General features: G+C 52.4%; 6 protein-coding genes, 2 long non-coding RNA genes and 3 other non-coding genes across 17 annotated transcripts; 2 read left to right on the plus strand and 9 right to left on the minus strand.

Moving 5' to 3' along the window:
* HOXB2 (homeobox B2) lies at nt 3,252–6,965 on the minus strand. 2 transcript variants are annotated; one of them, XR_001299179.2, is made up of 3 exons: nt 5,186–5,304; nt 4,754–4,905; nt 4,229–4,370 (listed from the first exon to the last, which is right to left on the minus strand). XR_001299179.2 is itself a non-coding variant. In XM_003131546.4 (2 exons), exons 1-2 carry the CDS (start codon nt 5,568–5,570, stop codon nt 3,694–3,696), a joined length of 1,062 nt encoding a protein of 353 aa, XP_003131594.1. In that variant the 5' UTR covers nt 5,571–6,965; the 3' UTR covers nt 3,252–3,693. The 2 variants fall into 2 exon arrangements, 1 of the variants encoding a protein (XP_003131594.1); XM_003131546.4 differs by lacking the exon at nt 4,754–4,905 and having other exon boundaries at nt 3,252–4,370; nt 5,186–6,965.
* LOC106505099 lies at nt 6,972–16,309 on the plus strand. 4 transcript variants are annotated; one of them, XR_002337153.1, is made up of 5 exons: nt 6,972–7,386; nt 10,633–10,692; nt 11,119–12,351; nt 13,854–14,056; nt 14,261–16,309. It is a non-coding gene; the product is annotated as an uncharacterized LOC106505099 (long non-coding RNA). The 4 variants fall into 4 exon arrangements; XR_002337152.1 differs by having other exon boundaries at nt 13,854–16,309; XR_002337154.1 differs by lacking the exons at nt 13,854–14,056; nt 14,261–16,309 and having other exon boundaries at nt 6,973–7,386; nt 11,119–11,194; nt 11,711–11,798.
* Nucleotides 9,585–34,023, minus strand: HOXB3 (homeobox B3). Its single transcript, XM_021067109.1, is given in 5 exon segments — nt 9,585–11,903; nt 11,906–11,959; nt 12,802–13,402; nt 16,316–16,403; nt 29,224–34,023. Coding segments are annotated over 3 exon segments (1,293 nt in total). The 5' UTR covers nt 13,250–13,402; nt 16,316–16,403; nt 29,224–34,023; the 3' UTR covers nt 9,585–11,112.
* On the minus strand, nt 40,110–40,189 carry MIR10A (microRNA 10a). The gene has a single exon (NR_038531.1). It is a non-coding gene; the product is annotated as a microRNA 10a (primary transcript).
* On the plus strand, nt 45,192–65,460 carry LOC102166259. The gene is made up of 4 exons (XR_001299211.2): nt 45,192–51,008; nt 59,958–60,137; nt 60,860–60,958; nt 64,268–65,460. It is a non-coding gene; the product is annotated as an uncharacterized LOC102166259 (long non-coding RNA).
* Nucleotides 51,690–56,105, minus strand: HOXB5 (homeobox B5). The gene is made up of 2 exons (XM_003131550.5): nt 53,624–56,105; nt 51,690–52,926 (listed from the first exon to the last, which is right to left on the minus strand). Exons 1-2 carry the CDS (start codon nt 54,183–54,185, stop codon nt 52,679–52,681), a joined length of 810 nt encoding a protein of 269 aa, XP_003131598.1. The 5' UTR covers nt 54,186–56,105; the 3' UTR covers nt 51,690–52,678.
* On the minus strand, nt 56,207–59,960 carry HOXB6 (homeobox B6). Its single transcript, XM_003358075.4, has 2 exons — nt 58,139–59,960; nt 56,207–57,105 (listed from the first exon to the last, which is right to left on the minus strand). Exons 1-2 carry the CDS (start codon nt 58,551–58,553, stop codon nt 56,846–56,848), a joined length of 675 nt encoding a protein of 224 aa, XP_003358123.1. The 5' UTR covers nt 58,554–59,960; the 3' UTR covers nt 56,207–56,845.
* On the minus strand, nt 67,631–71,141 carry HOXB7 (homeobox B7). Its single transcript, XM_003131549.4, has 2 exons — nt 70,588–71,141; nt 67,631–68,482 (listed from the first exon to the last, which is right to left on the minus strand). Exons 1-2 carry the CDS (start codon nt 70,985–70,987, stop codon nt 68,229–68,231), a joined length of 654 nt encoding a protein of 217 aa, XP_003131597.1. The 5' UTR covers nt 70,988–71,141; the 3' UTR covers nt 67,631–68,228.
* Nucleotides 72,451–86,172, minus strand: HOXB8 (homeobox B8). Of its 3 annotated transcripts, XM_003358074.3 has the most exons (5): nt 86,084–86,172; nt 77,642–77,700; nt 75,170–75,396; nt 74,419–74,890; nt 72,451–73,617 (listed from the first exon to the last, which is right to left on the minus strand). In XM_003358074.3, exons 4-5 carry the CDS (start codon nt 74,840–74,842, stop codon nt 73,310–73,312), a joined length of 732 nt encoding a protein of 243 aa, XP_003358122.1. In that variant the 5' UTR covers nt 74,843–74,890; nt 75,170–75,396; nt 77,642–77,700; nt 86,084–86,172; the 3' UTR covers nt 72,451–73,309. The 3 variants fall into 3 exon arrangements, with proteins under 3 accessions (XP_003358122.1, XP_020922770.1, XP_020922769.1); XM_021067111.1 differs by having other exon boundaries at nt 72,451–73,614; nt 74,419–75,396; XM_021067110.1 differs by lacking the exon at nt 77,642–77,700 and having other exon boundaries at nt 74,419–75,396.
* Nucleotides 92,782–92,861, minus strand: MIR196A-1 (microRNA 196a-1). Its single transcript, NR_128425.1, has one exon. It is a non-coding gene; the product is annotated as a microRNA 196a-1 (primary transcript).
* LOC100523635 lies at nt 95,717–108,281 on the minus strand. Its single transcript, XR_002337155.1, has 2 exons — nt 106,650–108,281; nt 95,717–96,622 (listed from the first exon to the last, which is right to left on the minus strand). It is a non-coding gene; the product is annotated as an uncharacterized LOC100523635 (transcript).

Below are 138,754 nucleotides of genomic sequence, written 5' to 3' on the forward strand. Positions count from 1 at the left end.
AGTGGGAAGGACAGAAAGGCTGTGTGTTGCCTATGAAAAGAGTTCCAACTTCTCTCTTATAATAACCTATTGAGGGAAATATGGAACCTCCTGATGCCCTGGACTGGCTGCTTCTCACCCCCAGGACACACAAAGTACCTGGATCTAAACAGGTAGATTGAGATTTTGGCTGGACCCTCCTGACTCCCTACTTACTTTGCCAGGGAGGAATCAGGAATGATGCAGCCTCAGGCAGAAACTGAAGTGCCCTTTAGACTACTGGTTTGGGTTGGGAAGGATTGGAAGGCCAGGTAAAATGGGTCAAACATTCTTGGAGTTCCCGCTGTGGCTCAGTGGTTAACGAATCTGACTAGGAACCATGAGGTTGCGGGTTCAATCCCTGGCCTTGCTCGGTGGGTTAAGGATCTGGCGTTGCCGTGAGCTATGGTGTAGGTTGGAGACGTGGCTCAGATCCTGCCTTCCTATGGCTCTGGCATAGGCCAGCAGCTGCAGCTCTGATTCGACCCCTAGCCTGGGAAACTCCATATGCTGAGGGAGTGGCCCAAGAAATGGCAAAAAAAAAAAAAAGGTCAAACATTCTTAAGCAGGAGGAAAGCAGGAAGCAAGGTGGCCATATGACCCAGATGACCCAGCAGGGCATCTCAAACTTCAATGTGCATATAAATTGTTTGAGGAGTTCCCGTTGTGGTGCAGTGGTTAACGAATCTGACTAGGAACCATGAGGTTGCTGGTTCAGTCCCTGAGCTTGCTCAGTGGGTTAACGATCCGGCATTGCTGTGAGCTGTGGTGTAGGTTGGAGACGCGGCTTGGATCCCGAGTTGCTGTGGCTGTGGCATAGGCCAGTGGCTACAGCTCCGATTCGACCCCTAGCCTGGGAACCTCCATATGCCATGGGAGCGGCCCAAGATATAGCAAAAAGACAAAAATAAATTAAATAAATAAATAAATAAAAATAAATTATTTGAGGATCTGCTAATTTGAGATTTTGATTCAGTAGGTTTGGAGTGGAGCCTAAGATTCTGCCTTTCGAACTAGCCCACAGGTAGTGCTGATGCTGCTGTCCTTAGAGAAGCAAGGCTCTTAGGGGACTGGAGCCTCAGAGGCCCCTGAGTATTTCAGGCCAAGCCATGAATCCAGGATATAAATTCTCTCCAGCAAAGCAGACCCTGCATTTTTGTCATTGATGAAGGGTGCTCTCCTTTTGACCAAAAAAAAGCTGGAAGGTGGGCATTTAGCAAGAGCCTTATTGTATTCTTGATTTTGTAGGAATCTGCTATAGCATAAAAAGCATTTTTAATTAGTCCAAATTATCTAGTTTGACTGTCCATAGAAATCAAAGCCCCAGCTGAAATGTATGTTTTATTTTGTTGGTGTAGAGATGGCTATGTGCTGTGATTTTTAGCATGTTAAACACTGCCTATGGGCATATTTTATGGAGAAATAAACACACAGCCCAATGAGATGTATAGTGTGGTTTTAATATATTGTATATTCACTTATTTATGGGGAAAATAAACACACGAACCAATAAGCTGTGTATTATTGCTTTAATATATTGAATTTATTTCATACCTATATATTTTATGAGGGAAAATAAACTAATAAGATACACGATATTATTATAATAACACATCTAATTGTTCTATATTAATTTATTTATGAAAGAAATAAGTGCAATTTAACATGACATAAGATTATTTAATGCAGGAGATGAATTCTATATTAAGACAGTTTAAAGGATTAAATTCCAGTTGAATAAGATGTGTGTACTTCCCACACAGAGGGACCAGGTTAAAAAAATGTGCAAGGGCCTGTCTAGTCTTATATGTCACGACCTACATTGGCTCCTGGCGTTTCCTGACAGTTTTTGCCTCTCGGTGCCTGGTACTCCAAGCCCCCGTCCTGCTGGACCAGGAGAAAGTCTGAAAGGCTCGGGGAAATAAACTGCTTTTAAAGAAGGGCAGTATCTGCTAGGGAGGTAGCCCTGCAGTGTCTGTTTCTGAGCCGGAGAAATATTAAATAAACCTAAGGAGGATGGATGGCTTTCCAGGGCCCTTTAAATCTCCACGTTCCCCAGAACAAACCAGGAGGCAGATGGGGAGATCGATCCTCGCTTCCCGCTTACTGGCTTTGCAAGTAGCCTGGTAAGGCGCTGTAGGGGATAGGAGATAGTGTTGAGATGGGCAAATGAAGTTGTTGGCAAAGACAGGTAGGTCTGCATTTGGAGAAAGCTCAGGTTAGGCATCAAATCCCAGAGTGAAGGATCAAAAGTCAGATTTGGCGAGGCAGACCCGGGCCTGCAAGACCCGCTGCTCACCCCCTCCCATTCCCACCCCCTCGCCGACTCTCCGTACATCTCGCGTCCTCAGCATCCGCTGGGCTCCTTTTTTAAACAATATAAAACCTAAAGAAGGCTCCCTGGCTCCCTTTCCTCCCTGGCGTCTGGATGATCCGGAAAGGCCAAGGTGGGTGCGGAGACGGTCCCCGGGGCTGGACCGCGCGCATCCCGAGGCGGGTGTCATGGCGGCCGCAGCCTCTTCCCGCGCCCTCCCCGCCGCCCGGCCCCAGCGCCATTTTGAGCATCTTCCTTGCTTCCCGGTCTCCCTTCCGCTCTCCCCGCTCCTCCTTCGCTCCCCGTAGGCCAAGCGCCTCCCAGCGCTGCCCGGGCCTCCCTGGGCTCGTCGCCCCGCCGCTCCTCGGACGCTCCTCCCAACCCCGGGAGTCCTAGGGTGACTGAGGGGCCCAAAGAGCACTGATGCCTGGCGCCGCTGCATTTTCCATCTGGCCTCCTTTCTTGTCCTCTTGGAGGCCAGTTCCCAAGAAAACCCTTGACTCCTTAGCCCTGCCTGCGTCCCCAGGCCTCGGGTCCGCAGGCATCCTGGCTCAGGAAAAAGCCCCTCCCCCCTGCTTGGGGCACTGAGGCGAGAAGCCTTGGAAACCTTTACGACCCCTTCTAATCTAACTGCACCTCTGCGCCCCCCTCCCACCTCTCCTTGTACCCACTTCAGTGCGCAGCACACCCTCTGCCCCCACCCTTGTTTCTAAGCAGCGTCTGTAAGGGGGCGGGCAGCAAACCCCCGACTCTTCTCAGATCTCCGGCCAAAGAGGCAAATAGGACCCCTTTTGTACCACCCGGACCTAGCCCGTCCAGGGCCAGGCTAACCTGGCGCTGGTCCCCAGGGAGTGAAGGCTGGCACAGGGGGCGCCGGGAGGGAGGAAAGGGCCTGGGTCCCAACGCAAACACTGACTCGTTTTCGTATTATAAAGACATTTATTTAATCTATGAAAATAATGTACAATAAATACTTTCCCCTCTTCCTATTATTAAAGAATTTTAATAAATAATCTACGGTCTAAACTTAAAAAAAAAAAAGAAGAGGAAACTAGGTTCCTCTAGCTCTTTTTAGGAAAGCCCCCCCTAGAGTTTAATTATTCCTGAGATTTCGTTGGAAGGACTCTTACCAAACGGAATTTTTTTCTGTGTGACTGTGTGATTTTTTTCGTTAAAGACACCCGTGTGCCCAATATTTTAGAAAGAGAAGAAAGGAAGTGGATGAGACGCTAATTCAATAATACCTGAATTTTAGCAAAACACGTAAAGAAGTCTATACGGCTTGGGGGTGGGGGTCCTCGGGCTTCCCGCAGGCAGCCAAGGGGGGCAGGGGTCGAGGGCCGGGAGGAGGAAGCGGGTTATTAAGGGAACTGCAGGTCGATGGCACAGAGGGTGCTGGTGAAGAAGTCCAGCTCTTCCTCGGAAAAGGGAACCGGGCTGTCGAGCGAGAGGCTGGGGGAGAGGCCTCCCGACAACTGGAGACAGGAGTCGGCCGCGAAGAAGCTGAGGTCGGGTAGGAAAGGCGAATAGGGCCGCTCGGGGAAGGCGTCTTCCGGCAAGCGCTCCGGCTCCAGCCCGCCGGCCCCGCGCAGCTCGCCGCCCGGGCTCCGTGCGCCCGCGCCCTCCACGCGAGCGGCCAAAGGCCGGAGGCCCGGCGCTCCCAGGGGCCCCGGCGCGACCTCAGGAGGTTGACAGCAGACTTCCCGCGCCGCCCGCGAGACGGAGGGGCGGCCCGGGCTGGCCAAGGGCTCCTCGGAGGCCTCGCCGGCTTTCTTCGGGGCACCGGGGCAGGCTGGCCCGCCGTCGGGCGGCTCTCGGTGCTGCGTCTGCCGCTTGTGCTTCATGCGCCGGTTCTGGAACCACACTTTGACCTGCCTCTCGGTGAGGTCCAGCAAGGCGGCGATCTCCACGCGGCGCGGCCGGCACAGGTACTTGTTAAAGTGGAATTCCTTCTCCAGCTCCAGCAGCTGCGTGTTGGTGTAAGCCGTGCGCAGTCTGCGCGCGCCGCCGCCCGCGGCCTCCGGCAGTCCCGGCCCATCTGCAAGGAAAGCGGGATGGGCGTCAACGCGGCCCGAGGACTCAGCCCGACCTCCTATTCGGCTGACATAAAGACTGTCCCGTCGACCCAAAACAATCTCAGCAGCACTAAAGAGCAGCACTCCCGCCCTTCCCGCCCACCAAAGCGACTTGCTCCCGAGGCTCTTGCGTTCTTTCCCGTCCGTCCCTCTCTCGCCGCCGGACCCAGCCCGGGTCAGGGCAAAGCATTCAGAGAGCCGCCCACGGGCCACGCAGGGGGTAGGCAGCGGCTCCCTTTCGCCCCTTAACCTCAGAGCCCCCTCCCAAGTCGTGTGAGTGGATCCCTCAATTCGGCACTTTCCAACTCAGCCTGGGAAGAAGGTTCATAAAGAGATTATTCCTCACCTCCTTTCCTCCTCAGCTCCCTAGCTCTCAAATGCCCCCTCTTCTCTTAGAGCTGGGGTGGATGGGACCCAATCTTTTCCTGCCTCCAGATTCAACCCAACCAACAAGACTCCACTCAGATAACGATGAAACCTCAATCGAATCCTTTTCTTCTAGAGAGAGGGGAAAACAAACAAACAAAACAAAACAAACAAACAAACAAAAAAACCCTCTTCCCCAACCAGCTTCCAACATCAGCTGTAGGGGGGGAAAAAAAAAAAAAACTGGCAGCGGCCAGGCCTAAACCTCAGAGATCCATTCTGCTTCCTCGTCCCTGGACTCGAAGGGGCAAGGAACTCCAGCAGACTCGCCACCTTTTCTACCTCCCCCACCGCTCTTTCTCCCCCTCTCTTTCTAACTGCCTCTCATCCCATCCCTACCCCGCTCACCGACCTGCGGGCGATCCGACCCCGGAGGCCAGGACGGAGAAGGCGGCCGTGGGAGACGTGGCGGATTGGCTGGGTTTCTTGGCGGATTTCTTCTCTTTCATCCAGGGGAACTCGGGGGCCAGGGGGGTGGCCGGGAGCGGCGGCGGAGGCGGCGGCAGAGCCGGCCCATCTTCGGCTCGCTTTTGGCTCCCGGGTCTCTGAAGGGTGGAGGCGCCGGGCTGGAGGCTGGGGAAGGTTTGCTCGAAAGGAGGAGGAGAAGGAATTAATGTCGACTCCTTGATTGATGAAGTTTGAAATGTCTCCAAGACAGCGGGGAAGGAAGTCAGACACTCGGCGAGCGATGGCTGGCTGTTTATAAACCCAATCTCCCTCTCAAATTCAAAATTCATGGCTTTCAATGGTGGGGGAGGGGGCCTGTTGGGGGGGCGTCAGGAGGGAGGATCGGAAGGGACCCCCCCTCCTGCCCCCCCCAGGTTTGTGTGATGGAGCGATTTTGGGAAGGGACGATTTTGATCTCTCTCTCTTTTTTTTAAAATTTTGGGCCTTTATAATTGTATATTGCTGATAAATACAAGCGTATGGGGACTCTCTCTATAAAACCCAGGACTCCAGCAAAATTGCAGGGAATTCGTGGTCACGGGACCGGCCTTGGCCAATCGCTCGTCTGGGCCTGGTGGAAAACAGAGAGCATTATTTGCTTTAATTGATTCAAAAACTCTAGAGGACCATGACCTGGACATCATGAGCCCCCCAGTCCTACGCTCCCTCTCCCTCATGCCTCCCTTTCTCCAGAAAAGCTAAAGGAACCTTCCCCTCCTCCCCTTCAGAGGATGGGATGTTCTGGAAAGGAAAACAAGGGAACCTAGGGGAGAAATCTTCCTCTTTCCCAAATATTTTAAATAGAGTAAATCGAGGCTTTCTTTACAAGGCCAGGAGCATTCCCTTCCCCTGCCCCCTCCCCCCAAAGAGTGAGGATCTGAATGTGGGAGGAAGAGGTGGTAGAAGGAGGCTTTTTTCCCTTTGGGAAAGGTCCCTGTTAGCAGTGCAATAAGGACAGAGAAGAGATTTACAATCATCAGCATCACTGTCCCCGTCCCACCCACTCCCCCCAAAAGCAACAGATAAATCTTGGAAAATCGACAAGCACTCCTAGGCTGACACAGAGGAGTGAGATAGATAGTGAGGGGCCCTTTTGGGCCTCTAGCCTACAAAGCTGTGTGGTCTCAGCTCCCTTGTCTGCCCAGTGTTTGCAGCACTGCCCCTGCCCCCAGGTCTACCCGCTCTCCTCACCTGGAGGTTTCCGCCCTCCCCTATGACCCCCCCCCCAACCAACAGGGTCTAAAATGCCTAGACACCCACTCAAGCTTCTGGCCTGAATCTGCCTCTATATTCCAGGAATGGGAATAAGAACCAAGGTAGCCACGGATTTAAGTTTAGAAAACTCTCAAACCTCAGGTCAAGGGGGGGGGCTCCCCCCTAGGACTCCCATCCTATTTTTGCCATTGTGCTCATTAATTAATTATTAATCAACATCCCTGATGTGACAGTCTTCCCTGAACATGGAGGTGGTGGGCAAATGATGACCACTGAGATGATATTCCATTTCTGGCCCCTGGGGGGAATTTTGTTGTTGTTGTTGTCATTTATTTCTTTTCAGAGGATGGGGTGCGTATGCGCTTTCGGGAGCGCTGTCGTTTACCAGAGGGAAGGTCCACAAGACTTCCGGCCCCAAGCCTTTGGTGGGAAACTAGATCTCAAAGCAGAAAATGAAAAGTCGATCTGGGGTAAGATTTTTAAATAAGTGGGTCAGAGGGACCGAGGGGAGATGAGGCGATCAATCTTAGCCCCCTGACAGCTCGCTCTGATGGCATCAAAGAATTTGGCTCTTTGGGAAAGCCGAGGGAACAGCCGAAATTCCACATCCCTTGAAAAGGCCTGGGGGGTGGGGGGTGTGAAGCAAAAGAGAAAGGTGATGCTGGGCGCGCCGGGAAACAGATGGGAAATGGGGACCGCGGAAGGGCGCTGGGCTGGGTGGAAAGTTTGCCGGGAGAACTCCCACGGCTCGGGCCTCCCCTCCCCCTCCCTGCTCGCTGCCGCCTGCCCGGCGAGGAGGAGGCCAAGCCTGGTTAGCAGAGAAATGGCAACTCCGGCCCGGGCAGCGGGAGCTAGAAAGTTTCTGTCACTGTAAGAGCCGAGTGGGTGGTGGTGAGTATTCCTCCGCGTGGGTGGTGTGACTCATGAAACAGGACAGAGAACGCTGAGGAGCAGGGTGGGGGTGGGAGCCAGGCAGGATGAAAACAGGGGAGCTGGAGGTGGGGGCTCCGGGGGGCCAGGGGGTGGCTGGCTCTGGAGGGCTCAGATCCAAGCGAGCTGCTCTGAAAAACGGGGCAAACCAGCCAGAAACGGTCGGTCGTGTCCCGCTCGGCTCCCAAGAAAGTGATTTTTGCCATGTGGAAGTGGGGATGGGGGTGGGAGTGGGGAGCAGGCAGAGAAGAAGCCCAAGAGCAGTTGTCTGGCCACTTGTGCAGTGAGGCCTGAGACGGTTCTCCCTCAGGCCACCCCCTCGAGAAGCCCTGGAAGGTTTTTTTGTTTTGTTTTGTTTTTTCACAGCCTCTCCAGCTGGCTGCAAGGTCTAAGGCTTCTCTCCGGCTGTTCCTGCAGGAAATACAGCCCTCTCTAACCCTGCTGACAGATTTTACGGCCAGATTAGAGAACAGCAGAAAACTTGGGTGTTAAAAGGGGCCAAGGGAACCCTCCTTCCCAGAGACGCCCCCTTCCCCGCCCCCCTGTTGTGCTGTGAATCTTAGAGCCCTGATATTTCCCCCAGGACCCTGGCTGCTTAGCTAGGGCCTGACATCTCTCAGAGAGAAGGGTAGGGGGACACCGAGCCAAGGCACCCCTTATTCTTCTTCATGTTTGCAATTCCAGTTTCAAGCCAAAAGCTCTGTTTTTCAAACTCTAAATTTCAGAGCTTAATTCTCTGACTTGGCCTGCCTCTCTCCGCTAGGTAAATAATCAATCCTCTTAACCCCCAGAGCCAAACATGGTGCTTCATCTACTTACATTATTCAGAAAATGTTATTCAGGGTAGAGGAGGAGAGAGAGAAAGACAGAAGGAAAGAGAAACCCTTGAGCGTTATTTGATCCCAATCAAACTTTGCACGCTCTTATGCCTTTAAATTATAGCCTGAACCAATGCTAAATTGCTTGCTGCTTGGATGAGCCCAGTCCAGTTAAAATCCTACTTGGCGGCGGTGGTGGTAGTGAGGAGGGTGTAGAATTCAGGTTGCTTTTTTATTGTTATTTATTGTTGCATAAGGACTGTAATTACTAACCTTGGACTGCCAGGATGCAACATAAAAATGAAAATCAGCCCTCGCTTTAAGGCTGAGGCCCTGGAACGATTCTCTCACCGACACCCCCCCCCCCCCCGTCACTACCACCAAATATATGCTCCTAATTAAGCAATGCGGGTGCATCGCTTACAATTAGAATTATGCAACTCTTCAGCAAGCAGCCATCGCTTCTTTCAACGAATTAGCTCCATATTTCAGCCGCCCTGTCTCCTCGCTCTTATCGGCTCCAGCGACGCGGCAGTGACATTTCATCTTTGACAGACCCTCTCTATCCTCGCTCCAATGTGATAAAACTTTTATGGAACCACGACTAAGAAATGAAGTTTTCCCAAGGATCGTGGAAACAGAGCGACACATTAGCCTGGGGACCATTTTATTTACGCTTGAATCCAGCAGCTTCTCCCAACCCTCCTCCTTTCCCTGGCGGGGGAAATCAAACACACCTCCTCTCTCTCCGCCCCGCGTTTTATTTAGTGATTTAATTTCACTTTACTTTTAAGGTTTGACCCGAGAAGTCTAGGCCTTAGGTTTTTTGTTTTGTTTTGTTTTGTTTTTTTAGATTAATCATTTTCCTTTGTTTTCATTTTAGACCCAATGGTGGTTGGGCTTCAGGTCACGTGACAGCTTCTTTGTAGCTCCGGAAGAGAACTGTGAAGTTTAGGTTTTCTTGGAAGAAGCAGTGACCGGCCACATTTTGTTGTTGTTGACGGGATGGGGAGTAGGGGGTGGACTAAGGAGATTGTAGCCAAAACAGCAAAAAGGCAAAAGGTCAATGAATGAGAAAAACTGAGAGGCAAAGCCTAGAGACCTAGAGAGAGACCCCCTTCCCCCTAACTTGTTACTTAAATCTTAGCCAAAGAAGTTGCCAGAATGTCCCAAGCCTGTGTGAGAAAAGCCAAATAAACCTGAGACACAGCAGGGGGGAGGTAGGGGCCTGAGCAGCGGGCTGAAAGGCCAGGATAGGGTCTTCACCCCCCTTCTTCCCTTGGGGGAAATCTGGCAGTCAGCAGCCTGCTCTGCTATCTAAATTGGACCACCAGGACAAGATAAAATTGATAACAGAAAGTTTATTCAAGAATTGTTTGACAGACAACCCTTTTAAGTAAGGGAAAAAGTAACTACGGAAGAACAAAGAAAGTTCCAAGAGGGAATTAACTCTAATTCTACAAATTCAGGACTATACAGTGACAATTAGGAGCTGAGTTCATGCCTTTTAGAACTAATTACAATTGCTCATAAGTACGAGTTTAACATAAATCTACAGCTCTTTTCTAGAGTACAATAATAACTAAAATAGCTGGTTTTACATGACAGGGAACACAACGTCCTTTATAACAAGTAAATACTAAAAAAAAGTACAGTTTTTTTTCCTTTTTCCCTCATATAAATACATAATGTTGGGGGATAAATAATACAAAAAAGAAAATACTTTAACAGGCTATAACCAATAAATATATATGAAAATGTTCACTAGAACACACGCTTTTTGAGCAATGCTGGACTCCTGCAGGCCCAGGCATCTCTCACAGTTGTTTTTATATCCATTAAAATGTAAACTCTAAGTGCAACAAAAGTGTCCTGTCCCGGGTTGAGCAAGGCGCACAGGCCCAGCTGCAGCCCGGCCCTGGGACAGACAGTTTGTTAAAATATACCCTGTTTTCACGTTAAGTCAAGAGAGCAACAGAAGAAAAGAAAAGTGTGGAACCTCGTGTCACCGATTGCTTTCTGTTGAAAGAGGGGGATGGACCTGGAGCTGAGATGGGAGGCAGCAGAATGGGCAAACCTTCAGTCCTGACAACTTGCCAGCCCTTACCTCCCAGCTTTTACTATAAGAGAAAATATATATATATATATTTATAATATAAACAGCTCTGACTTTCAAGATCTCTCACCATCCCTGAGCCCTCTGAAGAGTATAATTGATGGGGACGGGGTATAGATATGCATGTCCTAGAGCAGAAAAATATGGGACGAGAAATGCAGGGAGTACCCCAGCAACCTCAAATAGATGGGAAGAAATTTGAGGATTCAGAGAAATGGGAGGGAAACGTGCTTTGTGCCCTTGGTTTTGAAGTGTGTTTTTAATTTTTTTAAGGAGAATTGCCAGAAGAAAAAAAAAAATCAAGATTTGGGGAATTACCCACAGAGACCAAAGGTAAGTTGGTTGGTTGGCTGGTGATGGCCTAGCCATCTCGTCGGTTTTTAAAAATGTGCTTCTCTGCCTTGTTGCCCTATCTCCTCTTCCTCTACTCCAGTGCCCAGGGTGGACTTCCATCTGGGTATTGCTGGAGGCCTGGGATTGATGGGGTCATCTCTACTCTGCTGTGGATTCCTTTCCAGTGGATACACAGGCAGACTGAACAAGGGCTGCAAGACTTTAAAAAGGCAACCTCTGAGGCCAGGGGAAGAAGAAGGAGCTCCAGGCCCTTCCCTCCCAGGAAGCCTAACTGCCACCTCCCTGCCTTTTCTCTCAGATGTCCAGGGTGCCCCCCCCCCTCCGCAGAGCTCCACAGTCCCCGTCCCTCCTGGGTCTCCCCTACCCCAGGACCTTGTCCCTCCGACCCTCCCTCTCCCATCACAGGTGTGTTAACTTGGGCGCTTCTTGGATTCTACCCTGAGGAGGAGGAGGCGCATGATGAGAGGAGAGGTCTGTGTAGGTAGGGTGGGGATCGCAGGGTCCGTGGTGCTGGCTGGAGGCCATAGGGGGCGCCCCGTTGTAGTCCAGATTCCCAGAGGGGTGGTGGGAAAGGTGGTTGAGGCCGTAGAGGGAGGGGCCGGCAGGGGGCGGCAGCGGATCCGCGTAGCCGCCCCCGCCCACGTACACCGGGCTGCCCTGCATGGTGGGCGTCCCGTAGGCGCCCCCGTTGGCTTGGAGGACGTGAGGCTCGTAATCGGGCGCCGGGGTCGGGGGGTACTTCTGCGGGGCGCCGCAGCCTTTGAGAGGAGGCTGGTAGTTGGAGGGCAGCGCGTAGGCATTCTGGTGGGCTTTGCCGAAGGCGGGCGGGGACGGGCTCTCGTAGCTGGGGGTCATGGAGTGCAAGGCGTTCATGAAGCCGGCCGTGGACTGCATGGGCTGCGGGGGGCTGCCGGCGGGGGAGGGGCCCCCCGAAGACGAGGCCAGGCCCTTGGCCTTCTGGTCCTTCTTGTACTTCATGCGCCGATTCTGGAACCAGATCTTGATCTGCCGCTCGCTGAGGTTCAGCAGGTTGGCCATCTCCACGCGGCGCGGCCGGCACAGGTAGCGGTTGAAGTGGAACTCCTTCTCCAGCTCCACCAGCTGCGCGCTCGTGTACGCCGTCCGTGCCCGCTTGGACGCCGCCGACCCCGGGGGGCTCTTGTCCCCTCCCCCGCCGCCGCCCCCGCCCCGCCGCCACCACTGCCTCCTCCTCCGCCGCCGCCGCCGCCGCCGCCGCAGCCCTCCGCTGGATCCGAGGGGGGAGGGGTGGGAAGGGGAGAAAATGAAATAAAAGATAATTACTGAACACGCCGAAATTGAATGCATCGTTTCTTAATAAATCCAGGCCCGGACTCGGAGCCCTCGCCGCCCTCCCCTTCGCGTCCCCGCCTCCTTCTCTCTCCCCTCCCCCCCCGCCCGTCGCATTAGCGGACACTCTATAATAGTGGCATTTATTAAGAGACCTGTTCTCCTCTCGCTGCCCCAGCTTATGAAAATTTGATCATGTCACGCAGAGCCGCATGGCCATTTATTTAGGGCTGGATTTTCTCGCGCACGCTTTCTCCCCCTTATCCTCAGTTCCAGGTTTGGAAGACACTCCTCCCACGCCCACCCCGCCCGGTCCCCTGGACTGGGCAGGTAGGTGTCTGGGGAGACTCCTTGGGGGAGTCTGGACGTTCTGGGCAGGGCACGGAAGGGTGGCGCGAAGAGGCCGCTGTGCCTCGAGGCCGGGACCCCGGGCCGCCCGAGCGATTGTGATTAATACCCACAGTAATCATAATAATCATCAATCGTTGACGACTCTGCGCCTACTGGCAGTGTCTCGTGGCTCTGCGGCCTTCCGAAGGGCTGAGGCCGAGCACTTCGCCTTCTGGACCTCTCAGAAGCTAAGGTGGAGGGGGGCTGGAGGGAGAGGGTGTTGGTGGGGTCAGGGGTCGTCAGGTGGTGGTGGGGGGGATATGCAGCCGCCGCCACCTGATTTTTGTCCCCAGGCCCGCCGCCTGGGCGCCTAGGGTCTGGGTGCTAGAATAACAGTGACATTCTTGGCCCGGACAAAAGCTGACGAGGAGGAAGGCGGAGAGCCGGTACCTGTGCCGGGGGAGCTGTTTTTCAGCTTGGACGTTTGCCTCGACTCTTTCATCCAGGGGAATATCTGTTTGGTGAGGGTGGAGTTGGAGCCGGGACCGCACTTGGGAGGCCCGCTTTTGCTGGGCCCGCCCCCGTTACTGCTGTTGCTAGTGGTACTGGTAGGTGCGGCGCTGGGCGGGGGTGAGCCGGGCGGGGCGGGCAGGGGCTCGGGGGCCAGACCGGGCCTCATGCAGCTGCCGTTGAGCTCCTTGCTCTTGGCATGAGGGGCGGCGTTGCCCAGGGACTGCAGTGAGCACGCTGAGCGCTGGTAGTCGCCCTCCAGGTGCGTGGCGGCCTGGAAGGGGGGTTGCGGGGGACCGTCGTAGCCGAAGCCATTGCTGCCAGGGTACGAGGAGTAGCCTCCGAAGAGTGCGGCCGCGGTGTTGTCGTAGTAGGTGGCTTTCTGCATTGCTGGGCGAGGCCCGGGCAGTGGGTGGCAACTTGCAAGGGCCTGATACCCTCACGACCGGACATTGGCACCCCTGGGGGTCACGTGGCACGCCGGACCCCCCTCCCCTTTCTGCCCACCTCCTCCCGGGGTCTGTTCGGAGCAGCGGTTGACCTGCGGGGTGAGAGAAGAGACACAGGGGGAGAAGAGGACTGGGGCTCGAATGAATCCATCTTAGGAACTGAAAAGGGAACTGACATCAATAGGGTTTTCTCATCTCCCCCACCCAACATCTTCACAGCAGATGCTGAGGCCACTTCCTTGATCTGAAATGGATTTTTCTTATTTCAACGCCTTAATTTTAAAAGAACAGCCCACTAATTTTCATTTCCACTTTAAAAATACAGACTCTACTCCTCTGGGAACTGCCTAGGTATAGAATCTTAACTACTGCAAGGGCCATTGCTTCTCTCTTGCCTGCTGACCTCTCCTTTTCCCTCTCCCACCCCAACTCTGGGATAGGGTGGGGGGGGGCTAGAAGACTCCAAAATAAAAGCATCATCAACAACCTCCTCTGAGCTGAGAGGCCTCCTGCTTCCTGCCTCCTGCCTTTGCCTCCCTTTAGGTTCCTTTCATCCAAGCAGAGTTGAGGATCTCTGAAAGAGGCAGGAGGGAGAAGTAAGTCAAGCAGGGAACCTTCTGGTGTGAGGGATTCTCTCCTTCCCCTCCCATCTCTGGAAGACAACAACCTAACCTAGAAACTTCTGGAAGACTTTTGACCTCCAAAACCAGTGGAACTGAGCCTCTTCCACGGCGGCCCTGCTGCAGGTACCACCAGCTCTAGTCTGAGTCTTTGCTCAAGTCTGGGACCCCAGAGCCAGCAGCCCTCGTGGGGCCCCCAAATGGAACAGGACTGTTTCCCTGGCAGGGCCAGTTGGTGCTGTGACCATTTGGCCCAGGTCTCCCCCACCTTCCATTTTTTTCTTTTTCATCAGACTTAATTTTTTTCCCATCCTTTCCTTGACGGTCTAGTTCCTTGGATTTCTCCAAAAGAAGAAGAGAGAAATTGGATAACTGCTGGACTTCTCTACCAAGAGATGGAAAAGTTTTCTAACAGAGCAAATTTTTTCCCTAGGAAAAAAGAAACTAAACAAAGCAATCTGAACAATGTTATTCTCTGAATTGGAAATGGGGTGCCCCTCTTTACTGAAATTCTCTGAGACAAAAAAAAAAAAAAACACCCCACCTCATTATTTTAATACAGGCTTCTGAGTGTGCCAGAAAAATAAAGGTTCAAGCTGTCACAGGATTTTGTGTATTTCTTCTGAAACTTCTGATTGCATTCCCCCAACACTCCCCATCACTTTTCATAAAAATCTTCAGACTGACCCTCTCTTCTGACAAGGGAGTTTGGACTACTTAAATCTCATTCAGCCCAGCTGGTCAATTCCAAAGAAAACTAAAAATAGGAAAATAAAATAAAAGGAGGGCAGGCAAAGGAAATCCCTCCTACACATAAATCCCCTTCTTCCTGGCACAGATTTAGACTCAAAAGGGAGCTGAGTAGTTCCGATTGGTTTCTGGGAAGAATTTGTTTCTGGGACATACACATGGGTCTGCAAAGCAGCAGGTCCTTCCAGGGAGGAGAACTGGAGTTCAATTGACCAGGCTGACCCAATCCCTTTATTATTATTATCATTAGCCTCTGATGATTTAACCAAAATTAGCTTCGGAGCAGCCCTGGCTGAAGGGGGAATTAATTAACAGGCATCAGTTGAGTTTGTTATTAATAGACAGAGAGGAGAATGAACTAAAAACGTTGGAGGGGGTTGGCTGGCGGCGCCCTGGCTTTATTTAGTCTAAATGATCGTTACAGCTGTAATGATGATGACCATGACGATGATGATGATAATAATAATAATAATAAAACAATAATTTGACTAGACGCCTGGGGCCGAAATTCCTGTCGCTCCCCCTGCAATAAACTCGCAAACCATCGCAGGACCGAGGCCAGGCGACTGTGAGAAGCGAGAAGCCAGAGACGTGACAGCAAAGAATGGAGACTCTGCCGGCGGCAAGAAACGGCCCGGAAGGTTTGTGGACGGAGTTAGCCTCCGGCTGCCGCCGCCGCCGCCGCCGCCGAGCTGCCTCGGCCGCTGCTGCCGCGGTGGCTGGCGACCGGCTATGTTGGCCCAAGGAGGCGAACCGAGAGCTTTGGGAACGCGGAAACGGTTCGCGGCAGCAGGTTCCAAGAGCCACCGGGCCGAGGGCCGAGCCCTAGGGCGACAGCAAGTTTGGGAGCTGGAGGTAACCGAATTAAAAGGCGCCTTAGCAACTCCGCACCGGGACTTTGCCAGGCCGGGCTGGGCTGGAGGGCGCAGAGGCCTGGCTGATGGGACAGTGACAAGAGGGAAAGGTGCCGAGGGGATCCGAGATCTGGGGATCCAGGAGAAGGGGGTGGGGAGCAGCCCTACCAAGCCCAACGTGTCTATTTCCCTTGCCTCCATGTTGGAAGAATCCAGGCTCCATATGGCTTCTCAGGAGAGAGGAGGGAGGGAGACGGTGGCTCCCGGCTTCCCCCAGGGTCTCACTGGAGAAGGGCTGTGAGCCACCCCAAGAAACCCACCTTTCCCGGGCCAACCCCCTGAAAGCCGGGGAGAGTCACAATAGCTGGGGAAGCCCCAGGAGAGGGGATAGGCCACCTTCCAGGACTTCAAAAAATCATCATAATCGACAGAAGAAAAATAAAAGAACAAAAAAGGAAGAGAGGAAAAGGTTAGGCTCTTCTTAGCAGCCGGGGGTAACATTCAGCCCTGATCAGGCTGCTGAAAAGAAAAGAGAGGAGAAAAGGAGAGAAGCAGAAAGACAGAGGGAGAGGGAGAGAGAGAGAGAGAGAGAGAGAGAGGGAGGGAGGGAGGGAGGGAGAGAGGGAGAGAGAGAGGGAGAGAGAGAGAGAGTCGCTGCGTGGAAGGAAGCTTAAAGCTTGTGAACTCTTCTTGAACCGAGATTGGAGTCATATGGGCCATAAATCATTGAGACATACTCTCCGCCATTCACAAACTGATAGCCTATTTCAGTCCAGCTTACCTTAGCCACCGACGAGGGGAGAACAGGCAGACATAATATATATTCACATCGAGCCCCAGCGCGAGCGGCAGGCGAGAAATCTCCCCTCCTTGAAGGCAAAGGAAAAAAAGACCACTGTTTAAAGCTGCGTCGCCCCCCCCCCCCCAATAGCCACCCCGGCTGGGGAGCCCGAGGGGCAGACCGGCCGGAGGAGCCGCGCGGCGTCCGCTTCAATTCACTCGGCTTAGGAGCGGGGGGTGCGCAGGAGGGAGGGGGTGGGGGAGCGGGGGAAAAAAATAGAAGAAGACCGAAAGGTGCTCGGGCGGCTCAGCTCGCCGAGAATCCAGCTCCGGGCTCCCGGCTCGGCCAAGCCGCCACAGTGTGGTTGCCCTATAAGACTGGTACGCCCTACTCTCCGTAACAATGGCCTCTGCTTTTGCACAGGGAAAAAAAAAACCACACAGACACACACACACACTCACTCACACACACACAAGCTCACACCCCCCCCACCTCTCCCCTTTAGCAAGCCTAGATGCCTGATAAGGAAGGAAGGTGACGGTGGTGATGGGGGAGGGGGGATTTTGAATCGCCCCCCCCAGTTTAAAAAAAAAAAAAGAGTGAGGAAGGAAAGAAGGTAGAGGTTTTGAGTTTTGTTTTGGTTTTTGAAGGGCAGGTAAAATATTTTTAAGTTCAGATTTGGGCGGGGGAAGAAGAGGAGCGCAAAAAGACGAGGGAAAGCCCTTGGAGTTCAACAGCTCCCCCCGCCCCCACTAGTCTAACTGGAGAAGTAGCTGGGGATGGGGAGGCCTAGTCAAAGGCCCCGGCCAGGCCCGGGGTGGGGGGGATGCCGGGTGCCCCCTCGGCATTCATTTGCAGTGGGAACACTAGGACTTTTTTTTTTTTTTTTTTTTTTAAGTAGTTTCACTCCTGAGGGACTGAGGCTGGGTCTCCCGCCCTCCCTCTCTGGCTCGCTTCTTCTGAACCGTCCAGGCTCTGTTTCTTCTCTCCCTACACCCTCTCTATTCCTCCCTTTTCCCGGCAAATCTCCCGGCCCAATTTCCAACCTGTAGGAGGGGGGTAAGCCGCACCTTTTATTTTGTTTTGTTTTGTTTTTTCACAGCTTCCCCCCCCAATTTTTGAGAACAGACAACAAGCGGTGAGTGATTATTTCAAAAATCCAAACCATCTCATTGGGGGAGGAGAGGGAGGAGGGGGTGACAAAAGAAGGACCCTGTGTTTAGCTTGAGTTCCAGACACCGCTGGCAATAAAGAGGCCGTAAGAACTTCACGAAGAAGTTTGTGCTATGATTCTCACCTCCGGATAGGCAGAAGGGGCTAAGAGGTGATAAGGACATTTGTACTTCTAAGAAGATGAGAAGAACAGCAAACTGGCTTAATTTTAAATGCACTGGCAGAAGAGATGGGGGAGTGTTGTTGTTATTATTACTGCTACTACTACTACTACAAACCTGTTTGTTTCTCTTAGCTCTGCAAGATTTAGGACTCTTGCCACAAGTGAGGAAGACTACAAAATCTCAATTTTTTTTAGGGAGTGTCTGAAAAGGGCAAGGAGGCCTGTAGGAGGAAGGACAGAGGCAAGAATGTAGATGTCTGCAGATTTGGGGGCAGGGTGGGGAAGAGCCATTCCCAGTGGAGGCAAAAGACAAAAAGAACACCAGGACTTTTCCAAAAGCAGGCGGGTTTGCAACTCTGCGGAACTGCTGACTCGGGGCTTAGGGAATAAAATAGAAGGCCGACAGGCGCTCCTTCCTACAAAGGCAGCTTGGAAAACTTCTCTTAACTTCGTGTAGACAGAACCAGCAACTACCCTGTGACCTCTTGGTTAGAATCCTTGGCTTTCACCTTCTCCCATCTGGATGCACCAGGAGAGAAGGGACTGGGAGAACAAAGGTGAGAAATGGTTCCAGCTATTGTCTCCCCCCCAGGAAAGGGTGGCTGTGTCTTGCAAAGCTTCCTTTCCACCCTATAGCTCCCCACTCACAGGCTTGGCTTTGGGCTGAGAAAGGGTCTCATTCTTCACAGGGAGTGGTCCCTGACCTCCTCCAGCCTCCACTTCTTCCAGGTCCACTAAGTCAGGCTCCCTGGGCTGGAGCAGCCAGTTTCCTGGAGCCCCTGCTGAACAAGCGTGGAGGGGGGAAACCCAGACCTCTGGACCCTCTGGCAAGGAACCTCATGCGGGGCCTCTAACTCTGATGTCCCTAGGATCAGACCGCCTGCCTAGACAGTTGGTGGCTGAGGGAAGCATGGTGGGGAGATGAAGATGGGAGGTGGAAGCCATTTTTCTGAGTGTATTCGTAGTGTCAAGAAAAGAAAATGCCCAAGCCAGACCCCATGCTGGGGCTCAAGCCAGGACCCTCAGAGAGCAGTTAGGACTGCCTGAGTGTGTGGACCCTGGTTAGAGAACTGCTGCATTTAACTCTCCGCAGCTTTGGGCCTGGTGGGTCAGGGACTCCCCCACAGAGCTTCAGGGAAACAGCGCTTTGGGTCTTTCTGTCCCCCAGATTAAATAGTCAAGGCTGTACCCCAGAGCCTCCAGCTCTCCTAACTGTTGCTACCACTGGCTAGGGTCACTGTGAAATTAAGAGAAGAGGAGGACTTGTCACTTGTGGGACTGCACGGTTTTGCCCCAAGGGATAAAAAGAGAGCCCAGAGGGCACCCTGCCCGCTGCGGGCCTGCAGGAGGCTCAGCCTGCAGCTGAGCTGCTGAGGGTAGAGGAGCTTTCCAGAGACAGTAGTGGACCCCTCCCCTCTCTGAGCCTCAACTCTTGTGGTCCCCTCTGGCTACACAGGGAGGTGGGGTACAGTGGGGTGGAAGCAAAAAGGAAGGCTGAGGGGGGAAAAAAAAGCTAACCTGGAGGAAAATTCCAGAGGAAATACACCTCCAAATGTGGGAGGAAATGGAGTGGGGTTTCTGAGATCAGAGCCCATTTGAAATGTGTAGGAGGCAATTCTATTCCAGTTTGGTTTCTTTCTTGCTTTTTTTTTTTTTTTAATTCCTTTCTGGCCTATTACCCCTGTTTGGGGCTGGGGGGGGTAGGGGTAAAGGGTAGAACCTGCATCCCAGGCCACCCATTTCGTTTTGAGGTGTTGCTGCTGGTTAGGGACCTTCCACACTTCATGGGACAAAGCAGGGGCAATGAGGAGTCTAGGTGGGGACCTGGGGGTGAGAAACACTGGAGGGGTCTGAGGAAAGACTTTGAGGTCTGGAAAAGGAGAAGAGAGGTATTTGTCACCCCGACAGTGAAGTTGTGATTTAAAGGCAGAGTAGAGACCTGGATTTAAGAAGGGAAACTTAGGCAACTTACCATGAGAGAGAGGAATTGAAAAAGACAAACGGAGCGAACGACTAAGACACAGAGACCTTAGTGTAATCTAATAAGGGCAGAAATTAATAATAAAGGTAAAAATGAGAGAAACTGTCCCCCTTCATAGACATCCTTTTCTCCCGGATTCACCCCCCCCCCCCGCCCAGCTAGAGCACTTGCTCTGGCACTCCCCTCCCCCACTCCTAATCTGCACCCAGTAAGAGGGGGTTGCTTAAAACCCCTGGAGCAATCACTGGCTGCCCACCCTTCAAGCTTTTTTGGGGGGATCACCTCTGTTTCCCTCTTTGCCCCAAAAAACCTTCGAAGAGCTAACGAAAATTCTCCTCTCAATAAGGATAACCTCGCCGGCTTCTTTAAAATAGATTTGATTTCTGAAATCAGCTTTGGGACAACCAAGGATCCTGCCCCCTCATCCCACCCCCAGCCTCAGCCCAACCCCGGGTCAGCCAGCCCCAAATTCGCCTGGGCCACAGTGCTCCCTGAAAAGCTGGGCCCTGGGAGTCGGGGAGCAAGGCGTTTAGCATCTCTTTCTTTCTGGTCCGGGTCCCACACTCTTCCAGCTTCACTGCCCAACTTTGTGGCTTTTGCAGAGTCGCAAAAAGTTCTCACACACACCTGAATCCCCATCTCTTTTCAATATTAATAAAGCTTTCGAAGCTAGGGGTTGTAGATGGTAACTGCTACTGAAGACCGCTCTCGGTATGCGGATCCCCAGCTCCCACCTCGGTAAGATCCCCGAGCGAGAGGCAACAAAGGGGCAGAGGGAAAGAGAAGATTCGGCGCCCAGCTGAGGCCGGTGTAGACTGGGCTCAGTAGAAGCGAGATGGAAAGAAGAAAAAGGCCGCCAAGATTGGAAAAGAAACATCCGAGCTGAACTCTCCTCTCACTCCAGGCGTGGGGGGCTCGAAAAGAAGTCAGGACAAAACAGGGCAGCGGCAAGGGTTTGCAACATCTGCTGCTGGGGGGGGGGTGCTCGGCAGCGGCCTCGCCCACGCGCTGAAGAGTGAAGAGGGGTTGGCAGTGCCGAGAGCCAAGTCTGGAGTCGGCGGCAGGCGGTGCCTTGTTGGCCTAGGAACCCGTGTAAATCAGGGGTCCTGCCTCATCTGGAAGCTCAGTCGCCGGCCTGGCAAACCCCACCCGGGCTAAGGTGGTGGAGACAAAGGTGGGCAGTGTGGGCAAGGCCAGAGGGAGAGAAGCAAGCGGGTCTGGGATAGCTTGGAGTGGGGTGGGATGGGGTGGGGGCAGCTGGGGAAGGAAGGGAGATACAGGCCAGAGAGGGATGGGGCCCAGCCCGCTGCAAGGGCCTGCACAGGTCTCTCCTGACAGATTGGATGCCTCTCTCCCAGTGACCTCTGCTTAGCAGACAATAACTCACCGGATTAATGACCAATCAGCAGAAGGCCTCCTGAATTGCCTCCAAACATACAACTCCAAAGTCACAATGGGACAGAATCAGAACCCGGGCCTGCTGGCCTTTGGGTTTTTTGGTTTTGTTTTTTTTTTTCTTTCTCTCTCCCAAAACAGGGTTTGGGGTGAGGCTTTAAGAAGTGGGTTATCTGGTCAGGGACTCTGATTTCCAGAAGCCCAAAGATGAACTGGTTTCCCATCCCTTCCCACTTCCTCCACCACAATTCATATCCCTGGCCATACTTCCCAAGGCAATCTGGAAACCCTTCCTCCTCTGCTAGCCTCCTCATCCCCCTGAGCTTACAAGACCTATCCCTGTCTCACCACCGTGCAACTCGGAAAAGCCCCCACCTCTTTAGAATTTTCCAGTTAAGACAAGAGATGGGAAAGAAGAGGAGGAAGAGGACAGGGGTCATCCACCTTGCAGGCCTTCCATCCTGGTGGCCCCAGGGGAAGACCTGAGCAAGTGCTCTGATGCCCTGTGTGTGTCCTCTCCCAAGAAGAGGGGACACAAAGCTCCAGGAGGAAGGGTGGGGGTGGTGGCCTGCTGTCACAGAATCTAAAATAAGGAAATCACAATTCAGTCCCTGGGCTGGAGCAGGAGGGACGTGAAAAGTTGCAATGCCAACAAATTCCAGCCTCAGCTCCACGTCTGGCAGGGAAGGTGCCTTGCTGTAGAGGTTGAGACCCTCCTTCCTCAGCTCCCCCTCCAAATGCCAATCCCGGCCCCACCCAGCCAGCTAGCCCCTCCCACCACCTTCCGTCTTTATTATTCTAGGCCCCGGCTTCTCCTCTGTGGAGAATGACGCCGTGGGGAGGAAGAATGGTCCAGATGCCAATGGATTTCTTCAAGCCTATCTGAGAAACCGTGCCCTTGCTCTGGGCATAGACAAACTCCTTGTATATTGCAAATATGCATGCAGTGACTTTTATACCCGGATGCCCACAGCAGCCCAGGACACAAAAGGGAGCTGCTCCCAAACACTAGAGAGTTGCTCAAGGTCAGAACTGGGGAGAACACAAGGAGTTTCCTGTCCCACCCAGTGACCCAGCTATTGTCAAAGATAGAGAAACTGAGGCCCAGACCCAGGAAGTCATTTATCTAAAGTCATACTTGGGGTAAGCTCGGGACTCAAGAGGCTTGGACTCTAAGCAGCCCAGAGTGGCTGTGTGATCTGAAGCAGAGAATTCGGTGGGCTTCAGTTGCCCCTTCTGTAAAGACAGAGCACGTATGTGGAGGGGAGGACCCCAGCTCTTCCCTCTTCCAAGGTCCCTTTTGGGGCCGACGGTTTATGCCTCTCTGTATACTGATGTAAAAGTGGGTGACAAGAAGCAGTAATAAACTGAGTTCAGACAATAATGGGCACCATCTTGACCAAACGTGAACTCGTTCCTCCTGGGATTTAAATGCTTATACCCCCACTGCTGGGCACCAATTCCACCTCTGGTCCTCCTTGTCCCCACAGAGACTGGTGCACCAGTTTTTACTGCTTTTCTGTGTCAGGGGTGGGTTATTCTCCAACTTCATCACCAAATCAAAAGTGCTATTTTTGGACACAGCAACCTGAGCAGTAAATAATTAATTTGTGTAATTAGAGGAAGAAGGCTTCAACCTGGCAATTTTTAACCAGGAGTCAATGCACCCATTGTACCAGCCTGGCCTTCTCACCCGACCCCCAACTCTGCCCACACACCTACCAGCTTCCCCAAATGCCTCCCCTTATTTGGGGACCAGCATTCCCATGACTGCCAGCAGGGTTCATGGAGTCAGATTCTGCTCCCTCCCCAACAAAGTTCCATTCTCTGCCTTGCTCCCCTACAGAAATTGGTCTGCCTGCAGCTGCCCCTCACAGCTTGCTTTCTCGACCCCCCAAAGCTGTGCCGGGCTCCAGGTCCAGGCTCTCTGCTCTCAGCACACAAGTAATCCACCTCCCCAGCTCAAGATGCCCCAACAATGCTGCGAGTTTGCATTTCAAGAAACTCCCATTAATATCAATTTACTTCACTGAAACCTCGGGTTCTTCATCAAGTTGATGATTTATGATAAAATCAATTAAATTACAGCCACTTAGGGCCCAGCCGCTTCCTCTCAGATTTCATTGGTGCGGGGCCCAAGTGTCTGGTGGAAAAATGCAAGTTTAGCTGGAGGCGAGGAAAGATAATTCTGCGGCTGAGAAAATTTAATGCAAAACAATTTCCAGGCAAAGCTGGGCGTCTGGACAGAAATGCAAGAGCCACCAGTTGGCCTGCGGAAATAACTATCTGGGGGTCAAAATATTTTTCTCCCTACCCCACCCCCCCATCATCCTGCATGGCTCCCTTCCTCCGTTTCCTTTGTGCTTGCTCACCCCCTCCCAAAGAGAGGCTTTGGGGGAATTTGAGCAGTACCCATGCCAGCCTCAAAACCGCCAAGACCCCTACCATCACAGGCTTTTTTCTCCCCTCCTCTCTTCTCTTCTCCTCTCCTCTCCTCCTCCCCACCCAGCTGTGCTAATTCCCCAGTCTCCCATGGCAAAGTTAAAGGTTCAAAGTGAAGATCAGGCGACGTGGGCAGATGGCACAGAAGGCCAGGGACCAAGCTAACTGGGTGCTGCTGTTTGTGCCTGTGGGAGGAAAGAAAGCACAGGCGGGAACAAGCCCGACCCCATGGTGAGGGCACAGGGCAGCAAAGTGTGCGCAGGGCTATCCCATCCAAAAGTACCAAGACCTGAGAACTCCATGTCCCCCTCCAGCCCTATGTGCTCACTTGTAAAACGATGCTGGACCAGACAAACCCGAACCCAAGCATACAGTATGCAAGTCATCAAATACAATAAGCAAAACACACATGTGCGTGTCAGCACACTTTCCTTATACCTCACATCCATCCTGCCCCTGCAAAGGGACAGTTCCCACCATCTCCCCACATCTGGGAAAATAAATACCAGGGGATCAACCTGGCATCGCCTTCCACTCCAAGAAGAGAGGCTTCTCCCGCCTTGGCTCTGTTTGGTTTTTGGTTTCCAGAGCAGGCAGGGAGTAAACACAGCTTCTCTGAAGCCATAAATCACCCCCTCTCCTACCTTCTCAGTTTAACACCCGGCCTCAGCGCAACCCCTTGTAGTTCCAGCTTCAAATAACCCGCGAGGTGCTAAAAGGCTCTGGCCATGGTGGCAGCTGGACTGTGGGAGCAGGGCCCAGCCGCCCCCCACCCCCACAGCTGCCCCTCACGTTTCCCGCACAACCCCGAGCTCCCAACTCTCCCGGAAGACCCTCCCCTGCCTCCCACACCCTTCCTGAGCCCGAGCGCTCCCCAGGCCCTAACCGGTCCTGTCCCCGCACCCACAGCCGCGCGTCCCTCCACGCCGCCCCGCGCGCTCCGCCTCCTCGGCCCCCGCCTCTGTCTTCCACCCTCCGGGTCGGCCTCTTGGGTCTCCCTCCCGACCCCAGGGACAGAGATGGGGGCGCTCAGACACCCTGCTCTCCACCCCGGCCGGCCTGGCGCCCGCTTGGCACCCACACCTACCTGTGCGGCCTCCGCTGGGCCGCGGGCAGCGGCGGGCTGCCGGCCAGGCCCGGGTCCCGGGGCGCATCCCGGTCCCGCCGGCCGGCGCGGGGAGAGGCCCAGCCGCCGCTGCCGCCGCTTTGTTCGGCCCTCCAGGCGGCGGCCGGCCGGCCGGCCCGCGTGGGGCTGCGGGAGGCGGGCGGGCCCGGCGCGGAGCGGGGTCGCGGCTTCGCGGCGCGAGCGGGCCGGAGCGGCCGGGCCGGGCGGGAGGAGCCGCGACTGCCCTGCCGGGGGCGGCGGGGGGGTGGCCTGCGAGGCGAGGCGCGGGGAGCCGGGGGCGCCATGGCGGAAGGCGGGCGCGCGGCGGCTCTTCAATGTCACCGGCGAAATGGGTTCCATATGTCCAGCCCGGCGGAGGAGGGAGGGGAAGCGAGAGTTCTGGGCAGGACGGGACGGGAGGATGGGGGGCGCGGCGGCCAGGGGGTGATGGGGCGGGGGCAGCGACTGGAGAGGCGAGCAAGGTTGGCATTTTCCATTTTTCCCTGAAGTTGGCCAAAGCCATTGGGATGGAGGGAACTTTCTTTCCCTGTTTCCTTTTCTTTCCTGCAAGATGGGGGAGGGAGGAGATGAGTGAGGGTCGCGTCCGCATCCGTTTCTTCAGGCCGGAGGGTCAAGGGAGGAGATGTGGATTGGAGGTGAAAGGGAAAGTTCTCGGGCTGCTGGGAGATCAACTTCTTCTCCCCGTCCCTGAAGAGGGAAAGACACCAAACCCAGAAGGGCCGAGAGAGGCCGAGAGAGGATTCTGGGGGTTCAGGGTGTGAGAGACCCACCCCAACCACCAGTCCGGGCACCCTACTCCAGGGTGGCATTCTGTTTTGAAAGATTACAACCTTGAGGTTTGGGACGATGGTGGTGGGAGAGGAGCGTGAGGTGGCCAAGACATCTTGGCCATTCCTGGACACTTTGGTTTCTACCCCGGCTGCTCCAGGGCCTATTCTAGAGGCAGTTGCTTCTGGGATGGGCTCAGCTCTGAGCGGCCTGTAAGAAAGCAAAGTCTGGAGGCGCTTCTAGACCTTACAGCCCTCTCCTCAATCTGTGCTGCCCCCCCCGGGGGGGATGGGCTCTTTCTCTGCATTTCTGTCTCTATATTTCTCTTTTCTCTTCTCCTCTCTTCTCTCTCTGCCTTCCTAACCATTTCTGCGGTCTCTCTCCCTTTCTCGCAGTCCCTTTGTCTTCTCACACTCTGCTTCTCTCTTTGTCTTAAGTGAATTTGAATTGAGCTTTGATAAGGACTTGGGACCATCTTCAGAAATCACTTCTGGGCTCACTTCTTAGGCTCCCCTCTGGGCAATGTGGAGCCCTTGGCCTCAGGGCCCTGTCCTCTTCAGGGGAGACCCCTCCCCCTTGTACTATGGAGACATCTTCTTCTACAGAGAAGGGGGCAAAGTGAGTGATTTCCTTACCACTTCCCTTCTCACTTAACTCTGGCTCTGTGTGTGTGTGTGTGTGTGTGTGTGTGTGTGTGTGTGTGTAGGCATGCGTGCGCTCACCAAGTTTAAGGGTCCTTCTGCCAGGACAGCCTCTCTGCCCCTCTGACCGTCTGTGTCTCCATCCTCCCCGTCATCCTCTCCATGGGCTCTGCCTTGACTTCCCACTTCAGAAAGGGATCCTGCTGCTTTTCCTCTTTCTGGGGCCCTCTCTTTTTGTTCCAACCTCTCTCTCCTCATCTTTCTATTTAACTCCTCTGGTCACTAAAGCGCCGGCAGCTCGTCTTCTTAAAAGTACAAGGGATACACACTATAATTACACAGAGAAAGTGGAGCCAAGCAGAGTCTGGGGAGAAGACAAAGTCAGCAGCTTCCCTAAAGGCCCTTCCGTTAGATACCTCTCACCCCATCTCCTGCACAGCACAAAAGCAAGAGAGATGTGTGTGCAGCACGGGTAAGAATCAAGGTGCTTTGTGGCTAAATGAACCAAATATATATCTTTAAAAACAACAACAACATGACTTGCTAATTTGGGGGTAGGCCTATGTGCCTGGATGGAGGGTGTCAGGCCTCACATGGGAAGACTCAGCAAGGGACCAGCCACTGACCGAAGATAATGGTGGGGAGGGATGGTTTCTCTGCTTTTGTCTCCTGGGGAAGAGTCTGCGTGTGAGTTGGGGAAAAAGGAAGAGGAGGGGGTACCCCAGGGCCAGAAGAGACAAAGACCTGAAGGGGGCTGAAAGAATGGAGAGGAAAAGCTGGGGTGGGGGAACTCCACGTCATAGGCCAAGACAGCAGGGGGATGGGAGATGGAGAGGGGGGAGGAGTTGGAAAGACAGGGGCAGGGGCCTGTGAGATTGGCGCCCAGCTCTCCCCACTAGCTCGGACCTGTCCCAAAGAAGAAATCCTTCAGCCTTCTCCTTCAAAACAGGCCGAATTCGGAGGCTACTAACACCCACCATTCTACCCTCCATGCCCCTTTTCCTCTCCAAGGAAGAGTCCCCCCCCCCCACCACCACCACCCCAGGGATCCCAAGACTTCGACTGAAATTTTGGAGCACTGCACTGGGGGCAAACTGGCCCTCTCCACATTCACACCCCTCTTTACTTTCCAAGTGATAGAGAAGGAAATACTTGCTTCCCACACTGAGTGTGTGTGGGATCCTCCAACACCCAAGAATGGGGGGCCTGAAGGGTCTGGAGCCCCCTCTCCTGCAAGTCTCTTTGCTGCCTCCTCCAGTCCTTCCCCCCCCTGTGATCTCCTGTCAAAGCTGACCCTGAATCCAGACTCTGCCCAGGAACTTTGAACTAGGCCAGGTAACGCCCCCATCCACCCCAGCCCAAGGTCCTGGCCTTTTTCTCTTTCTCCCTAAACCCGACTCAACCCAGACTCCCAGACTGAAAGGCTTCACCCACCCCCCACCCAATAAACTGCCTGTTAGCAAGGACCCGGCTCAGCGCCCACTTGGAGCTGAGCGTGGGAGTGAGTTCCTGGAGGCACCAGGTCTGGAGCCTGGGCGGCCTCTCTAGGACACAACCCAATGCCATGAATAATTAGCACCTGGGCGAGGCACGGTGCTAATTTTCCTGCTCAAAGGTTTACACCAGCAGGCAGAGTTAAGTATCACAGATAATAGTGACTATAAAGTCAGTTGGCCGGGCTCCAGCCATGGAAGAAGAAGCCAGCAGCCCCAACTGAACTTGGCAAAGGCTCTGCCCCTCATGTGTAACAACTTTGGGGTGCAGCACAAAACATCCCCCAAAGCCACCTCTGGCTTTGCTCTCCACCAGCAGACTCTTCCCTAAGGAGGAGATCCTGGACCTCCACATGAAACCGGAGGAGAAAGTTACCAGCTCTCCCCCTCTCCCAAACTGTACCCCCTTTACTCCCTCTTTTGGAGGGGGGCTGAGGGAGAGGACCCCCACACACACCCAACACTTTCCAACTTTCTGGGACCACCTGAGTCCCGGAACATTTTCTTTTCTAGAAAAACTTAGAAAACTTCTCCCTGCTTTTAGCCCCAAACACACATAGTTCCTCACTGCTGAGGAAACTTTCTTTGTTTCAGGAGGTCGAAGGAAGGCTACTGGGGTGTGAATTCACTTCCTTGTTTTGTTAGACAGGAGTGGGGGGGCAAAGCTTTCAGCTTCCCTCCCTGCCCTTCAGCCTCGACCTCCATTGTCTCCCCCAGTTTGGGTAGCTCTCCTTTCCCCTCGGCACCCTGTCATCCGCATCAATCCTACAGATGAAGCTTTAATACTCTAACGGAATCCTTTCAGCCCACGCCAGCCGCAGAGGACTTCTGTTTGGGCCCCCATCGATGACAAACAATCTCTGCCTCCACCGCCAATCCTAGCTTCCCCTGCCTCCACCTCTCTTGCCCCCAGGCTCCCTCTGCCTTCAGCCTTGGGTTCTTTACCCCCCAGGCTGGCATCGGAGCAGCCAAACTCCTGGAGGGGAACCGCTGAAAAATGAAGCTCTGTCTGCTGCTGCAGGAATGTGGCCTCCATCAGGCGCCCAAATATAATTTTTATATTAGGTCGTGGTCTTTGACTGGGTTTATATGCCAATGAGGCATTTCTGGTTTACCAAATTTATACAAATCTCGCCTTAATTGATAATCACAGATGCTGTAATTTAAGACCTCCAGCTATAGAGCTTTCATATTAACTGCTGATATATTACTGCAAATCGTCTGAAATAACCAACTCCTGGGAGCAGAGCGGAGAGAGAGGAAGTGCCTCCGAGAGTGACTCTCTCCCGGCCGCAGAAATAGCCCAGCTTCCACAGCATTTTCTGTGAGAAATGATTTATCGAAGACACGGCCATAAACAACACAACTCGCTCACAAACACACGCAGACGCACGCGCGCGCGGACACACACACACACACACACACACACACACACACAATGGCTGGCATGCCGGCTGAGAAGCTGACACCCATATTGCTATAAATCAAGAAAAAGGTTGGAGGAGAGGGAGAGGGAGAGAGGGAGAGAGATAGAGAAGAGGAATATTCCTAAAATCTCTATGCAATGCCTCAATGGGTATAAACACACAGAGCACCGTGTGAAGAGAAATGGCAGGAAATGAAGATGGCTATTTGTCACATTTTACGACAATAACATTAATAACAAACAATAAATTTACATGGACACAGAAGACGCGGTAGGTAGTGAGAAATCCCTTCTACTTACAATACCCCAGCCCGCGGTGTGGCTCCGGCTGCGGGGCTGTTTTATTGCTGCCTCCCTCTCTTTTTCTCTCTCTCTCCCTCTCTCTCCCCCTCTCTTTTTTTCTCGGGGTACAGGCTTGTTTTTCAAAGGACAGTTGAATTGCACGTCAGAAACAGGGAGACCGAGCCTGCGATTTTCCTGACGAATACATATCTATTCTGCAACCTCGGCATTAATTATTTAATGAATCACGTGACCAGGAGGGGGAAGGGGGTCTTTCGATTTCAGGCTCAGAGGACCACTATGACCTTCCCCTTCAGGAGGAGAGATTTTCCTGCAAAATAGGTTCCCCCCAACCCACCAATGGAATAGTAGCAAGTTCTCCTCTCTCCCACATTCACATCTGTATCTGCTGTGTCTCCACGCTCCCTAACCAACCCCCACCCAGACACACTTACCCACAGCCCACCTCTCCTCTCTCCCTTCTCCTCCTGCTTCTGCTTAGTTCGTGGAGGTGCAGAAATAGTCTGCAGGGGCGTCTGGGGGGTGGGGTGGGATGGGCGCAGAGTCCTTCTCCGAGCCCCCGGATTTCTCAGCATCCAGGTCCTCGCTCTGCATCCTTTAAGATGAAGATTCCCCCAACTCTATTCTCTCCCTCACTCCTGGGGTATTTATTTTAGTGAGACCCACTCCCCCTCTTTCTTAAATAACCACCAAAATGTCTAAAGGGACCAGCTTCAAAAGAAACACTTCATCATAAGTCCAGAATACATATATGCATAAGGAACAGGGCTTCTGGCTTCAACTAGCTTTTTAAAAAAATCCTTTGTGGTACCTTTTGAAAGGGCAGAAAAGGGACAGGGCGAAGAAATTACTTGGGAGCTTCCAGAGTTGAGAGTAACCGCAAGGGGGACTTTTTTTCCTTGTGTCGTTACTATTCTAGGGAACCAAATTCTCCTGACCGACTGAGAATATACTCTAGAGACAAAGACCTGGACTCAGATTCCTACACAAAAGAAGTGGACACTCCATCTCTCTGTACCTATGTCACACCCTGTCTCAGTCCCTCCCCACCCCCCAACACACTAGTGAAGACAGCTGGAGATTTGAACTGGAGGGGAGGGGAGGGAAAGGGAAGAAAGAGGCTTTGAAGTTGGCCTGACAGCCCCATCCCTATTTCCCAGGTGTTAGTACCCTGTGCTTCCAATCCGCAGACAATGGAGACAGCTCAATAGGAAGAAGATGGGGGGGGGGTCGTATAGTAAAGGGTTAAACACTGGTGATGATAGGAGAAATCCATTCCCTCGGCCTAGAGAGAGACACACGTACACAGACTTCATCTCAGATATAAACAAAACAAAAAAATCCTCCCAAACCTTCACATACAGCTTGGCGCCAGAAGGAGCAGACCAGTTAGAGTCTTTGGCCAGCGGTGTGGGATGGGGTTGCAAAGGGAAGCAGAGAAGACATTCCTGCAGGAGCCCCTCGCCCCCACTCCCGGCCTTATCTTCAGCAGCTCCGGGGTAGCCGCAGCTGCAGGGACCGGAGGACCCAGGGAGGACTGGTGCCCTTTGGGGAGGGGGTGTGGGGCTCGAGGGCCGCCAGTGGTTTGTTTGGAGGGGTCAGAAGTAAAAGCGACTCGATGGGGAGAAGGCTGCCATCCTGGGGGCCCCAACCAATCCCCGAAGAAACTGCCACCCCCTTCTGGAGCCGGGTCTGGTCTGGCGGTAGCGGCAGCGAGGCCCCTGCCAGAGGCCCTGGGCCAGCCAGGTCCCCTCGAAACCCCGCTCCTGACGACGACACTTGGGTGGGGCGCCGGCAGGCCCCCGGCTCTGTAGGGGGGTAGTCAGCTTTGATTGTGCGGAGACAAAACCCAGACTGGTATAGAATTCAGCCCTGCACCCGGCTCCACTGAGGGCAGCTCTCTGCAAGGTCCTGGCCAGAAATCCATTAAAACTGGTCCCCCAAAGCAAAGCACCCCACTAAAATCTAAAAAGAAAAAATACGAGAGGGAGTGGGCAGAGGGAGGGGGGAGGAGAGGGATGGTGCTGGAACCTGCGAAGACAGCAGTCTCTGAAACCGAGACATCATTTTGAAAGAGGAGAGAAAAGAAGCGCCAATGACACGAAGGCACGCCGGGCAGGTTCTGTGAAAATGCCCACACTCTTTTCGGATCCTGGGAATGTCCATGTTCAAATAAACAAGCGCCCGGGCGCGAGCAGAGCGCTTTCTTGCTGCCGATAAAGCGAACGTTTATACTGTGAGAAAGGCGAGATTGATTTACGAATCTGAACGCGCCGGTTTTATGGCCCATCGCAAATCCGTCAGCGCTCAACTCACGCTGGGAAACTTCCCAACTCGGCTTTCCAACCAGACCCCCCTCCCGGGCTGCCGCTGCCCAGGGAGACCCACCGCGGGCGGCCCCTGTCAGCCCAGGCAGGGTGCAAGCAGGAGGGGGAGCGGGGAGGGCCGATGGAAGAAGAGGGGTCCAAAGGTTCGGAGAACAGGAGGTGAGCCCAAGGGCCAGAGGCGCCTGCCTGCTCGAAGGGCTCAGCTTTGCAGAGGTCAGAGGGCTTGGAGTGAGGGGGCAGGAAGGTCCCCAACGGGGGGGGGGGGAGTTTGAAACCCTTGAAGGAACCCCCACCTTCTGTTTCCATTGTTTTCCCGCTTTCCCTCTGATGGACCTTGAATCCTCACGTTGCAGAGTAGCATTCGAAGACCCAGGTGACTAGATCTTTGTCACCTGGGCCCACAGAGGGCTCACAATTGGTTATCTGCCCTTATGAGTAATGGGTACACATTTTCCCTGAGCCTCAAATATTTTCATCCCAGGAGCAGTCCGGCCTGCTTTTTCTTACCAAGGCCTCCAGCCCCTGCATTTAGTAAGCCATTCAGGGACAAAGGAGAGGATACCAGCACCTGTGATTTCTCCTCACCTGAAACAGTCCCCAAGATACAGGAGACAATTTACAAAATGCAAACCAACACCCCACATACTTCTCAGCAAGGTTCTGTCTCTCCTAATCTGAACACAAGGGAACATTTCCTCTCCCCAGCTGGAGTCTGTCGGTGTGTCTGTCTGTCTTTGTCTCTATCCCCTCAAGAGGATGGCTGGCTGCTGGGGTCGATGTTTAAGATACAGCACATAGAACACAGGTTTGAAAAGGCTCTGTGTTCAGAGTTCACATCCTAGTCAACTGTCCATGCATCTCTTAAAATTAAAAGTTGCTGGAAACTTTGGTTAACATGGCACAGCAGTCCCTGGAAATGATCAGCACAGCCTGCCCTGACCCATTCCCCCTTCTCTCTCTTGCTCCTCTGGTGGGGAGGTATTCTGTGGGTTCTGTGAGTAGCTGGACAGTGGGGAGTGAGGAAGCGGGTGAGAGTGATTAGAGAAGAAGCTTCCTAAACAAAGGAACGTCCAAAAAAATGGGTTATGAGGCTGTGGGTTAGGATAACACACCTTGAGAGATAGTAGCCATGGTGGGAGCCCTCTCTCCTTAGCACCAGGGATTTGTTCCCCTAGCCCTCTGAAGCCCCTGGACCTCTCATATCTGCCTCCCTTTGTCTTTCTCCCCTCGGCTCCCTCCAAGGAAACAGGAAAGAAGGAGGGAAAAACAGACTTGGGGGTGGTGGAGTCTGGCAGATGGAAGAAGCACCCGCCTTCACTCCTCCAGCTCAGCTTAACTTTTTTATTCCTTTACCCCATGGAGAGTAATAGAAGAATAATCCAGAAATTCCAAGATAGCAAAGAAGGGGTTGGGGGCTTGTGGGGGCTGGAGATGATGGGACACACAACAGCCCAACGATCCCTCCCTGCAGAGGTGTGACTTTCCTTTCTGGGCAGGAGGCAAGAGCCAACACAATGTCCAGTCTCGGAGAGGTCAAGGGGCTTCCGAGGTCATTTTGTGGTTCTAATACTGAGCTAATCGCCTAGAAAACGTGGCCTCTCCATGAACTCTCTCTCCTGCCAGCCTCCTGCTTCCAAACCCTCAGTGAGCCCCAGGGAAAAGGGGCCAGCGCATTCTGGTCTGAGGCAGAGCCCACTGGCTCTCTCACCCTCAGAAGCAGGGCTTGGGGGGGGGGCGTGTGCAGGAAAAGGCCCCCAAACCTAGAGAGTAAAAGGGAACCAAAAACACTGAGCCTCCAGGAAGAAGGGAGGGGGCAGAGTTGAAGAGGAAGATTCCGGGTGTCAACGAACCTTGCCTGTAAACGGAACAGTTTCCTGCTCCAGAGAGTTGCAAATATTTGTCTACAATCCCAAGCTAGACATAAAAAGAAAAGAAGAAGAAGACATCCATCTATACCCAGCTCCGAGGTTGGGGCATTCCTTCCCAAACCTGCATGCCATTTTTCCAGGAGGTGGCAGTGACAACAGCTCACCGGTAAACAAACATGTGGGACACCAGCCCCCAGTATAGACAAGCAGAGTCACGGAACACGCGGGCCACTAGTGTACCTCACCTCGCTACACACACACACACACACACACACACACACACGCACACACAGGCACACTTCCCAGGCCCTCCTGCATTTTCTAAAACCAGAAAAGCACATCTGAGCCATCTCACAAACAACCTTTTCTGGGGTATTTCTGGGGTCCTAACACCTCAGTTCCAATCAGTTCAAACACTCTCCAGGTGGCAGCCCCCTTCTCTCCCTGATCCAAGCATCAGTCACCATAAAAAGCAGCAAACCTGACCGAGCGTCCACCATAAAAATCCCTCAAAGATAGTTGAAAAAGAAAAAGGAGGCGAGAAAGTGTTTTTTCTTTCCCTTGTAAAAAGAGCTCATAAAACAATCCCCCCCCAGAAAAAAAAAAAAAAAAAAAAGCCCAGGCAGGGGCTTTGTTACCTTTGCGCCTCTCGCCTCCTCTCGGCCTGAACTCCGAGGATCCCATTCATGACGGATGCCTTCTTCCAAACTGAGAGAAAAAAGTTTTCAACTTTATGGTTCCAAATTTTTTCCCCCTCGCAGATCCGGGAGTGGCGGCTAACACTTTTTTCCCCCAACAGCCGGTCTGCGGAGATTTGCTGTTGAATAATAACAAAGGAGAGAGGATACGTATTTAAAGAAAAGAAGTGATTAATGGTTTTCTGTATAATTCTCACATTTTTCTTAGCTCTTGTCTACACAGAATGGCTGTGAACTTTAAGCTCCATAGAAATCTTTTTTTTAATTCTATTCATACCTTCCTAAGAGCAGCTTTGATTTGGTTCTATAGAGACATTCCTGGGGGGGGCATATGCTTTTTAAGAACTATTTTCCCCCTCCAGAAGGGAAGGGCCACAGCATCCCCTGGCAGCTAAACATCACACCGCGATTCCAGTGAAAACAAAGCTCGCTGCTGCTCTCAACCTCCAGGTCTGGGAGATTTGCCTGCAGCATTGAACCGGGCCCGTTCAAACACCCTTTTCTGTGATGGACCCCGAACCCATCTCTCCCTGCCCAGTCCCAAATGCCCCCAGGGGCCTGCAAACCGAAGGAATGCAAAAGAAATAACAGTAAAACGAACTGGTGGAATTGGCTATTTTTTTATTATTATTTTCTGTAGGGAGATGGGTCCGAAAAACAGAAAAACAACTTTTAATTGCATATGCTCTCCTAGAGCCTGGAGCTTGGCGGAGGTGAGATGGCTCTACCCGGGACCAGAGCCCTGAGGCTGGAGCCCCCCAGACCTTAGAACTTCTCTTGGGTGTGGGCCCCCAAAGTGGCCCAAGCCTGACAGAGCTTCTAATAAGGGTCACCTGCACCCCTCCTCCAGCCCCCGCTCCATTCTAGGGGTGACTGGGACCTCAAGAGACAGAAAGCTATTTGGTCCCCAGTCGTACTTTCGATACTTTCTATGAGAAAGAAAATGAAAATTAATACAGGAGCAGGGCTTCACAAAAGAGGCCATTTGTCTTCTTGATTATCTATTTGCTTGTCAGAGTTTGAGCTATGGCACCGGCTAGCTCCTTTGTAATATAAAAATACTCTGAAAACCTGCAAACACCCAGAAACATCTGTGCAAAAAATTAGACTCATTAAAGCCTTAAACACCTCAGAGGAAAACGATACCTTCTTACGCGGAGGAAAGAGGCCGGCCGCGCAGAATCCTCTCTCGGAACTTTAATAAGCAAAGAGCCGTCTGTCTAGAAGGAGACAGCTTAACCGCATTTTATTTGCTTATGACAAATAAATCATGATATGAAAGCCTTTGCCATACTTAAGCCTCTTGTGTCCTACAATGAAACATTCCCCCCCCTCATTAGGGATTGGAGGCAGCCCTCCCAGTCCTTTCAATCCATTTTTGGACTAGAGGGAAAAAAATTAAAAGCCCCAAACAAAACACACCCACCCCAAGAGGAAAACAAACCAGCTACCACAATTTGGAGTCCTCTAAGACAGAGATTCCCATCGGATCCTTAGGCAAAAATTCCTCGACCACATAAATGTGAGGCTGAATGGACTGGGGTGCTTAAAATATACACTGGGTGGCATTTGTCTGCATCTTTATATCAAGGTTTCAACAAAAACACGCCGTGCTGGTCACAAGAAACCAAACATTTATTTCTATTGTCACTCTGTACAGGACACACATTTTCACACCAACGAAGGGTTCTAGCCTCAGGTTGCCCCAGAACTAGGAAGGGGCCTGGTTTGGAATGTCAGAAAGAGAATAGGAAAGAGGACGCACATGACATAAAATAATAATAATAATTAATAATAATAATAACCAATGCAACAACGGTAAACTATGGGAGAGGTCTCTGTAACCTCATCTCCCGGTGGGAAGGGCAGGACATCTTACTTCCTAGCTTCACATTCACTTCAGTCTAGGAGAAAAGGCCTCCACTGTACAACTCCTGATGGGGGAGAGGGTGGTGCTGGCTCTCAGAACACAACCACCCCCCCCCCAGCCCACCTGGAAAGGCTTGACCTTCTAAAGGAAGACCCTCCTGGTCTCCAAGTCTCTCTCTTTCTCTTGGACTCAATTGCCCTGCCCTGCTCCCGCGTGGCCCAGGCAGCCCCCACCTCCACTTGTTCCCTTCCTGCCGCCCCTCCCGGAGCCCCCCCACCCCAGAGGTGGAAGGGGGTGAGCGGTCAGCGTCCCGTGAACGCCCACGGAGGGGGAGGGAGGGTGTGTGTGTGTGTGTGTGCGCGCGTGTGTGTATGTTTGTTACCGTGGCCAAAACACTGTGCTATCTGGCAGTCAGAGGGTGCTTTCGCTGGGTGTCAGGAATGGGGGACAAAGAAAGAAAATCCAGGCTGTCTTCCAGCAGCGGCAGCAGCAGAGGCGGCGGCGGCCGGGCCGGGCCTCATTTGTTAGCCGGGTGTCGAGGTAATGGTCGCCACCGAGGCCCGTCCTCTCCTCGGCAGAGTAAACAAGACAGATGGGCCTGGGCTTGGCGTGATTAAAGATGAAACGTGGATCCATCTTCGCCAAAGCTGAAAATGAGGAGTGCAGCCTCCTCCTATTTCTCTTTCTGTCTTTTTCTTTCTTCCTTCTTCTTCTTTTTCTTCTTCTTCTTTTTTTTTTTTTAAGGAAGAAAGCAAGAGACTTGAACCTTGCTTCTGGGGGGCCTCGCCCGCCTCCCTATTGTCATTTCTATAAATAAAGCTTCCCCTCCCCCCCTCCTCTGCATTTATTCTTGTAAATAGACAAAGTGGGGGGAGGGCAGGTAGGCTTTTCGGGGCCCAGGCCCCAGGGTCCCCTCCCGCATCGCCCCCTCATAGCCCCCCCCCCGCCCCCCGCGCTCGCAACCCACCCCCGCCCCGAGGTTCGCGGCCCCCGCGCGCGGGGGGGGGGACACTAGAGCGCGGGGGGCCTCCGTTGGGCCGGCCAGGGGGCCCTCCGGCTGCGCTTGCGGGGCCTCCGGAGCGGATCTTGGTGTTGGGCAACTTGTGGTCTTTTTTCCACTTCATTCGCCGGTTCTGGAACCAAATCTTGATCTGGCGCTCCGAGAGGCAGAGCGCGTGGGCGATCTCCACCCTCCGGCGCCGCGTCAGGTAGCGGTTGTAGTGAAATTCCTTCTCCAGCTCCAAGACCTGCTGGCGAGTGTAGGCGGTCCGAGAGCGCTTGGGCTCCCCGCCGGCGTAATTGGGGTTTACTGGACACACACAGAGAGAGGGAGAAAGAGAAAGTTTTATTGCCCCGAAAGGGAGGAGGGAAAGCCCTTTCTTCCAGCTACCGCAGTGTCTCCCTCCCTCCCTCTCCCGCCACCCCTTCTTCCTCCAGAGGGGTGGGGAAGAAAGAGAAAGCGGCACCCCAGGAAGAGCAAGAGAACCTCTAAGTTTTGGAGGGTTGTTGTTTGGGGGTGGGGGGTGGAGGGAGCAAGGAGGAGGAATTGTCACAAGGTTTTAATTGCTCCTCTCCCCCCCACCACTTGGCCTGGGGCCCGGGATGGGAGAGTGAGGGGTGAAAGAGGGAGGGGGTCTTCACTAAACCTTTCTTCTGTTAGTTCCCACCCTCTCTGCTCAGATTCCAAGCAGTGCCTGCCCCCAGCAAAAACTTTTGCCCACTTCTCAAGCCAAGAAGGCAGACTAGAAGAAAAGAAGGAAAAAATAAATACTGGGAGTTCACTCTACTCTCCGCTTAAATACAGATTACCTCCTCCCCTTCTCCTCCCCCACTTCTTACACCCCTCCCCAATTTCCAACTTCACTGAGACTGCATCTCCCTGGCGAAAAAGCCTCTTTGCGAATGGCAAAGAGGATGGGGAACCGACTTCAAAGGCGCGGGGCCCACCAGGCCATAAAAATTTATGGGGGATGTAATTATGTGGCTCTGAAAACAGGCGACCGTAAATCTCTGGCAATGGCGAGTTTATAGCGGGGACAATTGGCTTCCCCCAGCTTCCCTCCCCCCCCCCATGCCTAGGAGGTCCCTTTGGTGTAAAGCGCCGGGGGTGGGAGGGGGAAGGGGTGCCCACGCACTCACCCGTGCTCACGTGAACTTTGCGCATCCAGGGGTAGACGACGGGCTCTTTGCACGCGGAGTGGGACGGGCTGGGGTGCAGGGGGTTCTGGGCGCAGGGAGGCGGCGGGGGGCTGCTGCTGACCGCCTCGCAGCGCTGGCCGGGCTCCGGGAGGAGGGCTCCGGAGGGCGGCGGTGCGGGAGCCCGAGGGGACAGCCCGGGCGGTGGCGGGGGCGGCGGAGGCGGTGGCGGGGGCGGCGGGGGCCCAGGGTCCCGGCAGGCCGCGTAGCGCTGCACGGTGCACGCTGCGCGCCGCCCGAAGCCCGCCTCCGGCTGGAAGCTGCTCTCTCGCCTCTGGCCGCCGGCGTAGTACCCCGGCGAGTGGTCGCTGGGTAGGTAATCGCTCTGTGAATATTCCTCGCACGGAGGGAACTTGGGGTCGACATAGTTTGAGTTGATCAAAAAAGAACTCATAGCCATTAATTTCTGGGAATTGTCCACAAAATATACTAAAATTTATTCCGACCCCTGACTCGTTTTCCTGTTTCCGAAAGCCCTCCTACTTACTGTCAAGTGAACAAAGTTAGGGGCCCACGTGATCCTCGGAGCCAATGGCCGCCCCGCCTGCGATTCCCGGATAAGGAAATCTGCTCACCCGGACCCTACTCCAGCCAAAGAGGTTTATTTCCCCTTCTTCTCTCTCCCCCCCCTCCCCACTCAGGCAGCACCAGGATTTACATAGGGCTCCTGCGGGGCGACCGCCTCCTTGCCTCGCCTCTCCAGGATCGGGGAGAGGGAGGGAGAGAGAGGGAGAAGGAGCAAGCAGGTTGCCACCCGAGGGCCTATTGGGGCGCTGGGCAGAGCGCTATCCCTGGCTCCCCTCCAAAGTTGGGGCTCCGGGTGTGACCCCTCCTGTCCTGCTTCACCTCTGCCTGGCATTCCCTACCTTCCTTAGCCCCCCGCCAGGCCCTCCTCACGACGGGAGGGAGCCCCTGCGCCCAGTGTCCGTGCGGAGAACTTAAGTGAGGGGCGTTCTAGGGGCTCCGCCTGGAGAGGGGAACCCACACGGGGAAAAGGCACTGAGCCTGGGGCTTTTCCCTGCAGCCGCATGGGGAGGGGTAGGGAGTGAGAGAAGAGGCGTCGGAGCAAGCAGGCGGGTGCACGGAGGGACTTGTCAGAGATGAATGGAACCGCGGGCGGATCGATAGGAAATTCATGCACTAATTCGGGGAGACCTCGCCTTCCAAATCGCATTTAGCTGCGCTATTAGTTTGGCTGTGTCAGTCAGTCCGTCTGTTCCCCTCTCTTATCCACTCCTCCCCTTCCCCACGCGGCCCAAGCCGGCAGAAACGACTTGGTTTCCCACACTGAACGTGAACGCTGGAGTAAAAAACCTCCAACTTTGGAGAGCACGTTGAATAGCAATTTGTTAATTCCAGAACCACCGGAGCAACGCTAACCACCGCCCGCAGACGTTCTAATTGCCGTTAATGCGGCCGCCTCCGAAGCGAGCAGAAATCTCACATCCTTGTGATGCTGGGGATAGGAACCAGGGATGACCCCCACACAATAACACCCCTTGGTAATTGCGTATTTCCATGGCATCTCGTTCTGAACCCAAACGGAAAGGCGACCTCTGCTCCGTTTGAAAAGCGAATTTCCTTTGCCTTCGCACACTGAAGACAACAGTGATTTTCACCGGATTTTCAGTGACGCCTCCCTGAGCCCCAAATAGCGAATAGGCGGAGTGAAGGGAGAGGATAAAATAAAAACAGCAGCAACAACATGAACCTTTTGAGAGCAGTGGAAAAGGACCACATCTCCCATGGAGATTTCAGGTAGATGATTCCTCCATCTCTCGCCAGTCAAAAGAGGAAAAGAAAGAGGAAGAAAGAAAGAAAGAAAAAAAAAAAGAGTCTTCAAGTGGACAGTCACCGGATGGTCCTCATTTAGAAAAAAAAAATTTTTTTTTCTTCAGGGAAAAAAATGAGCGGAGTGTTTATGTCAACTACATATTCCCCTAGATACGAATTTGTGACCACAAAATTCCTTACACAAATTCGGATCTACAGGGTATATACAGAAGACAGATAGATCTTCTTGGCCCAGAAATTTTCCAGTTCTCCTACTTTCCTCGCGTTCTTCCTTTGGGGTGTGGTTTGAGTGCTTTGGTTTTATTTCGTTTTGTTCTAGGTTTGCGCTCTGGGAACAGGAAAAGGCGCTGTGGGTCCATTCTTGGGATTACAAGGGTTTCAACTCTCTTTCTCTTCTCTTAGAAACAGAAGCAGCCGGTTCCGCAAAGGGACACGAACCTCGGGGGCCGCAGCACAACTCTCCAGCGGCAGCGCATGAATTATGAGAGTAAACATTAGCTAAGCACAAAAGGAGAAGGGTCATCCCGAGGCTGCTAGTCAGAATCAGGCCCTTCTGGGTGCCCTCGCGCCACTCCCCTCCCCCCAGGACTTTTTTTTTTTTTTTAAAGAAAAACAAAACCCCAATCGGCAATTCCGTGCCCCCTCGCAGCCTTTAGTTGGCGATCAAACGAAAATCTAGATATTTTCCAAGGCGCCTCTCAGCACAGGGAAGAGCGAGAGGCGGCTGGGTGTGAAGGAGGTGTCATAAAAGTCCTTTTGGAAAAATTCAATGGTAAAAAGAGAGAGGAACAGCTGTAAAGAAAAATGCTGGGAGACCAAGCAGATGGGGCCCCGGATATTTAATGACAGGCAATTCCGTTTACAACCTGAGAAAAAGATCAAAGGCGTTTCATTTCCGAATGAAGGGTGATGAGGAACCATAAAAGATGCAGCCAGATGATGTTCAGGCCCCTCCCAACCTCCCACACCTCCTGGGGCCAGAAAAAGGGGATAACAGCCAAAGTGTGAGGACGAACCCCATTTCCCCCACCTTCAGGCAGGCAGGCTCTCTCAGTCTCCACTTGCTCATTCAGCCACCTGCTAGGGTCGCTGGCAGTGGGACCAAAATGGGGATCTGGAAAACCTGGGGCATCTGGAGTTTCCAAAGGAACTTCCTGGGGCCACCCTCAGGATTTACTAATTTACAAATTTACTAAGCTGGGAGAATGGGGCATAAGCTGGAAGGAACTGAGTCCTGGACTGTGGAAGTTGAAGGCCTTCACAAGGGGAGGGGAAGTGTGCACAGAAGCCTCTTCTCCATCCAGACTCCCCACCACCCTTCTCTCTAGGTCTGAGGAACAACACTCCAATCCTGAGTGAACTTGTCAGAATAATATCAGTTTCCATAACAAATATATCATCAACAACAACACACACACACACAAACATACAGCAAACCAGCCCTGCAACCATCACACTCCAAAGGTTTCTGCCCATCCCCAGTCCTGGGACCCTTGCAGGTGGGTAGGAGGAGAGCTTTCTCTTGCCAGCAGTTAAGTCCAGAGGCCCTCTGATTTTCTATCCCAAATCTAGATTGCTGATTGCCAGTGTTGGCTTCCAGGCCTGATTTCTAACACCAACATTCTCCCAGCCAGGGTAGACTCACATATATTTGAAAAATCACACACACACACACACACACTCTATAATATTGTAGTTGTCTTTGCCAAGAGAGATCTAATAGATAATCTCAGAGCCCTCTTTGGGCACCCAGGGAGACTGTCACTTACCCTTGGACCCACAGACAAAATGTGTTGGTAGGACCCCCCACTGGCTCCCCCAGCATCAAGCAGGGACCTTTCCAGGTCTTGTCAAAGGCCACTTTAGTGAGGGGCACCATGACCCATTCCAACTGGCCAGGCCTCTCCCCCATCTCATACCTCCTGTCCTTCTCAACTCACCCCCCCCCAAAAAAAAGCCCATCCGACTCGTTGGCTTTTCGGATTTGGGGGATAGCCACTGGCCTGACCACTGGGGTGCCTCTCTGTTGCCCACACTTCACAAGAGAGGCGACCCTGGTGCCCTGGAGCACCCCAAGAGAGAGGGTTGGGGGCTGGGTATGTTAGATTCTTGAGACAGAGCAGGAGAATTTTCTCCTTCGAGCGCGGGGAGCCACCACCTGCCCATCCCACCGAGGCTCCGCACCCCCTACGCCAGCTCGTCCCGCCGCGACGGGTGGAAGACTAGGTTTATCAGTGACTCCCACGATGGGGTTCACCAGAGCCTGAGGCTGCCTCTCCCCGCCACCCCCAAGAACAGCAATACGCATAATAATAGCATAATAATAAAAACTAGCAAGAGCCAAGGCTCCGCCGCGCATTCAGAACCACCTCCCCGGCGCTCCCCGGTGGCTCGCTGGCCCCCCGGCCGCCTTCTACCGGCAGCCACAGGTTGCTGGAGTGACCCTTCGCCGCTCAGCCCCTCCGCTGTCCCGGGCTGGCCCAGCCCGCGCGGCCTCGGCTACCTTTCGTCGTCGGCGAGGAGCGGGGGGGACAGAGCGAGGGGGCGAAATCGCAGGCCCGGGGAGGCGAGCCCCCGGCGGCGGCGGCGTGGAGGAGCACGAGGCCCGGAGGGGCGCGGGCGGGAGTACTCACCGGGCCGCTCCCCGCGCCCGCCCGCCCGGCCGCCGCCGACCCGCCCGCCGGCCTGCGCAGCCACCGACGAGCTCGCCCTCGTCCACGATTGTGCGTCCGGAAAACCGAACCTCGGCGGCGGCCGGAGGAGCTCCGGCCCCCTTGGTGGCCGAAAACAAGACTTTGGGGGGGGGTGTTTTTGTTTTGGAAGCGCAAGTTTTCGTATTAATCTCATACTTTGGCAGTCTTTGTTAAACAGCTTAAGGCGCGTCACCGGCCTCTCGAACATTTTAATAATTTTTAGACGCCGTGACCTGCGGTTCACCCCTCTCGGACCTCCCCCACGAGCAGGCAGTTGCTATAATACGCTGGCGCAGTTCGCTGGGTCATATTGGATTTTGTGCTGGTCATTACTTGAGAAAAATTACAGAGCAAGGAATTTGATTCAGCTCATCCTTTCCAGCTCTACTTTTTGCCAGTACCTTCTCTTCCCTTCACCCAACTCCCACCCCCCAAAAGTCCCATTCGGATAGGACTCAGCCGGCCCCGCCTCTGCTTTGATATTCCATCGTTCTGATATGTTTTGGTCAGCTCTGGTTCTTGGGGCAAAGAGGGAGAGGGTAGGACTCCGCAGAGCTCCCTTTGCGGTCCAGGAAGGAGGCTGGCACCTGGGAGACGGGGAAAAGTGGGGATCTGGGTTCCAGAGAGCAGCCTGAGCCAGAGCCCCCTTCCAGCCCTTTCCTCCAGATAAACGACAGGGCCTGTATTCCCACCCGACTTTACACTCCATCTGCTTTATTCTCTTCCCCCCGTGCCAGAGAGACCACCATTTCTCTGGAGGCTCCACATCCCAGGAATGACCCTTCCACCTCCTGGGGCTGAGATCTGGTCCATAGGCCAGGATGTCTGGGGAAGACTGAGAGACTCCTAAGAGGGGCTGGACTGCACTGGTCAAAGTTGGAAACTTGGCTTTCAGAGGGTTTAAATCTCCTTTTGAAATCAAACAATATCCTCCTCACTCACATGTTTATTTAAAACCACTTCTCATCTGTACTGTAGCTCCTTTGCCTGCCCTCAGCACCACCCTAAAGAGGTTCAGGAGCAAAATCAAAGACGTGTTAAAAATACTCAAGTGATTTTCTTAGGTTTGTCCCTCTAGGATTAGAAATGGGTGCAGTGCCAGCAACACGTCCCCCCACCCCTTCTCCAGCCTCCAAGGAACCAGCAGAAGTGGATCAGGTGACTCCCCTGCCACCCAGTTCAAGTCTAGGGGGAGTGTCAGCAAGGGGGTATCCCCCTAGTACAGAGAGGTCAGAAGAAGGCATCCGAAAGCACCCCATCTGACCTTGGGGATGATAGAAGACTCCCCTTCTGAGGCCCCTCCAGCCCAGGACCCTGGGATGCTCCAGTCTATCCCATAAAGCCATCAACTGGCTAACAGTCTGTCCTGGAATGAAGGAAAAAGAGACTGAGGAGGAACAAAAAGAAACAGATTCTCTAGTTCAGGATTTGACCTCTACCTCCTCTGGACCCCAGGAATTCCTTTCTGGTCTGACTCCTCAGAAAAACTTGCCTGAAGGCTGAGTACAAATAAGGACCCACACCTAGTTGGTTTAGTCAAAAACTTGGGTCAAACTGATCAGAAATTAAACCGTCGTCTCTCCTGGTCATATTTCCAAAGGTATCTTTATAAATCTCCCAGGTTAGCTTTATTCTGGAAGGACAAGCACCCAGAGTACATCTCCTATATTAAATGCTTAGAAGCGAATATGATGACATCTCACAATGCGACAGTCATTTAAAGACCTCAAATAAGCACATGCCCTGGTATTATAATTACAGTCTCTCTAAGCATTTTACTTAAGAGCTAAGCTTAATGCATGGATTCAAAGTTCATTTCAGGCCACCAGCTAAAAAGATCTCTGTGAGGCCATTCAGTATTTTTCCTTCTCATTTCCTCTCCTTCCTTGAAATAGGAAGAGAGGGATTCTGGATGAGCACACAAGTGTAGGCTTGGGAGAGTGAAAGAATTAACAAGCTAACTTGTTTCAATACCCAAGTTCTTAAACCCAAGCAATTTGGACAAAGGGGTGGGAGTTTTTAAACTTCCTCCAGTCCTGGCCCATGGTCACGGGGACTCCAGCTGCCTGGACGCAGCCTGGGGGTTAGGAATCCCTGAAAAACAGGCCAGCCTGGGTGGAGGAGAGAGACAGGGGATCCAGCTGTTTGGCCCCTTTAGGGACAGCCTGGTGGGGCTGCTGTTGGTGGGAATCAGGTCTTCACCTTGGAAGACTTCTTTGGCCCCACCGAGGTCCTGCAAGGACGTGTGGGTAATTGGGTTTTTAAAATGTGTGCGGCTGGGTAGGTTTTAATTACATTTTATATGGTGACTCAAAGGTTATCTTTGGGAGAGAAAATTGCGCAGAGGATTGGCGATGCTCAGAGCTCTTTCTTTTGTGCAGCTCCCCACCCCACCAGAGCCGGTTTGGGGAGGAGGGTTTCTTCCTCACTCAGTTTCTCCTTCCCCAGGTATCTGCCTGTCCCCTTCCCCAGTTCCACCCCCGCACTCCCTGAGCCCACAAGCCTTCCTTACCTCGAGCATCCCGTGCTCGCTCTCTTCTCTCTGCACGCGCTCGCGCGCGCGCGCACACACACACACACACACACACACACACACACACAGCCTCCTCCCTTCTCCTAACCCGCCCCGCCCCCGCCGCTAGACGCCGCCGCGGCCGGCTCACGCACGCTGTAAACTTTTGACCCTCCAACTTTGCGACCCCTCCGGCAATAACACTGGCCTCACCGCCCAGTGTCTCATTCTGCTGCACCGGCTGCAGAAACCCAAATGCCAAACGCCTTCCCTGCCCTTCCCCCTTCGCCCCCTCCCGCCCCCGCCCCCGCCCCCATCCCCGCCCCCACGAAAGGCCTTGGACTGGGGAAGAAGAGTCAGCTTCGGATTATTAAATAACTCCTCTTCAGGGAAAAGATGCCGACTCCACTTCCGGCTTTCTTCTCCACTTCCCGCATTTTCACCAGCCCCTCTGGTTAATTTGCCTGGAAGGCTTTTGATGACCCACCCCACTCAATTCCTGCCCCTGAGATTGGGGCCGCGGTTGCTGGGGGAGGGGACATTTGGGAAGCCATAGAAAGGGCTGACCTGGAGAAAGGTGTTTCAGGGTGGAGAAGCGTGGAGAGAGCTTGGAGCAAGTATTCCTTGGGAGTGGAGGGGGCCACAGGCCCCATGGAGGCTGGAGAGAGAGCTCAGTGTCCAGTCTCTGCAAGGCCCAGCGGGCCCGGGGCCACCTTGCGCGGCCGCTCGCTGGCGCCTCGGAGGCTCCAGCCTGGCTATGAACTTGGTCTAAGGCGGACTCTACTGGCAGCTCGGGGACGTTACAGCCTCTGCCTCTCGGCCAGCTCAGCGGCCGCGCGGCGACCTGTGCTCTTTCGGTTTCCTTGGCTCCCAAATATCGACTCCCAAACCCCCACTTCTCCCAGGGAAGGATTTCGTTTCAACTTCCCTAGGGGTCCTTGGTGGTGGTTGGGGGGTGTCGGTAAACAGAAGAGAGAGAGTGAATTAGAAAGACCCGCAGAGAGAAAGACTGGAACAAGCCCGAAGAAGCTCCGATTTATGGGGCTTCTGCGCCATCGCTCCCACATGCTGGGACTTTCCCTCTTCTGCTTCCCTAAACGCGAGTTTTCAGGCTGAATCCCTTCCTTTCCACCTTCCCCACCCCCACCCCATCCCCATCTCTAGGCGAGCCAGGCTGGGGCCTGCAAGGTACCTTTCCTCCCTGGATGCATTCACCCCTACCCCACAGGACTCCGAGGTCAGGCATCGCTGCAACCAAAGCCAGACGCCGCACTCACAGGCCCCAGCGAGGCCGCAGCTCTAGCCACCTCAGCCCGAATCCACTCGGAGAGCAAGGCCAGAGCGCGCGGCTGTGCAGCCTTGGAGAGGTTTCCAGGAAGAAGTTAGAGGATGCTGCAGAGAGCGTATTTTTCCTCTCCAAGAAGCGATTTGGGGAGAGAAGAGACTGGACAGAGGAGGCCTAAAACACAGAGGAAAAGGCAGAGAAGGGAGCGAGAAAGAGATGAAAACTTAAGGTGCTGATACTCGGGTCCGACAGGTCCAGAATTGCCCGAAATCCAGTCCTGTCCAGTCGCTTAAATCCCTCACTTCCCTTTGGAGCCCACGCTCTGGGTCTCAGTAAATTCACCAAAGGGAGCGAAAAATCGGCCTAAACCTGTGGGTGGCGGAGGTGGCGGCGGCGCGGCCGGCGGCGCGTAATGTATTCGGCAACGGCTCCGGAGCCCCAAGTAGGCCGGCGCTCCGGCCCCGTCTGCTGACCTCTGCGTGATCCCGGACTCTATGAATTATTGATGAGATATGAGCGTTGATTTCCCCTTTCAGGATGCAAACTCCATTATATTGTTAAAATGGCGATTTAATCGTTGAGAATAGCTTTGGTGTGGGTTTTCTCCCCCAACTCATTTGCGCCTCCTTCCTTTTCATTTAACTCTCTTAATTAAATCCTTTAACAGATTTTAATCACTTTTTGGAGGGAGGGGTGGGAGGAAGGGGAAGGCCATCACTACCAACAACAACAAACACTAAAAACAAGCCGGAAACCCATAAAAAGCTTCTACCTTGGGGAAGTTGAAAGGAAGGTGGGGAGGGGGTGTTAACCCCTTGGGAAAGGTCATGCTGGGAACAACCACCAGAGGATCCATCCATCCCAGTGCTGGGGCAAACTGACTCTGACAGGGAAGTGTTGGGCCTGGGAGGTGTTTAATTCCACCCTGGAGGAGACGTGTGTGGAGTCCGACCGTGGGGAGTAAGTCACGCTTACCCTTCTTGCTGAGAAGCCAAGGGACATGGAGCTCGGGCAAGAGACTCTTTCTTGCAGGGAGCAACCCTCCGTTCTGTGCTGGGTGGGGGGCACCGCTTAGGGAGAGATGTTCTTTCTCCTTAGGGGCCCCCGTTTCTCCCCTCCCCCACCCCCAACATCTCGTTTTCCAGGCGGTGTCTGGGTTAATTAATATGGATGTGTAACAGCGCTCCAGCAATCGATAAATCCCGCTGCGGGCAGATCCCAGCCTCGAAATCCGATTACTCTGAGAAACTCCAAAAAAATGGAGACAGTGACCATGGGGCTCTCCCCTTAAAAGAATGAGGTGTTCTTGGCCTCTTGGCCTCCCTTGGTTGGCTGGGCTGGTCCCCAAGCTGGGAAGCCCAGGCAGGTGAGAGCCTTCTCTGCTCAGTCCTGGAAGGGACTGCATTTGGGGGACTGTGCTGAGCGGTCTGTCTTCTCCCTTGCTCTGAATCCTTGGCTTCCACCCCAGCATCTGAGCCTCAGTGATAAAGGAACCAGGCCCAAGAGAGGTGCTTCCACTTGGATCCTGCTCCCCACACCCTGATCCCCTAAACCCCAATGAATATGTCTCACAGCCAGGGAAGAGTTAAGTGTCCTGCTGCAGTTATGGAGAGGAAGCCGATGAAATATGGGCCCTTGGAACTCCAGGCCTGGCTGGCTTTCCTGTTTACACTTCTTTATACTTCCTCCCACCCCGTGGCCTCCGTGAAATAAAACAAAAAAACAAAACCAAAAAATAACCAAATAAAAGAAAATAAAATCAAATTGTCCACTGAGGGGTGGTCAGCCTGGCCTCAGAGAGAAAAGGGAAACTGCAGCATTAACCTCTGGCTGCTGGCCCCCTCCGGGCCTGCCCCTGGGGGCAGGGAGCTGATGGGTTTGGCCAGCGGGTGCTGCCAGCCTGCAGCTCAGAAGGTTGGTGCCTGGACAGGGCCAAGGAGGGGAATAATATGGGAGAGGAGGAGGGGGGGAACAGTTTTCCCTGATAATGTCTTGGAGAAACTGAAGCAGAGGACATGGGTGGGTCTAGGGCCGGGAGAGCTCCTTTGCACCAGAAACCATTTGGAACCTCTCATCCCCTCCCCCAACACATCCTTTCGGGGTTCAGGGAAGACCAGATAACCTGAAAGGGGGAAGAGGAAAATCTAGCTAGGGTGGTGTCTTCTCCAGGCAGGATTTGCTCAGAGCAGGAGAAGACCCCTCCCCCCAAGAGTTTTGGCTGCTGCAGCGGAAGCAGGCACCCCCCCACCCTGCTCTTTGCCATTCCGGAAAATCTGCCTAGATATGCCCAACAGATGTCCCTGGGTTGCTAGCCCCACACAATCTTTATCAGGGTTTGCAGAACTGAGGTGGGAGGGGGCCAAAAAAAATCTTGAGGAGCAGGCCTGGTGGTCTGGGGGTTCTCAGAGAGATTGGCTGGTGGGACTGGTGTGGCCTTAGAGTGAGATGAGGGCACAATAAGAATGGGGTTTCCCTGGCAGCCCCAGGTCCCCAGATTCTTCTGCCACTGAACTCTCTTCCTTTGCTCCTCATTCAATTCATTTACCTTGTCCAGGGGAGAAGCCCCTGGCAGTACTATGCTTCCAAAATGTATTAGGATTTTAAATGGTGCTCACCATCTTTTGGGAGCTGACCAGAATCTCCTTTCCAAGGACACAAATGCCCCATGATTCTGGGGGAGATGTGTCTTCACACCAAGGTGAGGACCTCAAGCTCTCCCTTTTTGCACTCCAAGCCTATGAAGGGTCTCCTGTAAATCAGACCTGGGCAGGGACAGGTGGCTGCAGGAGACAGAGGTGAGGGGGAGAGAGTTCACATGTTCTTTAACATGCAGTGGGGGAATCTTATGACCCGCTCCTTGTCCCAGAGCTCAGAAGCCCCTTAAGGTGCCATGTGTCCAATTCCAGGGGCAAAGAGAGCTGGGGAGCTGAATCTAGAGATGGTGGGCTGGCAAAAACAGGACTGACAAGAGTGGTTGACCCCCAAAGATCTTAAAATTGGGAGGTCACTCCGGTGAATAAGAGGCCTCTGGCTTTTAGAAGGAGGATGACCTAGGCTTAGAAAATAATGAAATGCCTCTGGTTTGTGGTGCCACAAAACAAAGGGGCCTCTAGACTCCAGTGGGGAGAGAAGAAGATAAGGAAGAAGAGGCAAGACAGCACCTTTCCAGTTTTCTCTCCCCACTCCTGAGTCCCTTTTCTGAATCTGCCCACTGTTGGGGTCTGTGTTCTCCAACAGGTTTTATTGGGGGGGGGATTGCCAGGATTCTACTTAAACACCTAGCTCCCCTAGACAAAAAGAGGAACTCTCCCATTCCCCTCACTCCTGGCCAGGAATTAGGCTTTGGATTTGAGGGAAATGCCCTCCCTCTGTCCGCTCTGCACTTGGACCTCAGGACCCTCCCTAGAGCCAAGCCAGAAGGTGGGCTTGGGACCAAAAGGCCTCGGCCTCTGGGACAAGTTGGGTGCAAAGGCAGCACGCTCCCTACCCTGGGAGAGCCCTGATCAGGCCATGGAGAACCAGACTACCCCCCTTTCATGGGGCTCAAAGATCTAAAAGCCAGAGATGCCCTGATGCAAGGCAGCCCACCACAGCTGGGTTAACCTTCCCCGTGCTTTTTCTCAGCTCAGATGGATCCAGATAAAAGTGCCCGGCGGCGCACCCACACACACCCCTGACCAATGAATGTCATAAAGTGGGGAGAGGTCTGTCTGAAGACATCAGGAGCGACGTGGTCCCCCCCCACACACACAGGGCCCTCCATTCAGCGGTACACACCCCTCCTTCTTGCCCCCTAAATTTCCAAGGGCACTGACGGAACCCACGCAAGCCTCTTCGCCACAGAGTCACACACTCCTGCAAAGAAAACCAGGCGCCCCGGACCGTGGAGGCCTTATCAACCTGAACCGAGTGCCCCCACATCAGACACCCAGCTTGTCTGAACGCGGTGCAAAAAGCAGACTCCATCCCCCCCCCGCCTTACCATCCTACACCCCTGCCCAAGGCAAGATTTCCTTCCCCCAGTTCCAAGCCCTACAGTTGCGAGGGGAAAAGCGAAAGCTGGAAGCGACTTACTGCCGAGGAGAGCTGGGCCTGGGCTGCCGCCACGCCACCGCCACCGCCTTCTGGGCTGGGAAGAGCGCTCACCTACCTCTGCCCCCTTCCCCACCACGGCGAGCAGTTAAAGTGTCACTTAACATTCTGGAGAATGTGAAATATACCGCGCGGTGTCAACTCCCCAAAACCATAAAACTAACTTTATGGACCTCACGTGACTTTCTCGAGCCAGTGAGGGGTATCTGTCTGACTTCTCGGCGATTTTTACGATCTAACTTCAAGATAAAACCCCTATCCATTTGACATCTAAATGTCATAGCGACTTTTGGGATAGTTTGCTATGGACAAAGGGGGACAAAGTCAAGGGGTGAGGGGGAAGGAGGGCCCAGGAGAGCCTCCAGGACCCTCGGCAGCCTCCTCACCAGCTCCCCCTCCCCCCCCAGTCCTGTAAGAAGTTGGGCCAAGCTGGAAGGGATTGACCGGGTAAGTGTCCAGACTTGACTCTTATGCTCAGGGTGGAGGCTGACTTGGATGGAGAAGGACTGGCCCTGGCCCTGGACCAGGCTGGCTGACGGGGGAACCAGGGGTCTTCTAGGAGGGACCCCAGCTCCTAAGCAAGAGGACAGGTCAATTGGGCCCCTGGAGAGAGGAAACCCTTGATAAGGGTAGAGAAGACTGGGGGTGAGAGAAAACCTTTGAAATAGAGCTGATTTATTTTTTTTATTTTTATTTTTTTTGCCTTAGTGGGTGGCAGAACTGAACTGGGATTTGGACCATGGGGCAGGGGGCCAGGTCAGGCCTGGATCACTCCCAAAAGGCCAGGAGCCTCCTGCTCAGGACTTAGGCCCAAATTACATTCCCCAAAGAGGTTTCCAGAGACTTTTCTGGATGGCTGATGGAAGGATAGGGTGCAATCCAGCTCAGCCTTTCCCCTGTCCCCAGCCTCACATGGGGCTACTGGGCTTTTCAGTCTCCCAGGCGTGAAAGCCTGTCCCCTGGCCCAGGCACCGCTGACCAAGCAGAGACTTGGGTGGCTGAGAGGGGCTGCTGGTGAGCATCCTGCTTTCCCTTCCCTGCACCCCAGATCTGCCAAGAGTGGCGGTCTAGGGTGTGCCTGGTGATGGGCGAGGCAGGTGCCCGGAGAAAAGACAAATGGAAGGGCAGTGGAGTAGGGGAAACATTTATTTGACTTCAAGGAAAGCTACAAACAAATACCAAAAGCGAATCACTGAGACAGGCCCGGCAAAGACAGATTTCACACGTAGCACAGCTTCCACTCGCTCACTACAAACGGTCTTGGAAGCGAAATGCGAAATGGGGAGAAAGGAGGGGATGGGTCTGACCCAGACCCTCCCCATATTTGCAAGCTTTGGGCCCTCGACACCAGGCCCTTGGATTCACAGAGAAATACACAAGACATTTTACACTGAGGATTATTTTTGTTTCCTGACACTCCCAGACCAGGCCTTGTGGGGCCTACCCAGGCGGCAGGAACTTAAATCTCACTATTTACCTTCCCTCTTCTCAATATCACCCCTTTGGACCTTCCTGGCCCCCTCCCACCCCAGGACCAAGCCAAGGGAGACTTGGGCCCAGGAGAGAGGAGGGAGGAGGAATAGGAAGGTGGAAAGAGACACAGTCACCGATTCCAACCCGGAGGCCAGCTCAGCTGGGCCCGGGGCACTTCGGCACTATCCTACCTCAACTGCTGCCCCTTTGAGAGAAGTTTCAAGCTGAAACTCAAAATACAGCGACCATCTTTTTATAAATAAGTTAGAAGAACACAGATGGGGAGGGGGAGAGTTCACATTAAACATGCGAGTTTCTTTTTTTCCCCGGGGAAAGGAATGCAACCACAGACACGAACATTCAGAAACACTGGCGGATTGGGGTGAGCACAGGGGAGTGGGGAGCATGGAGGGAAAATAATAATTATCATTATTATTAACAATAATAACAAGATAAACCAGTCCTGGAGAGAGGGAGCCACAGGAAGACCTAAGACCAAACGAAAAATCGTAACACAAGGCCCGGGCGAGGCAGGCTCATGGGAACCGGTCCCCAGCGGGCGGCGGCAGCGCGGGGAGGCTTGGAGGGGCCAGGGCTGGGGGCGGCAGCGGCTCTTGGGCCGCCCGGGGCTCCTCCCGGCGGGCTCAAGGCTGGAAGGCGCTGCCGGCTGTAGCCAGACTCATACTTTTCAGTTTGTTGTCTTTCTTCCACTTCATGCGCCGGTTCTGGAACCAGATCTTGATCTGGCGCTCCGACAGGCAGAGCGCGTGGGCGATCTCGATGCGCCGCCGCCGTGTCAGGTAGCGGTTGAAGTGGAACTCTTTCTCCAGCTCGAGGGTCTGGTAGCGGGTATACGCGGTCCGGGCCCTTTTCCCGTCCGGCCCGGTCATATCTGAAGCAGACAGAGCAGAGCCGCGAGGCAACGTTATTCCGGTTAAGGGAGGGGGCACTGGGTGGGAGGGGGCGTGGAGCGGGACCCAGGCGTCCCCGGCACCCAGCTCACCGCAGCTCCAATCCTCCCCACTCCAGACGCCCGCATATTCGAGATCGCTTTCTGCACCCCCTTCTCCTGCAGCCCCCACTTCTGCCGGCAGCGAAAGCGCCCGGCTTTGTCTCTTGCTCTCTCCCTGTGCCTCACCCTTCGCTGGGCTCAGGCGGCCGCTCACCCCGGGAGGGAGCAGAGCGGTTGCACTTTGGCCCTGGAAAGCTCGGTTTGCTGCTCGCCCCTCCTCTGCTAGACACAGTCTCCAAATTTTGGGGGCAAGCAAGACCCTTCCCCACGTTACATAAACCTCATCTCTCCTAAGGCTAGCGCAGCTGGGCAAATCAAACCTAAGGCGAATCTGGGAACAAATTATTAAAAAATACTCTTTTCCAAAGCCCCCCACCCCAGCGAAAGACCTTCTTTGGCTCTGTCCCCCGAGCTGCGAGGACCCTCTTAGAGACTTCTCCCCCTCTGGAAAAAAAAATAAATCTATATTTGAGGAAAAGCCAAGCTCTCCTCGCTCCCCCCACCCCCCGCAACCCAAACGCAGAGAAGGAAAGCCGAGAAGACAAAAAAAAAAAAAGGGAGCCAGAGCGAGAATTACCATGGCTGATGTGAAGCTTCCTCATCCAGGGGAATATCTGCGGAGTCTGTCCCTCGGGCGCGGCTGTGGAGGTGGCCATGGGCTCTGGCTGCGCCCGAGCTAGGCTCGGGCTGCTTAGCTGGCTCGCCGCTTCCTCAGGCTCCGAGGACGCGCTGGCCTCGTCTATTTCGGTGAAATTGGCGCTGGAGCTGGCCGGGGTCGCCTGGTCGGAGGGGGACGAAGCAGAGGGCTTGGCGCCGTGGCTGTCGCCGTTGGTGCAGGGCAGGGACTCAGGCGAGGACAGGGAGCAGCTCGACGCCGCTTGCCTGAAGCGGGGCTCCTGGGCGGGCGCAGGGAAGGCGCGCGAGCTCTCGCCCACCGCCCCAAAGTGGCTGGAGGAGGCCGAGGAGCGGTTGACGCTGAGGTCCATCCCATTGTAATTGTAGCCGTAAGAGCCGGTGTGCATGGCAGCGGGATCCCTGTAAGAGCCGCTCAGAGAGCTGCCACTGCCATAATTTAGCAACTGATAGTCCGGGCCATTTGGATAACGCCCCGAGAAGGAGTTTACAAAGTACGAGCTCATTTGGGTGATTTTGGAGGGCTTGATTTGTGGATCGTGGTCGTTATAACCCTGTGCTTCACGATTTATGATGTATTAATGAATTATAGCGATGCACTGTACTTCGTTTTGCTATGTATGCGGCCAAATATGGGGGGGGGTAGAAGGGGGATGGGGGGGCGTTAGGGAATCACGTGCTTTTGTTGACCAGTCGTAAATTCTCGCTGATGACCTCAAGAGGTAATTCATGCTCTATGGTTACAAATAATGACGATCCGAGAATCGTTAGGGCCGATTCAATGCAAGCCTCCGAGAGGGGGAAAAAAGGAGAAGGGGGAGAAACAGGGAGAAGGTTGGCGGCGGCCTCTGAGCAGAGCGCGCCACCTCCCGGCGAACAGCGGGAGCACGGGCCGCAGACCGCCATGGCGGCATCCGCTGCCTCCCTGCTGACTGCTTGAAACCGCCGGGCTAGAAAGAAACCCGGCCTAGGCTCACCCGCAGGGTTGAACCTTTTATAGGAGAGACACGACTGAGCCTTTATCCACTTTCGTGGCAGTGGGGTTCGTCTCTCTGTCCTCCCTGTCGTCATCATCATCATCCTTATTATTTTATCTCTAGATAAGATGATCAGAGATTGAGCTGCCCTTCCCTTACAGGTCTCCGAGTTGGGCGTGGAAATGCGGGGGAGGGTGAAAGATGTGTGTGAAAAACAATTATCGCAAAGGCTTCCCCCCGTGAGCTCAGCCTGGCCTGCTTCCTGACAGGGCTGCGGTGGCCCATCCATAGCACCCAGGCCGAGCTGGTAGGGCTAAACCGAGTGTTGGAAGGAGAAAGCTTTCACTTCTTCGGTCCCTCTAGAAGTTTGGAATTCTCTTCCTGACCTCTCCTCCATCCTTAGCCCAGGAACGAGGAATGGCAGAGCAGGACAGGGACCCCAAAAGAAGAGCCCGGCTGGGGCTATGTGGCCTAGTTGCAAGGAAAAAACAGCCGAAGCAACCATGCAGGGGCCTGGAGTTCAGGTGTAAGTGCGGTCCTGAGAGTTTGGGATCAAGGCAAAACCCTTTCGCCTCCTCACCAGACGCCTGCTATTGCCTTGGGAAGCCCCGCTTGAGGCCCCTTGGTGGTGACTGAGTAGTCTCAAAATTTGCCCAGCGGCCCCTGCCTTCCCCGGAAAGGGGGTCCTGAGGACCGGCCGTGCCTTGCTGAGCTCACTGGCTGGCCAGAGACCGACACAGCTGGGCCCCTTCTGCCAGGCATCTATTTTCTTTAAAAATAAAAAAGGGAGAGAGAGGGAGGAGGAAGAAAGGAAAACAGTCTCGGCTGCTTGCCGCCTGGGTGGGGGTGGGGTGGGGATAGAATGGGTTGGTTTTGGCTGATGGGATGGACAAAACTGCCCCATCACCTGGTCTCCTGGCTTCAGGTCTCCAAAGAGCAGTGAAAGGAAAGTCGTCCTTCCCCGTGCCTGCCGGCAGCTTCGCATTCCCCTACTTGATGCTGAGCTACTGCTTGAGGCAGAAAGGGGTGCCTGGAGCCTTTAGCTTCAGGCAAAGAAATAGATACCCGGTGGCCCCAATTTAGGCCATGAGCGGGGCCAAGGCCGGCGGAGATCAGGCCACGTGGGCAGGCCAAAGACCAAACGGGCCTCTGGTGGCGATCGAGTGGACTGAACAGCGCTGCTGAGGCCCAAGACCCTCCTGGCTCAGTCTCTGCAGGAGCTCCCGGCTAGGGGTCCTGATGGTGTCACTCATGCCACGGATAAACGAGGAAATGCTAGAGACTAAGAGGGAAGCGGCCCTTCACCGTTCCCCAAGTCTGCACCAGGAGAGGCCGTTGTGCTGTGAGCCTCAGCACCGGGCGAGGCGCGGCGCTGGAGCCTGGGCAGGACCGCTGCAGCCTTTATCTCAACTGTAACTTCCGAGTCGTGTCTGGCCCTCTGGGGCCGACCAGCGCTCCTGCCTTTGCTGCGGAGTTTCCGGCGCGAGGATGCAGGGGGTGGCGGTGGGGGTGGGGGAGTGGCAGGGGAGGAGCAGAGGTGACTGAGCGGCGAGGTTTTATGTCTTTATTATTATTATTATTATCATTATTAATAATATTAATATTATTACCGAAGTATTTCACGTCCAGAGCTAAGACAAGACTACAAACACAACACATAGAAAATTAATAAAATAGAACTTTGTTTTCTTCTGAGGCTCCTCTTCTTACTTCTAGGTAGTATGTGCTCCTTCCAGTGGCTTTGGGGAGGGGGCGGGAGAGAGGTCTGGGGTCGGGGAATCTTTGAGGCCCCCGCTGAGGGGACTGCGAATCTACCATTGAACAGTGCAGGGGGACATGGACGAAATGAGACGCGACACGGACAAGAGCATTTTGCTCTGCTTCCGGGAAACATCAAAAGAGTCTGGTCCTCAGTTCTCACGAGGGAGCCTGTTCGGGCTGAGGCGGTTCCGCGGGGATGGAGGGGGCGCGGGGATGCTGGCCGGGCTCGGGCGGCAGGACCTCCCAGCACCCAGCGAGAGCTCTGCAGGCGGGGGGCGTCCAGGAGAGCCCTGGGCCCCGCCCGTCGTGGGCCGAAGAGCAGGTCCCCAGGCTCCCCCGCCTGCAGAGCCTCCTTGGGGGCTCTCCGACGCCCCCGGCTCCCCACAGGCCTCTCCCTTCGCGTCCCCCCGCCCCCCCTTCCAGCGCCTTCATTCGGTTGGTTTTTCTTCTTCCTCCTCGGCACTGAGCTGAGACGCGCTGAGCAGTTTGCTCTCCTTTTTCCATTTCATGCGCCGGTTCTGGAACCAGATCTTGATCTGCCGCTCGGTCAGGCATAGGGCGTGCGCGATCTCGATGCGCCGCCGCCGTGTCAGGTAGCGATTGTAGTGAAATTCCTTCTCCAGCTCCAGCGTCTGGTAGCGCGTGTAGGTCTGACGGCCGCGCCGGCCGCTGGGCCCAAAGGAGGAACCTGTTACGCAGAGAGGAGATGCTGAGGCCTGGGGGTCACCAGGGCCAGAGCCCCCCTCCCCCCACTCGGCCCTCAAACGTGGACTCTAGCCTGTCCCAGGATGCCCTCCACTCTCCCTCTTCCCTGCCCCCACCCGCTTCCTCATTCCTCCAGCGCCCCCTCCAGATTCCCTCCGGGTCTCCTAGGCTTACGCCTTCCGTCTAGATTCTCGGTGGGGGGATGGGAGGAGCAGTTCTAAATCCCACCTGAGCCTAGGGGGAGGGGCTGGGGAGGCACTGGCCAGGTGTGTCTCTTCCTAGCTGCATCTTTTCTTTCCATCCATCTGGCTCCCCCACCACCCCGTGATAGATTCTGGCCCTTAATCCGCAATGACGTGGATCGATCCATAGTGGGCATTAACGGCTCCTCACTTTCGTGTCCTGCTAATGGACATCAATTTGGGACTTAAGGCCGACAAATAATCCAACCTTAGACCCAGGCGCCTGCTTCTTCCTCTCTCCCCCTCAGCCTGCTCCTTCTCTTTCTTCCCCTTGCTTTCCCTCCCTCCTCTGACTGCCACCCCTTTCCTGGTGCCTCATCTTTCCCCAGCCCCCGACCCCCAGGGAAACCCAGTCCGGGACAGACTCAACTCTCCCTCGCCAGCGTCACGCCGCCCCCCTTCCCATGACGCACTCCGCTGTTAATGAACAGTCCTTGGGTCGGGGACTCGACCAGAGCTGGGGGCGCCAGGGGAAGCCCAGCCAGTGACTGCGGCCCCTGTCCGCCTCCCTGACCCCGAATCCCGGCTGCGGCCTGGCGCTCCGGGAGAATCCACTCGCTCCCCTTGGCTCGGAGTGCATCTGAGACTTTGCAAACTTTGCAACTCCCGAGGGCGGGAGGGCAGCGCGGGAGACCCGGTGCAGGCGCCCAGTGTTGCCTTGGCTCCAACCGAGATGCCCACCCGGCACCCTGTGGGAGAAGGGGGGCTCGCTAGTTCTGTCTTGAGGAGGGGGGGCCCGTGGGGGTCGCGGCGGCCGCAGCAAGTCTCACTCACTGTTGCATGAATTCATCCGCTGCATCCAGGGGTAGACCGGGGTGGAGCACTTCTGCTCCTCTGCCTCGCCGAACACGCTCTTGTCCTGCGCGCAGTCGGACTTCCGCGGCTCGGGGTGGAACGGGGGCGGCTCGTCGGCGCCTGAGAGCGCGCAGGCCGACTCCTTCTCTCGGTAGAAGGCCGGCGCCGGCCCGTAGTCGCAGGGCGCCGCTCGGCCGTAGCCGCCGCCGGCCGGCGGGTAGTAGGAGGAAGCGGCAAAGCCCTTGTCCTGGCCGGGCCCCGGCCCGTAGGGCGCGGGGTAGTGCCTCAGCGGGTCCGCATAGCCCGACGAGTAGAGCGGGAGCTGGCCCAGGAAGGACTCCTGCCCGCTGGCCAGAGTGACGGGGAAGGTGGAGTTCACGAAATAGGAACTCATTGGGAGGGGAGGCGCGCACGGCCGCTGCTGCTCCGCCGGGTTTATGATTTGTTGTGTTTTATAGTCCGAGCGCCGCGCCTATTAGTAGTATATCTGAGATTGGGTTTTAGCTGAGGGGGGATGGCGAGGTGCCAGTGAGGGCCAGAAGGAAATACAACCATCTGATCCAACACTGACCAATGGCAGAAGCAGGAATTGGCAAATAGCACCCAGGAGGAGCGCAGCCCGCGCGAGGGACCCGCGCACAAACCTATCAACCTTTTTTTCCCCCTCCTTCTTCTCCTTCTGCCTTCTCTCTCTCTCTCCCCAACAGCACAACGCGTCCTGTTCCACCTACGTAGGATCTGCGAAAGAGGCGTCTGTGCTTTTGAGGGAGGAGGCAGCACTTGGACTGAGACCACCCCATCCCCCAGTGATTAAATAAATATATCCCTCCCCTCCCCACGCGGAATAGGAAAAAGTTAATTGTGTTTTCAGAAAAGTTAACCCCTGCGTTGCTTGAGCCCCCTTCCCTCAAGGGAAAGTGGATAAATGTCTCCAAATCTTGCATCTCAATCTCCTTGGAGGAGAACTAAAGGAAAGGACAGGGCTGGTTCCTGGCGTTTTGTGTTCAAAGCAGGGAGGAAGAGTTCTCCTCTGATTAGCATCGTTATCAGAAAGAGAGAAGCGGTGAAGAAGAAACCCTCTTCTTCCCAGATTTTGAAAGCCGTTTTTTTCTGCTTCCCAGATCTACCCCGACTTTTCCAAGCCTGGGTTTATTATTCCTACTTCTCTATTACTCTTATGGGCTGGGGGCAGGCCAGAGCCCGCTGCCCAGAGGACCCAGAGGGCCGGAAAATGGGAGGAGAGTCTGAGCCCAAGCTTCTCCTTCTGGCTGTGCTAGGCTGGGAGCTTCTTGGAAGGCTATGGCTGCCGCTGCCCGAGACATCTTGCCTGATTCTAGTGTGTCCTGCTTGCTCTTGGCACAGGAAAAAAGGGACATTGGGAAGAGGGACTGGTCCTGTCTCCACTTGGGGGGTGAGAGGCACCCCCCAGCCTACCTTTGTCTGATCCCTATCCTGCCTGCCACCCTCATTTCCCGCCCACTTCCTAACCCCAAAGACATTAGAGTATCCTGGGCTACAGATTCTTAGGAATCAAAAGTGTCTCCGTCAGTCTGGGTACAGGGAAGAAATTGTTCCTCCTCCAGTTCCGGGTCCTTCAACCCTCCTGATATTGGAGGCAATCAGACCACTGGAAAGAGAGGAACCCTTGCTCCTTTTCCAGGTCTCTCCAGAAACTGGCAGGTCTTTTTAAAAAATTAATTCTTCCTCAAGACTTGGTTTTTGTTTAGTTTTATAAGGAGGGAGGGGCGTTGGGTCTCAGCAGGCAGCTTACAACTATCATTCCGTATCCCCTCTCCAGATGCTCACCACCCTTCTGTCTGTCACTCAGCATCTCTGCAATCCCTCCCACATCTCATGTTTGTATCGCCGGCTTGCTGCCTACAAGCTTTGGTGTGAGTGAGAATGTACACCTCTGACTGTCTCACTCTCTCATCGAAGGAAAATGAGCATTGGAGCCAGGCTGGAAGATGGAGCCAAGGTGTGTTTTCAACATGCTGGCGTGCACATGGAGGCCAGGAATAAAGGGTGACAACCTTCAGGCCTGGGGCCAGGAATGGGCCAGGGTGTGGGACAGAAATCTGATGATGAAGGGGCCAAGCTGACTCTCCTCTGGCTTGTTCTTTGGGCTCCTTTTTTGGTGGGCCAACTCTGCCCATGGAAGATGGCACAAGACCCTAGGAGAAGTGGTAGAGGGCTGTCGCTGGTGACCAAGGATGGGAACTTAGTTGGCTGCAAAGTGACCTACAAGGCTCCCTGAACTTAGGACAACTTCTAGGCTAAGTGGCTATTCCCAGTTGCCCTACCAACACTTCCTAGCCCAGCTCTATGGGGGTCTTGTCAAGGCTGAAGAAAATAAACTGAAGCCTCCTTATGATGGAGTCATGAGGCCTCCAATCCAGCTATGATTAAGCCCACTCCTGGGAGGAATGGGGAACATCTGGGCAGGAGGAGCAAAGTGGGCAGAGTGCCTCATGTATCTCCCTCCTTCTTGCCACTGAGGCTGAGCCTTGGGCCTCAGCCCTCCCTGCCACCCCACTGGCCACAGCGTCCTCACATGAGAACTGGAAGCCGTGGGCTTTCCTATGAAGCCTGGGCAACATTAGCTTCAGTGAGGGAGGAAGCCTTCCCCTGTGATAAAGACACAGAAAATAATCGCCTTATCCTAAGAGTCATAGCCCCAAATTAACCTCACCTCTGCAGGTTGCCTGTCGCGAGATGGAGCCGCAAAGGCAGGGCCTGGGCGCCTGGAGTCCAGCATGAAAGGAAATAGCGCCTCATCGCTCTTATCTAAGCCCAGAGGTATTTATGAGCGTTTATTCGTCTGATCCGTTTGTTTGGGAGAAAGAGCAGGCAGGCAGGGCTGGGCCAGAGGCTGCCTGGTTTCTGGAGCCAGATCTCTATGAATCTGTCTGTGGTTCCATCACCGCTGTCGGTCTGTCTCCAAAGGGGAGTACAGAAATACATAGCAGCATCGGCTGCTCTGAGTGTCTCTCCCTGCTCAACGAAGAGGTGAATATACATGTGTACCAACTCTTGAGTACACAACAGAAGGATTGTATAGAAACCCCACAGGCAGGATTTATAATTGTAATTTTCTGAGCTGTGAATCTGAAGTCCTGCGGACAAACACACATTCCAGCTCCCAGGGAAATGTCTGAGCTGTGTTCAGCTCCGGAGTAAAATTCTCCTGTACCGGTCGGTAATCTCCAGGAGGATATTTGCCAGTAGGTGTGTGGAGGCGAAGGAGATTGAGACATTATCCAGGCTCCCCCACATCCTCTCAGCTGCAAAGCTCCCCGCACCCCTAGCTCTTCGGGCTGTGGGCACCTTCCCCCACCCTACTCCCAAGTCTGGCTGGAGTGGGGTGAATCCAAATATCTCAACCCAATTCTTCCCCTATGCTCTGTGATTCTCTGGGTTTGGGGAGCATAAACGGTCCCCGAGGGAGCAGTGCGGCTGCTTCCAATCTTTGAGAGCTCTTTAGAGGGGACATTGCCTTGAAATTGGCTGGTCCAAAGCGCCCGGTTCAAAGACATCATTTCCATTATGCAAATGAGCGGCAGCGTCTCTGGTGGGGGGTGATGGTGGAGCCGCAGCGGTGCTCAGCTCCCTCTCTCCGGGTCCATGGGCACCCTAGGAGCCCTGACGTGTTTCCACCCTTTGTACCAGGTTCATTCCCCTCCCTACCTGTCCTTCAGATTGCCCACAAGAGAAAAAATCTCTGAGGAGCCTTGCAGAGCTCGATCCCTTGGGGCCTCCCGCACTGGCCGGGCCTTCCAGCCGCCAGAAAGTCACTCTCTGCCGAAAAGCTGAAAGGACTGCTCCTGGGGTCCAGATTCCCAGAGGCACCAAGGCTCAGGGGTCGCAGCCCCTGAGTTTGCCCCCAGTACCGCTGGGCCCCTCCACCTCGGCAGCGCCTTCAGCTCCTGGCCAGACCCTGGTAACACCTCGGCCTGCTTGGCACCACAGGCAATTTCCTGGAGCCCCCGCCCAGGAACTGGGGCCACAGCACCTTGAAAGGAGCAGCCAGAGCTTCCTCCTGCGGCTTGAAAGCCCGAGCTAATCAGTAACCCGTGAGACAGGGGCCAATATTCAAACGGCGGCAGCGGCGCAGATCCCCTCTCCCGCCCTCGCCAGCCACCCCCTTCTGGGAAAACGGTCAGCTTAAGCGGGTGTGAGGGGTCCCGAAGGAAGGCAAGTTACAATGGTTTGGTTCCTTAATGATTGATCCCCATTCCCACTCCTCATTTTTTTTTTCCCAAGTGTATTTGCGTCGATTTCACTTGAAATGATTGGAAAACAGGGAAGGGGACCCACACTCACTTGCAGACACCAACAGTTTCCAGAAAACTCGGCTCAATTCCTTCACGACAGACTCAACCAGCCAAGGAACTGGCAAGACTCACCAGCCAACCCGGAGAACACAGACCCAGTTTGTCTTTTGACAACCGAGTGGAACTGCCGGGGACGGCGCCTCTCCTGGCCGCCCCCTCCCTTGGCCGAAAAGAAAACCAAATAAACCTTGAGCAGCCTTGGCCTCGGATCTCCCTACCGGCCCTATTGATCCCCTCTTGCTCTTGGAGTCGGTAGAGGGGAGAGGGCTCACAACTCCGAGCCCCTAACCCTTTGATTCAGGGCCCCCTGCCCAAGGGATGTAGCATTAGTCTTTTTAGAATATGCCCTAGAAAAAGCCGCTTCCCCCAGTCAGCCTCCAGGTTTGGAGCTGGGATGGGGCTGGGGAGGGAGAGGGGCCGCTTGTTCTCTAATCCACACGTGGGCAGGCGGGAACCAAGATCCAGCGGAAAGCGACAGTCTGGGCCAAAATCCCCAGAATCCCGCCGAACCCGAGCAGCGGAGACCCCAGGCGTTGGAGACGGTTCCAGGCAGTGTCGCGGGGCTTGTGGTGCCGAAGCCGCATGTCTGCAAATGGACGGTAGATGGCAGCAAACCGCATAATTTGGGTCAGAGCAAACTGTCTAAGGGATGATTTATCCCCCACCAAGACTACGGGGAGAAAAAGACCTTTAGTCTGGGTGGGTTTGGGGAATGTTTCCTTTGAGAATAGGCTCTGAGTGCCATGGGTGCTGGCTGAGAACTTCTCTCACTTTGCAGATGAGGGGGTCCCTTCGGGCACCCCTTCGGGGCCTGCTTTGAGGGAATCTACATGTGCCTTGGCGGGGGGCCCTCCCGTGCCACAAGTGGCTGCATTTCTCTCTTCCCAGCTCAGGACTGTGGGGGCCAATATCCCCCTACACACACCCAGACCCCACAATCCCTGGGCATCCAGAGGCCTGAGGCTGAATGCTGTGCATCTGGTCTTTAAAAAGAAGAAAGCAACCACCTATTCCTGCCAGCCAAACTAAATCACAGTCTCTCCTGCCCCCCATGCCTAAACTTGATCATCTCTAGACACACAGCTTCCTCAGAAGCCTCCATCGTATTTTTAAGTCCTCTCCTAGCGGCTGGCTTGCGCCTTCTTCTACCCCACCAGCTACTTAAGGAATCTCGGCCTCCCCTCCCCAAAGATTTTTCTCCCCCCTTCCCTCCAGGAGGCCTGCCTGAGGAATGAAATCAGGCGCCGGAGGCACAGGACTAGCTGTCTGAGCCTAATGCCAGGCGGCTTTCCTGTCCAGACACCATCAGATCCCCTAATGGGATTTTTTTCTTTTTCTTCTTCTCTTTTTCTGTTTTTATTTTTCTTTTTGTTTACAAGCCTAAAACAACAACAAGCTAACCAGCGTCTGCACAATCACCACATTTGGATCCAGGAAAGTTTGAAATGTTTGCACATCAGACACACACATGGCAATTTTTTCTTCTCCCCCAAAGTCCACACACCCCCAGAGCAATGAAACACAAGTAACAGAATCACTATTGCACAGAAACCAACACGCTGTAACCTACCGCGTTCAATACCACAAAATTGCCTCCCTGCAGAGCGAGGGTTCCTCCCGAGGGAGTGGCCGGCGACCTGGGCATTCTCAAGCAGGCTTCCCGGGGTCTCCCTTGATTTGGGTGCCTCCACCCACAGCCCTTTAATTGCAGAAATGTCTCCGAAGGGAGATAATGAGTATTTCTCTGTGAATTGTTCTTTCTGTGTCTCTCCAGCCGCCTCCTCGCCCTTGCTGGCCTCTGCGGAGATTCCAGGCCCTCCGGAGACCAGGAGACCTCAGCGGCCACCGCCCCTCGTGCCAATGCTGCCGGGAAACCACCGATACCCGCACCGGGCAAGAGAACTGCGCTGGGGGCCACTGGAGGAGGCGGGAACAAGGGAGGGATGGGGGGAGGGGGAGGGGGCGCAAACCCACAGAGGCCATAGTAACCGGCTTCTGCCGGCGCCCCCCCAAGCCCAAACGCCCCCATTCTCTCTTTCGCAGCCCCCTTGCTTAAACCTCTCCTCCCAGCTTAAAAACGAGACTCAGAGCTCACCTCCGTGGCCCTCTTTCGGTTCCTCCTGTGGTCAGCCCTGCCTTGCTTCCCCTCCAGGAAGCAGCCGCCCCTCTCTAGGCCACCCAATTTCCTGGGAAGCCTCTCCCTGCAGCGCCCAGAGGTGGGGTTCAGCCCCATCTTGGAGGGGGGAGAAGGAGGGAGACAAACCCAAGCCCCACCCCCTACAAAATCAATGCAAAAAATACGAGAATTGTAGCATCTCCCTTACCTTTGCAGACCTTGGGATTTCTTTCTTCCGATTGAAAGGGGTGGGGAGAAAGGAAAGGGAAAAAAAAAAAAAGAGCGTTTGGTTTCTTCTTCATCTTTCAGATAATATTGTCCCAACCTGAGAGCCGTTGCTTCCTCTTCTCTGACTTGGGAGAGAGGGTGTTTCGCTTTTCTGATATTTGCATATAAAATGGAGTAAGTTCTGGCTTTGAAAAATGGTATCAGGCTGCAGTCCTGGGCAGGTGGTCCATTTACACTCCATGATGACTAAAATCCCAGATCAGCAAGCAAATTAACTTAGAAATGAAAATTATTTTTGATTCTCTCTTTTGTGTAATTCCCACCCCCTCCTTCCCTCTCTCTCTCCCTCTCTCTCCTTTCCTCCTCTCCCCCTCTCCTTTCCTCTCTCTCTTTTGCTTTATCGAGCTGATACTGAAGTATAAAAATATCAAGAGGCTGGAGCCCTGAAGGACGACAGTGCTCCGACCTAGGTGTGGTGTCCAAAAGAATGCTGCATTATAACCACCAGGGAAATGATAAAAAGTTCATGTTCACGATCGCCCGGCCACATGACCGGCGCTGGCCAATCGCTGGATTCAACCACTCATAAACTTCTATCACAAAGTTGTAAATTTTCATAAAACAACAAGGAATTTATTGCATTTCTTCATGGCTGCTCCACCAGCAACCCTTTTCTCAGTCGCCATCTTCTTTTCTTCTCCTTCTCGGTTTTTGGGGAAACCCCAGTCTGAGATGGGGTGAGATTTGGGGTGCAGGGAATCAGGCGGAGAAGCCCCAAGCGCATAGCTGGGAAGGGGGTTCTTTTTGGAACCTCCCTATCCTCACAGGAGCTCTACCCCCTTCCTCTAGTAAAAATTCACCCCCAAACCTCCGCACAGGGACCGGTCTAAGGCTGTTTGGGGGGGAGTCGGGAGCAGCAGCCCAGGGTTCAGAGTTGCCACTTGCATGAGGGCAAAATGAAAGCTTCAGTGCCCCTTTCCTCCTCCGAATGACACCCTCACTCCCAGCCCTTGTGAGGCTTGCAGCATTGCAGGTGTGGGGGCCCCAGATCCCTTAGGGCCTAGTGTTTGCCCCCAGAAGGGAGGTGGCCCTAATGGAGTTCTAGGCCGACGGTCTAGCCACCAGATGGTTGCCTCTGTACCCCAGAAATTGGAGGAAGGTAAAGACGGAACCTTGTCTCTCTCGCCCAAATGTCCAGGTGCCCAGGTTCCCAGGATGACTCCCTGAACTCTCTTTGGGGGGGGAGGGTCCTGCGGTCCTTAAGGGGGGAAATTGCAGGTTTGGGAGGCTTTTCTTTACACATTCAAATTAAACGGATTCTCCTAAAGTGCGCTTCCTCCCAGCCCTCTTCCCTTTCCCGTCCCGATGCCGATCTTTAAATTCAATCCAGGATGTATAATCGAATAAAGACTAAAAATCAGCTCAGCAGGTCTAGCTGTTTAGGCGCCAGCCTCCGGGTTTTTATCTCTTGATCAAGGGGGTGTTTGGGGAGCAAAAAAAAAAAAAAAAAAAAAAAACAATAACCCAAATTCACCCTATGTATCCCAGGTCCCTTGAAATACTCCCGCATTTTGAATTGCGCTACCGGCACTCAAATGCAGGAAAGGATAGAACCTCCCCCTCCCCCCCCCAATTTTTCTTTCTCTTTCTCTGTGCTCCGGAGAAGATTCCAGGTTGCCGGCAGATCAGACAGCGGGCAGGAAGGCGCGGAGGTCGCCGCCGGGAGCCCGGGCGGCCGGCGCGGCCGGGACCAGAGCGGCCCCGGGGATGCCTGCGGCCGCGGCCGCCCCGTATCTTGCACCGCTCAGCCTCTCGCTCTCGGCGCTCCTTTCTCCGCCCCAGTTGAAAGTTTTCCTTGGGTGGCTGCGTCGATTTAGAATAAGATAAATTAAAAGAAATGGAAGTAAAAGAAAAGGAAATAATAAAATAACCGAGTAGCTCTTGGGGAAAGTGTTTTCCTCCTGAGCGGAAAGCCAGGAGCACCTTGGCGTTGGAGGCTTGTCTGGGGGGCCGGGAGGTCTCTGCTGGCCGGCCCGGCCTCTACCCAGCGCCGGCCGCCTAGAATCCGGAGTGGATTCGGGTGGTCACCTCCCCTTTCCTTCCGTTCTACCTTCGTTTGGGGCCTAGCACTTTGGATTTTAGCTCTGTATTTGCGCCCCAGGACTGCGACCGGGCCGCAGCCTGGCAAGAAGGCCTGGGCGAGGAAGAGGTGGTGGAACTGTGGAGGTTTTGTTTTGTTTTGTGAATGTGTGTGACTGGGCATGTGGACTTAAGGACGTGTTGATTGGAGACAAACGTGAGTCTGTGTGATTGTGAGCCAGTGTGTGAGGGTACGTTAGAATGCATAAATGTGTCTGTGAATAAGTGTGAATGTGGATTTACTTGTGAGTGCATGTGAATGTGAATACATGTGTTCTGGGCAGGAACTGGGATGCGTGAATGCCTGTATATTTATTTGTGAGCATATGAATAGGGGTGTTTGTGACTGTATGTGACAGTGTACATATTTATTTAAGTCCATGTGTGATGTCAGCCTGTAAATAGGTGTGATTGTGTCCCTTCGTGTTTCAATATGTGTAAAAGAATGTAAGGGAATATAGGTGTGTAAAATATTGGGGTTCCCTAGTTGGCAGTCGCCCAGAGCAGGGGGCACCAGGAAAAAAAAAGAGCAGACTCCAGCCCAGAAAGACATGAGCCAGCAGCAGAAGTTGGAGCAGAGAGAGGGGCGCTGGGATACGTGCCTATCCCTCGCCCCCTCCCAGCCTTAGGGAGACACAGAAAATAGGGCATCTGTTTATTTTTAATTGCTTTTATTTCTCCATCCTTCAGATACACAGAGAATGTAAAGAAGATCACAGGGTCTGGCAGGAACAAGGAGCAATGGGCAGGCCAGGGGCACAGAGGGGATACGAGCTGGGTAGTGGGTTCTTGGGGCTCCCTAAAGCCCCTTCAGTGCGATACCGGGAAGACGGGGGCGCTCAGAAAGGCGGGGAACCACACACATTAGTCCAGACCCACAGACCACAAAGAAGGGACTTACAAAACAGCAAGATTTTTACCAAAGACCTTACAATTAGCGACATAGAAAAGGGAGGCAGATTCCAGAAAGCTACAGAATAGGTAGGTGATATCCTTCCCATATTATACAAAACAAACCCGTCGTCAGACTTTACTATAGGTAGTATTTTTCTGTTCAGTGTTAAGAAACCAAAATTTCACCTTCTCTCCTTAAAAAAAAAAAATGTACTGCTATTCATTTAAATAGTTTTTGTTTTGTTTGTTTTTTTTTATTTTGTTTTCTCCCTATTTGACTTGAGTTTCCTGGTTCGGTTCCCAGAGCTGGGCTTCTCCCTCTCTCCCTCTCTCTCTTCCTCTGCTCTTTCTCTGTCCCTCACTCTTCCTCATCCTCCTCTGCCTCAGCCTTGTCCTGGCTGGTGGCCCTGGGGCCCGCTGTCTTGTTCTCCTTTTTCCACTTCATGCGGCGGTTCTGGAACCAGATTTTAATCTGTCTTTCGGTGAGACAGAGCGCGTGCGCGATCTCGATGCGCCGCCGCCTTGTCAGGTAGCGATTGTAGTGAAATTCCTTCTCCAGCTCCAGGGTCTGATAGCGGGTGTAGGTCTGGCGGCCTCGCTTGCGGTCCGTCCCTGCACAGAGTATTTCCAGGAGAAAAAGCCGTGAGTGTGGAAAAAGCCGTGAGCGTGTTCACCTTCCTCATGGACCCTGTATGTGGTTTGGCCTTTGTGGTTGGAAGCACCTAGTTTCCCATGACACCAAATTGTCACTTTCCCTACCCCAGGCTATGCCTGCCCTCTTCCCTCAACACGCAGACCTTTCTGCAGGCCTCCCAAGACAAACAGTCCCATTCCCACCCAGGAAGTCTTCTAGCCTAAAGCTTCTGGACCCAAGGTCTAACCTGCTGGCTCTTGAAGGCCCTGTGCCTAAGGGGTGTACGTGGGATGAAAGGCAGCTAAACCTCTGGAACCCCAAGCCTCCCCTTTTTGATGCTGCTTCTGATGGTCTCTGGGTAGCAGACAATGGAAGCCATGCAAGCAACCCAACCCTATAGTGGGGCTCCAGGTCTGACCTGGGGGCTTTTCGCCCTAAAGAAAAGAAGACAAAGAGCCTCATAGGTCCAGTCCCCTCCTCCCCCAGTCTGTTGTGGAACCATGAGAAGGTGAGAATTTGCAGATTTCCTTGGAGTGCGGAGTTCATCTGAGAGCAGCTGCCCTCTGAGGACTATTTTCCAGTGAGTGAGTGGCTGAGGTTCAGATGAGGCCAGACTGTCCGGCCTGCCCACTGCCCAGATGACCCAGCCCTCCAAAGCAACCTCCTCCAAGAAGACACAGGAGGAGAAGACAGACAGCAGCCTGGGTTGGGGTGGAATATCTGGCTGGTGGGGGCTGAAGGGCAGGGGAGAGCTTCCCAGGTTAGGTCCCAAACCCTGTGGAAGCAGCTTGTGGGGGGGGGGGGTTGTGCTGGGGGAGGTGCTGGTATCAGCCCTTCTGGGAAAGAGACAGTGGGAGGAGGGGCTAGGGGGCCCTAATTTCAAGTCAGATAAAAGCCAAGCTGAAATGTTTATGAGCAGAAAAATTGGGGCTTTAATAAATCACCTGGAAAGGCGGTTGAATTATGGAGCAGGTAAGGGGGACCATGACCACTAATATGGATGGTGTAAGAGCAGGGCTTCTCCTGGCCCTCACCGTGGCTGGACTGGGAGCCTCTGATCACAAGTCTTGGGTCTTCTGAGGTTGGCCCCATTCCAGGGCAACATCAAGAAAGATGTCTGGGACAGGCTTGTCAGGAAACCCCATAGGGCCCCTGGTATCTTGGGGTTCCTGCAGCAGCTGCCTCAGTGGCCGGGACTCACTAATTCTTGATGGGGCTCCCTGGAGTCCTAGTCTCTCCCCTCAGAGGACATTCACCCTCCTGGAAGGATACATGCAAACTTGTCGGCCAGTTCTCCAGGGGTGCTAGGATGGGCACCTGAGACAGCCAGCTGTACTCCTTTGAGGCCTCTGCTCCTTTCACTCGTTCTCCTGCCTCCCCCTTTCCAAGTTCACTGGGGGGTCAGGAGCCTATCTCTCTTGGCCTCAGCCCCCCTCTCTCCACCTGCCTCTCTGGCTCTGTGTCCCTGGCTGGATCCTCATCTCCTCTCACACCCCCTCTTCCCCCCAGGCCTCTAGAGCCCACCTCTAATTGTCCAGAAGGGAATAATGGGGGAGCAGGGTTGGCTGGGAAGAAAGGGGGAGGGGAGAACTGCTGAGCACGGCAGCCCCCTCCCCCAGACCTTATCCAAGCTGGGGCTGGGGGACACACCCAGAGCTGAGATCCCCGGCGGGGAAGGGAAAAGGGAGGGGGGAGACCCTAATGGCTATTCTCTGCAAACCCCAGCCTTCCTCCGCAAGACAAACGGCCTCGTCTCCAGCCCGTGCCGGCGCGGCTGATAAATATTTAAAGCTAAAAGGCCGGGAGGAAGGGTGGGGGGGTGGGGGGCTGGGGGCTCACAGCGCCGCGGCGTCGGCAGAGAGGGATCCGCCAGGGAAGCACGGCGAGCCTGAGAGCACCAAGCAAAAATGGGAGTGGGGACGGCGCGCCGGGTCGCGGCCCAGGGGGGTGCCGCGTCCCCAGGGCCGACCTGCTGCCAGGAGCACTCTGGACGCGGAGAGGGACACTTGGCCGGGAAGGGGGCGCCTTCCGGGGAGTGTGCCCGGGCCACTGCAGCTCGGGACGGCTCGGTGCGCGGCGTTACCTGAGCTTCGCATCCAGGGGTAGATCCGGAAGTTACTCTCGGCCGCCAAGTCCGAGTCCCTCTGCTCCTTGGCGCCTGCCGCCTTGGCGGAGTCGCCGGGACACACCCCGGAGAGATTCTGCTCAAAGGGCGCGCAGTGCATGTTGAAGGAACTCGGCTCGAGCCCGTAGCCGGCCGCGTAGACGCCAGCTGTACTCTGGCCCGCCATGCCCCCCCCGCCGGGGTACAAGCCCTGCATCGAGGCGGCGAAGGAAGCACCCGAACCCGCTCCATAGCCCGGGCGCTGGGGGTTGGAAGCAAACGCACAAGAAGTTTGTTCGGGGAAGGCTCCGGTAGCGAAAACCGAACTTGCGGCTGGATATTTAGAAAATAAAGCATTCGCATAATACAATGAACTCATAATTTGGCCGGATGATTTGTAGGCAGGGACGTTTTAGTGTCGGTTTTACGAGATTCCTTGATATATTACAGAATTAGAGTCCAGATTTACACCAAAAAGAACCCCCTTTTTCCTCTCTGGGCCACGTGACCCTGCCCACGTGACGTCCCCTCTGCCAATGGCGGGGCAGCCTCCCCACGGCTCCCGGTAATGTGGAAAAAATTGTGTGGCGTTGGATTTATAAAATATGATCAATAATGAATGGGAAAGCCAGGCCCTGTGGATTCGGGTTGGGGGCTCAAGGGCCGCTGTCGACCCCGTGGGCTGGAGGCAGCTTGTAGGCGAGATCTGGGGAGGAAGAAATTGAGTGGAAGGGAAAATAAATAACCTCTGAGAGCGAGAGCGATCCGTGTTGTCAACCGCCCCCCCCACCCACACGCATCCTCCCCAGCCTGTTACTCAGCGAGAAATAAACGCAGAGATTGCACAAAATGGGGTGAGTGGGTGGCTCAGGGCAGGTCATAATTAATCTGGACCGATTCAGTCCGGTTGGCCTTTGGGGGAAATTGGTCTGGACTTGGTCCGTTGCTCCTGAGGTGAACAACGAGGTGAGCCTGGCCTCGCGACTCCCTCTCACTGCTCTCCCTTTCTATCTCTCGGTGCCCCAGACAGATGGGCAGGGATGGACTGAGGTTTTGTGGGTGCTCCCAGAGGCACGAGACTTAGCCCACAGGCGTTGGATGCTGCGGTTTCTGGTGACAAAAAAAAAAAAAAAAATTTAAAGGTTTGAAGAAAAAAAAAAGAAAAAGGAAGGGGGTGGGGTGGGTGGGAGGAGAAAGGAAGGGAGGAGGGCAGCCCGGTATGCTGCTCTCTTGATTCCGGGAGGCGGATGCCCCAGTGGAGCGTGGCTGCCAGGGAAGCAGAGCAAGCTAAGGAAGGAAGGCTTTGAGCAACCATCTCGGAGCTGGGCAAAGGTGGCCAAGTCCCAGAAAGTAAGAGGCAGGAAAGAGCATCTCGCTTCTCTGTCTGCTCCCTCCCCCCACCACAGTCCAGGAAGAAGAAAAATATAAGCTTGTGCAGCAGCCCAGCACTCTAGCTCTATGGCCCCCCAACACACACACTGGAGAGGGCACACAAAAACAAAGGGGGAGGTGTGTGTGTATTGGGGGGGGTGGATACAGCCAGTAGCCCAGGCGCATCTCTCCAGCGTGGCCTGTGCTCCGGGGTCTCCGGGGCCGGCAGCCTCGGAACGCGAAGGGAGGGGGTTTCTCTCGGCTCCCCTCCCTCGTTCCTCTCTCCTCCAATCACGCGCAGCCGCCTCCCTCACCCCCTGCGCCCCTGGGCCCAGGGACTCGCACCACCTGCCTCCAGCCCCCGCCCCCTCCTCTCGCGGCCTGGCCAGGCGGGCGCAGAAGCCGGGTGCCCGGCTCCCCCCAGCTCTGCAAGGCGCCGGGAGCAAATGAGGAGCGCGGGCCGAGCCAGTCTCGGGTTCTCGCTTGTAAACTTTATTGTAACTCTTCCGCCCTTTTCAGGCGCAGACAACAGAACAAAGTATAGAGGAACAACAAAATATATAATTAGCCCTCCCTCCCCCCAATAAAGCAATTCACGGATACAGGATACATTCTCTTCACAGTAAACCTAAGAACACTTTTAACAATTGCCCACAGCGCGCATGCTAACTAAAGTAACCTCTTTTGAGAAACACTTAAGACAAAATTGTCAAACCAAAGCGGGGGGTGGGGGGGGGAGGAAAAGACAGAAGCCAGAGAAAAAGCCAGCGAGCTAGGGAGGGCAGCGGGGAGAGAGGGTGGGAGGGGGAAATGAGGACGAGGTGAGAGAGAGAGAGAGAGAGAGACAGAGAGAAAGCGAGAGAGGGAGACAGAAAGAATTACGGTGTGAATAGGCAGTTTCATGTTGTTGGGAGAACTTAGCAGAAATCGGTACCTCGGTCATTACAAAGAAGCACGTTCAAAGGAAAAAAAAAGACCATTGCACAAGGAGGCTTTTTACATGGGGCGGGGGCGTAGGGGGGGGCTCAGCCAGGCCGCAGCCGCTCACCCTCGCAGGGCGAGGGAGTCCTTGCTTAAAATCCTTTTTTCTCCCCCTGCCCCCGGCCCCCCAAGAGAAGGGAAGGAGATCCACGGTAGCTCACACACAGAAGCTATTACGAGATACTACCACTAGCGGGGACTGGCGCGGCGGGGACGCTGCGGTGGGAGGCCAGGCTCCCGGCCCCGCTCGCGGGGCCAGAGCTCTCTCGGGCGGGGGCGGGCGACAGCAGCGCGGTCTGGGGACCCGCGGACGCAGCGCGGCCGCGGCCCTGGCAGTCCCAGCTGGAGCCTACTTCTTGTCGCCTTTCTGCGCATCACCCTCGTCTGCCGCCTCCGGGGCCCGCTCCAGCTTCTGCTTCTCCAGCTCCTCCTGCTCGCATTTGCTGCTGGGGAACTTGTCTTTGTTGTTCTCTTTTTTCCACTTCATCCTCCGGTTCTGGAACCAGATTTTGACCTGTCTCTCTGTTAGTCCCAGCGCATGTGATACCTCGATCCGCCGCTTGCGAGTCAGATAGGGATTAAATAGGAACTCCTTCTCCAGCTCCAGGGTCTGGTAGCGGCTGTAGGTCTGTCGGCCTCGCCTGCGTCCGGCGGCTGCTGGGAATGGGGGAAAGGGCGAGACAGAGGGGAGGGGAAGGTGGGGGAGGGGGCAGAGACGGAGAAGGTTGGAAGATTCGTGAACCAGCCTAGGAGACCAGTATAATAAGGGCAGGGGACCTTCTACCCTGCGCAGGGGCGGGGGCGCTGGGAGGCCGCGGTCAGCGGAGGTGGGGGGAGGGGGCATCAGACACCACTGCATCTAAGGGAGCCAGAAAGGAGAGCCCCCCTCCCCTGGTAACCGGCACCAGAGAGTTGGGCGGGGGTGGTTGAATCTATTACAAGTGCCATAAACTTTAGAAGGAAGGATGTGAAGGGTGGGGAATAAGAATAAAAAAGCCGAGATGGGGACGAATGGACCCACCTTGAAAAGCCCCCAGAGCCTCTGCCCCAGAAGAAAAGTTTTCTTCAGGGTAATTAAACTATAAAGCAATTGACAAGTGCAAAAGTTGAGCGCCCCCGCTCCCACCACCCATTCTCCACTACCCCCCATAAAACAGTAAAAGAGAAAAAAAGGAGGGGAAGCACAAGAAAATTCAGGCAGGGTGAGGGGTTTATGGATTCAGGAAATGTCGCTTAGCTACCTCCTTCAAGGGAAACAAAAAAGAAAGAAGGGGAAAGGGAAGGAAAGAAAGAAGGAAGGAAGGAAGGACGTCAGGGAGGAAAGAAGGAAGGGGAGGCAATCTGAACAGAGCCAGCACGTCTTCCAGGAGCTGGAGGAACCGCGCCGGCCTGCCCGGCCCCGTGCCCGGCCTGGGCCCCGGGTCTCCCTTCCCCGCGCCGGCCCCGACGCGAGCTCACCTTGCGGGCGCATCCAGGGGAAGAGCTGCGTGGGCGACGGGCTCTGCTCCGAACCCTCGGCCTCCTCGCCCAGGCCGCTGGCGGCGGCGAGCTTGCAGTCGGCGTACTGCACCAGGTCTGGATCCTGCGCACCGAACAGGCTCTGCCGCTGCAGCGGGTCGTAGCCGTAGAAGTTGCCCGGGTCCCCGTGGCACGCCACGGCGCACGGGTTCTGCTGGTAGGGAGCCGTGGACAGCGACGACGGCCCGTGGTAGAACTCCTGGATTTGCGACGGGTGCTGGAAGCTGCCGCCGCTGCTGGGACCGTACACCACGGTGGGTCGGCCGCCCAGGTCCTGGGCGAAGCCGCAGTCATAATAATTGGGGCGCAGGGACTCCCCGGTTTTGTATTTGGAGAACAGTGAGTTGACGAAATAAGAGCTCATTTTATTGAATTTTGAGGCGGCGGCGGCGGCGGCGGCTGTAGTTGGGGGCTGTTGGGGAGGGGGTGGGGAGGGGGAAAGGGAGGGAGAGAGAGAGAAAAAAACGCGGATTCGCCGGCTCCTAGTCACCCTCGCCAGGAAAGGAGAGGGGAAGGGAGGAGGGGGGGGGAAGAAAAGAAAGAAAAGGCGAAGAAGATCTCGAAGCCACCACACTTTTTGTGATTTCCAGGAACAGAAAAGGACAGCGAAGCCTCCAAAAGTCTAAGCTTGCATGGCAGCCGCGGCTCGCTCGCCCTCCCCCCACCCCCCACCCCCCAAACAAAAATATACCGCCACTTAAAGAGGTCCTCGCTTTACATTTCGAAGAAGGGATGCCAGTTCATAAACAGTTTTCGGTGATTTACTTCCCTGCAAATGAGTTGTTTCATATTTTGCACTGTCTTTTCATGATCATTTGCATCCATTAGAGACCCCGCATCCTATTGGCTTCTCCGTACTCCTCCCGGACAGAACGCAGAGCGAGGGTGAGAGCGAGAGAGAGCGAGCGAGAGAGAGAGCTAGAGCGAGAGAGCGCCAGGGAGTGAGGAGAGAGTGGGAAAAAAAAAAAAAAAAAAAGGAGGGGAAGAAAAAAACACCCAGGGAGAGAGAGGGGGAGAGGGGGAGAGGGGGAGAGAGGGGGGAGGGGGGAGAGAGATTGAATACGGATTAAATCTGTTTAACTACCTACATTAATGAGATATCTCTCGCCTCACAACAAATCAAATACCTTCGCAGACCACCCCCAAAGACTGATGTGGGGGAGTCACGGAAAAAACCACGCACACGCATACACAACGCGCGCCAGGCGGAGGCACGCTGTTAATTTCGCGATTTTAACGAGGCAGTTGGAGTCTTTTTAAATGTCAGGGTCGCTTCGGAAAAATGTAAAAGAACACGGTTTAATTGCGCCGAGTTTTAAAAGGTCCTATAAATGTAATTGGTATTTTAATACAAGTTATCAAATCATACAGCTTCCTCTCCTAAACATATTTTCAAACAAACGAGGTAGTCATATTTAAAGCTTTAATGATCAATTTCCTTATTATTGATAAAGGTTTAACTATCGTGTGGAGGGAATTGGCTGGGTAACCGGCCCCCCAAAAACGGCTGTAAACTCTTTAACAAACTATAAAATGCAATAAAGCCGAGTCTGTTGTTGTTTATGCCGCAGCGCATAAAAGCTGTTAGCATTTTACGAGTTCTTTCCTCTACAGCTATAAAACTGCAGCTTCGATCGCCCCCGCCGCCCGACTGCAGCACGGTGGGGGTGACAAAGCTGAAATGAGAATGATTATGAGTTTTGGGTTTTTTTTTTTTTTTTTTTTTTTTTTTTTTTTGGTGCAAGCAGTGACTTTTGTGAGATTTTTTCCACCTCCTTCAGCTGTGGGATACCTGCCCTTACTCCTTCTCCGGAGCCCCCAAGCTGCCCCTCTCTGCCTCCCCGAGGTCACTCACCAAATTTCCCTCATTACACAAACAAGGATTTTCTTTGGCAAAGGGGTCTGGGAGGGTGCCCAGAGGTACCCACCCGGAGGAAGAAAGAAACTTTCTGGCTGATGGGCAGTGATGAGGACCTGAGCAAAACTCACCCTGCAATGGAGATTCTGCAGTTTTACACAACCTGGGGTGGCCTGAGAGTAGGGTGCTGGAATGAGGAGGGGGCCTCTAGAAGGTACTGGGGCCCAGTCTTCAAGCCTTTGGGAAACCAACTCTGTGTGATGGCAGAGCAGCCTGATGTGCCACCAGCAGAGGAACACCCAGTCAGGCTGCCCCTGTCATGCACCCAGGCCTTGGGACCCAGTAACCAAGCTCAGTTGGCTCCCAAACATCACAGGCAGCACCCTTGGCAGCACCCTTGGGTGGGAGGGTCCTGCTGGGCCCATCAGCACCCCAGAGGGAGGGAAGAGCAAGGAGGCCACTGTTGGGCACTGAAGCCCCAGGTGCCTGGCCTTGGTGCCCACTGTCCTGGGCAGTGACTGCAGAATGTGTATATGAGGAGAGGCACTTTTTGGCCCTCACCATCCTTTGAGCCACTGTCACTACCTAAACTGACCTTGGGGTAGAAGGTACTTGGGATGCAGCAAGGCCACTGAGTCCCCCATTTTCTCCCCCTCTTTCCTTGGCAGCCTCTAGTTAAACCCGGCTCTCCCTTCAGACCTGTGGACCTAGTGCCTGGAACCCAGGCTGTAGGACCCACAGCTGACTGGGTGCCACATTCTCAATGTCAGTTGCTTTTCCTGGCCTACTGAGCCTACTGACAACGGTGGCCAGGCTTTAGAAGGCCACAATCTGAGGATCCAAATCAAAGGCCTCCTAAAGTGACTCACAGTCCACTGTCCATTGTCCAAAGGAAAGGAAAGAAGGAAGGAAAGGAGAGAGAGAAAGAAATTTTCTAGCAGCAGAGGTGGAGGCTTTACAAATACATTTGATCTATTGTCTACTCACGAGAGAGTGGCCTGCTTTTTGGAGGGGTGCCTTTTGGGGATCCCACTCACTGCAACCTTTGCAAAAATGAATAGATCACCTTTTCCAAGGGGACATTACCAGCGGGGCCACTCGGACCTTTCAAAGTGAATCCGGAGAATGGGAGAGGGGCTGGAAGCGGAGAGAGAGAGAGAAATGGAGGGGAGCGAGCCAGAGTCTTGAATTTTCAGCGCCAGGCTGAAGGGGCGGTGAAGCAGCGGAAGGCAGAGTTAAGTTGTTGCCGAAGCGAACATTTTTATCAAGTGCGGGGGATTTTATGGTCATGATCTGAGGACTCACCGGTGAGGTAGAAATTCAATGGCTTGTTCTAAATCATCCCTACACCGTGCCAGAAATTCCTGATGGAAGGAAAATGTTTCTATTATAAGAAAAAACAAGAAAGAGCGAGGAGATAATTTATAAACACCCAACGGAGCGCAGATTTATTAGGGAAACTCAAGTTGAGAAAGTCAGCTTGCCTCTTCGCACCCGGTCCTGGGGGAAGAGAGGAGAGGCTGCCACGGGGCTAGTTTTAAGGAAGGGGGGGTCTATTTCTAGTGCAGGTTTGTCCGGATGGGGGGCACGGATGGGGCCAGGCCGGATGAAATGGGAGATTTGGAATTGAGGGGGCTCTGGGCAAGCTGACAGTGCGCATATCTTAGAACGAAAAATGCCGGGAATCCAGGCCTCCAGCTGCTAAATTGCCAAAGGACCGGTGTTCCCCAGGTTTGTTTGGGGCCGGGGCCTGGGCGCAAGGAACCAGAACTCACACCTGAAAGCCAGGGGACACGGGGAGAACCGAGACCCTGCTCCCACCGCGCCTGTCCCCACATCCATCCGAAAAACGCATTCTTTTGGCGGCCCAACTTGGAGCGCCCAGAACAACCAAGGAACTATCGGAGCCTTTTTCATCTCGCCGTGCTGGGGAGACCCTGGCCCGCGCCTGGGTCGCCAGGCGCCGCCCCGCCCAGCCCCGGCCACATACAAAGGCTCTGGAGCCTTGGTCCGCACTACGGAGCCGCCCCGCTGGCTCTGGGCACCTCCGAATCCACACCAAAGCCACGGATCCCTTTCCCCCAATTTGCCCCCACCCCCACCCTGGGCTGGCTCACCCGGTTCCCTCTCCCGCCGGATCCTGCAGCTGGTTGGGGCTGCTTCCTCTCCATCAGACCTTCTGCTGCTGCTCACCCCTCTCACCTGACCTGCTCACCCGCATCCGCAGACATTCCTCTCGCCCACTTCCCCGGATAACCTCACATTCCTGAACCAATCCTCCTGTTTTATTTGGATCCACTATTCCTATTATTACTATTATCCACCGTTGTCATGCATTTTTTGTCCCACGGAACATAGAAACTGCGTGAGAAGCCCTGAGCCGTCCTCCGGGGGAAATTCAGAAATTGGTCGTTTAAGGGGAAGGGGGTGTCAACCCCACTACATCTGAAATCTATAAAATGGGGGAAATGACCTTAATTAACCCTATGTTTTTATTCTGCGCAAATTATTCATGACTTTTGATAGCGCTCAATTTGTAGATTCAGGGCGGACCGAGGCGCGAGGTGCAGCCGCCGGCGCCCGCAGCCGCAGCGCCGGGGATTTTCAGGTGGAGCAAGTGTGCCATCTAGCGGCCGCACTGAGAAAAGGCGCCCCCTCCGCCGGCTCCCCCAAGCCTCTCCGACAGCCTGGCATCGCGGCGACAATCCGGAGAAACTTTCATTATTACCAAAAAGGGGGGGGGGAACGAGTGCAGACGAGAGAAAAGGCATCAGAAATTTAAAAAATGGTTCAGGAAATTGTGCGGATAGGCTAAAAAAAACACCCCCAAACTCAAGGCGACAGGATGGGAAGCTAGAAGCTTTTTTTTCCCTCTCGTTCCCTAGCCCCCACCTCAAGACCGTAATTTCGGGCGGAGACCGCGCGGAGCAGTGCGCCCTTTATGGCCCGTAAAAGGGGGAGGCGAGCACTTTTCAAACCCAACACGATTGTTTGAAATTCTTAGGGAAAACAATTGGGCTTTTTCTGCAGGGTGAGGAGCCCTGAGAGGGTGGGTCGGGACTGTAAAGGGATCAAGAGGCTGCCCGCGCCCAGACGTCTGGCCCCGCCGGACCTGCGTGTGTGTGTGTGCGCGCGCGTGTGCAGGGGGCTTCTCTTTAGGACGCCGGATTGGGGGGGGGGTGCGAAGAACAAAGGCAAGAGTCCCAATTGCATTCTGTGAAGCATTTGTGACAACAAAGTGTTCTTCCCTCCCTCCTCCCTCCTCGCCCCTCTTTGCCCCCTGGGGCCCCCGGAAACCTCGCGACCCGCGACCCAGGCGGGTGAGGGTGGGGGCGGCTCAGCCAGGCCCACTCATTCGCCGGCCGGGCCGGGAGCCCAGGCCCAGCTGTGGCTCTCTCAGCTCCGGAAAGTTTCCCCTCACTGTTTGCTTTGCTGCTGTTTAGTTTCTTAACCTTCAGAAATTTATACGCTATAAACTTTTATAGCGGTCATATTCTTTTATTGCTGCGCACACGGCATTGAATTCCTCTCCCGGCTTCTCTCTGTCTCGCACTCTCCCGGTCCCTCTCTCTCTGAATCTCTCTTTTATGACAGCAGATTTCCCCATCTCCGGCTTCCGAGCCTCCGCATCCGAGCCTTTGTTTGTCTTTAAAGAAGCCACCCCGGGCTGGGGACGCAGACGCCGCCGCCGGAGGCTTCCCCTGGCACCCTCGCCCCTACCCCGCAGCACTCCGTCCAGTTCCTGCCTCAATTTTTGTGTTTCCTCTTGGCGGAATCCAGCCTTCTCGGCTCACTCTCTGCACCGGCTGGGTCTTGGGAGCCCAGGCTGGAGAGGCAGCCTAGTCTACACAAGCTCTAAAGGCAGATTCACTTTTGGTACCGAATGGAACCCTCCTTGGAGGATGCAGACCGGGGCTCTGCCAAACCCCGGAGCTTTGCGTCCTCCCGCCTCCTGCTGTCTCTCCGATTAGTTCATCCTTCCGTTCGCTGGAGAGGGGTAGGCCTGGCCTTTTCACTTCCAGGCTCCTTTCACTGGAACCATGCTTTGTCCCCACTCCCATCCCAACTTCAGGCACTGCAGCGCCGCTGGGTGGGCCCGGTAGGATGCTCCGGCCCGGCTCCCCAGCACCTGCCCGGGAAGAAGCGGAATCCCAGCGCCTGGGTGAGAATGGCCGGGCTGCCGAGAACAGCAGCGCTCCTCATTCAAGGTTCTGGCCGGGACACCACAATCTGAGGGGGACAGAAAGGTGCCTCTTGAAACTGATTTTAGTTCTGGGGTCCGACTGGGAAGGTTTTTTTTTTTTTTTTTCCCCTCCTCTCCTGAAACATTTCTCTTCCACACTCAACCTTCCCTCCCAGCCTGTAGAAGCTGCCTCCCCAGGCCTCCACCCCTACCCAATCCACCCGCTTTACACCAAGGCTGCTACCCCGTGGCTCAAATTGGAGGCGCCAACTCCAGGTGAGCACTGAAAACCCTAAGGGGTGGACTCTTTTTGAGCAGAAGAAAGGACAGCCTGGCCTTTCAGAGGCCTCTATCCACACCCTGTCCCTCTGCTTCAGGGAATGGAAGGAAGTTACCTCCTTCTTCACTTGCCTGCTATTTTAAAGTCACAAACCAAGGTGACTTTCTCAGCCAGCTGAGTGAGGACCTGCTTCCAGGGGGTGGCAGGGCAGGCCTGGCCTTCCCTCTGGCTCTGGAATTGGTGGGGAAGACCCCACTGCAACTTAGGAGGGCGATCTCACTGCTCTCTGCAGACTCAGACCTCTCCCCGAACCACCGATCTTTCCTTTTCTCCCCCCTCCAGTCTCCCAGCTCTCACTCAGTTTAAGTGGAGGTCTTGGGAGCTTGGGTCTGGGCCAGTTCTCAGCCCCACCAGGAAGCCCATCCTGCAAGGTCTAAGGAGAAACCTCTTGGGCACAGGAGTCTCTCTTCCAAGCCACTGTCTTGGAGCTAGGACCTCTACCTCTGGTCAGGTGAGGAGAGCCAACACAGAATGAGACACAAGGAGAGATTTAGTTTCTAGAGTGATATATATTTTTTGTTCTTTTTCTTGCTTTTTTTTTCTTCCAAAACAAACAATCAGAGCTCTAAGCCCCTCGCCCTCCCCACTCCCACCCACAACCCTCCCATATAAGCGACAACTGAAAACAGGCGAGACAATCACCCCCAAAGAAATCACAGAACACAGCACAATTTCACGACTGTCACCGACAAAGCAAAAAAGAAAAAAGAAAAAACAAAAGTTCTACTGGAATGTTCCCTTGTAGGGTCTGGAGAAGCAGGGGCGAGAGTCCATGGAATTGAAGGGGACTGGAGAGGTGGGGTAACAGGAGGAGGGAAAGGGAAGCAACATAAGCTCTCCCGGCCTAATGCCTAGATGCGATTTCGCCTCTTTCCTTAGCACGCGGGACGCTTCCCAGAAGAGTGCGCGCAGCGGCAGCGCAGGTCGCCATCCAGGCCCGAGTCTCGAGAGGCAAAGCCGGGCGCAGGGCCGGTCTCTGCGCTTCTGCGCTGGAGCAGCAGCTGCCAAGCCCGAGGCTCCTCCGCACGGGTCGGGTTGGGCCGGATGGGAGGAACAAGTCAACAAGCTCGGAGCCGGAGCCGAGCTGGGGAGTCTTTGCTCCTTCCTGTCCTCCACAACTTGCTCCGGAAAGGAGCCCGGGGAATCGATTCACCATAAATTCTCCATTGGGTTCTCCTGACCTGGCTTTCCTGCCCACGGAAGGGTAGCGCTAGCCGAGAGGGGGGCGGAAGGGTGTTTTCTACAGGGGCGGCTTGACTGGCCGGTGCAAGGTGGACTGGCCGAACAGAGTCAATTGCAGAGCTGGGGGAATACGGAAGAAAGGGGGGGGGGCTGGTGTAGAGCAGGAGAAGCTACAGTCTCTGTCACTTGGGGCACAGGTGAATGGGAAGATGACATTGTCAAGGCTTACAACCCAGGATCTGACCTCCTTCTGTTGGAAGGAGGGGAAAACAACATGCAGAATTAAAGTTTCCTGCAGCAAAACGTGTGTGTGGGCGCAGGGGGGGTGGGGTGGGGAGATGCCTTCATAAAACCTAGGAGACTCTCAGAAGACCACCGCTGCCTTTCCTTGCCCTTCCTAGCCCACCAGCTTAGGGGCTGAGTTAACCCCACTTGCCCTTGAGTCCATGCCCCTGGCAGAGTTCAGGATTCCATGGGGATGCTGTTGAGCTGCTGAGCCCTCTGAGCAGCAGTGTCTCATTGAGGCATGTGTCTCTGGACATCTTGGTGGGTATTGCATCAGGGGTGAAACCTGGGCTTGCTGATGGTCTGCGGGCTGTTCTGCCAGATTGGGGGTGTGATGGTCTGCATTTGGGGTGTCGCTTCATGGGAGTGTTGATGGTGAGCTGTCCCCCATTATTACTGCGGGCTCCAGGCTTTATGCGTGCAGGTGTCTGCTGGGCTGTGTGCAGTTGGTGAGTCCCTGGGTGACTTTGGGATAGGGGCAGGGGTGGGAGTGGGGGTGGGGGTGGGGGAACAGGCCGGCTGAAAGTGAGGGGCTAGGGCTTTCCCCCAAATCAGGAGAGTTCTAGGGACTCTACTCAGGGCTCTCTTTCCTTGGGGCCCATCATCTTCTCAGGACCCAACTACAACTACCTTCTAAATCAACAAAACTTCCTCCTGAGGCCCAGGGAGAAGAGAAGGCCAGGTAAGGGCAAAGGAAAGGAGAGAGGCTCTCGATGCAGAGAAGGACTTTGAAGAGAAAGATCCCCTTCCCCATTCACTTGAATACATCCCAGACAGCCCTGGCTCAGCAGCCATCACTTATAAATAAGCGTGAGATGGGGAAGGGGTGGGGAGGGCCGGGGCGGGGGGGGTGGGGGGAGACTTTACTCTTTGCCCTGTTCCTTATTCATTTTCTTCATTTTCATCCGCCGGTTCTGAAACCAGATTTTGACTTGTCTCTCACTCAGATTGAGGAGTCTGGCCACTTCGTGCCTACGGTCCCTGGTGAGGTACATATTGAACAGAAACTCCTTCTCTAGCTCCAGCGTCTGGTATTTGGTGTAGGGACAGCGCTTTTTCCGGGAAGAGCGAGCGTGCAGCCAGTTGGCGGAGGGGTTGGCTGAAAGAGAAGCAGCGATAGAATCAAAGAACGGAAAGAGGGGAGGGTGAAGGGCCCCAGGTTCTCCTTCCAGGAGGGTTGCACCCCTGGGTCTCCACTCCCCATCTTGCATTGGAGAAAGGGGCGCCTGGGCCTTCAAGTTCCCAGAAAGGTTCCCCCAAATGGGCCAGGAGTTACTATGGACACCTCCAGATGAGAGTTATTTGGACAGGATTGGGCCAAACCTGTGCCAGTCTTGCCAGCACTTCCAACGCTTTGCCTGCCTGAGGGTCTCTCTCAGTATCTTTCTCCACTTGGGTCCAGACTGGTTAGGACTCAGGACCGAGCCCAGCCTGGCTAAAGCCCCCTCCCCCACCAGCCCTTCCAGGCTAACCAGGGGTGGTGACAGTGGCAGCAGGGTTTTGGCTCTGGGTCTGAGAGGTGGGAGAAGGACTGGGCTAGGGGAGAGGAGAGTGGCTTCTGTTCAGCCACAGCTCCTCCTGGCATTCCATTCCAGTTTAACTGCACCCTCTTGCCCTGACCACAAGCTTGTGTCTCTGGGCCACATGGCAGCAGAAATGTGTGTCTGTCCAGATATCCCCCCCCACACACACACACACCCGGCAAATGTGGGTTCACATTTAGAGACGCAAACATCCAGCACACTCCAATTCACATGCAACCCAATTGCAACCATTTATCAACTCCAGCCTGTGGACAAGGGAGCGCTGGGGGCTCACAGATAACTTATGGTTGCAATAGTCTCCTTTTCTGCTCCTGCTCAGCTCGCAGTTTGGTTAAAGCAAGTTCAGGGAAATTGGGAAGCAAGATTGCTCCAATCCCAAGGTGGGATTAACAGAAGTGGGGGTAACAGAAGTCCTTCAGGGCACAGGCACACCTAACTCCAACTGGTTCCATGCAGTACAAGGGAACAGAGAAAGGGGTGACTAAGTGGAATGGGGGGAACAAAAATATATCAAGCCTTCTCTTCTCCTTACCCCTAAACTCAGAAACGTTGCCAAATAAAGCAGAGCCAATTAAAAATAACACTCAGCCTCTGCTAGATTCCTTCACCCCAAATGAAAAGCCCTGAATAGTTCAAAAAATAATATTAATAATCTGGTTCATCCTACACTAAGTACCGTGTCTTACCAATTTGCAGCGCTATTTCCTTAATGTGATTGTCTGGGATGGGACCCGCAGCCGCATTAAATATGAAAGAGGAAAAAAACTGTTAATAATTGATCCCAGCCAAACTGCTGCCTTGCAATAATGGACTTTCCAGGCAGAGTTTGGGGGCTTGGGGTGGGGGTGGGGTCTGTTTAGGTGTGAGCAGGGAGGGTTGGGAAGAGCCCTGTGTTACCCTAATGTCAGCTCTTGTGATTCAACCTGGCAGGTTGGAGACGGTGGGACCCCACGGAAATATCAGGGAAGCAGGACAGCTCTCTACCCTCCAGCAGGCAGAGGCCTGTGGGCCACTCTGTGGGTGGGAAAGCCGGCAGGGCAAGCAGAGTAAAGCAGAGATTTAAAAATCTGACCCTCACTCTCCAAAAACAGGTAGGGTTGAGGGCTTTTCCCCACTAGCCTGCAGGTTATTGTTTGGGGGCTAAGAGCCCCCGACCGATTTGCCCTTCTCAACCTTAAAAATGAAAGATCCGAGACTCCGCTCCAGCCCCTCTTTGCAGGCAGCACCTCCTGGAAATTAGCCAGACTTGGGTTCCTGGCGGGGGTGCTTTTGGAGGGGTGGGAGACGGTGGGAAACTACCTTGGGGGGATAAGTTCTCCGCCTCTCTGCAAGCCTCTCTTTCCCCCACCCTTCCTCTCCCCAGGGTCCTTGCAGGATCACTCCTTCTCCACGGCCGCCGGTCGGCCCCGAAGTTCGGAAGCGATTTCCTGACTCCCCGTGAGGCGAACAGCTCCGGCTGGAGCTAGGGAGCCCCAAGGAGAGCAGCGGGGACCGCAGAAAAGGAAGCGGCAATCCGGGCGAGGATGCCAAGGAGGGGAGGGGGTGACCAGAGGGAAGGCTTCCAGGGAGGGGCCGGCGCATCCGGGGAGGGGGCTCAGTCACCCGGTCCTGGGCTTCCCCCGCCCCTCCCGGCGCCGGCTGTGGACCCTGAGCGGCTACTGAGCGAGATCTGCTAGGAACAATCCTCCGCCAAGCTGTTGCATCGCAAATAAAATCCTAATGAGCCCCCTCCCACTTCCCCTTGGCCGGCTTTTACGGTGTGCGCGTGGCGCGGGGAGCTCTGCCAGCCGCGCGATGCCCGGAAGCCCGGTGCGCTCCCGCCCCGGCCCGCGCGGGCTCTCGGCCTCGCCGGCTGCCTCCCTGGCCCCGCCAGCTCCTCTCCCAGCCGGCGGCCGGCGGCCTCTTCCCGGGCTTTCTGCCCGGGCCTCCGGGGCGCGGGGAAAGGGAGGCCCAGAGAGCGGCGAGCTGGCCCCTGCGCCCCGGGTCCCTCCTGGACTTGGAGGAGTGGGGGCGGCGCTCCGCCGGCGGCCTCAGTCTCCCCTTCTGGGGCACCCAGCTGCCTCCCTTCCTTCCTCCCAATTCCCTCCGCCCCCGCTCGCTCTCCGGTCACCGCCGCGTTTTCCCTTCACATTGTCCGCAGTTTATTGCCTCTCCCCTCCCCTCCCCCTCGCCTGGCCTTCGGCCTGGGTATTTCCTCACTTTTTATAACTTACTTTGATCCGGCCTCTCTTTGTCCTCGCTTCCTTCGCAAATTTTATTGTCCCCGTAGCCGGGTCTTTGATTAGACAGGACGGCCTCCCTGCCCGCCGAAGTTTCCAAACTGTACTCGGGCGTGCCCTGCTTGAGCAGCTCCCCAGGCGCGCCCAGCAGCGGCTCCGCCTTCACCGCCGCCTGGCCCTGCCCCGGAGCAGCTTCGCCGCGCGGCGCTGGCTCCAGCCAGGTGCGGAGGTACCTGCTCTCGGCCGGCGGGACGCCCTGGGGCTGGATGTAGGGGTGGTAGACGGACGGCAGGCTTCCGGACGCGTGCGGGCTCAGCGGCGCCCAGGAGGCGCCGAACACCGGCGCTTTGGGCTGGAAGCTGCACGAGGGGAACTCCAGGTGCTCCGCGTGGCCCGGCTGCCGGGGGCTCGCGTACTGGCCGGAAGGAAACTTGGCTGGAGGCGCGTCCTCACTCTCGTGACTTATGATCGAGTCGACATAATAGCTGCTAAGCGTCCCAGAAATGGACATTCTCAGACATTATCCGGGCGCTCGCAGGGGGAAGGGAAGCGCTCGCGCGCGGCGCCCAAGCAGGGAGAGGTGGCACCCAGACCGGTGTGAGGGCTTTCGGACGCGACCCCCCCAGCCCCCCACCCTCCCACCCCCACCCCCTGCTCAACTTCTCAGCCAACAAAGTACAGTGGAGCAGCCCGGCTCAGCGCTCCTTGCAAAATGATTGGTCAAAGTTTTTCCGACTGCCTGATAAAGCGTCAGCTCCGACATAAATCAATCGGGCGAGGGGGCTGCGCTCTCGCTGTCATCCGTCCGCACAGCATTCCATATCGAGGATGGATTGTTTTATGCTGATGCAATGTGCTATCACGTCAGGGCTCCGGCGGCCACGTAACCTCAGCCCGAGCTGCCGGCCGCCCTCCCCCCCCCCTTTTGCAGGAAGGGGGGGCAGTTCTCGACGTGGGGCGGCGGGGGCGGAGGAGAGGCGGAGGGAAAGCAGCGGGCTGCCTCGAGAGGGACGTTGGCTATGGAGCCCTCTCCCCAGGCGCATCCCAGAGGGAGAAAGGGAGTGTAGGGCAGCGGGAGAGAGGGAGCCCCAGCCTGGGGAGCAGCCGGAGAGGCCCACAGCGTAATTAAAGAAAGAGGAGGTGGTCCCTTCCCCCTCCCCCCACTAACACACCTCCACTCTTCCCTGCCGGCCCTCGTTTCCTCTTCTCTATCTCTTGACGCAAGATGTTTATTAAACAACAGCAGGGCAGCAAGCCACTGGAGATGAAGTGAAGGGGATGGGGGAGAAGTTGGGATTTTATAGGATTGTTGTCTGCGCTGGAGGGGGGCACTCTGTAACTAGTTTGGGAGGTTTGCGGGCCTGAGAACGTCTTCTGACCCCTCAGTAGCTGAGGGAGGAGAGAGGGGAATCAAAGGGCCGGTGTGTCCAAAGATCCTGTCCTAAAATTTAGCTGTCCTGAAATTTAGACCCCACAGGGGGCTACAGAGATTCATCAGGCCCTGGAAAGTTGAGCCTCCAAAAGAGTTTCATACAATGAGTCAAAGCTCTTTTAAGTTTCTCAAGCCTCTCTCTGGTCCCGGTCAGAGGAAGGGGGAGAGGGGCACAGACATTTCTCCTTCCCTCCACTGAATAACAGGCCAGGCCCTTAAAAGCACCCAGATGGGGGAGCTGAACAGGAGAAAGGGTTAAGGGAACTCCCCTAAGGTGTCAGCAGAGCAGAGGTGTGGGAAGGGGTCCAAAGTTATCTCCCCTTCCACCCCGTGTGGTAGGAGGTGAATCCGAGTTTCCGCCTGTCCTGCCGCCTCTTCACCCGGTTTTGCGGGCTCGGAAGGATTTCCAGATCCCCATCTTGGGCACCAGGATGGACAGAGAGTCTGCTGGGTCAGTCTGCCGCCCACCCACCGCTTTGCCTCCTGCAGACGTTCTCGCAGGAGCGTCCAAATAGCCCGTTTTATTGGTATCTACCCTGCGGCCCAGCGCAGAGGCTCCCCCGGGGCCACCGGCTGCCTTCCTGGCCCATCTTCAGTCCATCGCTCCTCCGGCTCCTGCCCAGGGTGCAGTCACTTCTCTGAGATGTGGGCGCTCAGGGAGCCGAGCCCCTGGACAGACCCAGTTTTCCTCTGTGGGGTTCAGGGGCAGGCTGGGGCCGATTATTCTCAGCATTCTCCGACCCCGGGGCCCTGATCAGATAGGCTGGCCCAGCCCTGTGGTTTTAACAAAAGCGGGGCCATTCTAATTTGAGGTTTTCTCTTTGGGGCCATGTACCCCTCTGCCGGGCAGAAGGCTGCGGATCACCTCCGCACATGCACAGAAACACTCCCGCCCGCTTTTCTTTCCAAATGAAGCCATCTCATGTCATTACGTGTGAAATACGAGGGCAAAGCGCCATATTTCTTCACATTATGGCGATTTCAAAATGATTTTTTAAAGATCAATGCCGGAGCCCAGCCGGCCCCCTCCTTTTCCAGCCCAGCTCTGCGAGGGCGACAGCCCAGCAGATCCGGAACCAAACAGCGTGAAGATCTGCTTTTTTCCACGAGACCCAAGTGGGAAAACAGAAATCCGATGCAAATTCTTCTAAGCAGCGGTTGGCCGCTTGGGAAAGTCGAAGGAGCTCCCCAGACTCGCCAGTGAGAAAGCTGGGCGCCTAGTGAATGAATCACAGTTAAGGCAAAGCACCTGTTCTCGATTTACCAGACGTGTAGAGTCTGCTGTTGGCTTTACCTATAATAAATATATTCTTTAGGGGGAAAAAAATCTCCTCCCCTATTATAAATAATGGTGTTATGAAGCATGGCAGGCTGGGTATATGACTTTCTGTAGCATATAAATTAGGACCCAAAAGGACATGTGGACTGTGGGCAGGGACTTTTTTTATTTATGGCAAAGTCACAGCCCTGGGCTCTTCTTAAGACCCAGGCTGTGGGGGTGCTGGGCTCTGGCTGCAGCCCTTGTGGTTCCCACTCTGGCCCTGGCTTTGCCGCTGCCTCTCTTTGCAACAGGAGAGAGCCACTTAGTTTAGGGAAGAAGTTAGAAGAAGGAGAACATTTGGGCTCATGACTTGTGCCCTGCAAGGGCAGAGTGTCCCAGCAGACAGGGCTCAGGTTTGTGGGTGTATTGCCCCTAATCCCTGGTGGCTCCTGGGTAATGAGGGAACCCAGGCCTTTTCTCTGAGGCCAGAATTTAGCCTTTGCTCAACAAACAAGCTGGAGGGTTGGGAATAATTCCAAAGTGACAGATTTTGGGGGTTCCATCTTCTCAGGAAATGAGACTCTGGATGGAAGAGAATGAACCAAACCCTGAGTCTGAACCCCAGCTCCTCTCCCCCAGGTGGGGATCCAGATGCATCAAGCAGTGCATCCCACTTTAGCCAGGCTTTCCAGAAAACATTGCTGCCCCCAAAGTGGCACTCAATTCCAATTCAAGCAAATGATGAAAGGGTCACTTGAGAGGAAGCTCCTTGTTTGAGTGCTCTGAGGACCCGAGGACTGCCCCTCAAAACCTTGTTTTCTCCCCCAGACAATGGTACCCTCATGAGAGAAGCAAACAGGATTGCGGCCCCTGGAGCCCAGCTTCTAGAACTGCTTCACAGAGAGGTTGCTTGAGTGGGGGGAATGCTTCTCCATGACAGGGCAAACTGCTTCCCCCACAATCCTAAAGAGAAAGAAGGAAAACCCTCTTGGAACCTCTTGCCAGTCCCTGCACCGGAGCTGCGCCTGAACACAGCTGGGGCCAGTAGCTGATAGCTCTCGGGAAGGGCAGGCAGGGAAAAGCTGCAGCTTCTGGCCACAGTGGGGCCCAGAGCAGCCAAGAACCAAGAAGGAGAATGGAGGTGGGGAGAACAGAAGCCAGCCCTGGCCAGGACCAGCCGGTGAGTGCCTGTGGTGTAAGGGCTGATTTTGGAAGGGTCCTTGGCTGTGAGAAGAGAGAAAAAAATCTAGACAGAGGGAAGAAAATAAAATTGAGGAGAAAAAAAGGTAAACAATAAATGGAAAAGGGGGAAGTTTTTTTTTTAATGGATAGCTAAGCTGAAATGTATGTTTGCTGTATTCGCATAGGTGTGTTTCCTATACATATATTTCAAATCAATATTTCTTTATGGGGAACCCAGTGTGCAAATATGTTGTGCTCTATGCTGTGTATAGAATGTAATAAATAAATCTGCTCAACTATAATACTGGGTGTGCTTGGGCATTCGCATATAAGATCTAATATTGTATATGTGGATGCGTGTAAAACCCTTATGAATGCTATGAGTTTCTAGTTCTGCTCATATAAGAAGATCTATGAGTGTGCGTGCATTTTGATAACCATCACACACTTAGAGCAAGGGCAACAACTTGAATATCTGCGTACGTGAATTCTGGCCATAAAATATTAGCTGATTCAGAAGCTTCCCTTGAAAATCTGCCTGTTGACTTGATAGGCAAGCAAAATATATACACATGTGCCTTAAATCTGGATTCTTTGACAAACTTCCTTCTAAAATATTTCTCTGGAAGGTGATGGAAAGGCTTCAGAAAGGCCCAAGGCAGGTCACGAAATTTTGTGAATTTTTTGTCTGACCATGAAATCCTTTACTGCATCTCTTACCCCAAACCACAGGGACAGTGTACATTGTGTGATGCTTATTTCATGGTCGTGATGGACACGGGGATGAAGGCACTGTGACTTGTGTACAGTCATGTCCCACACAAGTGTGAATCTGACCATCTGATCAGTGGACAGAGGTGAGTCAAAGGTGGAAGCTCTCAGGTAACCGTGGAGGTCCAAAAAGCCCTGCCAAACAAAGCGCTGTTGTGTAAAACGAAATTAGAAAAGTCTCCATGTCTATGGCCCCAAGCACCTGGAGTTATTTTTTCTGACCCAGGATCAGAGTTCAGACCCACTGTGGGCAAGAATGAGGTTGGAGACACTTACTCCAGGGGGGAAGAAACAGAGGTGCCCACAACCCTCACCGTCTACACCCAACAGAATCCCATCGAATGTCCCCATGCGGGTTCCATCCTTAGAGCTGCCACACCCTCCGAGTGGGGATTTTAATTGCACAGGCACGAAATCCTCTCCCAAATCTCCTGCCCAGGATGTCAGAGGTGAAAGGAAGGACGGAGAGGTCACTGGCCCGGGCAGACCTCTGGAATCTTCTTACCAACTATCAACCATCAGGAATATGGAAGGCTGCCCCCCCCCGGGGGGGTGGCTGACGCTTTGGGAGGGGGCCTCCAGGAGGCCAAACGGGGTGGGCGGCAGGCAGGCAGCGGGGCTGGCAGGCGGGCGGAAGGGAGCCGAGCAGGTAGAAGGTTATTACGGAATTGCTTCCATAAAACCTGCGGCTGTTGTAAAACTCTCTGCTTTCCAAAGACTTTATTTCCTCCTTTCTCTCTAACGTATCCCTTTTTTCTTTTTACAGCACTGTTCCCGGGAGGGGGTGGCCAAGGGGCACCAGGGATGGAAGCCAGTCAGGCTCGGTCCGAGTGGCTGGGCAGGTCTGTGAGGGGCCCCAGGACACATAAGGTAAGGCAGCGGGACCCGCCAGATCATCTTCACCCAGACCAGAGGACAAGAAAATGACAAAGGACGGTGTTGTTGGCCTTTGCTCACCAGGACGGTGGACCGAGGGCTGCATTTCCGCCCAGGCTGAGGGTGGGTCTCCCAAGGGCCTCCTCCACCCTAGCAGAGGCCCCTTATTCAGAGACACCAATCCCCCTCCAAGTCAGGCCGGCGCCAGAGCCCCATCCGGTCGGGCCTCTTCCCCGGCCCCTTTCCACATTTCCTCTGCCTCAAGCAGGGCGCAAAAGTTTGGGAACAAAAGTTAGCTTATGCTTTGGATCGGCCCCCTCCTTCCGCCCGCACTTCTACTTACTCCTTTCCTGGGCAGAGAGCCAGCAGCCTGGGGAGGGCTGGGGTCAAAGAGGGTATCACAGCTTTGCCCCTATTCCCCCCCCACCTCCATCTCCTGTCACTCCCTCAGTCTGGGGGCTGAACTGTCCAACAGTGTCAGGTCCCCACTAGCCTCCAAGATAGGCCTTCTGGGGGTGGGGACCGCCAGACCTAGGTAAACCCGCAACCCAGCCAAAGGATCTACAGGGAAGCCTTGGTCACTCAGTGGGGAAGAGCCAGCTGAGGGGTGGGGAAAAGGAGGACTTTTTTGGACCCACCTTTGTCCCACTAGGGGGCCCTAGAAGGGACCCCATGGGGGCTGTAGGCTGAGACTACAAGGGATGCTGATGTTTCCCTTTCAGCATGGAACCCTGAGCCCTCTTCAAGGACCTGAAGCTTCCTGTTGAAGGGAAGCCCCGTTCACCCCTGCAAAGGGTTACAAAGACCTCAAGGACCCCCTGCGTCCCTGTTGAAATCTAGCTGGGGTAGACTTTCTTTGGAAAGTCTGGAGGTAGAGGGGAGCCCAAGACAGGATCCTTCTGGCTTAGAACAGCCCAGCAAGGTGCCTTTGGAGAGTGCAATGCTCCCCACCACCCCCCTTTGCCTCCCACCACACACATGAACAAGGGCAGAAGTGGGAAGACACCTATGACAATCCCTCATCTCTTCTCTGGGGAACATCCTTGCTACTCCCTGGGTAAGGGACCTCAAACCTCTTCACCACTTTGCAAGGGTGATACAGTAGTCCTGACTCTGCCTCCCTAGGGCCCCACCCCACCCCCGACTCCTCCAGCTAAGCGAGGAGCAGTAACTGCCGTGAGTCGGGTGGTTTAATGTCGTTGTGTTCAGAAATCCAGGCCCAACAACATGAAACTACCTAATTCACTCAGCAGTTCCAGTTCACGCTCCAGGTCAAGGGCTCACTGGGGGCAGGTCCCTGCAGCCATCTTGTTGGCCAAGACCGGCCACCCAGCTAACTTCATTTTCCTCCACCTCTTCCCAAACAGAACACAGTTGCTAGTACACAGCATAACTAAAGAGCTGGAGGCAGGACTCCAGGCCAAACCATTCTGGAGCTGGTCCTGGCAGCTCAGATGCCAGGAACTTTCGCTCTCTCCCAGGAGCCCGGGTCAGAGGCTCTGGGCAGGGCCCTGGACTGTACCTGCTTGGTCACTGCCTCTCAGCCTCTGTTTCTGCAGCTGGAGGTCTCCATAAACTAAAAAGATGTCTTTCTCGACTTCAAACTGCTATTAAGCTATGTCCACAGCCACCATCTGGTTAGTGTCTATATTCCAGAGTCACCCAGGGTAGCTCTGAGAGGCCAAATCTTCAAGCCAGACCCCAACTTTGCAATGGGAACAGTCAGGAGAGTGGAGAGTAAGTGACAGCCAGAGAGGGAGCCAGAAAAGCAGGACACGAGAAAGTATCAGAAGGACTAGGGAGCAAACAGAAGCCCATGGGAAGGGAAAGGGGGCTGACCTGAGCAGTCTTTGGGAAGTGACCCTGCCCGAAGTATCTGGGGCCCCGACTCCGCAGAGGCTGAACTGTCTCAGGTAAGACAATCCCATTCTGAATTCACAGCTGAAACCTAGGAAATTTGTTCCTCCCTTCCTGACCTTCAGCCAGGGCGCTTCGCTCCCCGGCCCCTACACTGATGTCCCCGACTGCCACCTCCGCCCCTGCAGACCCTTGCAGCCTCACAGGTGCCCAGGCGCACACCCCGCACTCGGCGGCGGCCGCGCGGGCCGAGCGGCGGACTTACCTGGGCGGCGGCGGCGGCGGCGCTGAGCAGGAGCGGCCGTCGGAAGGGGCGGGAGGCGCGGAGCGAGCGGTCCCATCCCGTCCGGCCCGGCTCCCTCCCGGCCTCGCCCCGGAGGCGAGGGTCCCAGCAGCCACGTGTCCGGCGGGGATGTCCGAGGGAGCGCAGGGGTCTGCGGGGCCGCCCGCTCCCCCTCCCGGGTATAAATCTTGGGGACCGGAAATACAATAAAACTTCACCGTGTTGATGAACTTCAAACGGTTTGGATCCCCTAATGTCCTGAAAAGAAAGACGGCCGGGGGCGGGTTAAAGGAAGGGGAAACAAATTTACGAGCCGCGGAAGCACCCGCTCGGGCCCCTTTCTTTCGCCGGGCGGACCGTGTCCGCGTGGAGAGAAGCGGCCTGGCCTCGGCCTTGGCCCGCGGTCCCCGCCGCCCGGCCGGCCAGCTCCGCGTTCGCAGGGGCGGGAGGCCACCGCCCCGCCCCGAGCCCCGTGCACGGCCTCGGCCCGACTGCCCGCTCCTCGCAAGGCCGGCTCGGGAGCCCGGCCCTTCCTCGCTGAAGCTCCGGCTCTGCCAGCCACGCCCTGACCTCCGTTCTTTGCATCTTTCCGCTGAAAGCGGGTTTTTTTCTTTTTTTCGTCTCTAGCCGCCAGACCTTTGCCCTGTCCTGCCCCGCCCCGTTTATTGCCAGGTACTTGCTAGAAGGCGAGAGGGGGGCTGAGGTGAGCAGGGGGTCCCTGAGGAGAAACCCAGGGGCCATTCTTCGCTGGAGTGGAAGAGACGGCCAGCGCTGAGTAGGGTCCAAAGTGGCCTCTTCCGGGCTCTGCCACCCACTCCTCTCTGGTTCCTTGAAAGCCTCAAAATCAAACAAAAATTATCCCTACCTGGACCTCCACTAGCCCCTCCATAGTTGTTTTCTGCACTGGGCCGTTCGTTTTTTGACAAAATTTCGTGGAATCCGGATTGGGAGTTGTAATGTGAACCAAAACTAGGAAAAATCCCTTTTCACCTTGGGCCGCAGATAACCTAGAGTGAAGCTATTGATTTCCTGCTCACTTTGTCTGCTGGAGGGGCCTGGTGAGGGGGACACTTCAGGGTGGTCAAGCAAAAGAGTTTCATCGTGCTTCACAGTTATTCACAAAACAAAACAATCAAGGATTCGGGTCTAAGAGGCTCAGGCGAGGCTTAGATTGAGGATTGAGGATTGAGGCCCCCGCTACAGCCCCAAGTGGGGGTTTGGTGAACTAACTTGCCTTCCTCCCGAAGACACACAGGTGCGGCCCTGGGTGACCAGCCAACTCCACCACCTCGCCCTTCAAGAAAAAAGCCCCAAAGCACTACTGGGGATTTTTTTAAATGGATAAAAATTGAACAAAAAAAAATGGATAAAAAGCAGAAAGGACAGGAAAAACCACTAGGCTGGTGTGTACAGTTCCCAAATTTTCTGAAAGGCTAACTCTGCGGCTGGCAGCCCCATTCTGCCTCAGCTGGGGAGGGGCGGGGCATGCCCTCTGGCCTCTTCCTTGCGCCAAGAAGGAGGAAGCAGGGAGCTCATTAGCAGCTGGAGGACAGGAAGTAGCTTGTTTTCATGTTCATATTCCAGGATATGCATGGGGAGACCCTTCCAGCTCCCCTTCTCATGATAGGCCCTGACTCCCTCATTTCAATCCCCTTTATCATGATATGTATATATGTATACATATATATATAATTTTTTTTTACCATATTGTTACCCCTTCTGCCAGAGAGAATTTGCCTCTGAGTTGTTAGGCATGCAAGGAAGGCAAAACTGAGGAGCAGCCGTTTCCACATCATTGGGGAGTGTTAATACCCACCCCTGTCCCCCTAGGGGCCTGGTCTGGGCCTGCAGAAGGGACAGGTCAGTGTGCTGGCTCCCTGCCCATTGCTGACCTGGGTCTCCGGAATCTGGAAAAAGAGACCCCAGTCTTAGAATGACACACCTGAGCATACACATTTGCCACACACTTTTCAGATGGGCTTTGTGGCTGCCCCTTACCCCATTCTCAGAACCCAGGCAATGGATTCCAGGCAAAAACAAAAAACAAAACAAAACAAACAAACAAACAAAAACAAACCAAAACCCCTCTGCCTGGGGCCTCCAGCACCCGAAACCGTGGATGCTTGTCCCCAGAGTCAACTTTCAAATGCTCAGCACAGACACCTACCAATAGGGGCGCTGGTGCCAACAAGCAAGTCCCTGAATGTCACTCAGACACCAGTTGATGGTCACACAGTGCGTAAAGGCCATGAAGGCAATGTTCCTTTGCCTCTCAAAAGTTTTCTGAACACTTTCCCAAAAGGATGTCCTTCAAATTATTTCGAAATATTCGGGAAATTGAAACTGTAGCAGATCAAGCTGTAAGATTTAGGGGCAACTTCCTTCCCTCCTTGAAGACAGAGCAGAGTTCTAGCATAACTGGAAGGGGCTGGACAATTTGGGTGGTGAGAGGAGGCAGTGTAGACAGATGTACAAGACAGGTCCTCAAAGAGACTGAAATTGAGACCCTCCTTCCATTTCGTGAGAGCCACAAGAATAAATATTTCTGAGCCTTCCAGGCCCGCGTCCCTTCCTAGGGTTCATTAAGAGCTTGTCTCAGGCAAGTCAAAGATGCCAGAAGCCGTGTTCCTGAGACCTGAGCTGGATTCGCCCTCTCCGTTTCTGGCCCCGGCTGGGGAAGAAGCTTCTGCGGTCCGCTGACGAATGAGACTGAGGCCGCCGCCGACCTCTAGGCGGCGCCCTGGCGTTGAGTCCGCGCTGAAGAAGATCCTCGCTCGGCTCTGCGTCCCGCGCCGCATGAAGGGGCCGGTTCCCGCAGACGCACTGGGCTTGGCGCGGAGCTGGCCGCCGGCGCGTCGCCTTTGGCGCCCTCTGCCAAGCAAGAGAAACACGATTAAACGAGTGAGGGCTGGGAAAGGAATCCACAGCTAATCATGGCTCCATCCGTTCCCCACCCCCTACTCCATCCCCGACTCCAGGGAGCCTTCCACAGCCCGAATCTCCTTTGATCTCTCCAGAAGCCAGCTCAGGGGCAGCGCCAGAATCCTTAACCCCCTCCCTTAACTTGCAAAAGAAGTCTCTCAGCACCCCCTCCCCCCAATTAAGTGATTAGCTCAAAATCAGAGAAGCTATTTAAAGTGGTGAAGCAGGGCTGGAGGAGTGTCCTCTACTCCGAATGGAATATATTCTTATTCCAAATTATGACGACCTCAGCAGAAAAAAAAAAAAAAAAGTCTTTCTTGTAGGCAAAATTCATTTCTGGCAAGGCTGCTTTTGGAGGCTGTCTATGGTGGAAATTTGGTGTTATCTGGATTGAAGATTTAAGGGAGCATATAAGGGAATTGGAGGCAGATGTAGGAGCAGCTTAGCTAGGATTGGGGGCCGAGTTCACTCCCTCCCTTGCAGGACATGGCCACCTTACAACCTCCGGAGCTGTGTGTGCTCATGGGCAAGTGTTTTAGGCATTCAAAAGCCCAGATAAATACAACCAATTGGACGGGAATATTGCAAGGTTTGAAGACTTTGTGAAAGAGACCCTATGACTAAGAGAAGGTGTCTGACTGTCCCATAAACTCCAAAGAGAGGAGCGTTTAGGGCAGGCAGTTGGGTCTCTCTCCTTGGCTTGCATGGGGCCATTGGTGTTATAACCTGGGGAAAGGGAAAAGAAGCTTAGTTCAAGACCCTCTGAATCTGAGCTCAGAGACACACAGAACCTGAGAAGGGGAAGTTAGGAGCAACTGGGGTCCCTCTTCCCCTTCCCCAAAGCAGAGACCAAAAAAAAAAAAAAAAGGGTTTTTGTTTTTGTGCTATTTAGGGCCCCATCTGGGTCATATGGAAGCTCCCAGGCTAGGGGTCAAATCGGAGCTACAGCAGCCAGCCTACAGCCACAGCCACCGCAATGTGGGATCCGAGCCATGCCTGCAACCTATACCACAGTTCATGGCAACGCTGGATCCTTAACTCACTGAGCGAGGCCAGGCATGGAACTGGCATCCTCATGGAGCCTCAAGAATAAAATCCTCAAGGAGGAGACCAGTTGGATTCATTTCTACTGCCGTCACAAAAGGAACTCCCCAGAGACACCATTTTATACTGCAGAGTCCCCTAAGAGAAGTTTCTCGAAAGTTATTCTTAGGACAGAGGTCCCTGAAAGTCCCCTGCGGGAAAGGAAGGGAAGAAGAGGGGCCGGCGAGGGGAGGGGGCCACTAGCACCGGCTCCATGGCAGCAAAGAGTAAGCACCTACCCTGGGGCAGACTTTGGGCACAGTGTCTGCCCAGGTCTGGGCCCCCAAGAGATGCTCCTTTCCCAGCCAGGCAGGGACTCTGGCGGCCGCCTAATTACCCAGCGCACATCTGGAGCAGCTGTGCCCAACCTGGCCTCGGGCACATTATCCTTCTCCAAACTCTATTTTCATCCCCGGGGCTGAGTCATAAAATACTCCGGAGGCAGGATAAAGTCGGGGCTGTGTGTGTCAGCATTCCTGTGCGTGTGCGGGTGTGCGCATGTGAGCCTGTGCGTGGTCGGGGCGACGTCTGTGCGGCTTACTGTGATTGCCCAATCGATTCGCAAAAGTTGGGGGGGGGGGAAATGGAGCAACATCAGGCAAATTCAACTGCGAACATACTGTCGGCCTCATTATCCGCCCATTTCAAGGGAAAGCATTTGGAGCTCCGAATTAGCCAGTTAATTGCATCACTTCTTTGTTCATTTTAGGGCAGGCAGAGCGGCGTTCTATTAAAATATTCCATATTTCAAAAACTTTAAGATCTCTTCATTGTCAATTTTCTTTATTTCCATCCTCATTATGCCACTTGAGCATTCAGATCTGCCGGTATCACATCAACAGTATTTTATGCACGCGCGCGCGCGCACGCGCGCCCACGCACATACAGAGGCTTCATGCCTGGAAAAGTAACTCAGTTTCTACATCTGCAAAATCTGGATGTCTTCACTCTTAGGGTTGTTGTGAGGATTAATTCATGTACAACGCCTGGTAAACAGGGAGCTCTTAGTAAACAGTAACTATTAATAAGTTATTATGGGAGGAAGAGAAGGAAGCGGGGAAGGAGGAGGAAGCCCTGCTTTGTTTTCAGAGAACCAGTCTAGGTTGGAGGGGGTGTGTTTCAGCCTGTACATGTATAATGTATTCTTTTGACTTAGAGCCATGTCCATAAAAGTGAGGCCCCTTGAACCCCTTGGCCTGTAACTCCCCCTTCAATAAGGAACAGAGAATTGGGGCAATTATCTGGCTCATTTCAGGTTCAAACTCCCTTTAGCCTGAAGTATCTGGATCTGGTGGGGGAAAGGGTCTGGGAAGTGGTGGTATATTCTCATTTGGCTTCTCAATGAGCCTGTTCCCTTTGCTGGAACGAGCAAGAGTCTGCCTGCAAGAGTCTGCCTTCGAGAGAATGGGCAGAAAAGAAAGAGGGGCCCCAGAACACTGGAATTAAAACAGAAATGCTTGAGAAAAACCAGGGCTTGCTCATTTCCTGGGCAGCCAGGAGGCCTTGGAGCTCTCCATGCACCAGCCTCAGAGACTCCCCAGCCAGGCCACAGTCCTCTGCCTGGTGGCAACTTTCATTCCACCTTCAACAGCCATGTCCTGAGTGCCTACTGTGTGCCCAGCCCTGGGCTGAGCTCTGGGGCTCCAGCGGGCGTGGCACCCCACCAGTTCGCTTACTGAATTGCAGCCGGTGAGGTCTCTGCTCCCAGAAGGGAGTCCAGAGGCGGGGGAGGGGGATGACCCTGCTGGGCAAGAACTTCTGGCCAATGGCAGCACTGCCTTTTCAGGGCCAAAGTCCTAGTGCAGGGGAGGAGCCAGATGGTCTGAGGGCATCCCCCTCCCATTGTCTGTCGGAAAGAGGCCAACTCCACGGCGGGCGGGGATGGCCTTGTGGGGGGAGGGGTGGGGCCGAGGGGCCCGAGGAGGGGAGGAGAGATGACTACAGGCTCCTGACCCTCAGTCGGAAGTTCCTAAGAACACCAATTAGCTTTTTTAATTAGTAAAGCAGGCAACAAACGGGCATATATTTCTTCTGCTCTGATTAAAAGCATTTAGGTCAGGTGTTCACAGCCAGAATTATTCCATTTAAGTTGTCCCAAGCAGAAAGTTGTTTATCTTTTTTCTTTTTATTCTCAGGCAGGGGTCTGAATACTATTAGCCAACCATGGGCTTCCTGTTCCCACCTGGGATCGCTGGAGCTGGAAGGTGGAGGTTGCACCAGCTCAGAGATGGGCAACTAGGAGTGAGTTTGGGGTCTTTCCTGCCTGCAGTTGCTTGAAATATGCAGGCAATTGGGGGAGGGGGGGAGTTAGAGTGTGTGTTTAGGGGGAGGGTGCAATAAAGCCAGGAAATTTTCAGTTCCCTAAGTTGTCTGAATAGAGTCCAAGAAGAAGGAAGTGGCTTCAATTCCCAGACCCCAAAGAAATCTGACTTTTCCCCTGGGAGATCTAGTTTGGTCAAAGGAGTAGGGAGAAGGCTAGGAAGATTTTACTAGGCTCTGGATGAAGAGTTAAGTCTAAACAAGCCACAGCTTTGAGGCTGGGTGACACCAGGAGGTCCCCCAGGCTTGTCATGGGCCACCTGCTGTTTGACTCCTACTAGTAAGATTACAAAAATGACTGGGAACAACACTGAGCCCAGCGTTCAGTATCCACCCCACTCCCCAGCCTCTAATCTTGGCTAAGCCCCCAGCCCCACAAAGAGTTGCTATCAGAGAAAACTGATAGCTAGATCAACAAGGGATACAAAAGAACGTGCTATTACTTGACCTCCATTCACTTGCCTCACAGGGCATTATCTGAAGGATTGTTGCCGAACAGCCTTCCCTTCCCAGGAGTTCTGGTATGTTTTTTACTCCTCGGGAGGCTGTCCAAGCCCAATTTTCCTTCCAGGAGCTGGGCCCATTCCTGGCCAGTCCAAGATCAGCTCCCCCACCCCCCACCCCCTGCCAGAGCTCATCCCACTTTCTCAAGCCTCTTGGTCCCAGAGAGGGGGCAAAAGACAGCCTCTTGCTGGGAACCCGGACCCTGCCACTACTGGGAGGGGAAGAGTGCCGCAGGGGTGTTCTTAACAGTGCAGGTTGGCCTGAGAAACACCAAGAGAGCAGCCACAGGGGAAGAGCTGAAGACCCACTTTAATCGACCTTATTGGTCTCAGAATCTTCCAGACACCAGCTTCTTTAATCGATCAAAATAGGAGTTCTTAACCCAGGGTCCAAAGGGCCTGAAAGCCTCTGAAATTGTGGGATTTAGTGAGGACTATGTAAGTGCCTTTTTCCCCCTTGGGGAGGAGGAAATCAATAGCTTTCATCAGATGTTCAAGGAGGAGTGAGAGACCCCCAAAATCTTATGACCTTTTTCTTCACTTACAAATACCACAAATGTGATGCAGAGGGAGGCAGTGAAATAGACTTGGGAACCTGACAAGATAAATGAAAAGAGCAGGGGAACAATTGTGTGTATCACAGCGTCCAATGGATACTGTCACCTGGCCTTCTCAGAACAAGAGGCACCTGCTCATATGCGTTGAGAACTCAACGTCAGAGACAAGGGGGCTGACAACACCCCATCCCCACCTCACACACCCTTGCCCAGGGAGAGGACTGTCCAAGGTCTCTGTGTCGCTAATAAAAATGAGATGCAGCTGTTCTCTCTTGGGGCCTGGATCTCCAGCCATTTGCTGTCTTGTCCTGAGTTAGTCCATACCAAAAGAAAACTGAAAGTTTCCCCCCAACAAATGCCCTGCTCTTTGGGAGGAGGGGGTGGAAATATTTCCCCAGATCTCCAGCTCCCTCAGCTCCAGCTAGATCGGCCATGTCACGTCTGAGCCCCGGGAGTGGGAGCGGAGACCACCAGCCAGGGCTACTTGCCATGACCTTAAAGTTCCCTTGGCCCAGGCTGGGTGCAGAGAAGGGCCCGAGAGACAGCTAGCCAGGTAGACAGAAGCAGACACAAAGAAAGGGGCCCTGGAAGGTGGACGGAGAGAAGATGGAGAATGAGAAAGAGCAAAGTGAAACAGCCGGACAGGAGGCGGGAGCTGGAGCACGGCGGGCAGGTGGAGCAGCTGAAACCCGCATGCTGAGAAGGACCCTGGGGGCCTGCGGAGGCGGCCAGGCGCGTCTCCCTCCCATCTTTACCGGGGCTTAATGACCTCGTCCTCGCCTCCTCACTCCAAACCGCCTTTTACAACTCCTAGGTCTCCTTAAGGCTGATGAATTAATTAGCTGGTTCGGAAGGAGAGAGGTGGCCCTCCGCCGAGACTTGGCAGATTTCGCCAGCTGGTTTGTTCATGGTGGGGAGGAAGGGCATGGGGAGGAGAAATCCAGGGCCAGAAAATGGGGGCAAGCGGTGCTGGTGGCATCCTGGAGGGAAAAAATGGACTGTTTCTGAGGGACTGCGGAGAGCTGAGACCCAGAGGCTAGGACCCACTCCCCCTTGGAGAAGAGCTAGAAGATGCTCCTTCGGCAAAGGCGGCTGCCCAGCCTCCATCGGTCCCCGCCAACTGACATCCCACTCGGGACAAGGCGCATCCCCCATTAGCCCCCATCTCACCCCATCCCCTCCCCTTAGACAGCAGAGGTAGTGAGTCTACAGGTCTTTGGCTTTGCAGCGTCCGGGGAGGGGGCTGGGGGGGCACCTTGCAATCGCGACCTCCCTTCGTTCCTGAATTGCCGCTTCCGGACGCCTCCGCCTCGTTTGAAAGCCTCCTTTCTAATCCATCAGCCAGGCTCCTGCCACCGGAGGGCCAGGGCTCAGCGCTAGGTCCTCCTAGGCTTCCAGATCCCACCCCTGCGGCATCTAGCTGCGGCTGGGCGGTAGCCGATGCGGCTGGAGGCGCGCGGAGCCCGGAGGTGCCCCTGACGCTCCTCCGGATGCCAATTCTACGGCTCCAGCTCGGCCGCCAACTGGCTGGGCAACCCCCCTATCCCACCCGCGGCCAGGCCAGCGCCGCGCACTGAGATCTTCGCTCCTCGCGCAGCCGGGAGACGAAGGCGCTGATCGCTAGCCGAGCACCGCGGGGTGCGCGCCGTCGGGGGCTGCCGCGCTGCCCCAGCGCCAGGAAGCCCTAGACAGGACTCAGTGTGTTCCCCTCAGTCCCAAGCGAGTCCGGAGTTGGCGGCTGAGGCGCTCGACGGCCCCAAACCCCAAGCCACTTCTCCATCTCCAACTCTCCCAATCCCCAGGAGATCTGGTCCCTCTTCTGTGCGCAGCCACTTCCAGGAGCCGCGGCAGGAGCCGCAGGCAGGGACATTTCAGCATCCGGAGGAGCTTCGTTCCCTCCGGTTCACCCCAGAGCTCAGGATCCCAGCTCCCTGCTGCCAAGGAGCTAACGGACTGAGGAAGAGGTAAGAGATTTAGCCAGTAGCACTTTGGACCCTCTCCCGTTTTTATTGTTTGTAAGGACTAGGTCCCTGGATATTGACTCTTCTCTCTCCGTAAAAGAGTTCTGACCAGTCTTTTCTAGCCCAACCAGGGCGGGAAGTTTTCTGGATGGTGAAGGCACAGGAGTTCATGGATATTTTTCTCATTATGATTACTTAATATCCAGGGTGTTTCAGACTAAACCCTCAGCTCCACTCCAGCTGAGACTGAGCTTTGAACAGTAGCTTGAATACTTCAATATCAGACAGCTGAGGAGGCAACTCAGGGTGGCCCAAACGGGATGGGGTGGGGGTGCTTTGGCCCTTATTATGCCTTTGAGGTAGGGGTGAAGTCTGTTATTCCTATAACGGGTCTGAGGAGGAGACGGAAGAAGGTAGAGGAAGGATGGGAGGTGGGCTGAGGGCAGCCACGCGGGCTTCTTTTTAAGAAGCCTTTGCAATTTAGCCCAACTTTCAGGCCCCATTGGCTTCTGCCCCTCTCTTTACAACCGGGGTGCTTTCACAGGAGATGAGCCTGTTAAGCACCAAGAGGTATCAGCTAAATTGGAAAAAATGTGAAGGCCTTTATTAACCGATCATATTTGATCTCAGCACTTTCCAGATCTCTGATCAATTCAAATAGGAGTTCTTAGCCTGATGTTCAAGGGCTCTGATATGCTCTGAAATTGTGGGATTTCAGGGCTCTACAAGAAAGCCTTAGTCATCTCCTGAGAAGCTCTGGGGGGAGAAGAAAGCAACAGGGGCATCAAGAAAGGAGGTGAGAGGCCCCAACCCACAGTCCAGCTCCCTAGACACTGAAGTCTGAACCCCACGATCTGAAACCTCAAGCTGCCCATCATCCACATGTCGCCAGAGTGGCGAGTGCGAAGTCGCAAGTGAGCCAAGGTGGCTGGATTTTCTCCACTTCTTTCAGGATGGGTCTGGGTGCCTCAGCAGGTTACAAATCTGGATGTGTTCAGGGATGCTTTCCTTTCTGTTCTTGCTGACTTGGGGGCTCTAGGGCCCACAGGGCAGCCAGGCAGGAGAGGAACTTGGACCTCCAGTTCCCTGATGTCACCTCCACCTGATGGACAGTCCAGGGATCCCTGCCAGGCTTGGCCTCCCCAGGTCTCAGTTGGTGGCAGGTTGGCCCCAAAACCCTGTCAGATCTCAGGGCTCCTTTATCTGTGAGCCCAGGCCTGCTCCCTCTGCATCCCTCCTTCACACCTGAATAACTACAGCAATGTATCTGCCCTAGTTTTTGAAAACTGCAGAAGCCCCAAGTCTCTAGTGCCTCTTAAGGAAAATGGGGCCATTGGATCTTGGGGTGAAGTGGGATTGTGGAATCAAATAACCTCTCAGCATTGGAGGGCAGAGTCTCCTATGATGACTTGGGGCTTTGGATCACCTGGATGCTGGGTGCTGCCTGGATGGGTCAAATGTTCCCTCCTTTCTCTGTCCCTTCCCTCCAAGTCAAGGAAAGCCATGGATTGCTGTCTTTCTATGTTTCGGGAGGAAAGAGAAGACAAATCCAAGAGTAAGAGAGTGATGAGGGAGGAGAACACAAGGAAGGGAATTCCAATAGATTAAATAACCAAACTCTATAGTCCAAGGACATTTGAAACTTGATGCTTGTTTTCGTCAGGTCAGGAAGAGAAGTTGGAGGCAGACTGGATTGGAGACTGAGTTTTTAGCTGACTGAGACATGGGGTCAGTGCCTCTGAGGCAGTGAGAAGGCAGAACTGCCAAACATCTGCCAGGGGGCGGGTGAAGGTGGGGGTGGGTGAAGGTGGGGGCGGGTCTGGGTCTCCCATATTGGGGTGTGGAAGAGTTGGAAGAGTAAGGGGCTCTCAAGGGCCTCTGAGGTCTCCCACAGTGCCTTGCTTGTGACTAGTAAAGACTTTCCTTGAATTTCCTCTGGGGCAGTGTGCATTCGTATGGTGTGTGTGTGTGTGTTGGGGTGGTGGTTCTAAACCCTGACAACTCGCCTGGGGGGGAGTGGATCCCAGGGATCCCGGGGATCCCAGGGTTGATGTGGTTGGGAGTAGAAAGAGGTTTCATCCTTCCAGGGCTGGGGGAGTGAGGAGGCCTCTCCGGCCTTGGAGCCAAGTGCTCCAGGACTGAGGAAAATGGAAGAGCTGCAGCTCCATTTTATGGGGGGATTTAGAGGAAGAGCATATCAGGAAAAGCCCCAAACTGTCTTCCTCCAAATTCTCTCTCTCCAAGGATTAGGTCTCTCTCTAGGGGAACTTCCTCCTCTCTATTACAGCTCTTTGTGCTTCCACTGCTACGGAAAGTACAATTCTGTGCTTTCTGCACTTAGCATATGCGGAATATGTGAAAGATGCTGTGTACTGTTTGACTTCAGAAGAAGAGACTATGTGGGTGAAAACATGAATTTCCCGCCTATGACCTTCATCGCTGAGCACAACTGGGAAAACATAATTTCATGTCTCTTCTGCATGTGTTCATGCATCCTCAACCTTTACACGGTGCTTAGTACTCCGAGAGGCACATCTGCTCTGATACAGGATTGTTCACTGACTCCTGAAGCTTCCGAAGTCCTCGGAGACCCGGCAACACCCATCATGCAGCCCTTTTATGCCTGCTTCTCTCTACCTGCCGTTTCAAAAGGGGAGTACTTTTGTGTGGATCCAGTCCATGCAGAGTGCGATCCTTCCCCTGCCTTCTGCCCCCTCCTGTACACAACAAGCCCCCCTAAGAAAATGCACACGTATCATTTCGCGAGTGTGAGTCTCACGTAAGATGGCGGCGCCTGGCATCTCGTCAGCTTCAGACACATGCTCTCCCAGGCCGGAGGCCACTAGAGCCTCAGCACAAGTCCGGAGGGCAACCAAACCTAGGTCCCCTCCCTGCGTGGAAAGCCGGTGAGAAGCAAGATACTCTCCCTAAGCCTTCTCCCCCACCATTCCCCTCCAGGGGGCTGCTCAGAGAGCTGATTTTGCACCTCGGGGTGGGGTGGGGTGGGGGAGGGGGGCTGTGGGGTCCGGGGGCTCTGTCTGGACCCCGAGTCCCAGGCCAATTTCTAATTTCCATGGAGAAAGAATAACCATGGCCTCTTTCCAAGCGACCCTCCCCCCCACCACGAGGCTGCTGACTCTCTGGCTATATCCGCTTGGAATCCGGGGCTGTGAAGCCGGAGACCCGGCGGAGAGGACCTAAGGCTGCGCTCAGTACCGGGCTCCCAGAAGCCAGAGTTGCGCGGGAAGGACAGGAGGCCACTCTGTCCCATTCCACACACCTTCGCTTGGAAAGCGAGAGTCCCGTGGGAGCCGGCGGGGGGCTGGGGCACAGGAACGGCGGCTACGCCGCAGGCCCCACGCGGGAGTCTGGATCGGTCCGGAGCTCAAGGTTAGCGGGTGGCCCCCCGGTAGCCCACGCCCGCCGCGGCCGCTGGGCGCTCCAAGGACGGGCGGGGGACAGCCTAGCCCCAGAGGCGTCTTCCGCGCCGCCGCTCTGAGCTGCGTGGTCGCGGCCCCCAGCGGCTGGGGGGAGGCAAGGAGCGTGCACCTACCTCTCCAGACCGCGCCGTCCTCCGCGCGTCTTCCTAGGCTGCAGGAACCCGGGGCTTGGGCGCGACAGAGCCTAGGGACGGAGGTGACGGCGCCGGGGCCAGGGGTTAAGCTGCTGCCGGTCGCCGCCCCCGCCCTGGGCGGCCTCTGGGCGCCGCGTCTGGGTCTGGGACGGCGGGGCCGACGGCGCGGGGCGCGAAGGGATTCGTGCGTCCTCGTCCCCCTGGCGCCAGCGAGCTTGGGGCGAGGACTGGGCCCGGGCGGCGGATGGGCGCGGGCGCCACCTTCCTCGGCGTCCGCCCGGGCGGGGCTCCTGCCAGTCTCACCTGCCCCCTCCGTGGGGCGCCGTCGGATCGCCTCGTGTCGGTTCCCAGAATGGGCCTGGTGAGGTTTTAGAAGGCCAGAGCTGCAGAGGAAAGGCGCCGAGATGGCCAGCAGAGAAAAGAGAGGGTGTGTGTGGGTGTGTGTGAGTGTGTGGGTGTGTGTGGGTGTGTGAGAAAGAGAGAGAGAAGGCGCGCGGGGTCGAGGTGGGGTGGGGAAGCGGATAACAGACCACAGGGTAGAGGATCTGAGGATTGCTTCCCAGAGAAGCCGTCAAATGCAGAAACAGACAAAAGAAGTGGAAGAAAGCAGAGTCTGCGGGACAGAGAGAAGCCCCGGGCTTCTGAAGGGAGCGACAAGTTGTCTTTGGGAGTTGGGAATGTGAGAGGGAGGGGCGAGGCCGCCCGCGTCTGAGAAGAGGAGGGGGCGCCTTGACCCTTGGCCGGAGGCGACAAACCCAGGCAGAGGATCCCTCCTCCATCCCGTCACTCCTACCCACTGCAGCGCTGAGTTGCGGCCCTTCTCCTGCTCGATGCAGCACCGGTGGCGACTTTCCGCGCCCCCCTCTCCTGCTGATCCCGCCTGCCTGGGACTCCGACCGCCTGGGCACCGACACCAGGCTGAGAGCCACCCGTCTACCTGCCTCCTTTCTTCTATTCCCTGGGCCTTAAACGAGATTCTCCCCCCACTGAAGGAACAGGACAAATGAGGCCAGAGAGAACGACCTTGGCCAAGGTCAAAGGAAGAGCTGGGAAGTTTCACTTTCCATCCCAGTCCTTAGGACTCCTTTGTGTTTTGCCCCTTAGGGTTCCTAGAATGTCATCCTGAAACCACAATGTTGTTCCCTTTATTTTTCTCTAAGACCCAACTAGAGGTTCCAACTTAACCTATTATGAGGGAAACTGCCACAAACCACAAACCACAAACCCTTGGAGTTCTAGCTTTCCTAACTCCTAGCTGGCTGGTCTCCAGGAGCTGCCCTATTTGCCTGGCCTCAGCCTGGAAGCCTTCCTCTTCAGCCAGCTTGGAGCTGGGGACCCAGGTGTAATTCAGCCCCTTCCTGCAAATGGTTGGGGGTGGAGAGGGTAATGCGTGTCTCAGATATGAGTTGTGGGCCTGGCTCTGCCACTAACTTGTGCAACTTCAGTCTCCCACCTCTCCCCTTGGACTCAGTTTTTTTTCCCCCTGTAAAATGGGGGAACAGGCTGAATGATGCAGGTTTTGCTTCTGCGTCTTCCTCTGGTTTGCAGGTTCTGGTGAGCTTACACTAGTGAGAGAAAAAAGCACATCCCCAAATGGTGATTTTATTTTACAGCCCCTTAAATATAAATATAGAAATATGACAAAATTAGGGGAGTCCCCATTGTGGCTCAACAGAAATGAGCTTGACTAGTATCCATGAGTGTGTGGGTTCGATCCCTGGTCTTGCTCAGTGGGTTGTGGATCCAGTGTTGCTGTGGCTGTGGCTGTGGCTGGCAGCTGCAGCTCTAATTTGACCCCAGCCAGGGAACTTCCATATACCACAGGTGTGGCCCAGAAAGAAAAAAAGCAAGAAAGAAAGGAAAAAGAGGAGTTTCTGTAGTGGCTCAGTGGAAAGGAATCTGACTAGCATCCATGAGGACAATGAGGATGCAGTTTCCATCCCTGGCTTCGCTCAGTGGGTTAAGGATCTGGCATTGCCATGAGCTGTGGTGTCACAGACACGGCTTGGATCCAGCGTTGCTGTGGCTGTAGCATAGGCCAGCAGCTATAGCTCTGGTTCGACCCCTAGCCTGGAAACCTCCATATGACACAGGTGTGCCCCTAAAAAGACCAAAAAGAAAAAAAGAAAAAAGAAAAAGAAAGGAAGAAAGAAAGAAAAAAGAAGTACAACAAAATTAAAATTTGTTTCCATGAATCCACCTTTCTGTACTTTTTATTGAAATGCAGCAAAGGTGCTAATGTTAAGCGTGTGGCTCAATCTATTTTCTGCCTGTGTGCATATGTGTGTCTCAGTCAAGATATTTCCAGCCTACTCTTATAACTACTTCCAGTCAATAAGCTTCTAGTCAGTAACCCTGAGAAGTAACCATAATTCTGTCTTTTATCACCATAGATTAGTTTTGTCTGCCCTTGAACTTCATGTATATAGAGTCATGATACATATTCTTTTGTGTCTGGCTTCATCTGCTCAATGTTATGTGTGTGCGACTTATCCATGTTGCAGTTTATAGCAGTGGCTCACTCTGTTTTATTGCCTTATTCCATTTAATGTCATATTCCAGTGTATGAATAGATACCAATATACTCATTCATTTTTCTCCTGGTGGACATTTGGGTTGTTTCCAATTTGGGCTTTTATGAAAAAGTTGCTATGAGCATTCATGCCTATGTTTTTTGGATGGACACCTGCAATTAGAGACTCAGGAGTGGAAATGCTGGGTAATAGAGTAGGTTAATCTTTGCTAGATCCTGACAGTTTTCCAAAGTGGTTGACATTTACAGATCCACTAGCAACGTATCCCGTCTCTCCCTATCCCTTCCAATACCTGGCATTATCTGTCTCCTTCTAAATGGGTTTATAATGATGTTACCATGTGTTTATGGGTGTGCATGCATTTTTCTTAAGTGGTTAAAAACAAATAGCATAAATTTTACCATCTTCATCATTTTAAGTGTGCAGGTGAGTAATGAACTATAGTCACATGGTTGTGCAACAGATCTCTAGATCTTTTTTGTCTTGAAAAATTAAAACTCTGCATCCAGTGATGGACAGCTCTCCCTTCCCCCCTCTTCTACCATCTTACCTTCAGTTTCTGTGAGTTTGACTACATTAGTTAAAGTGGAATCTTACGCTATTTGTCTTTTTGTGACTGCTTTCTTTTACTTAACGTAATATCCTAAAGGTTCTTCCATGTTGCACCATGTGAGAGGATCCTCTTGTTTTTTAAAGCTGAATAATATCCCATTGTATGTATATACCACGTTTTCTTTATTCAATCATCTGTTGATGGACATTTGGGTTTCTTTCACGTCTTGACTGTTGTGACGAGTGTTGCCATGAATATGATGTGCAAACATCTCTTCAAGATTCTGCTTTGCAATTCTTTTGTGTATATGCCCAGAAATGAGTGTGCTGGCCTTTTGAGGAAATGCTATACTGTTTTCCACAGCGGCCGCACCATTTTATCTTCTCTCCAAGAATGCACAAAGATTTTAATTTTTTCACGGGCTCACCAACACTTGTTATTTCCTGGTTCGTTTTGTTCTTTTATTTTTTTCTTTATTTTAAATTTTGTATGATGATTGATTTACAGTGCTGTTTTGTTTTAAGTAGCAGTCATCCTAATGGGTATGAGATGATATTTCATGGTGACTTTTTTTTTTTCCAGGTCCACACCTGCAGCATATGGAAGTTCCCAGGCTAGGGGTCAAATCGGAGCCACAGCTGCCGGCCTACACCACAGCCACAGCAATGCTGGATCCAACCAAGCCTCATCTGTGAACTACACTGCAGCTCAAGGCCATGCTGGATCCTTTAACCCACTGAGCAAGGCCAGGTATTAAACCTGTGTCCTCATGGATGCTAGTCGGGTTTGTTTCCATGGAGCCACAGCAGGAACCCCCTTCGTTGTGATTTTAATGTGCATTTCTTTGAAGATGAGTGAGGTTGAGTATTTTTTCATATATTTAGTGGCAGTTTGGATATACCTCTCTGTGAGAGTCTTTTTCATGAAAGAAGTCATTCATTCAGAAATCATTAACTGCTAAGCATGTGAAGGTACAGGGGTGACTTAAGACAGGCAGGTCCTGCTGTCAGAAGTCACACCTTCCAGAGAGGGAGGCAGAGAGGAGGCCAGAAGCTGTCTGATAAACTGTCAGGAAACAAACCTGGGGATCCTGTGGGGGACCCTTACCCCAGTGGAGGGAAGAAGAGGGGAGTCTTCTGTTCATTTAAAATATATTTACTCCTGTGTGGTTCAGTGGTAACGAACACGACTAGCATCCATAAGGACACAGGTTTGATCCTTGGCCTCACTCAGTGGGTTAAGGATCTGGCATTGTGGTGAGCCTCGGTGTAGGTTGCAGACACGGCTACGATCTGGCATTGCTGTGGCTGTGGTGTAAGCTGGCAACTGCAGTGCTGATTCAACCCCAGCCAGGAACTTATGTGCTGGGGTCGGGGGGGGGGTGATCCTAAAAAGACTATACACACACACACACATTCTTAACAGATACATACTACTACATATAAAATAAACAAGGATCTACTGTAAAGCCTAGGGATCCCATATGCCCATGGGTGTGGCCCTAAAAAAAAAAACGCAAAACTATACTTCAATTTTCAAATTTTGTTTTCTTTTTACAGCCAAGGCACATGGATGTTCCCAGGCTAGGGGTTGAATCAAAGCAGTAGCTGCAGGCCTGCACCACAGCCACAGTAATGCAGGATCTAAGCCACATCTGCAACATATGCCAAAGCTTGCCGTAACACCAGATCCTTAACCCCCTGAGCGAGGCCAAGTATGGAACTTGCATCCTCCTGGATATTAGTCGGGTTCTTAACCTACTGAGCCAAAATGGGAACTCCTGCTTCAATTTTTAAAACAAGAAAAAATATTTACTCTTCAACACACATATGAGTCAGGTATTATGCTATTTATTTATTTACTTTTTTATCTATCTATCTATTATTGCTGCACCCACAGCATGTGGAAGTTCTTGGGCCAGGGATTGAACCTGCACCACAGTAGTGACCCAAGCCACTGCAGTGACAAGCCAGATCCTTAACCCACTGAGCCACAAGAGAATTCCAAGTATTATGCCTTTTAAAAGTTTATGTGTTTTTTAAAATATCCTTCACTTGGTTTCCTCCAAATTATATGAATTTGGGGATATATAATAATACAAATTAATGTTGTAACAAGTAATGATAAAACAAAGTGAACCCCATAAAGTGTGAATAAGAATAAAGCTAGTCATTCTACTCCTCACAAGTAACCAGTGGTGGAAGCCTGGTGCGTTTTTCCATACCTTTCTCTCTTGCTTTTACAAACATATACACACACATACACAGAGAATTTTTATTTGTTTATTTATTTACCTGCATATGCATATGTATACATATGTGTGTGTGTATAACTTTACAGCCAATTTGCTTTTAGGAGCTGGTCAAAGGATCTGTATGTTTCAATAGCTGCTGCTATAGTAATTGGAGTTCCCGTCGTGGCGCAGTGGTTAGCAAATCCGACTAGGAACCATGAGGTGGCGGGTTCAGTCCCTGGCCTTGCTCACTGGGTTAACGATCCAGCGTTGCCGTGAGCTATGGTGTAGGTTGCAGACGCGGCTCGGATCCTGCGTTGCTGTGGCTGTGGTGTAGGCCAGCAGCTACAGCTCTGATTGGACCCCTAGCCTGGGAACCTCCATATGCCGCGGGAGTGGCCCAAAGAAATAGCAAAAAGACAAAAAAAAAAAAAAGAAGAAAAGAAAAAAAAAACTATAGTAACTTTTATTTCCACCAATAACGTTTTAATCCTTTATCCTATGTGCCAATGTGATAGAGAAATATTATCTTTCTTTATTTCATTTGCCTTAACAGAATATTGGAGAAATTGTCCATCTTTTCTTATATCTACTGACCATGTGAATGTGCTCTTTGTACATTTTCTTTTTTAAAAACTTCCCTCTTTTTGTAGTATTTTAGAAATTTACAAAATACCCTGTGTTAGTTATTAAACTTCTGTCAGTTATCTGCATTGCAAATATTCCCCAACTTATTTTCAATTGTGCTTATGGTAGGTTTTTCATGTTTAAAAAATAAAATCATGGAGTTCCCGTCATGGCTCAGTGGAAACAAATCTGACGAGCATCCATGAGGATGCAGGTTCAATCCCTGGCCCTGCTCATCGGGTTAAGGATCTGGTGTTGCCGTGAGCTGTGGCGTAGGTCGCAGACGTGGCTCAGATCCTTTGTTGCTGTGGCTGTGGTGTAGGCCAGCAGCTACAGCTCCGATTCAACCCCTAGCCTGGGAACCTCCATATGTTGCGGGTTCAGCCCTTAAAAAAATAAAAGTCAAATCAAAGATGCTTATCTTTTTTAAGCAGAAATTTGGGGAAGTTTTTATTTAGGCTTTATTTAGGAAATTCTGGCTTTATTTGGGAAGTTCTCCCCATTCCACACACAAAGTGTTCATACAGACACCTGTATTCACTTTCTTTTGCTACCATAAAAAAAAAAATGACAAAGTTGTCTTCTTACAATTTGTAGGTCAGAAGTCACACACACAGGTCTCACTGGGCTGAAGTCAAGGCATTGCAAGGGCTGCATTCCTTTCTAGCAGCTCTAGGGGAAAATCTGTTTCCTTGCTTATTCAGGTTTTTGGCGGAATTTAATTTCTTGGAAAGCAGGACTTGCATTCCTTGCAGGCTGTCAAGGAAGGCTAGCCTCAGTTTCTAGAGGTCACCCACATTCCTTGCCTCTCTCTTTTCTCCATCTTCAAAGCCATCAATGGCCTGTTAAGTCCTTCCTTTTTTTTTTTTTTTTTTTTTTTTGCCTTTTCTAGGGCCCCTTACCATGGCATATGCAGGTTCCCAGGCTAGGGGTCCAATCGGAGCTGTAGCCGTCAGCCTACACCAGAGCCACAGCAACTCGGGATCCGAGCCGCATCTGTGACCTACACCACAGCTCATGGCAACGCCGGATCCTTAACCCACTGAGCAAGGCCAGGGATGGAACATGCAACCTCATGGTTCCTAGTCGGATTCATTAACCACTGAGCCACAACGGGAACTCCAATTTTTTTTTTTCCTTTTTTTTGCCTAAGTCCTTCTAACATTCATATCTTTTCCTTCTTCTTGGAGCTCAGTCTCTGATACAGCCAGGACAAGTTCTTTGGCTTTAGACTCCTGTGATTAGACATGTCATCCTTGGATAATACAGAATAATCTCCAGATCTTAAGTCCTTGATCATATCTATGAAGTCCTTTTGCTGTGTGAGATAACATATTTACAGTTTCCAGGAATTGGGGGGGCATTGTTCCTCCTACCACAACACCTAAATGTTATTTTTCTTTATTTTTAAAAATTTATTTATTGGCCACTCTGTGGCATATGGAGTTCCCAGGCCAGGGATCAGATCTGAGCTGCAGTTACAACCTACACTGCTGCTGCAGCAATGCTTGATCCTTTAACCCACTGTGCCAGACCAGGGATCAAACCTGCGTCCTAGTGCTGCAGAGACACCACCAATCTTGGGAATACACTTTTTTTTTTTTAAGGAAGCCTTTGGAGTTCCCTGGTGGCTCACTAGGTTAAGGACCCAGCATTGCCATTGCTGTAGTTCAGGTTGCTGTGGAGGCACAGGTTCAATCCCCAGCCTAGCTCAGTGGGTTAAAGGATCCAGTGTTGCTGCAGCTGCAGCGTAGGTCATAGCTTTGGCTTGGATTCAATGCTTGGACCAGGAACTTCCATATAGAGCCATAAGAAGAAAAAAAAGAAGAAGACTTTAATGTACCTGAGATTTATTTGTGCATTTTTTGGTTAACAAGTTTGTTGATCATCTTTTCATATGATTATTGGGTCTTCTGTATGTTGCCATTTAAAACATACGCCTTTTTGAAGAAAAATAGACATAGTCCCTAACCTCATGAAACACACTCTGGAGGAACACAGATGCTAAATAAATTTATTAACACAAAAGCCAACATTTACTTACAGAGGCACATAAAGTGCTTGGAAAAAAGAGAAACCTGGGTGCTATGATAGAGAATAATGGAGGAACAGAATTTGGAAGGGCGGCTCGGCACTTGTTCAATAAGGACATGATATTGAAACTAAAGGCCTGAAAGACAAGATAAAGAAACGCCTGGAGGGAGTTTCCATTTGGGGCTCAGCAGAAACGTGCTGGACTAGTATCCATAAGCACACAGGTTCAATCCCTGGCCTTGCTCAGTGGATTAAGGATCTGATGGTGCTGTGTCCGTGGCGTAGACTGGTGCTACAGCTCTGATTTGACTCCTAGCCTGGGAACTTCCATACGCTGAGGGTGAGGCCCTAAAAAGACAAAAAAATAAATAAATAAATAAAATAATTATCTAGAAGCGTGGAAGGCAAGGGTGTTCCTGTCAGAGAACATCTAATGCAAAGATCCTGAGATAACATATTGGGGTAATTAAAGACTAATTTTCTATAATTCTGAAGAATTTTTATAACAGATTATTTCACCTGCATTGAAGAGACTCAAATTCCCAGAATGTGTGTTTTTTTCCCTTCGGTATTTTTAGTCAGCTTTATTCAAGTATAATTTATAGGAAATAAAATTTGCTGTTTTAAAGTGTATAGTTCAATGATTTTTTTTCTTTTTATGGCCACACCCACGACATATGGAATTTCCCAGGCCTGGGACTGAGTCAGAATTCCAGCTGCTGCAACACCGGATCCTTTAACCCACTGCCCTGGGTCGGACCAGGGGTTGAACCTGCACCTCTGCAGCAACTTGAGCCACTGCAGTTGGACTCTTATTTTTTTTTTTTAATTTTAATTTTTTTTGTCTTTTGCCTTTTCTAGGCCCGATCCCACAGCATATGGAGATTCCCAGGTTAGGGGTCGAATCGGAGCTGTGGCCCCCGGTCTACGCCAGACCCACAGCAACTCAGGATCCTAACCTACACCACAGCTCACGGCAACGCCGGATCGTTAACTCACTGAGCAAGGCCAGGGATTGAACCTGAAGCCTCATGGTTCCCAGTTGGATTCGCTAACTCCCGAAGTCGGATTCTTAACCCATTTCTCATAGCAGGAACTCCTCCGATGACTTTTAACAAATGCGTAGAGCCATGTAACTACTATCCCCAATCATGAGATAGGACATTTCTATCACCACAAAAATTTTCCTGGTGTTCTTTTTCAGTCAATCTGTCCCCACCTGAGCCCAAGAACCCCAAGGTCTGTGATCATGTTGTCACTAGAATTTCATGTAAATGTAGTTATTCAGAATGTTCTAGTGTTTCTAGAATTTCATGTTTCTAGAATGTTGTGTTGTGTCTGGCTTCTCTCATTTAGAGTGCTATTTTTCTTTCCTTTCCTTTCTTTCTTTCTTTTTTTTTTTTCTTTTTAGAGCCGAATCCACAGCATATGGAAGTTCCCAGGCTAGGGATCGAATTGGAGCTGTAGCTGCCAACCTACACCACAACGACAGCAACACAGGATCTGAGTCATGCCTGAGGTCTACACCACAGCTCAGGGCAACGCCAGATCCTTAACCCACTGAGCTAGGCCAGGGATTGAACCCACATCCTCAAGGATATTAGTCAGGTTCATTAATCACTGAGCCACGAAGGGAACTCCCAGAGAACATTCTTTTTAAATTTTAATCTTTTCAAATGTACTAAGAGTTATTGCTCAGATGATGAGCCAATAATCTTATGACAAGATGCTCAAGCCATTAACATACCTGTACTCTATTATAACTCACCCTTAATGTTTGACTGATAAATAAAATGTGTCATGTCTTTTAATTAAATTTGAACTTGTTTAAATAAGCCATTATGGTGCTCTATGAGGCCTACAGCCTAAAGAAAGTAATGGAGGTGAAAGTTTTATTGAAGGCCTTGTACAAGAGAGCAGCGTTATGTATTTTTAGAAGTGAAATGAATGCTTTGGTCATTTTCAATGTCAGGAATTCCGAAGAGGATAAAGAGCATCTTGGTGAGGCCTTGTATTGTGTCTCTAGTTTGTGCAGAGGCATGTCTGAGTTTGATTTCTTTGGGGGGGGGATATCGGTGAAGCAAAAACAATCCCAGAGTATTCTACCCCAAAGCGGGTGGCCTTGGATAAGGAGCTGTGGCTGCCACGGGTTGAACCAAATGGCTAGACCATTAACTACAACCTAAGAGTCTGAAAAAATGTGCAGAAGGGGACAGGTGTTGGCCAAGTCATTCTTTATTGCTAGGACAACTGCTGGCATTTGAATGTGTGGACCCTGAGGTTCTGTCCTATACAGAGATGTCTGATAAGGGAGAGAAGGGCACAGAGAGAAAGGACGCCTCGTTAGGTATGACGTGGTACTGTCACCCTTAAAGCATATGAACTCCCACTGCTGTTCACTCAGCTGAGCCCCAGGGGCTCCTCAAATGGCCGAGGGATCTGGAGGAGGGATGACCTTCCCCAGAACCCGGATGTTTAGCCAGAGACAGAACAAGGAAGCCACCCCCTCTTTCAGAAGGGATATGCGAGGGGATCAGGTAGCCTACAGGCTGATCCCCTAGATAGCATTTTCATTTTCAGATCAGACTCCGAATCTTTTTTTTTTTTTTTTTTAATCTTTTTGCTATTTCTTGGGCCGCTCCCGCGGCATATGGAGGTTCCCAGGCTAGGGGTCTAATCGGAGCCGTAGGCACCAGCCTACACCAGAGCCACAGCAACGCGGAATCCGAGCCGCGTCTGCAACCTGCACCACAGCTCACGGCAATGCCGGATCGTCAACCCACTGAGCAAGGGCAGGGACCGAACCCGCAACCTCATGGTTCCTAGTCGGATTCGTTAACCACTGCGCCACGACGGGAACTCCAAGGCTCTGAATCTTTTATGGCTATGATTTTTTTTTCTGTTTTTATTTTATTTTTTAATTAATTAATTAATTTTGCTTTTTAGGGCTGCACCTGCAGCATACGGAGGTTCCCAGGCTAGGGGTCGAATCGGAGCTACCGCTGCTGGCCTACACCACAGCCACAGCAACATGGGATCTGAGCCGCATCTGTGACCTGTACCACAGCTCACAGCAACACCAGATCCTTAACCCACTGATCAAGGCCAGGGATCAAACCCGCAACCTCATGGTTCCTAGTCGGATTCGTTTCTACTGCACCATGATGAGAACTCCTAATTTATTTTTTTAATCTTAAATGATTTTTATTTTTTCCATTATAGTTGGTTTATATTGTTCTATTTTCTACTGTACAGCAAAGTGACCCCATCACACACATATATATACATTCTTTTTCTCACAATATCCTCTGTCATGAGTGACTAGATATAGTTCTCAGTGCTATACCACATGATCGCATTGCTTATCCATTCCAAAGGCAATAGTTTGCTCTATTAACCCCAGATTCCCAGTCCATCCCACTCCCTCCCCCTCCCCCTTGGCAACACAGATGGAACTAGAAACTCTCATACGAAGTGAAGTAAGTCAGAAAGAGAAAGACAAATTCCATATGATATCATTTGTATCTGGAATATAATATACAGCACAAATAAACCTTTCCACAGGAAAGAAACTCATGGATTTTTTCCTGTTTTTAAATGCACTTTGCTTCTGTGACCCAGGAAAAGTTCAGACCGCCTCTGGTTGGATCTTAGAGGGGTGAAAAGCAAGGTCTTTAGAGACTGGCAGAATGAAGCTTGACTCACAGCTCTGTCTGCACTCCCTGTGTAACCTTAGGCACTTAATCTTTCCTTAATTAATTAATTAATTAATTATTTTATTATAGTTGATTTACAATGTTCCGTCAATTTCTGTTGTGCATCAAAATGACCCACTTATGCATATATATACATTCTTTTTCTCATATTATCTTCCACCACAATCTATCACAAGTGATTGGATTTAGTTCCTTTCCTGTGCTACACAGTAGGACCCCATTGCTTATCCATTCTAAATATTTGTTTTGTTTTGTTTTGTTGTCTTTTTCTAGGGCCGCACCCGTGGCATATGGAGGTTCCCAGGCTAGGGGTCTAATCGGAGCTGTAGCCACCAGCTTACACCAGAGCCATAGCAATGCGGCATCCGAGCAGCATCTGCAACCCACACCACAGCTCACAGCACCACCGGATCCTTAACCCACTGATCAAGGCCAGGGATGGAACCCGCAACCTCATGGTTCCTAGTCGGATTCATTAACCACTGAGCCACGACGGGAAGTCCCCATTCTAAATGTAGTAGTTTGCATCTACTAACCTCAAACTTCCCAGTCCGTTCCACTCCTTCCCCCTCCCCCTTGGCAACCACAAGTCTGTTCTCCAAGTCTGTGGGTTTGTTTCTGTTCTATAAATAGGTTCATCTGTGCCATATTTTAAATTCCAAATATGTGATATCATACGGTATTGTCCTTCTCTTTTTGACTTATTTCACTTAGTATGAGAACCTCTAGTTGCATGGTGTTGCTGCAAATGGCATTATTTTGTTTTTTTCTATGGCTGAGTAGTATTCCACTGCATGTCCGTACCATATCTTCTTAATCTGTCAATGGACCTTTAGGTTGTTTCCATGTCTTGACTGTTGTGAATGGTGCTGCAGTGAACATAGGCGTGCATGTATCTTTTTGAATGAAAGTTTTGTCTGAATATATGCCCAGGAGCGGGATTGCTTGATTATGTGGTAGTTCTAGATTTAGTTTTCTGAGGAATCCTCCATACTGTTTTCCATAGTGGTTGTACCAATTTACATTCTCATCAGCAGTGTAGGGGGGCTCCCTATTTTTATTTTTCTAATTTCATTTTGTTGGAGTATAGTTTATGAACAGTATTTGATTAGTCAAGTGTACAGCAAAGCGAATCAGTCATATATAGGAATATATCCATTCTTTTTTCCCATATAGGTTATTACAAACTATTAAGTAGATTTTCCTGTGCTACACAGTAGGTTCTCACTAATCATCTGTTTTGTACAGTACTGTGTCTATGTTATTCCCACTCTCCCAATTCTTCCCTCCTATGGTAACCATAAGATTGGTTTTGAATCTTTCCTTATCTTTAAAGTTCACGTCCATCGACAGATGAATGGATTAAGAAGATGTGGTATATATACACAATGGAATACTACCCAGCCATTAAAAAAAAAGAACAAAATAATGCCTTTTGCAACAACATGGATGGAACTAGAGACTCGCATACCAAGTGAAATAAGTCAGAAAGAGAAATACCATATGACATCCCTTATATCTGGAATCTAATATCTGGCACAAAGGAACCTTTCCACAGAAAAGAAAATCATGGACTTAGTGAACAGATTTGTGGTTGCCAAGGGGGAGGGCGAGGGACTGGGAGGGACTGGGAATCTGGGGTTAATAGAGGCAACCTATTGCCTTTGGATTGGATAAGCAATGAGATCCTCCTGCTGAATAGCACCGGGAACTATATCTAGTCATTGATGATGGAGCATGATGGAGGATAATGTGAGAAAAAGAATGTATATATGAAAAGCAATAACGTTCAGCTAATAATCCTTTGAGATAATTACACAAGATAATATACGGAAATAGTTTAACATAGTGTCCGGCATGTAGTAAGACCTGAGTAACTGTTATTTACGGGTTTTATTACCTGATGTGCATTCAGCTATGGACTCTGTGGACCAACCTGAACCTCAGTTTCTTCATCTGCTATGTGAGGATAATAAGAAACATCTCAGAGTTGTTCTGAGATCTAGCCCAGTGCCTCACGCTGCAACCCTTTTACTCTCAGTTAACCGATTAGGTACAAAACACCCAGGACCCACTGCCAAACTCGTTGCCGCGGAACCTCCAACACTCTGGAACTCAAACATCTCTATAATGTAGCAGCTCCTACAGTGTCACTCAACACACATTCTTGCCCTACCCAGTTCATCAGCATCCCAGACACCACGTCTGTGATCTCAACCCTGGCTGCAGAGGATGTTATCTCTTTTGCATAACATAGCTGATGTACGCTTGCTAACCTAGAGTCAGCCTGTCCTGGGTTCAAATCCCAGGTCTTGGAGTTCCCGTTGTGGCTCAGTGGTTAACAAATCCGACTAGGAACCATGAGGTTTTGGGTTCAATCCCTGACCTTGCTCAGTGGGTTAAGGATCTGGCATTGCTGTGTCTGTGGCGTAGGCCAGCGGCTACAGCTCCAATTAGACCCCTAGCCTGGGAACCTCCATATGCCGTGGGAGCAGCCCTAGAAAAAGGCAAAAAGACAAAAAAAAAAAAAAATCCCAGGTCTTAGCTGTGTGAACTGAGACAAGTTACTTAACTTTCCTGAAACTTAAATATAAATTGGGGTTATTTAATAGCTATCATCTTTTAATGCACCATCATAGAAAAGGCTAGTTCCAACCTCTGAAGTTTAGAGAAAAAAAAAAGCTATCAGATAAACAAATCTGATTTTAAAAATAAACTTACTGTTTTTAATTACAGGTTCTACACAAGAACAAGAACTTGCAATTCTTTTGCTCCAAAAAGGGAGAGAGGTGGCTGTAGCATAAAGTATTTAATTTAGACCCAAGATGACATTTTTGGCAGCTTGAGTCACTTGAAGAAAACCTGTAACTTAGAGGAGGGGAAAGAGGCTGTGGAACCATATTATTGGACTCTCAAAACACAAAAGGCAGCTTCACCTGGATGCAGTGGTTTGACGATAGTCCCGGGTAGGAAGGGACATAGATTTGTAGTTTTCTTTATTCTTTTGCCCACACCCATGGCCTGTTGAAGTTTCCGGGCTAGGAATCGAATCCATACCACAGCAGTGACTCAAGCCGCTGCAGTGACAATGCCAGACACTTAATCCACTGCTCCACAAGGGAACTCCCCATCAGTGGTTTTCAAATGTTTTTGGTAACCCCTCTATTTATATTCATGTCATATAAAAACATGTGTCAATATATGTATGTGTGTATATAGAGGGAGAGAGAGAAGATATACTGTGCATTATGCAATATAATGTTTTCCTGATTTATTGTATTTCATTTTTTAAAGTGCTGGTCACAATCCACTAAATCATTTACACAACTCATCCATGAGTCATGACCCACAGTTTGAAAACCCTAGTCTAGGAGTTCCTGTCGTGGCGCAGTGGTTAAGGAGTCCGACTAGGAACCATGAGGTTGCGGGTTCCATCCCTGGCCTTGCTCAGTGGGTTAACGATCCGGCGTTGCCGTGAGCTGTGGTGTAAACCGCAGATGCGGCTCAGATCCCATTGAGATTATTCCTTCCTATCCCAGGCTATGGGCCAGTCAAATTGGAGCTACGGCTGCCGGCCTACACCACAGCCACAGCAACGCAGGATCCTAGCCATGTCTGTGACCTACACCACAGCTCACGGCAATACCAGATCCTTAACGCACTTGAGCGAGGCCAGGGATCGAATCCACAACCTCATGTTCCTAGAGGGATTCGTTTCCACTGCGCCACGACGGGAACTCCCTTCCTATCCCCTTTAATATGAACCCAAGAAAAACTCATTCTCACTCAGTACTTGATTTTTCAACATAAATCTTCTGGATTTACATAAATTACAATTCTCCCAAATAACCAGGGAAAATTTAACTAGAATTATCTTGGGATTGCCTGTGGTTATTTTTGACAGTAAGCCAAAAAAATTAAGAGCATGGTTACAAAGTCTGACTGCTTGGACTGAATTCTGGCTCTGCCTCCAGCTGACTATCTCCTCTGCCTCAGTTTATTCATCTGTCTACCAGAAATAGTAGTAATGGCAATGGTATCTGCCTCGTGGGTTACCAGATAAGACTACTAACACAGGCTTGGGACATGATAAGTGCTCAAAAAATGTTGGCAACTATGTTATTTATTATTTTTAAACTGTCAGTGTCGTCTTGCAGCAGAAACCTGAGAGCGGCTCAGCCATAAGTAGCACTAAAGGTGGTACACAGGGATCATTAGAAAGTTTCCCATTGGACCCGTCTTACCCTGTATAGACACTAGAGGGTGCTCTGTGCTCAGAAAGCCACATATTTCCCTGCCCAGTGTCCTGATACTTTCCTTTTGAATCTGGTGCACTGGTTCCAAATCTAAGGAATTCATAGGAGTTAGGAGGGACAGAAATCCGTTGCATCGAGCAGAAAGCTAGCCCCCTCAGACTTTCACTGATTTACTTTTAGTTGGGCTGTGACCTTCGGGAGGACAGGAGCAGCATTTTACTCATCTAGGAGCCTCATGGTCTAACACATGTAGTGTCTGGAATACTGTAATCACTTTGCAAATATCTGTGAAAAGGGACCACCCAATGGGAGCATCTGAGACCTAAATAATTATAATTACAAATTGGCAAGTGCTAGTATATTTGACTTCTGAGCATTATAGAAGCTCCCAGAAGGCTGAAGCTGGGAAAGTTTAGCCAAATGCCTTCCTTAAATTCAGGGGTCCTGGTCCTCTCTAGAGGGCAAAGAAAAGGGGTTTGTTTCCTTCCACATTTGGCTTTGGATATTTGAAAACAGCTTTGTGCTCCTTTTTTTTTTTTTTTTTTTTTCATGTCCTTCATATGGAGTGATTGCCAGTTTTCATTTCCAAGTTGATCTCTCCCTGCAGAATTGTAGGAAGGTAAATAATAGTTTAGGCCTGGTAGGTTCAATAAGCTTCTGCTATCTCTATTACATCATTTAATTATATTTCTATCTCATTTAATTATCACAACCCCGTGCGACTAAGGTTATTATCCACATGCTACAGATTAGGAAATGGCAAGATTTCTCTCTCTCTCTTCTTCTTCTTCTTTTTTTTTTTTTTTTTTTGTCTTTTGTCTTTTTAGGGCCACACCTGCGGCATATGGAGGTTCCCAGGCTAGGGGTCTAATTGGAGCTGTAACTGCCAGCCTACACCACAGCCCCAGCAACGTGGGATCTGAGTCACATCAGCGACCTACGCCATAGCTCAGGGCAATGCCAGATCCTTAACACTAAGCGAGGCCACAACTTCATGGTTCCTAGTCAGATTCATTTTCACTGCGCCGTGACAGGAACTCCAAGATATGGTAAGTTTTCATAACTAGCCCACAGTCGTACCATTAGGGAATGGCAGGGCCAGTATTTGAACCCTGATATCTAGCTTTATTTATTTATTTTTGATCATGCCCGTGGCATGCAGAAATTCCCAGACCAAGGATCAAACCCATGCCACAGCAGCAACCAGAGCCATGGCAGTGACAGTGCTGGATCCTTAACCCACTGAGCCACCAAGGAACTCCAAAGATGCTTCTTTTAAATTTTGCAGTTACCGTCGTGGCGTAGCGGAAACAAGTCCGACTAGGAACCATGAAGTTGTGGGTTCAATCCCTGGCCTCGCTTAGTGGGTTAAGGATCTGGCATTGCTGTGAACTATGCTGTAGGTCTCAGATGCGGCTCGGATCCTACGTTGCTGTGGCTGTGGTATAGGCTGGCAGCTACAGCTCCGATTAGACCCCTAGCCTGGGAATATCCCTGTGCCATGCCTTTGGCCCTAAAAAGACAAAAAATAAAATAAATTAAATTTCGCTTAAAAGAATAACAACAGCATAAAAGGTGCCACATTCTAAGTGTTTTACATTAGTTAACTTATTTAAGTAATTTAATCATCACACACATTCAGCAGTCTCCTCTTTTATTAGTACAAAAATCTTTTTTTTTTTTTTTTTTTTTTTTTTGCTTTTTAGGGTCGAAGCTGCAGCATATGTGAGTTCCCAGGCAGTGGTCCAATCAGAGCTTCAGCTGCTAGCCTATGCCACAGTCACAGCAACATGGGATCCAAGCCTTGAATGCAAACTACACCACAGCTCACAGCAATGCTGGATCCTCAACCCATTCCTAGGTATATGGCCAAGAGAATTGAAAACACAGATTTTATATAAAAACTTGTAATAAATATTCACAGCAGCATTATTCAAAATAGCAAGAAAATGGGAACAACCCAAATATCTATCACCTGATTAATGGAAAAACAAAATGTGGCACGTCATGCATTGAGATATAATTCTATCCTAAAAAGGAAGTACAGGAATTCCCTAGCGGCTCAGCACCACAGCTGACTACACCACAGCCACAGCAACACCAGATGCCAGCTGCATCTGCAACCTACGCTGCAGCTTGCTGCAATGACAGATCCTTTATCCACTGAGTGAGGCCAGGGATCGAACCCACATCCTCATGGATACTAGTCAGGTTTACCCACTGAGCTGCAATGGGAACTCCTCCTTGTCCATTTTTTTTCACTTTTTAAAAAAAATTACTCAATGAATTTATTACATTTACAGTTGTACAATGATCATCACAACCCAGTTTTATAGCATTTCCATCCCAAACCCCCAGTGCATCCCCCCACCCCCCAACCTGTCTTCTTTGGAAATCCTAAGTTTTTCAAAGTCTGTGAATCAGTATCTGTTCTGCAGAGAAGTTCATTGTATCTTTTTTTTAGATTCCACATGTCAGTGATAGCATTTGATGTTGGTGTCTCATTGTCTGACTGACTTCACTTAGCATGATCATTTCTAGGCCCATCCATGTTGCTAAAAATGCTGTTATTTCATTCCTTTTAATGGCTGAGTAATATTCCATTGTGTATATGTACCACATCTTCTTGATCCACTCCTCTGTCGAAGGGCATTTGGGTTGTTTCCATGTCTTGGCTATTGCAAATAGTGCTGCCATGAACATTGGAGCACATGAGTCTTTTCCAGTCATGGTTTTCTCTGGAGAGATGCCCAGGAGTGTCCTTGTCCATTTTGAAGGCAGTGCTCAAGAGTGGAAAAGATGCAGACCTCAAAGCCATTTTCCCTCTGGGTCTGCACATAACACTTATTAAGATGGCATCCACCTAAGACACTGGATTGGAAAGCATCAAAAATCTGTGTTCTGATCCCATAGTTTCGTCAAGCTAATCTCTTCCCCTCTCTGAGCTTTAAATTCCAGGTCCTTCTCTGAAAATAGCATGGTAGTAACTCCCCAGCTCATCTCATAGTCAGAGTGGAGTTCAGAGGACCCAGTGATGCACTGGAAATTTCTTTATCCACTGCTAATGTGAGTGTTGCCTACTTAGGCTCAGCCACCTTCATCTGCAGGCAGCTGGGCTGCAGACTCGCAGCTCCATCAGCTCCTCGGCCAACACCCTCTCCTCTTTCACAGGAATCTTAGCTGAGTCAGAGTTGTTCTGTTCCAGATGGAGATTTTTGACTTGGGGAAAATACAATAAAGGACCTGAATTATTATTATTATTATTAGTCTTTTTGGGGCCACGCCTGGGGCATCTGGAAGTTGCCAGACTAGGGGTCAAGTGTGAGCTGCAGCTGCCAGCCTACGCCAGAGCAACACTGGATCTGAGCCACCTCGGCAACCTACACCAAAGCTCACAACCTTGGAGTCTTAATCCTCGGAGCAAGGCCAGGGATTGAACCCCTGTCCTCATGGATATTAGGTTCATTACCCAATGAGCCACAACTGGAACTCCTCAGTCCTTATTGTTGAAAACATTTCATTCCTTTCTACAGGTAATCTTATCATTGAAATCTTTTAAAATCTTGCCTCCTCAACCAATAGATTTGAATTGATCATTTCTTTGGTTTTATGCAAGTCATAGAATAAAATGCCAAGCCCTATATGGGATGCTAGAGGAAACCCCCATCCCCAACACAAACACACACACACACACACACACACACACACACGCACACACGAGCACACACACACACGCACACACACCCCTCATCCCTCTGTCTGTCTTCCAGGTTGCTTTTGAGCTGGTTCTCTGTTGTTTTAGCATCCTCACCTTATTATGCACCGATATGTAGTATCTCCAGCTGGTTCCCTGGCTGTGTCCAATGTTTGGCTGCTTTGCAAACAAGGTCTCCTGCAGACTGCTCCCCCAAGGCTTTCTCTTATTTTAAGAAATGCACGTGATTATATTGATAGGCTGCTTACTTCGCTTCTCAGAGCATTTCATTCATTTCATTCTGCAGAGAGAGAATGAAGGTCAACAGCCAGGTCGGAACTAAGAGCTGAGAATGCTGAAATTTTTTGCTCATTTTTGAGAGGTTCTGGCCCAGGAAAGTGGAGCTCTGGGAAGGAGGGGACGGGATGAAAAGTGGAGGAGCCCGACCCCCACTCCTGGTGAATAGAGGGCATGAAGAGCAGTTAGTGACTGCGCTCCCTCCGCAGGTTTAACCCCTCCGGACCCGAATCCCCGGCGGCGCGCAGGGGATGCCAGGAGGGGCACAAGAAGGGGCTGCATTTGGTGGCAGCCAACACAGTGTCTCCTCAGCCCGAGAGCAAGTGGCCTTTGGTCCAGAGTTGGTTAAGATGCTCTACTGAGGCTTGGCCCCAGCCCTAGGGGCCCCCCAGCCCAGGTGGCCACCATCCTAAGGCGGACGAGGCGGGAGGCCCCAAACAGGATGAGGTGCTGCAGGGCAAAGAGAGGCCCCGGCTATGCCCAGGTTGGGAGCCCGCGGCAGGGAAAATCCTTAACTCTGGCCCCTTCTGATCAAAAACTGAGTGGGAAGAGGGCAGGGGGCGATGCGACGTCACCCTAGATGGCCCAGGCAGGCACAGAGGTTGTGAAGTACCGCCGTTTGTCCAGCCCTCTGCCTTGTTCCAAGAGAGATGGAAGCGGTCCCCAGGGCCGGTGGGGTGAGCGCACTCCGGGTGGTTCCAGCCCTAAGCAGCCCACAGGCTCCGGCAGCGGAGCCTCCGGCCTCCGCGCGTTGGCGGCCGGCAGGGGGCAGTGTTTGGCCGCAGGTGAGTAGACCCAGCCAGACGCCGCCTCTGGTTCCTCGGGTTGGGTCGCGATGCTACCAATCTGCCTGGATTTGTTTACTAACCATTATCAGGGTTCTTGCCCACCCAGATCCCACATCTCTCCTGGTTCTCCTGGGCTGAGCCTCTGAAGTAGCAATGCCTGCACCCCTCCGTAAATATACATCACATGGATAATTCTTTTTGGCCTCATGCCAGACAGTGGTGGCAAATTAGCCAGAGGAGGTGGCCTGCAGTCAGTTTGGGGTTCCAGTTCCTACCCTGCTGATTATCAGCTGTGTGACTTTGGACAAATCACTTTGCCTCTCTGTGTCGAGTCTCTCATCCTCAAAAATAAGCTAATAACAATAGGAATAGCTGTTGTGCAATATGCGGTGGATTTACATGCCACATGCCGTGTATGTTTTCACCGCAGGGCTTAAGATGAGGAAGTTGTGGTCAGAAGAGGGCTTTCACTGCAAGAAGGAGCTGAGTCAGCATCTGATCCCAGGTCTGGCCCTTTCCTCATGTTGCTCTGTCTGGCAAGGCTGTGGTGAGAATTAAAATGTTAAAAATGTATTATTATTTTCTTTGGACAATTTGGCCTGGATCCTGGTGGATGTTCTCTCTTAACTAAGAAGGGATGTAGGGGAGTTCCCATAGTGGCTTAGCGGAAATGAATCCAACTAGAAACCTTGAGGTTGTGGGTTCCATCCCTGGCCTTGCTCAGTGGGTTAAGGATCTGGCATTGCCCTGAGTTGTGGTGTAGTTTGCAGATGCTGCTCAGATCCTGTGTTGCTGTGGCTGTGGTGTAGGCCAGCAGTTGTAGGTCCAATTTGACCCCTACAACTTTAGAGTGTGGCCCTAAAAAGCAAAAAAAAAAAAAGGGGGGGGGATGTAAGAAAAGGCATTTTTCAAATGTTAGAAGCATCCTCAGTTAGGGTGCTAAACCAAGCCCCCTCGACGACAAGTTCCAGAAGTATAGGGGCCTCATCTGTCTTGCTCACTGCTCTGAGTCCTTTGTTCAACCTACTTCCTGATGCACAATAAATATAAAGGAATATATATGTTTGTGTACTTTCTACATTCATTCCAAGATGGATCCTAACATGGAGCCATTTTTCACACCAACCATTCAATTACCAAGTGACACTAATTACTAGCTCAAATGGCCATTGTCTAGTTTAATTAAAGAGGATTATTGGATCTCCTGAAACTCCTGTCATACCCCCCCCCATCTAAGTCATGGGGATTCAATAACGACATGTTTTTATTAGCGCGTTCACAAGATTAATTAAGTAAATCAGCTTAATGACTCACCTTTGTGACTTAGGACATTGAGACTAAGGAGTGGGGAAGTAACCAATGACAGAAAGCTGGTCTCTGAGAAAATGTGGTGGCTCCCCATGTCCCAGGAATGCTCTCCCGCATGATCCCAGGGCTTCAGGCACCCTCAGCTCTGTCTCCATCCTCACTCTGCTTCAACATTCTCTTTGCCCTTATCTTTTTTTCTGTCTTTTTGCCATTGCTTGGGCCGCTCCCATGGCATATGGAGGTTCCCAGGCTAGGGGTCAAATTGGAGCTGTAGCTGCTGGCCTACACCACAGCCACAGCAACTCGGGATCCAAGCCACGTCTTCGACCTACACCACAGCTCACGGCAACACCGGATCCTTAACCCACTGAGCGGGGCCAGGGATCGAACCCACAACCTCACGGTTCCCAGTCGGATTCGTTACCCACTGCACCACGACAGGAACTCCCTCTTTGCCCTTATCTTAAGCGCTTTTGAGGGCTTTGATGCTCTTCATGCTGATCAGGCCTATAGCCCTAAAATACCAAATCCTATGCAGACATGTGAATAATGACCCGTAGGATGGCAGCAATAGGAGGGCAGAGCAAAGATAGCCTTCAGTTCAAAACCAGGCAAAGATTCTCAGAGGGAAATTGGAAAATGAAACAGATTGTCTATGCTGACTCTCCTTTAAAACTCATTAAAGGAGTTCTTGTCGTGGCTCAGTGGTTAACGAATCCAACTAGGAACCATGAGGTTGCGGGTGTGGTTGCGGGTACGATCCCTGGCCTTGCTCAGTGGTTAAGGATCAGGTGTTGCTTGAGCTGTGGTGTAGGCCACAGACAAGACTTGGATCCCATGTTGCTGTGGCTGTGGTATAGGCTGGCAGCTACAGCTCGGATTAGACCCCTAGCCTGGGAATCTCCATATGCCATGGGTGTGGCCATAGAAAAGACAAATAAAATAAAATCCATTAAAAAAAAAAAAACAGGAGCTCCCCTGAGGCACAGTGCGTTAAGAACCCAACACAATGTCTATGCACATATGCCACTGGTGCAGCTGTAAAAAAATAGTAATAATAATAAAATAAAATAAAAAACACGGGAGTTCTCTGGTGGCTCAGTGGGGGATCTGGCATTGTCACTGCTATGGCTAAAGCCTTGGGCATGGCAAAATAATAATGATAATAGTAACAATTGTTTATAAATTTAAACATATTTATTTATTTATTTGGGCCACGCCCATGGCCTGTGGGAGTTCCAGGGCCAGGATGACCCAAGCTGCTGCAGTGAAAACCCTGGATCCTTAACCAGCTGAGCCACAAGAGAGAACTCCCGAACAAACTTTCATTTTTTTTTTTTAAATTTTTTTGTCTTTTTGTCTTTTTAGGGATACACCCACTGCATATGGAGATTCCCAGGCTGGGGGTCTAATCGGAGCTGTAGCTGATGGCCTACTCCACAGCCACAGCAACGCCAGATCAGAGCCGCCTCTATGACTACACCACAGCTCACGACAACACCGGATCCCTTAACCCACTGAGCGAGACCAGGGATTGAACCTGCAACCTCATGGTTGCTAGTAGGATTTGTTTCCGCTGTGCCACGAGGAGTACTCCATAAACACATTTTTAAAACGACACAGAATAATCAAAATCCATGGGACCCTTTTGGCAATGGTACAGTAGAAAGAACGGAGACCTGGACTTGAGTCTTGAATCAGCCCACTTCTTAGCTTAGTCTCTCAGCTCCAATTTCCTCAACTCTAAATGGGGGCAGGAGCATATGATACTGTGATAAAAAGGTAAGGAATATATATTTGGTCCTCTGACACCGAGCTCCTAAAACCCTTGGAACTTCCTGTCGTGATTGTGATAAAGAGGTCATTTGTTATGCTAATGACCTGATTTTTGGTCCTCCCTTAATGATGGGGGCGGGGTGCTGGCAGAGCCAACCAGGTGATTCGGAGTTTGGACCTTTGGGACCATCCCCCGGTCTCCAAGGAGGGGAGAGGGGCTTGAGATTGAATTCAGTCATCAGTAGCCAGTGATGTAATCAATCAAGCCTCTGTAATGAAGCCTCCATAAAACCCCAAAAGGACTGGGGTTCGGAGAGCTTCCAGGTTGGTGAACATGTGCCAATTCAAGGAGAAAGACATGCTCAAGAAGGCATGGACGCTCTGTGCCCTTCCCCGTACCTCCCCCTGTGGGAATCTCTTCCATCTGGCTGTTTCTGAGATACATCCTTTTATTGTATTTATTTATTTATTTATTTATTTATTGCTTTTTAGGGCTGCACCTACGGCGTTTGGAAGTTCCTAAGCTAAGGGTCGAATCAATTGGAGCTGCAGCTGCCAGGCTACACCACAGCCACAGCCACAGCAACGCAGGATCCGAGCCACCTCTGCAAACTACACCACAGCTCACGGCAACGCAGGATCCCTGACCCACTGAGCGAGACCAGGGATCAAACCTGCATCCTCTTGGCTACCAGTCGGATTTGTTTCTGCTGCACCACAGTGGGAACTCCGAGATACATCTTTTTGTAATAAACCATTGATCTAGTAAGTAAAATGTTTCTCTGAGTTCTGTGAGCCACTCCTGAGAATTAATCGAACCCGAGGAGGAAGTCTTGGGAACCTCTGACTTAGAGCCTGTGGGAACCTAGGCTTTCAACTGGTGTCTGAGTTGTGTGTGTGTGTGTGTGTGTTGCAGGGGGTGGGGGTTGTGGTCTGAACCCTTACCTGTGGGATTGCTTGCTATCTCCCAGTAGAGAGTGTCAGAATTGAGCTGAATTCCAGGACACACAACTGGTGCCCTGAGAATTGCTTGGTCACGTAGGAGAAATAAATTACACACACACACACACACACACACACACACACACACACACACACTAGAATTGGGTCCAGAACCCAAAGTAAGGTCCGACTCTCTCCTGGTTTTCTTCCTACTTCTCTGAATGTTCCTTTTATTTCAGTTGCAGGCTTCTGCTGCTCTCTCCTTAACCCTTGGTAGATTCCATCCTCAGACTTCTTTCTCCCCCTGCACCCCCTCACTGCAAAATGTCATTAGGAAGTCTCAGCCATTCTTGGATCTCACTGCTACCTATGTGGGGTGATTCTCAGATTTATCACCAGTCTTGTCTGCAGTATTCATAAAAACTTTAAAGGGAGTTCCCTGGTGGTCGAGTGGTTAAGATTCGGCGCATTCACTGCCGCAGCCCAGATTCCATCCCTGGTCTGGAAACAGCTCCCACATCAAGCCACTGTACATGATAGCCAGAAACAAAAACGAACAAACAACCCCCCCCAAAAAACAACAACCAAAAAAAGAAAAGGGTTTTTTGGTCTATTTGTTTTAGGGCCAGACCCATGGCATAGGGAGGTTCCCAGGCTAGGGGTCGAATTGGAGCTGTAGCCGCTGACCTACGCCACAGCCACAGCAACGTCAGATCTGAGCTGTGTCTTCAACCTACACCACAGCTCACGGCAATGCTAGATTCTTAACCCATCAAGCGAGGCCAGGGATCAAACCTGCGTCCTCATGGATACTAGTCAGATTCGTTTCTGCTGCACCACTATGGGAACTCCAAAAAAAAAAAAAAAAAGTTATTTTAAGAGGTTGTTTTTTTTTTTGGTCTTTTTAGGGATACACCCATGGCATATGGAGGTTCCCAGGCTGGGGTCCAATCAGAGTTGTAGCTGCCGGCCTACACCACAGCCACAGCAAGGCCAGATCCAAGCCGTGTCTGCAACCTAAACCACAGCTCACGGCAACACCAGATCCTCAACCCACTGAGCGAGGCCAGGGATTGAACCCAAAGCCTCATGGTTCCTAGTCGGATTTGTTTCTGCTGTGCCAAGATGGGAACTCCAAAAAAGTTATTTTAAAAAAGAACTTTGGGGAGTTCCCATCGTGGAATGACTGACTAGCATCCATAAAGACACAGGTTTGATCCCTGGCCTAGCTCAGTGGGTTAAGAATCTGGCATTGCCCTGAGCTGTGGTGTAGGTCACAGTCACGGCTCGGATCCCAAGTTGCTGTGGCTCTGGTGTAGGCCAGGAGTTAATAGCTCTGATTCGACCCCTAGCCTGGGAACTTCCATATGCATGGGTGTGGCCCTAAAAAGACAAAAAATAAAATAAAAATAAATAAAAAATAAAAAAGAACTTTGGGTCAGGCCTCCACCCTTGACTGATCAGCTAGGGTGGTGGAGTCGGTATGAACATGGCAACTTCCATTAGAATCACAGAGGTGGGAGTTCCCGTCATTGTGAAGCGGGAACAATCCAACTAGGAACCATGAGGTTTCGGGTTCTATCCCTGGCCTCACTCAGTGGGTTAAGGATCCAGCATTGCCCTGAGCTGTGGTCGAAGACGAAGACGTAGCTCGGATCCTGAGTTGCTGTGGGTGTGGTGTAGGCCGGCAGCAACAGCTCTGATTAGACCCCTAACCTGGGAACCTCCATATGCCATGGGTGTGGCCCTAAAAAGACAAAAGACAAAAAAAAATCAGGATTTTCCTTTGGGGTTCAGTGGTTAATGAACCTGGCTAGGATCCATGAGGATGCGGGTTCGATCCCTGGCCTTGCTCAGTGGGTTAAGGATCTGGCATTGCCATGAGCTGTGGTGTAGGTCACAGATGCCACTCGGATCCCGAGTTGCTGTGGCTGTGTTGTAGGCCGGCAGCTGTAGTCAGCTTCGACCCCTAGCCTGGGAACTTCCTTATGCTGCAGGTAGGTACAGCCCTAAAAAGAAAAAAAAAGAAAAAGAAAAGTAAATAAATTTAATAAAATAATAAAATAAAATAGATGATAATTTAAAGCACCAATTGATACAGAAAAAGAGCAAGGAAGAATGTAAGCATTGCCTGAAATTTGCTACAGTGAGATAACTATGCTCTCATGTTGGTGACCATTCTTTTTTGCATTTCTTTATCCCTATAAATAGATGTAGTTATATTTGGTTTATAAGATTTGAATGTGGAGTTCCCGTCATGGCGCAGTGGTTAACGAATCCGACTAGAACCATGAGGTTGCAGGTTTGATCCCTGCCCTTGCTCAGTGGGTTAAGGATCCAGTGTTGCCGGGAGCTGTGGTGTAGGTTGCAGACATGGCTCGGATCCAGCATTGCTGTGGCTCTGGTGTAGGCCGGTGGCAACAGCTCTGATTGGACCCCTAGCCTGGGAATCTCCACATGCCGCAGGAGCGGCCCAAGAAATAGCAAAAAATAAATTAATTAATTAATTAAATAAATAAAATAAAATTATTTAAAAAAAGAAAGACATGCTTTTTGTGCTATAAACTTCTTTTTCAAACTGCTTTAGCCACAAATTTTGATATATTTTTTCTTCCCTCAGTTCAGTGTATCTTTTTTTTTTTGGCGGTGCCCACAGCATGTGGAAATTCCTGGGCCAGGGATCAAACTTATGCCGCAGCAGCAACCTAAGCTGTTGCGTGACAACACTGGATCCTGAAGCCGCTGCATCGCATTGGGAACGGCTTAACGTATTTTTTTATTTCACCTGAGGATTCCCTCTTTGACCCAGACTATTTGGAAGTACATTATTCAATTTCCAAGTATGTGGAGACCTTTCTGTTATCTTTTTGTTATTGATTTCTCTGTTGGTTCCACTATGATCAGAGGACACATTCAGTGTGATTTCAGTCGTTTAATTGAAATTCATTTTATGGCCAGGGATGTGGCCAGGGATGTGGTTCATCTTGGTATGTGTCCCATGGACATTTGAAAACAACACTGTTATTGGATGGAGTGTTTTGTTAGTATCCTTTAGATCCTGTTGGTTAATGGTGGTGTTGAATGCTTCTATATTCTTGCTTATTTTCTGTCTAGCTGAAGTCTGAGGACAGGGCTTCAAATGAGAGAAATAAAAAGAGAGGGAGAGAAATCAGGTGCAGAATAGATCCTCAGCAAACTGGTTTTGAAGACGCCCTGGAAAAAAAGTCAGAAGGCACTCCCCCCCCCCCTTTAAGGAGATGCTATTGAGTTCCTCTCCTTTGCAGATGTTCTATCAGTGGAACAGAAGTGGTCCAGGGTGAGGAAGAGAGAGCTTCATCTTATCTGCAGTGGGACATTTATCCCCTCATCCCTGGCTGGGTTCGCAGATACACAGCTAAACTCAAGATCAAAATTCCTCCACCAGCAAACTTAACTCCTGCTTGTAGCCTTCTCCATTCTTTTTCAGCATCCTCCCCACCTAGGAAGGAGGAATCTGGACCAAAGCTGCACCAGCCACTCCTCCCCAGTTGTTAAGGGGGGAACCTGAAGATGGAGGCTGGACTGTCTCTTGGCAACTGAACCCACTGCCAAGAGGGGCACACATGACTTCACTTAGACTAGGCTGCCCCCAGAGGCCACACAATTCAGGCTGTCAGGGGCACCTGCCCAGGCTTTTGGAGGTGGTGAGTGGGTATTGGAAAGACCCAAGGAAGCCTTGAGAACCACTCCTCTCTGTGGCTTCATGGTGTACACACGTGGAGGGACAGTGGGGACAAAATCTTTGATGGGATTCTGCTCCAGGAACAAGGAGCTTCTCCATCTCAGACTCTAGCAGGTCTCTGATGGCTCAGGTTGGTCTCACCCGGTGCGGGAGCCCTTTGTTGGCCTGGTTTGAGAGTTACCCTTCAAGCATTTCCTAGGCACAGACTCTCTGCTTCTGTCTTTCTCTTTCTCACTTTCACTCTGTGTTCCTTTTCTTTATGTTTTTATTTTGTTTATTTATTTATTTTTTGTCTTTTTACGGCCAAACCCGTGGCATGTGGAGGTTCCCAGGCTAGGGGTCCAATCAGAGCTGTTGCCACCAGCCTACACCAGAGCCACAGCAACACAGGATCCGAGCCATGACTTCGACCTACACCACAGCTCAGGGCAATGCCGGATCCTTAACCCACTGAGCAAGGCCAGGGATCAAACCCCCAACCTCGTGGTTCCCAGTCGGATTTATCTCCGCTGCGCCACAATGGGAACTCCTCCTTATCTTTTTATTATTATTATCTTTTAGGACTGCATATAGACATTCCCAGGCTAGGGGTCAAATCAGAGCTGCAGCTGCCAGCCTACAACACAGCCACAGTAACGCCAGATCCGAGACACGTCAGCAACCTCTTCACAGCTGATGGCAACGCTGGATCCTTAACCCACTGAGCGAGGCCAGGGATTGAACCTGCATCCTCATGGATATTAGTCAGATTCATGTCTGCTGAGCCACAATGGGAACTCTTCTTTATCGTTTAAAATGTGTTTTCTTCTTTGTCCTTTTTTCTATCCAACGTATTTTTCCTGTCTCTTCTCTTTATTTCTCCCCGTCTTTCACTCCATTATCTCTCCCCCCGCTCTCCTCCCTTTTATTACGAGCTCCAAAACAGCTTCTTCTCAGAGCTGATTCTTTGGGTGACATTAAATTTGCGTTGCTAGTGGCCAGTTCAATTCTTCCTGCAAAATAATTCTATATTCCTTCTAGCCTCTCATTAGAAAATTATATGCTGGAGTTCCCATCGTGGCTCAGTGGTTAACGAATCCGATTAGGAACCATGTGGTGGCGGGTTCAATCCCTGGCCTTGCTCATTGGGTTAAGGATTGGGTTAAGCATTGCCGTGAGCTGTGGTGTAGGTCGCAGAGGCGGCTCGGATCCCCCGTTGCTGTGGCTGTGGCGTAGGCCAGCGACTACAGCTCCAATTAGACCCCTAACCTGGGAACCTCCATATGCCACAGGAGCAGCCCCAGAAAAGGCAAAAAAAAAAAAAAAAAAAAAAGAAAAGAAAAGAAAAGAAAATGCCTTTTCCTATGCTTTTTTTTCTCCCTCCCTCCTCACCCCTGGCCTTCCATATATCAAGTGGAGTTTTATCACCTTCTGCAGGGGCAGCCCTGCCACCTGCCATAGAATTGATGGGCTGATGACAGTTTGTGGATGTTGTCACCTCATAAGTGCAGGGACAGCATCAAGAATAGTCCCTGGTGGCTAAATCACTTCAGCAAGCTTTTTGATTTTTAAGAGAAATACATCCACACAGTTGTTAAAAAACTATAAAAATGTCTAAAGTGAAAAGTCTCCCTCCCACACTGCCTCCATCTCTCCCATGCTCACCCTGTTCCCTTGGAGGAAACCATGGCCATTAGCCTCTTCTCTGTCCTTCCAGATTGTCTTTACACAGATGGAAATGACTGTGATAGCATATGCTTACCCCCTTTCTATTTTTTTTTTATTTTTTTATTTTATTTTTTTTATTTTCCCACTGTACAGCAAGGGGGTCAGGTTATCCTTAGATGTATACATTGCAGTTACAGTTTTTTCCCCCAATGAGGCTTTATTTTTTTATTTTTATTATTATTATTTTTTGTCTTTTTGCCTTTTCTAGGGCTGCTCCCGCAGCATATGGAGGTTCCCGGGCTAGGGGTCTAATCCCAGCTGTAGCTGCCACCCTATGCCGCAGCCCCAGCAACACAGGATCCTTAACCCACTGAGTGAGGCCAGGGATCGAACCTGAAACCTCATGGTTCCTAGTCGGATTCGTTAACCACTGCGCCACAATGGGAACTCCTCTTACACCGCTCCCCCTTTTTAGACAAAAGGTAGACGATAGTCCTATTAGACACTTTTTTGCAGTTAACAATAAAATCATGATTTTATTCATGAGTGTTTATTGAGTAATTATCAGGTCCCAGACACTGTGCTGGGCCCTGTGGGACATCCAACAGGTAAGACCCACTCCTGTATTCAAGGATCTTACAGCCCAGGGAGAGCCTGAAAGGCTCATCCATGAATAATCACACTGCGTTTTAGGTAATTGTTTTTTTGTTTGCTTCTTTTTTGCTTTTTAGGGCCAAAACTGCAGCATATGGAAGTTCCCAGGCTAGGAGTTGAATCAGAGCTACAGCTCCCAGCTTAAGCCACAGTCAGAGCTACTCGGGATCTGACCTACACCACAACTCATGGCAACACTGGATCCTTAACCTATTGAACGAGGCCAGGGATCTGAACCCACCTCCTCATGGCTACTAGTTGGGTTCGTAATCTGCTGAGCCACAAAGGGAACTCTGGTCATTGTATTTCATTTATTTTGCTTTTGGCTGCACCTGCAGGAAGTGGAAGTTCCCAGGCCAGGGATTGAACCCACAGCAGAGCAGTGACAACTCTGGATCCCTAACCCACTGAGCCACTAGGGAACTCCCAACATAACCACACTTTTATTTTATTTTATTTATTTATTTTTTTATTTTTTCGCCTTTTCTAGGGCCTCTCCTGTGTGGCACATGGAGGTTCCCAGGCTAGGGGTCCAATCTGGCCTACGCCAGAACCACAGCAATGCCAGATCTGAGCCTCATCTGCGACCTACACCACAGCTCAAGGCAACACCAGATCCTTAACCCATTGAGCAAAGCCAGGGGTTGAACCCGCAACCTCATGGTTCCTAGTCAGATTCGTTAAACACTGAGCCATCATGGGAACTTCCCAGCCACACTGTATTTTAAAGCTGAATGCTTTAAAATCAGTAAAGTCGGGGCAATGAAAACATAGAAGGAGGACACTCAACTGACGACTCATGGGGAGCAGGAATCTGAGCTGAACTTTGAAAAATGGAGAGGATTCTGAATACACAGAGTTGGGGGTAGAAGTTCCATGTGGTCAAAGATCTAGGAGTGGGGAAATTCTGGCATGTGCTCGGGAAGCATAGAGAATGCGGGCCCAACAATTCAGATTCAAGTTCTGGCTCTACCCTCTGTGAGCTGGTAGGTTCTTCATCTGTAAAAGAGGCATAAAAAGTATTATCTCCCAACAAGATTAGAAGGATTAAATGAGACAATATAAACGTTGTGAACAATAAGAACCACACAGTGTGAATTTACTACACAGGTAAATAGGAATTTGATCTAATATGGCCTGGGGGCAGGGGTACATAAAGCAGTTTAGGCTTTATTCTTTTTTTTTTTTTTTTGCTTTTTAGGGCCGCACCTGTGGCATATGGAGGTTCCTAGGCTAGGGGCTGACGGCCTACACCACAGTCACAGCAACTCAGGATCTGAGCCACGTCTGCAACCTACCCCACA

This window comes from Sus scrofa, chromosome 12, assembly GCF_000003025.6.
Source record: "Sus scrofa isolate TJ Tabasco breed Duroc chromosome 12, Sscrofa11.1, whole genome shotgun sequence".
Taxonomy (NCBI): domain Eukaryota; kingdom Metazoa; phylum Chordata; class Mammalia; order Artiodactyla; family Suidae; genus Sus; species Sus scrofa.

Coding starts and splice junctions, on each gene's coding strand:
- HOXB2 (XM_003131546.4), bottom strand. CDS start 5,570: ATGAATTTTGAATTTGAGAGGGAGATTGGGTTTATAAACAGCCAGCCA. Junction 4,371..5,185: donor CGGGGTCGGATCGCCCGCAG/GTCGGTGAGCGG, acceptor CTTTCCTTGCAG/ATGGGCCGGGACTGCCGGAG.
- HOXB6 (XM_003358075.4), bottom strand. CDS start 58,553: ATGAGTTCCTATTTCGTGAACTCCACCTTCCCCGTCACTCTGGCCAGC. Junction 57,106..58,138: donor GCGGATGAATTCATGCAACA/GTGAGTGAGACT, acceptor TCTGCGTAACAG/GTTCCTCCTTTGGGCCCAGC.
- HOXB7 (XM_003131549.4), bottom strand. CDS start 70,987: ATGAGTTCATTGTATTATGCGAATGCTTTATTTTCTAAATATCCAGCC. Junction 68,483..70,587: donor CCCCTGGATGCGAAGCTCAG/GTAACGCCGCGC, acceptor TACTCTGTGCAG/GGACGGACCGCAAGCGAGGC.
- HOXB5 (XM_003131550.5), bottom strand. CDS start 54,185: ATGAGCTCGTACTTTGTAAACTCCTTCTCGGGGCGTTATCCAAATGGC. Junction 52,927..53,623: donor GAAGCTTCACATCAGCCATG/GTAATTCTCGCT, acceptor TGTCTGCTTCAG/ATATGACCGGGCCGGACGGG.
- HOXB8 (XM_021067110.1), bottom strand. CDS start 74,842: ATGAGCTCTTATTTCGTCAACTCACTGTTCTCCAAATACAAAACCGGG. Junction 73,618..74,418: donor CCCCTGGATGCGCCCGCAAG/GTGAGCTCGCGT, acceptor CCCCATTCCCAG/CAGCCGCCGGACGCAGGCGA.